The following is a 144,179-nucleotide window of genomic DNA, read 5'->3' on the forward strand; positions in this document are numbered from 1 at the left end:
AGTACAAGATGTTAAAACTATGCTCTGAAAGGCCACAATGACATCCTCAGTGTATTTTTTATCATATTTGTCTCAACTTAGCTGAGCTCCAATCAATGTTATTCTCAATGTCGTGGCCTATCGAGGCCTTCATCACTACATCGTGGCCTATCAAGGCTTAGTTAATGTTACGCTCTATCAAGGCCTTCGTCACTATGTCATGGCCTATCGAGGCCTCCATCATAACGTTGCGGCCTATTGAGGCCACGTTACTGTTACGGTCTATCGCGGCCCCCTTCACTGTTATGGTCTATCGAGGCCTTCATCATGGCACATTGAGGCTTTGTCACTATGTCAACATCTATCAAGGCTTGTCTCAATGTTGTGGCCTGTCAAGGCTCGTCTCGATGTTGCGGCCTATCAAGGCTTGTCTCAATGGCTTGTCTCCACACAATGAAGGTTCAATAGAGTATGATGATATTACAAGCTTCTCTCACGGCTCGGTGGATTTTACGATTGATGTCTTACTAACAATTTTATTCTTAAGAACTATATATTTTACCATATTCGCAACTTGTCGCTGATCAGTTGTCTAAATAAATGTTCATTGTCAAGTATTCTCGCCTCCTGAGTCTTTCTGGTAGAAATGCTGATTTCGAATTAGCATAATAGCATCTCCTGGCATTATTCTGCTTTTAGAAGTAATTTTTTAACATAAATTTACTAAATGTGACCTTTAGCCTATATTATTCATCATCTATTATTAGTTCTTTGTTCCGTGATGAGTTCGGCTTTTGATTTCTGTGTAAAACAAGTGTCTGTAAAAAAGTAAAGGGATCCTGGATTACTTTTTGGGGTCAAAAAAAAAGGAAAGTCTAAGCAGAAAAGTACAAAAGAATTCCTGGACTTTCTAATGATAAAACTGAATGCCTGTGGTTCCCTTATGCAAAGACCATGTATGTTCATATATATACGGTAATAACTGTCAATATATTAAATCATTTAGTATATAATTGAAAATATAAAAGTAATGCATTGCAAATATATTACAATATTGCAATATATTGAATAATACATAAAGAATTGCTACTTTTCATATATTGAAAAATATAAGCACACATAGTATGGAAATGTATTATTTAATGTGTTGCATTATATTTTCCACTATATTCCCATTTTGTTTTGTATGGGTTTCTGGGCGTAACATCTTATCTGAATAAATTGACCATTTGGTTAGTAATAAATGACTTTTTAAAAGTAACATCCAAGAAATATATTTCTGCTTTTTAAACCCAAGTAGCTGAATCGATTTGTTAGCTAAAATTGTGTTAACCCTTAAACTACAGTCCTCTTTAAGCACCACATGTCTGTATTTTCGACAATAGAAATTCAATCATAACCAATGAGCACATGCACCAGCGCCTCTGATCGGCTGTCACCCCTGTAATTTTTTTGTTGTTGCACAAATTGAATATCAATTGCATTTCCATAAATTTCTACAAAATTCAGATGTTTTGGTTTTGTATTTGGATGGCTTTTAAAAGTGTGACACACATCCCCCTGTCCACTGTCTGTGACATCACAGCTCAAAATAGTTGCCAGTCAATGGAATGGGAATATTATATATTATTATAAAATATTTTTTTTCTTGTGGTAATTGCAGAGCGGTTATTCACATAGGATTTATGGGTGTTGTTCATGAGCAAAGATGGCTAATTGTGTACTTTGTACTGGCGACTTTGAGGTGACTGATAGCTGTCTTCAGGTATCAAACAGCACGCCTCCTCTACATCTGTAGCTCTGAGGCTGGAGGGCAGCAGGTTCAGCCAGTGACGCACATGAGAGACCCCATTGGTCCTGGGAGGTGGGGAAATCTAATGATGTAACACCTAAAGGAGCTTTCAACACCCCCCCCCCAAAGAGTTACATCCCAACCATTTGTACCCTGAGGACAAACACAGCACAGAAGCTTTATTCCACCCAAGATTTATAGACCTGCTTGACACCTTCTTCTTCTAACTTCGGGAAATGACATCGTTTTTATTTCCTCTGGGAGGAACGAGAAAGTGTTGCGAGAAACGTGAAAGAACAAATATTGTGTGGTGTGTTTGTTAGAATGAATAAACAGGGCGATTTAAAAGAGCATTTGTTTTGACAGGTTATAGGGGAACTGTTAAAAAGTGCACAGGCAATTATTGCTCTCCTCGTGGCGCCAACATCATTTCAACAGAACGAACACGACAATCGCTTTGGTTTTATTTTGAATTAGTCTCCTCAGCATCTGATTAAATGGGTCTTCGTCCTGTAACCCAGCCGCGTTGAATGTCTGAAGGCTAAATCTTCCGCTCCTGTGCCATCTCTTATGGTTGAAAAACACATTCATCTTGTGTAGTTACAATCTTGCATAACCTCAAGCAGATTTTCTCACTGTCATAAATCGTATTTTTCCACGACCGTATCTGTGGCAGAAATGGGATCTTTTTATGAAAGAAGCGCAAATCATTGATAACTTTAGGGTGTATTCTTTATTTTAAAATAGTTTCTCCTATACCAGCTTAATATGCAGAGACAACTATTGTATAAGTACAGTAAGCCATTCAAAAGTGCATATGTGACTGGACTTTTTATTTATAATTTTGTCTGGTTTTAAAAGTAAAAACTTGTATATACAAAAACTTTGAGTCGTTTTATTGTTTCTTTATTTTTCTTCTGTTGAATGCAGAGGTTTGGGATCTACTGTACAGATGCCTGCAGAACATTAAAATTTCATGTCTCATCTCTGCATGTTGGTGTGTTTTTTCTTATTCTTGCAATTTAAGACATGGCTGTGTGCTGCAAGAGACCCGCAGAGATTGCTTGAAATCTGCACCCATGGTAGAATGATGCAAATTTAGCTCTACCTGCTTTTTATGATTCTTTATTGTCTATCCAGCCCGGATGGTGTGAAAAGAATCTTAGTTCCGAATGATTAATGTACTGCAGCCATCGCGGGAGTCCCATACCTGATATACACTACATATAATCACACATTTTAATACCGGCTCTGGGTAACTGTGTCCATTTATAAAAGCTTTGTTTTTTCTTGTTCTGCATGTACAGTAGTAAACAGAAATGGCTTTTTGTAAAGAAAAGTGATACAGTTTCTTTCACAATAGCAAGTTCCACAAACTTGAAAGAGAAAGAGAGGCTCATTCATCAATGTCTTGCTGTTGTTCTGGGTGTCCGACTTGTGTTAAACTTTTGGACATGTCTAAAAAATGTAATTTCATATTGGAAGCTGGAGTCTGTTTGTACGATATATTGACAGCAAAATGGGTTCAGGTTTACTGAGGTATCCTGGTTTAACTGTGTCTTTTTTTCAGAATGGTGTCAGTAGTGAAAGTTTATGATCAATTTATTAAAAAAATTTTTTTTATTAAAAAATAATGAATCATTACGATTACGAACATTACAGTATATGTCATTTTTAAGATAAGAGATAAGAGCAAATTTTGAACATGACATAATGTAACAATGTTAAAGCCACACTATTGACCTTTTGCTCACGGCTCCCCCATGTGGTTGATAAGCGCAGTTGTCTCTTACCAGTGCCGTAAATAATGTCGCTGTATAAGCTTCCCCGTGGGCAGCGCAATACACGTGAATTTGTTGACTAATCTGATGAAACCGGCGAATGCAGAAACGTTGTTTGGAAACCATTTCGCACTCTTCCGCAGGCAGGGGCTGTGTGTGTACCGACCCGAACACAGAAGTGTGGTTTTAGCCGCTATGAGGCTATTCAGATATCAGTGTGAGTAGAATTCGTCCAGTTAAGAGTTGTTCTACCACTGAAATAATTTTAGAGACATTATTTTATGGTCGAAAAAACTACAAAGTGTTGCTTTAATGTTGTTATTGCAAGTTATTGCAAAAATCAAGTCCTCTAAAGTACTGCATTAAAGGGACAGCTCACCCCAAAATGAATATTTACCCTCATGTCATTCCAAACCTGTATGACTTTCTTTCTTTCTTCTGTAAAACACAAAAGAAGATATTTTAAAGAATGCTGGTGACGAAACGACACTGTCCCCCATTGACTTCCATTGTATGGACACAAAACTACAGAGACGTTTTTATCTTTTATCTTATTTATTTTAAATGACATGAGGATGAATAAATCAATACCTTTAAAAACTATTCACAACTCATTCTACCTTTGTAAAGCACTTTTGAGTGACACATGATATTCAATGAGATTAAATGTGTAACGTGTAAATTTAATCTATCGGAAGCCGACTGGATCATGAGGCAGGGTCTCTTCAGTACATGCCAGGTGGTTGGAGAAGTGGGGCTGAAAAATAACAACACTTAACAGGTCGAAAAGTATAGCCGCTTCAGAGGCGGAGCAATTCATTACATCTTGATGAAAGATTACGAAAAACATTTTTTCCGGAATAACGTGCCCCAATGAATCGTCATGTTGACTTTAATCACATTGATGAATAGGGCAATTAAAAGCCTGTAGGATGCACTGCTTGGTGGTTATGTGAGGTCGCACAGACGAGAAACTATTTTACAATTTTACAGTGAGAGGTAAAAGGGGGGGAAGTGCTGGAAATCTATCTAGGAGATAAGTTTTGCTTTTCAGTCACAGATGAACAGTTGACTAACCAAAGCTATCAGGAGCATCTCTGCAGAGTGCAGAATGGATGCAGTGAGCGAGAGGGAGATGCGACAGATGATAAATGATGTTTGTTCAAAGTGTGTGAGTTAACTTGCCTTGGATCCAAGCAACATTGCATTATGAATGGTGCAGTCTTGTGTTTGAGGCTGACTTATCTGAACTTAATACATGGAACTGTGCCAGCCCAAAGACTCAGAAAATTTGATAAAAACAATGTGCTTTTTTTCATTGTGTTAGCACAAATGTTCTTAAATTGTTAGTCACCGACAACTCGATTTTATATAGATGTGTAATGTGGTTGGTGGTGTGTAACAATATTTTTTTGTACAGAGTATTCAACAATGTCATGGCACAGTTGGAGGTCAGATACGAACACAAGATGCTCCAGTCATATTGCAATGCTGCTTTGATCACAGGTTTAACTTAATACATAGCTTAATGAATCTGGATGGGCAGCTTAAGACATGCAAGGCCATTATGAAGCTTCTAAACACAAAAGTACCACAAACTCAAACCAAATGATGTTTGATAAAATATTTTTTAATAACTAATAACCATCTGTGCTTTTGTGCAATTCCAACCCGCCAACCGTTTTGTTATTTTTTTGTGAATTTTGGTGTCTCACACATTTCTGTAACTCTTTTTGAGAATTAAAATATTTGGCTGCTATTGTAATATACGGTATAAAAAGGGCGACAAAACCCTTTTTTTCCTGTTCTACAGATGATAAAGAACAACACACGTTGGATAAACAATGACAAAAAAATATTTTGGTTCCTTTAATCGGGACAGCGCATGTTTTTCCAAGCCTGACATACGTAACTAAATTTGTTTAGCCAGTATGGTAGGACTCAGCGCTTCTAACCTCACTTGGATAAAGAGAAATGAGCAATTTCTCCAGGGACATTAAATGGCTGCCAGTGAACCTATGAATGTCTCCGAGTGTCTATCCCTCTGGTCTCAGGCAGTGTTATCAAGCATCTATCATTTCCCTCTCAAAGCTGTGTGTTTCTCTGCTCTTTCACGAGTGCTAAAAGCCTGGACTCACTGGGTCACACTCTCTGCTTTTATTGAAACAATTCATCAGTGGGTTTTGTGGAATGTTTCAGAGAGTTATACCTGCACTTATGCGTAAAAGTTGTTTTGTAAATTTTGTTATTACCTCTGGGAATTCACTCTATTATCGCAAGGTGAAATGTATTAAAGTTAATGATATTTTTATTCTTTCCAAAGGAAAAAATTGTTAAGAAAATTCTGCAAAACTATGGCATACTTAATAGAGCCTTTAAATCTTTGCTTATGGCTTGGTAAGTTTATATATTTATCAAATAAACCTTATTTACACTAAAATACCAGTTTGGGTAGTTACTCTACAAGCATTTTTTTTCTTTTTAAAGAACATTTAAATTATATGTTTATTCAATTGCTTAATGTTTAAAGGAGCTCTATTAGTCATCATCATACACTTGCAGCAGTGTTTTATGACATTTGAGGGGTTTCCTGGAATATGACACCAAAATATTGTTTATGAAACGGTCACTTCTGGTCCTTGATTCTGATTGGTTGAGCCGCGTTCTAAGCCGTTATAAAATACCCTGATATATAACAGCTGACCGCATTACATAGCCTAAATATCACTTTATTTACTGTATTTTATGAAACCTTGCTATGCATTTGGAATAACCGCTTTATAAATGCAATAAGCCACACGAAGCACGAAAATGCAGAAGTGCATTTTATAACAGGGTTATACTCCGCTTCACGTCGTGCCAAAATGCGCTTATAGCTGTTATAAAATGCACTGTAATCCACTGCTTCTTGGGGTTTATTGCTTTAATTTACACCACTGTATGTGGATATGGTGTGCTTTTAAATTGGGTATGCCAAATTCAGACGGAAATCCAAAAAATGGCCCAGAGTTTAAGAGGTTAGAGCCTTTAAATCTTTGTTTATGGCTTGGTAAGTTTATAGCAAGCTTTATCAAATTTCCTTGATAAAACCTATTTAGGGTAGTTACTCTACAAGCATTTTTTTTTCTTTTTGAAGAACATTTAAATTACATGTTTATTCAATTGCTTATTTAAGGAGGCTCTATTAGTCATCATCATACTACAGCTTTTCTTTTCCTTGGAAAGAATATCGTTGATCAAAGAAACAGAACTTTATTAATGATTATATTGGTGATTTTGTGAAAACTGTGGTTGATATTTTGACAAGGTCAATTTTTCTTTAAAAGTGGCCTCAACAGAGCGCGAGAATTCATACCACAAGCTTAGCTAAGGCTCTCCTTTTACTTTGGAGTGCTATGACGAGGTTTAATTAAATGTTAAAGGCTTTTTCCTAATGGCAGCATATTCCCCAGTGTCGAGGAACTTTAATGTGATGTTTGGATCAAAGCCACTAACGCCAGGTGCTCGGCTCTAAAAGCTGATTTAGTAAAACTCCATAAACATGTGGGGTGTTTAGTCCTGCTTATTAATGATAAATTCCTCTTCGATAACCTGCCCATAAAACAAAAAAGCATTCCTCTGGGACAGTTTGAGAATTGTAACTGGACATTACTTAAACGCAATATGACTTCTATTTCCCAGTGGACAGAAATGGGTTTGGAAACCCCATGCGTGTAATGTATCCTTCACAGGATGATTGATTCTCTGGGGCAGTCTCTGTAAATGTCCTGATAACGCTGAAAAAATTGTTTTTTGATGCAGTTGTAGAACTTGGCAAGGTACAGTACCTGTCCCTGCGATTTCCAAGAGAAAGCCATCAGATAAATCTGGCGTCCACAGCACGGTCGGCTTATATGGATATTCAGCCCATCCCATCTTCAATAAAAGTTTTCCACTGTGCGCTTGCCAAATAAAAAGCGTAGTCCTCACCTGCCCCTAAACCCAGTTGTTGGCATAAAGCTGAAATGGAATTTCGGTAAAGATGTAGCACGCGTTGGGCTAAACATATTTTCCTACTTTTCATTTCAAGACGTCAGCTTAGTTGTGGCTCACCTAACTGCTTTGTAAGATGAAGTGTGTGGGTGTCGTCAGCGCTCAATCTGAGGAGGGACCGCCGCTCTCCTCGCCAGATGATAACAGTTAAGCATGTGTCGCTGGAACTGCTGAAGCAGCTTGTCCTACTGTATCTCCCCGTCACCGCAGCGCCCGCGGCTCACGATAATCACCTGCATCTCAAATATTCATGGCCCGTCTTCTACTCTGAAATTTTTCTAAGCAGTAAGTTTAATTTCTAAACGCAGTGGAAAGAGAGGGTGATGGATTTCTTTTATGACTTTATAAAGGAGAAAACTGCAGTATTAGAGGGAACCTGCGCTGCATGAATTGTCTCTTTCACTTTTTTGCTTTATTTGTTTATCTGCAGTCTGACTCACTGCTCGTTTTAGGCCTTTTAGGGACAATGTATAAAAAGATATGAAAATGCATACAAGATTGGGCACATGTCATAATTTAAAGAGACAGTTCACCAAAAAAAGTCATTTATTCGTCCTCGCATCAATTCAAATTCAAGAGTTGTGAATGTGAATGGTATTCTTAAATGAATTCAGAATGCCCCATAACCCTAGCGTAAAAAGCAGGTCCACCTCTGATGTTGGCAGGTCTGTCCCCATAATGCACTTTCAGTGGGATTACAGAGACTTAATTGGGCTCCTCACTGTCTTCCCTACAGCTGTCATGTGTTTTCACAAGCTCACGCTCTCTGGGATAATAGAGTAGGCGTTGCTGCAAAGGAAAGTCTACAGGAATAATAAAGGAAACATGGACATATGGGGGATGTGGAAGGAGTAAATGAACTGCAATAAAGAGCATCATTAGCGCCTGGGACGTATTTATACTGATTGGGTTAAAGCGAGAGCCTGCGGACAGCCTTTTGCAGCTCGACCCTTAATGACGCTCAGAAACTGGAAGGAACCAAATGGTGCCTGCATGTAAATATCACAGGCACGATGCTAAGGTGGAATAGGTGGTTGCTAGACGGTTGCTAAATTTTAGTACAATTTGAAATAGTCAATGTTGATCTATAAGCAGAAGAGATGTGGTTTATAGTGGTTATATAGCTTCTGTAATTCATCAAATTATAAATAAAAGGATTATTAGGAGGCATGTATACAAACATTTAAAATTTAAAAAACATATACAGATGTCTAGATTGAAGTTGTGAAGGGATGTTAAGCAGGTAAAGTCCAAAGGAATTTGATAGATCTCAGCTCTTCATTTACACTACACGACCACAGGGATTTAGGGGCTTGAAATGGCAAACCTTTGAAAAAGAGTATAAAAAAAGCACGTTTTTGAAAACAATGCTGTTATCGACTATGTGTAAACTATTAAAAACATACATTTATGAAAACGGTGACATCATTTGCAATGCGCATTACGCGTTTCCTTATCTGCATAAACTCAGATCCCTTTGACAATATTGCCATCTGTAAGCATGTTTTCTAAAAGCTAAAAACTGAATACCTTTTATGTGTTTAGATGTTCGTTTATATGACAATAGCATTTTTGGGGGACTGAAATCTTTTGAAAACCACCCTGCAAAAAAAACTATAGATCCTGCCAAAAACACAATGGAAAATTTAATGGATTTAATTGTTATAAAGGGAATTGTATTGCTTTTAATGGAAACTACAATGTCGTATCTGACAATATGGCCAAAACACACTACAAAACGAAACTTTGTAATGGTTTTAATGGAAAAAGCCAATGGTTCATAATGGAATCCTAATGGAAACCATTAACATTTTTGTGATGGTTTCTATTGCGTTCCTATGTTTTTTTTTTCAGCAGGACACTTTTTTCCATTTGCAGTACACCATTGTCATCTGAATGTACCCTTTATTCAAGCCCTGAAATCCAGGCATCGTGTTAAACACATAGAACAAACATATTGCTATCCTGATCTGCTCTCCACAAAGCCTACAGTTAAACCCGCTCGCTGACGGACAGAAGAAAATGCTATAATATTTCATCTGTGCTCCGCATGTAGATGAGCAATAGATATGAGAAAGAAGCGAGTCTGATAGATCTCTTTGTAGCGTTTTCTCGACAGGCTTAAAGTAGAGCCCCCGGGGAGCTGTAAATCTCATTTAGATAGATCTATCCCCTGGCCTTAAAATCTCTTTCAAATAATGTTTAATAAATATTATGAGCAGTTTGTTCTAATACGACCGATGTAGGATTTATTTATCCACAAGCAATAATAAGCGCAGCTTACAGTAAAGATGATCACTGTAGTGAAAGTATTGAAGTGTAGTGCTTTTTATCATATTTACGTGATCTGTGGCAGCATACAGTCATCACGCTGTTGAGTGTCCTTGAAACTTTTCATCTCACCTGTGCGATCGATCCATTCATGTGGAATGCTTGTTTTTAGAAACTGAGGGTTATAAACTGCTGCCTATATTTTGAATGTGCGTTGAACGTCTCCATTAGGCTATTTGCACATCTCTGACGTCCTCAGAGACTTGAGGAGAAAAGAAAAACGCTTTTCAGCACAGAGTCTTCAACCATAGACCAGATTAAAGAGAAAGATTTCCGTTTTAGCTTTTTCTTTTTTAAGAACAAACAGATTGTGCTGCTTTTTAACTGCTTTTATTAGCTAAAGTCCCCCATCCTACGCAAATCACATGTGCAAAAACAGATTTTTCGTCTGGAAGTGACGTCATTTGAGTGATGAATTGGAGACATCAGTTACGGAAGGCCAGGCATGTTATTGTGGTCATGATGTCATTCCTCTGGGACAGAGCGACATCGCTGACAAACAAACTGCTTTTCTGGACCTCTGCCTGAGCAACAGAAGGCAGATAAGTGACTGTATGGTTATGCAAATACTGATATTCTGCCCAAGATGATGTCATTGCCTTTAAATGTCCTTTATATTTAGAACCCCAATGAATGACATCACATAATGGGCGTGGCCTAAATGGCCTACGTATGTCATTGACTTTGCAGGACCCACTAACGTTCTTTATAAAAATTGTATACATGTCTAATATATTAAATGTATATGCACCCACAAACGCTGGAAGCCAGCGCGCATAGTGGGGCAGCTGGCAGAGAGCGTGCACTAAGCACACAGTGGGTAAAAGCACCAACAGCAAACGCTGGGAGTGAGCGCAAACAGTGGAGGCAGCAGGCAAAAACGCAGGCAGTGAGCGCACACATCCCGAGCAGCTGCCTAAGATTGCAGCGATATGAGCTTGGCTATGCTGCAGCAACAACAAACGGTCAACCCGAGTAGTCTTGTGGGCGTGGTCGCAATTTGAAAAATTTAAATCCTTTTTATTGCAATGTAAGAAGTTCCACTCTCCAAAACAGCATGTTTGGAGTTTGATTGGATAATAGGAACAAATAACTGGCCATTGTGGCCAAAGCGCTCCGTTTGACTTTTCCCAGATCTTCTACTCTTCCCTGTCGAACCCGGAAGCTAACCTTACCCACTGAACCATTTCTGAATTTGAATCTGAATTTGAATCTGAATTTCTGCGTTTTGAATTTGAATCGGAATTTGAATCTGAATTTCTGCGTTTTGAATTTGAATCGGAATTTGAATCTGAATTTCTGCGTTTTGAATTGTTCTATATTCAATTTAAGAAATTTAATATTAAATATTCATATTAAAATATAAAAAATCAAATTCAGAACTATATTGAATGTCAGGAAATATTCAATTTTGTGCAATTACACTTATCTAAAATTCAGATTTACAAAATTCAAATTCAGAACTATATTGAATGTCAGGAAATATTAAATTTTGTGCAATTACACTTATCTAAAATTCAGATTTACAAAATTCAAATTCAGAACTATATTGAATGTCAGGAAATATTCAATTTTGTGCAATTACACTTATCTAAAATTCAGATTTACAAAATTCAAATTCAGATTGTTTTGTCATATTTCTGGCTCCATATAATGACTGCCTGTGATGTGACTAAGTTTAGAGATTGGGCATGTAGTTTTTATTTTGTTTTGTTCTGGTAATCTTTGTTTTGGTTTTTGGTCAACTCTTTTGTAGCGTGATGCTATTGTATGAAGATAAAGTCTATTCGGACTCCTGCTGAACACTGATGCTGAGTGCTACAGAAAATAAGCCCGAAGATATTTGCGTATATTCTACATGCTGAATTTTAGGCTATAGATAGCACTGTTTAGCTCTCTCTAACGTGTCAGGCAGATTCCGTTTTTTCTGCCACAAGATGTTTAGATGTGAAATGTCGCTCAGACTCTAATGACAAAGCCCTGACTTAACAGCTGGTGTACTTTGTGGATTTTACACTTACACCATCACTTTTACTCAGACACAGTTGTGAATTTTGTGGTTATGTTTGACTAAATGTGCTAATGCAGTCAAGCGTTCACCTGGATAACAGAAAACAAATAATTCAATGTTTCCCTGTAAAAAAACAATTATGGGCATTACAGTATAGATTTAGTTTGTGATTGGTTGAGCAAATAAATCTGTAGATAAGGAATCACGTGTTTGGTCCGGTGCTTCACTGAATTATTAAATCCTCTAGAATATTACGTGCTGTTCTTGTCGAGCTTTGATCTGTCATTTAAAGAAGGCAGTAGGGAAACAGGTTCGTCCCATTTTGACAGTGACATACCTTCAGAAAGACGACTTAACAAAGTTGTCAAAGTGACATGAATTTTAATGCTCTAAAGGATGTCACATATCTGTCAACAACATCAGCAAGCAAGTGCTAGATTTAGAATTCATTGTGCCACCTAAAAAGAATTGCCGTCAAATATTGTTTGGCATACACTTTTTGACTTCTAAAATCAGAATACTTATCCAGTATAGCTGTTAGTTGTGATTACCAGATTTTCTGTAGCTCAGTGGTTAGAGCATGGTGCTAACAATGCCAAGGTCATGGGTTTGAACCCAGGGATTGCACATAATTAGAAACAAATGTGTAGTATAATGCCATGTAGGTCGCTTAAAGCGTCTGCCAAATGCATAAATGTAAACGTAAAGTAGGTTCGAAGGTTAGAATCCCTAAAAAGTGTAAAAATTGTGAGCTCTTTGGCATTATAAAAAATATCAAACTAGAAACCTGTATAAAAACAATAATATTTTTTAGGGCTGTCAAACGATTAATCGTGATTGGTCACATCCTGAATAAAAGTTTGTGTTTACATAATACAGTATATTAGGGGTGTAACGGTTCACAAAATTCACGGTTCGGTTTGATACGGCACAGTGGTGTCCCGGTTCGGTACGTTTTCGATACAGCAAAAAGAAAGAAATGCCAGAAAAATTTCCTTGATTTTTTTTCACATTTATATTTATTAAAACTAACATCATAAAGTATGATATTTTTTACTTTGAACAATGAGCTATACTTGACCCAACTTCTGTGGTGTTTTCTCAGCAGCATATAAAACAAAAAAATGAAATGTAATTTTGATGTAGACAGACACAAATACAAAGTAAAGAACAATTTTTATATCTGTTTTTACTAAATTTTTAGGTTTTTCCAGAAAGATGAACTGAACAAAGGAATTGTTTAATCATAATAAAATATAAAACTTTTAAACTTTAAAGTCTATCCCACATTTGTGTTTTTTACTTGGCCAGTCATGTAACTACAGAGGCCGTCCGTTGTCTGTAGTGATTGGAAGTTCGAGTCATTTTTGCGATTCGGATGTTTGAATCTCGTTCAGCAAAATGAACGAATCTTTTTTCGAGTCATTTCGTTCATCTGAGCAGAGTTAAATTAATGTTGCATGTTAATAGCCAAATTACCCCATAATGTTTATTTATGTTAGTTTTGATCAGATATATAATAAGAAATAACTTTTATTGTAGTTAGGGACAAGTTATGAGAAACAGTTATTTAATTATTTCCTGAAAGCATTTCTGTAAAGTTATGTATTTATAATTCATTAACAAGTTTAGGTCACTCAGGTATGCAATAAGATTTACAGGTTGTTGTTTTTTACTAAAAAGTCTCATGCAGTTTGCAAAGTAAATAATAATAGGCTATTGAAATTATTTAAATTTGCAATTATTTAATAAGAGATCATTTGTGTAATATATGCATTAGACATAAACACTGACTTTACTAGTGTTGCTTATGTTTATATTTTGCCAGCACAGTTCTTATGCAAAATAGTTAGTTATTAAGATAAATTAAAAACACATGCAGAAATCCACAAGAAACATTTATGAATATACTGACAGATAAAAGAACAGAACGGTACGTTTTAGAGAAGATGTTTATTGCACATATCTTTTGATCATTTTATATGTCTTTCTATAATACAACATATAACACGTACATCATGCATTTGACTGATGATCTGGGAAGTGGTCACGTAACGTTAAAGACTCTGACTCGAAGACTCCGGTACAGGCTGCAGGTTTGCCTGCGGAGCTACCATTTGACAAAAGAACAAATGGACTCGGACCCGATGACTCGAGAGACGAACTAATCATGTCTCTTTCCAGTATAAGGACTCGGACTATGGAGGACTAAACCTGCAAAAATTATGCCCGTTTTAACTTGTGACCTCTGTGTTATTTATCTCTTATGGAATGTAGTTTACGAGTACCGTTTAGTAACCACGTCTTTTTAGAAGGAATGGTTTCCATTTGATGGCCCCTGTAGTGAAAGAACGATGCTCATTACTACCGTGTTAACTTGTGATTTAAGTTCACTATGTCTCAATTCATTTACATTATGTTACATCATGTTACATTAAATCTTTACGCTTTTTCTAACCGAAAGGCTGCTTATAACTATCACTTTGACAAAGCGTTAGCTTGCGACTTCGGTTTACAAGCTCATCTGTGTAGTTAAACCTTATTACATTTTGTGCTTTATGATTTTCACCAGTTGAACTGTAACGCCACCATAGCACCCTCTGACTCGCACAGACTTTGAATGTGCTGCAAAGAGGCTAACAACCGAGGGAGAACTTTGTCATTTATCTCGCCGTCAATCTGTAATAAATCATCAATAAATGCATCTAATCTGAATGACACACGGTCATTTGATGCATGGTTATCGACTTCATTGGCTAAATGCTGTAACTCTCTAGCTAATTGTGCGCCCGACATAGTTACTTAACGTTATACACGAAGCAAACGATCAGTGAGTGACGTGACGTTAGTCCAAAACAAGTCAAGAGTAATCGATCAAACGCTTCAATCTACGCTGAACCAATAGTAGGCAAGACCAACCCATCTAATTATCATACAAGACACAGAAAAGTAAGAATAAATACAAGAATAAATAAATAAAAGTGGAAATAAATACATGCGATAATAAATAAATATAAAAATAAATAAACGTATAAATAAATAAATGTAAAAATAAAAGGAAATGATAAATAAAATAATCTAAAAATAAAAAATAATAATAATTAAAAATAATTAAAAATGGACACAAAAAATAATAAATCAATTTAAAAAATGAAAAGAAAAGTTAAAGCTAAGATCAATAATAGCTAAAACGAATTATTTTGTTTTATCAAACCATTCATTCCTGTATTTATTTTCATATTATTACATTATTCGTTTATATATTTATTTATTTATACATTCATTTATTTATAATTTTTGCAGGTTTAGTCCTCCATATCGGACCCGATGACTCGAGAGACGAACTAATCATTTCTCTTTCCGGTATAAAAGAACGAAAGGACTCTGACCCGATGACTCGAGAGACGAACTTCATTACTGTTTCTGGTACAATGTTGCACATGCGCGGTCAACACAAAATGAACGAATCACTCGCTGAGACACTCGTTACTCCCGAGTCATTTTAAAGATTCGTTCAAAAAGAACGAATCGTTCATGAACAACCCATCACTAGTTGTTAGTGCAACGGCTTGTGCCTCGGCCAATTGATTCTCAATTTGGGCTTTTGTTTTTTTTACAAAGCGGGAATTACAGTGTTGCTGAAATGGCCTCGTCAAGGAATAGTGTAGCGGGGCTCAATTACATGAAGCATGTTTTTAAAACCCTACCAGAGTAGGGTCTCATATCCGCGGCTGTAAATGTACCAATCGCCGCAGTGATTTGTTTTGCTTTGTTCGAATCAGTTGGAAATGCCTGCATAAATGCTGCGGGGATAGTCTGTAGCGTGCGTGTTTCTCCTTGTTTTCGTCGATTGCCAGTTATTGACACACTGGGGTGATGTCGGCGTAAATGAGTTGACATGTTTGAAGTATTCCCGCTAATGTAGCTTATTGTCGTGTAGCAGATGCGACATACCATAGTGTTTTTATCCACCACTCTCTTGCCATTCCCCTCATAATTTACAGGGAAACCAAAGTGGTCCCAAAAACCAGACCTGTTGATTTTTGGAGGATCTTCTATTTCTGGTCTGGTAATCGCATTCACGTTACTAGCCATATTGCTACGCGCTAATATGCCTGACTGGAGTAACGCAATTGTGTAAGTGCAATTGTGTTTTTTTTTGGAGTGGGTGGGAGTGGCAGACAGCACGTTGCCTTATACGTCGCGTGGGTTGCCTTGTTGAGAGAAGTCGCACTGAGAACATCATATTTCACACAATTTAAGCAATTTTATCTTATTTTAGGATTAGTCAAACGAACCGTTCGGTTTGTAATGCGTTCCGAACCGAAAGCCTCGTACCGAACGATTCAATACGAATACGCGTATCGTTACACCTCTACAATATATGTATGTGTACTGTGCATATTCATTTTTATTTATAAACATAAAAAACACAATTTATTTATTATTGAAATTAAATGTAAAGGTTTGTTAATTTTTATATTTTTCTTAAATATATACATGTATGTGTTTGCGTTTATAAATACAAAAAATATGCATTGTACACAGATATATATTATGTAAACACAAACTTTTGTTTTGGATGCGATGAATCGCGGTTACTCGATTGACAGCCCTAATATTCTTTTCAGTTCTGTTTGGTTACATCAAATTTTATACACTTCATATATGTCTTTAACTTAAGTCTTTTTAACTTTCTTTTTGTTGCCACAAAAGCTGACCAAGCTACACCCGAGCGATGACACTTTATGCCGGTTTGATATATTATGGTGGGTTTTACAGTACACTGAATTGCAGGTGCTATTTTTGGAGGTTGTTGAAAATGTTTCAGGGCTTTATTTAACTGTCCTGTGAATCAGCGCGTGTGCGTGCGTGCGTGCGTGCGTGCGCGTGTGTGTGTGTGTGTAGAGGAGGGGGGTATTCATCTGGGGTTTATTACAGTGCTGTGATTTTTCTAGCAGTTGTAGGGTCTTCTCTGGAGATTTGTGTTGGCAGGCTGTGGGTTAAAAAGTGCCTTTCCACTCACACTTTTAATGAGGCTAAGATCTCCGTCACAAATCTGTCCCCAATAAGTGGCCCTTGATTTTGAAAATCTATCTGTGAGTTAGCTTTTATCAGTTTTAAATATACTGATTAAGTCAACAGCGCTTTGAGAAGTTACACCGATGATGCAATAAAATACTGGAGAGAAAGATACAGTCTAGATATCTGTTAAGCAATCATAGTCTAATTACTGTCTTAATGTTATGATGCTCCTTTATCACCTTTGAAGATAAATCAGTGTATTATTTATAATTCAGTTTCCATGAATTTTTTTTCAAAGGCTTACTGTGGCTGAACGTAATAAAAACTGTACATATTATTGCAATAAATCTAGAATTTATTTATACATTTTCAGAATGGTCCAGAAGCACTTCCGGATTCAGTTTATATATATATATTTTATTTTTTTATTTTATTTTTTTATCATATATTATATCATATCTCACATCTCACATCTCACATATCATATCATATCATATATCATATCATATCTCATATCTCATATCAGTCATATCATATCTCATATCAATCATATCATTCTTTTTATTTAAAAATCAAAGTCCGATAAATTAATAGCACACTTAGTTACCGACTTTTTCTCAATCCTGTAAGGATCCTTATAATTTGCTTTAGCAAATACCAACAGTAATTTTAAAATGTGTCATTTAAAACCATTAAACCTATGTGTGTTACAGTATTTTCACACCACTATCAGCTGCCAATGCAGAACAGGAGAGGAAAAGGAGGCCTTTATTTGATATGCGGTAGATAAAAATAGACGAGATGATCTTGGCTGTGAATACCTGCAGTGTATAAGCAGACTATGACAGATTTCAGTGATTTGTGTGAGGCGGCTGGTGCAAGTTTGCCAGGAAGGAACGTTGTGAACTTTATCATTTTTATAGTCGATACAAATAAGCATATCTGCAGAATGTAAATGAGCCTTGATGATGACGCTGGAAGCTGTCAGCAGACAACAAATCTGCTGCGGTGACTATTACTTACATTCTCAGCCACGTTTACTCTGTATTTTAGCATTTCAAAGAGATAACGGTGGAATGTGCGATTTTGAAATGAGATCAAGTAGTTTCCTTTTGACGTGTCTTGTCACTTGTCTGAAGGAATTTGTGGTGTTTATTCAGTTCTTCTTCATGTGTTATAAATATGGTGCATTTTGTGATATATATCTTGCTGGCGTTGTTTGAACAGCTCCTGCGAAGATCATATCAATGTGGACTACCTTGAGCCTTGTCTTTGCTCACTGTGAAATGCTGCAGGCACATAAACAATGTAAGCGAGATTCAGGGTGATACAAACTTAGTCGTTTCTGTTATGTAACTTTGTAACTACTAAAATACAACACAAGCATTTTGTTTTTTTTAAATAGTTTTCTTTTTAATTCTATAAAATGCTCGTTACTTTATTAATTAGAACTTGTTTGTTTAATTTCGTAGCTTTAATATTCAATATATGAAGGTTTATATGAGGTATGAAGACAATTCTCTATGGGCAATGTTTATTTATATCTATAAATTACTCTGACACAGTCCCTGACTCAGGTCAACCCATCAATGAAATATTGACTTCTATAAAAAAAAATTGTTGGGAGAAATATCTCTCTAATTACAGGCTTACAGTGCAGAGTATGATATTTTTTAAATTGAAACTAAAATCAAAGTTTTTTTAATTACACCTACAGTAATTGAACGTTATTTGAGAATATGACTGTGGATGATTATAATAGTCAATTCTTATGTCCAGACCAAAGCATCTAAGATTTGTAGAAGCATTTGAAGAAAATGAGTAAAGACAATACATCTCTTGGAATTGCATTTTATTTCAAGATCAAATCTCTTACAGAGAAAATAAATGAAGATCTGGACACTATCATCAGGAAATAGTGTGGCACAATTGACAATGACCCAGAGTGATACACTGTAGAGTCGACCCAGATGATAGAAGTAGAACATGTTCTGAAATGGGATTTCTAAAATGGGGAGAATGCAGACATCTAAAGTGAAACTTATAATCACTTCACAACTCGGCTCACATTTGCTCTTTTTTCGTGCACATTTCGAAGTGTGGAAGTTTGGAAAATTCAGAAGGTGACAGGTGAGGAAGTCCGTCTCCACACTGAGTTACTGCCACACAGTGTTTTATTCACAGAATGTCATGATATGCCTTCAGTGTTGTGTTGTGAAACTCAGTGTCTCTAGATACACAGGAGATCGTTCTCTCAGCCACCTTGTTTTGATTTTTTGCTTCCACACCACCTCTATACCAGTATATCTATAGTGGTAGTTAATTAATTATTGGCTAATGGTTTGCTGTGGTTCACAGGTCACAGGGTCAAAGTTGAAATTGTTCATCACAGCTCGTGACCTGCATCTAATGTGGCATGGGGGGTAGTGCTTTAAATTGCCTTGTAGATTTAATGCATTGCAGATTTATGTGCAAAAGTGACATAATGCTGTAAATTGCATCTCTACCTAGCTTTGATTTGAAGCTTTCATTTATGTTTTATGTATATTTTTTACAAAGCATTACCTTAGGTTTGCAGTATTAGTATTACGAGTTATATTATATAATGTATAATATGTCCATAAGTCACCCAACCATGTGTTGAAACAACCAGGAAAACATGAACTACTGCTCCCAAAGAATTTTCCCTGTTTTGGCTTTCTGATTCATAGAAAAGAATCCTTGCACACAACAGTCCCCAGGGATTGCGATCATGTTGCACACGTTGTGTGTGTGGGTTTACAAAATCAAGACGTACACGGAATGTAGTTTAGGAGTGGTGCACATGGGACAGCGGAGAATCTCCCTGAGGCGGATTTCACATGTTTTCCTCATGAATTCAAACAATCTCTGCTACAGCACATTCCCTGCAGCTGCTCTTTCACGGGGTGATTACGGACTAAGTGAATTCAAGTCGAATTACTAGACATCAAATACGTGGATACTTACTGCATATGCATGCGCTTAAGGCGAGTGTGCCATTTTAATCGTGATAGGCTACAAAACACTTGTGACTTCATCAGAAAATGAAGTATGACATGTAGGACTGAACAAAAAAATTGTTTTGGGTTCTCAACTTTGGATGAACTGTTTAATTCCGCAATGTGATGCACTTCCAAATAAGTTGTCAAAAAGTAAGTCACTTAAAATACTGTTTTAAAATGTTCTGTATTTGAATACCTGTACCACCCGCCCAGTTCCTTTATTAAGAGCTGCTGTCGTATCACTTTGCACTGAATTCCAGCCTTGTAGTACATATGCTCCTAATGATAAAGCATTTCTGGATGCCTCATGAATTGTTGTGTGTCGGGGGATCTAATAGGATTTGTAGAGCACTATGTCACTTACCACAAGAATTCATGAATGCTCAGAACGGTCTGAATACATATTCTGGGGGGGACTTATGAAACCATAAAGCATCATTTTATTTTATCAGTAATATAATATGTTAAAAGACAGATTCTATAATCTTGTCGTGGACAGTTTTCAATAATACAGACAGTCAAAATCATCGCATTATATTTCTGAGATGAAAACCACTATTTTGTCTCCCTTCCATTTCACCAGTCATGATATCCATGCTGTGCATATTTGCCTGTGATAATCGGTAACCATAGTAACACAGGCTTGAGTAATGTGGTGATGTTAACAGCGCATGAACACTGTAATGCCACACAAGCACTACCCTATATTAAAAAGCAGCGAGTTAACCCCATCTCTACTTCACGGCGGGATTTTAAAAGAAAAATTAGGTTTACATTCGGACTACAGTCCTAATAAAGTTATTATGGGTCAGATTTCTGGTTTCAGTTCCTATAGGACCTACAGTATAGTTAAATCTGCCCTATATATAGAGGCTAGTGTAGCTGTCCATGGTGCTGAAGTGCTGCCATCAAAGGGGAAGCGCATGAGATCAGAACTAAAGCCAAAGTCAAGAGCTGTCCAGTAAACCAGACTGTTCCACCAACACTGTGATATAAACATGTATTTTGCCACAGGTCCTTTTCTTGCTCCATGTTTAACAGGTTTAGCTGTTAGTGTGGATATCAAAATCTGCCTTAAACAAAGTCATCTTCAGTAGTGGGAGATGTTGAAAGCTAGCATTACAGATATCATGGATGGTCTTACCTTAGATTCGGATAAGGTAGCCTTCACATGTCTGAATCATGTTCCATTTGTTCGATTGTACTTTTCTATTGTGAGATGCGATGCATTTCGGTGAACACGAGAAACCACTCAAGCAGACACTATGCACATGTGCTTCATCTAAGTCTTTTAGACACTGAGCCCCTTAGGGCCAAGCTACTATTGCGCAAAAAAGCATAGCTTATTCAGTGACCAATTCCCCATGGAAACTGTGTTCGACCCCTTCTGCTCAATGTGGTTGCTTTAAAGGAGTAGTTCACATTCAAAAGGGAAATTCTGTCATCATTTACACACCCTCTTGTTATTCAAACCTGTATGACTTTCTTTCTTCTGCAGAATACAAAATTAGATGTTTTGAAAAATGTTGGTAACAGAACAGCACAGCCCTCCATTCACTTCTATTGTATGGACACAAAACCAATGCAAGTGAATGGGGGGTTGTTAACATCATTCTTCAAAATATCTTCTTTTGTGTTCTGCTGAAGAATGAAAGTCATACAGGTTTGGAATGACAAGAGGGTGAGTAAATGATGACAGAATTTAGAATTTGAAGGTGAACAACCCCTTTAAGTTTATATGTCATTGTTTTATGCTCAATTCCAATTTAAATACAATTTAAGTATCTGCTTAAATCATTTTTGACAAAAAGGTTTGCTTTTGTACTTCATTACACCAAGTAGCCTATTTCTCTATGTGTGTTTCTTAGTTTTATCCAAAACGTCATTTGTTATCATTATGTTTAGTGAGAAATTACTGCTAAAGTTCTCAAATAATGAAAAAAAACGACTATTGATCTTAATGACATTTAACTTTCAGGAACGTCAAGACAAATATCATTCAAATTAAAATGTATTGCTCTTACTGTCTTAACATTTTCCGCGGTTTATACTCCTCAGATTAACTCTCGTTACTATCTCTTCCCCCTCTCTCTCCCCCCCCCCCCCCCCCCCCCCTCTCTCTCTCTCTCTCTCTCTCTCTCTCTCTCTCTCTCTCTCTCTCGCTTTCTCTCTGTCTCTCATTGCTCTCGCGCATCTCTATCATCCCTCTCGCGACTGAGGAAAAAACCGCCGGCTCAAAACAGATGGGAGAACATCCGCGGAATTCGCGAGCACTACCGCGCAGAGAATAACCGTCAAAACTCAACGTTTACCGACAACAACTTCCGTCCGTCCAAAACACTTGTGGACTGAGGACTTGAGGACATTTTACGACTCATACGACTGGAAAAGTAAGTTTTGCGGTAACGGTGAAATAAATGTAAGTCTGGGAAGTGTATATGTAAGTGTAACACGTACAAGAAAGCAGTTTAGTAGGCTTTATTCGACAAATTATAACTTTAAAGTTGTACAACAACCAGCGTTATTTTTTTTATCATACTTTGAGTGTGCAGGTTTGCAAATGTAGGTGCTTAATAATACAACAAACAACTTAATGAATATTTGGTGAAGCTTCTTGTGATTAGGCGTTGATATTACATTTAGTCATAGTAACGTGACACGCACAAAAGAAAAGCGTTACTCTTTTGAATTCGAAAATAAGGTTCAACAATCCTGTTTATCTTTATTTGATGATGTATGTATGGTATGCCTAATGTTGTTTTGTTGTACTTGTTTGATGCGCAGCGGAGAGACGCACTGCTGCAGATGGCTGCACATTGCGCGTCTGTACCTGTTATGAGACAATAATATGAGTTGCGATATTCCCAAAGACTTATTGTTATCTGTGTATTAATAGAACAATACTACTGAATGCCTTGTAGTATGATAATAGCAGTATCTTCATGAAATTAGATTAGATTTGATGAGATTAGAATACAAATAACTGTTAAAATATGTATTAGATTATTAAAAATAGGTGGTGAACAAATAGTCCACTTGCTGAAATCGTGTGAAACTCGTCAGCCATCATTAGGGAATATGTTAACAGACACATGCATTCGTTTACAATGAAACCAGTTACTTGTGTAAGTTTGTTTTGAGATATTCTCGGTCATGATGCATAAAAGTGGATCGACTGTTTACACAAATTGCATTTCTCTCTAAATTAGGTGCTTTAAAGAAACATTTATTGATATATTTACATTTACATCCACTTAAACATACAGTACATGTACATATAGTAGATATACAGTATATATATAATGTCACAAGTACAGTACAGTATATAAATCAGATTGTCTGGCAACAATAGCATTTATATATAATTACTCGTTCTTATATTTCTGGTTTTTATTATGTCAGTAAAAGTCGAATAATGGAAGGTGTGCATATACTTCTTGTGTTTATGATTATTAGTTATATTTTAAGCTGTGTACTGTAACAAGCAGGTCATAATGTGGATACAATCTGTGAAAGCATTGACATTTTAAGTGGCTGTATAAAACTAGCAGTGATATTTGGTGTCAAATAATCAGGTTGCACATAATAACAGTGATCCACTGTACTTACAGGACATTACGGAAAAATGAACTGTGCTTGGTGGGTTAGCACATTCATGATCTTTTCCCTTAAATGTGTGCAGATGATGTGATGTACTTCTATGCTCCGAGTCATGTGTTGGGCCCCTTAGAACAGATGGGGTCCAACTCTGGGTCTCAAGTGGTGTTTAGAAAATGCTTGTAGAAATCTGTTGACCGCCTTTGTCACTATGTGCATGGTGCTTAATGAGTTCCCATACACAACGTGACAGATGTGAATAAAACATTGTTTTAAATACGTAACATATGCCCTGAATTATATTTCATTGACTGGGAGAAATATTTTTTCCAGTGCTCATTATCTTCTGACGTTCTGTGAAGTCTTGTGCCAAAACACAATCTCCCACTATCACTTCCCTTGTGAAATGGATCATGACATTCTGACATAAATGTTGTCACAGGAGCAAAGAGATATTACAATAATCACCGTTTGGGTCTTTTGTTGAATTGACATTTGAATAGTGGCGTTGGGAATGCTGGGAAGTTATGTAATCAGGAATGAAAGGTTTTGCTCGGATGAGGAAATGCATATGGAGTTTGCAACGCCACCAATGGCAACATGAGCTTCGTGAAGATGATCGAGGATGTGCGCTAGTAGCAAGTAGGCTGTGGGTCCAGTGAGTTTTGTGGTTTCATCGACTGAAAGAGTATGCTTAGACAAATGTTCCTTTAGAGTGGACTGCATTTAAGCTTCAGATACCTTCATTATATTTGCTTGCTGGGAGTTGTACTGGCCAGTTCAGGGATTCGAATGTGCACTTTTCACATTACAGTACAGACACACATACTGTTTATTGTATTATTAAAGTCTTGATTTATTGGAATGCGAAAGCTTTAGACTGTATAAGGCTCAAAAGATCCTACTTAATGAATCATATCTCTGCAAATGCCTGGCCATGCTCTTCAAAACTGTGATGAAAGCATTTTAACCTTGTAGTCATTGATAAAGAAAAGTCAACTGAAAATATTAAAGTGCTTGTCTTTGGCTTCAAAAAGCAACTATGCATGAGTCCACCGAATAGCAAATAGCTTTGTATCTCTAGATGCATGGAAGTGGAACACTTATTGCATATCCCTTTGTGGTCATAAGTGTTCGGAACCTCAATCAATAGGTAGCTTCCCCCCAAGACACCCTGTTTGTGTATTTTTACCTTTCCTGAGAGAGAACAACCAGAATGATTTACTCTTTCAGTAGAGCTCCCTCTGTGACAGTAGATTGATTTTGTGGAAGGAAAAAGATCTTCACGAGCTGAAAAAGTGATATCATCACCCAATTTTTTGTCTCATTGAATGATTTTATGTACAGTAACGTCACCCTTTTATCAAAAGTGATTATTGTTTGCATTAGTTGGCAGAATCATAACTGCTTTAGAAACGCGTTGAACTTGTTGTTGTTGCTGTGCCCAGGTATCAGCATTTGCATTGATTATTTAGCATTCTGTCAGGGATGTTGGAGGGGTTGTGCTGAAGGTAGTGTCCCTTTAATAAATTTCGGTCACCCTCCAATATATATATTTTTTAATGACTTAAAGAGCCATCATCACATCACTTGTCTCCAGGGAAGGAATGACAAGTCCAACGTCTTACTTTGTCAAAGTGATTGTGACAAATGACTGTACTGTATTTCTGTGGCAGGTTAAATTAAAAGAATGATCCCTCTGAGCTCCACTTCATTCACCAGGAGAAAAGATAGAGCTTTATAGTATTAAATATATCCCGGGCTCAAGATTTTTTGAAGACTGCAGGATTTGCCACCTCCGGGGACAATGAGCCCAAATTGATCCAAAGTGCGTCAGTCGTCTTTTGGCAGACCACCCCTTTCTCCAATGTAAGAAAGTACAATAACAAGAAATAGCCACACAGTTGCATCAAGTGTGGATGGATTCCTTTTTTTTGCTAGAAAAAAAAACTGAAGTCATACAGCCTGCAATGACATCAAGCCCTTCCAGAGACAAAGGGAAAGTAGACTCAAGCATGGCTTTCTGCTGAAAGGGTTACTGGTGGCATCAGGCGACTTCAAAGCCCCACTCCAGCTGATAGCCCCCATAAATAGCGAATTTGAAGGGGAATTTTAAATCAAAAATTGATTAATATTTCACCTCCGCATTGATTCATGCTGCCACGAAAAACATTTTTATCTCTCTCTTGAATCGTTTGTTTGAATTATGATAACTTTATTCCCACGATCAAACACATCATAGGATCTTCTCCATATGGTTTAAAACATTTGATTTTATGCTGTAAAATTCCATTGTCTTGAGTTTCTGTCATTTACATTTATTCATTTTGCGTACACTTTTATCCAGTGCGACTTACAAATGAGGAAGCATTGAACATTTTGTCAATGAGCTAACAATAAGAAGCAAGAGTTGAAGCCAGGACACGAATTTATACTTTATAACCAAGGCTGTCAATTCAATTAAAGCCTGAAAACTTGATCGAAGTAGAATGAAATGTATACTGTAGATATTATGGTAACTACACTGTAGATTGTTTAACAAAACCGACTGTCTTCGATTGAATTACCACATTGTAGCACATTGATATGCTCCCCTCTTGACATTTAAAGGGTAAACAGTCTTTTATTGTGTTTTTGAGAAGAGATTTATATTGTTTTAGAAGTGTCTTGCACCGTCTCTCTTGGTGTTCTACTCCAATGAAAATTTTCTTTGATTGACAGCGAGCAGTGCATTAAAATGTCCATGTAAGTTATTGCCTGTCCTTCTGTTTTTCTTAAGGTTGGCTGTCAACAGATGGTGTGATTTAATTTCATTTGCAGAAGGACGTGGTGTAACAGCACTCAATAATCCGGTAGCCAGAGAGTCACTCTTTCAGGTGAAGAACAGCGTAAATCCATTTCCATTACAATGACCGGGACTCGAGCATTCGGCCTGTGTTAGCATAAATGTGTGTGTAGAGATCAATATGGGGCAATATCCTCAAGCACTGACAGGCTGCATGTTTGTACGAATTCTTGATGGAGTTACAGCCCACCCTAGTGTGTAAAAGCTGAGTGAAGTGCCCAGGTTTCACTCTTGCCAATAATTAATACATGGCTACCTGCCCTAGTTTAGCCAAAGGCCAATTTTGTGGTTCTAGACCTAACCGTGTAGCATAAATAAAAAGTTCTTATTTGAATCGTGTCAATTCTGGCCATGATTTCATTCTAAGACAGGCCTCTATGCATGCCATGCCGTGCTTACTTTTTGACAAGTATCTCTTGGCTGTTATCATTCATCTACGCTGAATGTTTAAAGGTAATTAATTCAAAGAGGAATAAGACAGATGCACGGTTATGCACTGAGAAGGAGCAGGTTTTATGATTTATAAAGATGTGGTCGACTTTGTCAGGCAGAACATGCATCCACAGATGAATTGAGTGTGCGTGGGATATGTCGTCGAATACTTCCAAATCTATTTCAGTGGGATTTCATTCACGTGGTGGTTTGCTCCGTTTCCAGTTACCCACACAAGATCTCATCTCATGTGCCTGTCCATGTAAATGTTCTATTTTAACTGTCTGATCTTAGATAAAAAGCAAGGCATTTTTCGAGAGATAAGCGCTGAAACAGGCGCCTCCTAAATTTAGCCGTGTATAACGCCATGCTCTCAAACCATGTGGGTTTTCTTTTTTTCGCTCTCTGATTTACTGGAACAGTAGAGTGAAATGCCATTGAGGGACTTTGTAACCAAGGCAACAAACAATAGCAGAGTGGAATGGTCAGATTAGCGTGTAAGAAGTGAGGCGCTTCAACTTAATCGTTTTTTATATAGGGAGCCATGCTGTGACACTTATTGCTGGCTCATTCAGGGCCACACCTCACCCGCGGGGGATATATTTGATCACGACTATAGAAAATATCTGTTTGTAATTTTAAACACAGAGGAATTCAATATAATTCAATTGTATGGCAATGGTGACACTGGTTTTAAATGGCATATTAGGCAGCAATTGGTGCCCGGTTGATGTATTCTAGCGTAGAGAAAAGTGGGCAAGAGGTGTAATTGAGAAATTTTATTATTTTTAATTTACCTTTGTATTTCTCTTTAAAGGCCAATCGTTTATCTCTGCTTTTCCAAAAATATTAGTATTATTTTCGGACACAAATAATAAAGTTGTTGACATACAATGAAAGTGTGGTGTAATAAAATTAAAATTCAATGTATTACATATTGAAGTTACACTTTTGAATGAATTAGATACACATTTACATTTATGCATTTGGCAGACACTTTTTTTAACAAAGCGACTTACATTGCATTATACTGTACATTTGTATCGAAGTATGTGCATTTACAAAACTTTGTGGGACGTGTTATTCCATGTGCTGATCTCCTCTTGAGCTCATTCATGCCTTAGAGATACAACTAGGGATGCTCCGATCGATCGGCCGCAGATCGGTATCGGACGATAATCACATTTTATGACTTGATTGGTAACTCACTAAACTTGGCCGATCTCACGAACCGATCGCAATTTGATCACATCAATGCATGAGGACATACATGATACGTGGGGACATAAATTACTTTATTAATAATAATTAATATGATGTTTCGAGAAACAATGAAAAGTTTGCCCTGTGTGTTCTAAAGAATTCTCACTCCAAATCATTTAATATGACGAACCTTGTATTATTTTATCATTACTTTATCTGAATAAAGGTTAACATCTATCAGAGAGCTTGTATATCAGTTATATAAAGCTTGAAGCGTCGGAATCGGGATCCATATCGGCCATCAAGATGACAAGAAATCGGTACTCGGTATCGGCTGCAAAAATCCTGTTCGGAGCATCCACAACTGACTATTTTTGGACACAAATAATAAAAGTGCTGACATACAATGCGAGTGTGGTGTAGAAGATAAGAGAAATTTGAGTTCATTTTGAAATTAGCCTTTTGACGGAAACTGATAGATTTGCAAAACTTTGTGGGATGTGTGTTTCCACGTGTTGATCTCCACTTGAGTTCATTGCTGCCTTTGAGATATCAAAGAGATTCCTTTTTTTTTCTTCCCTGTGCGACTTTTTTTGGCAGACTTTCCACAGTGTGATCTAATGAGCGAACAAACCGTTTCAAAAGATGCTTTTGCATAAGCAGCAGCAAAAGCAAAAAATCACACTTCCAGGTTGCGCGCAGCGAGCTACATCAACTGGAGTGCAGTCAAACGCACACGCACACAAACACACACACGCGCTGCACTGGTATTAGTGTAGCACGACTAACGGGGGCGTTCTCCACCATTAACCAAGCTGTTTCTCACCTTCATCACTCAGCACCCATGATCCTCCCACCGTTCTGACCTCTGTCATCCGTTCAGTGACTCATCCCTCTCTTTCTCTCTCTCTTTCTGCAGAGCCGCGTGCTCCAATCACACTGTACGCTGACAAAAAACGCAGACTAGTCACTGTCCAGTTCAGCCCGGCACCACAGCAATGCACCGGCGTTTATATTTAGGCCGCGGAAAAGAAAACAGCTCTCACACGCAATTGACTGGGAGAGATAATCGAGCGCTGTGGGCTCTTTCACCCATGTGGGTGTGAGGATGCTGGAATTCATCCTTTGTAAAGCCTGGTGGGGTTGTTTTAACCGGTGAAACTGCTTTCAGCTCTATTAACATATGCTGCAGAGGGCATTTTTGTTGGCTCACAACAAAAGATTAAAAGATTATGAGAGCGTCTGTCCTTCTTCCCTCCATTCTGCCTCTAACGGCCTTAAATTGCCCCGCTAATAGATAAGACACATTTAACTGCATAAAGGAGGTTGATTTATGTTTTTATTTTCCATTGTATGATGGTTTCTCAAAACAGCAGGATGCGCTGGTGAAAAGTATGGAGCCACTTTTCTGTTTTGCTTAATTGGACCTCTCCCAGGCCTTTAGTTCAGGGGAGAGAGAGAGAGAGAGGAAGGCCCTGCTGTTCTCGGGTGAATGCTGGCAGTCGCCCTTTTGAGAATTAAGGACAGATTCATGCAGACAGCATGTGTGAGACATGCATCAGTTCCCAGAACAGTGTGTGTGTGTGCGGGTTTGTTTGTTAAATATGGTAAAATGGAGCAGGACACCGAACAAATGTTTGTGCATTTCTTCGTGATACTCGAATACTGCCTGCCTGCCATTTTTAATTTACAATATACTAATTGATAGGACTCCCCAGGACCATATGCATAAGTCAGTTTTAGTATATACTTCTTTACTTAAAACTTGTGACATTGTATGTTAATATTCCCACATTACTGCCCATCACTGAACTTTTATTGGCTGTTGTCTTCGTAACTAACATTTAGACCTTTAATGCTGTTTGATATTAGAATGTGAAAGGCACAAATGCAACAGTATGGCTTGCTGAGAAGAGAAACATAAATGTGTTGGCTTGCCTCTGAGGTACAATAACACTGCAGAAATAATCATGCTTTGAGAATACATAAAAGCTCCAATAACTTTGCACATTTCGGTTGTTAGGCTCTTAGGCTCTTTTTCTGTTGGTAATGTGTTTGTGGGCTGTGTCCAATCTAATAACAGCATGTTGCAACATGCAGCATCCTGAGATGTTCAAAGACAGAACATTTAGAGACAGGAGTACAGAATGACACTTAAAACCAAGGCCGATGGTTACAGAAATTAGTCATATTAAAACACTAGATATGGGAAAATGAGATGCTAAACCTGATCAAATGAAACCTAAAATGTACAGTTACAGTATGATGCACTGTTTGTATTGAAAGCTGCCTTTTGGCTTCACAATGTTTAAAGGATGTCTGATCTGTGTGGTGGTATTGTTCATTATAGCTCAAATTAGCGCACAATCCAGGTCGTCATTGACAAGTTCACACACACAACACGAGAGCATTACTATGAGTCGCTGTTTGCTGTGATGGATTTCTTGAGCCCGAGGATGAACAATTTGATATACGAGACGTTTAAAATGAAACTAACCGCGGAGGAGTTCAGGAAACGTCATTTATCTGTTGATTACTTGAGACAGCGCTGGATCGTTTCAAATCCATTCACAACAAGAACGAATGACAGGCGAATGCTCTTGTTAAGTTTTATTTGACGTTATATTTACATGTGTTGTGTGAACATGAGGAAAAGTGTCCTTAATACACAATAAAATCATTATAAGAATGTAACAACACGAGACCTTTCATTTTGCTTTAATGGGTAACACTGTTAACAATTAAATATGTACTTTTTGACAAACACAATTTCTGTTGGTTCAAATGAATTCAGATTACAGTCTCTCTATGTAGCACCAATCAATAACAAAGCTTCTCTGTAGACTCTGCCTCTTTTAAATAAGCAGAACCAAATCTGCAGTCATTAAGTAAATTATTTGTCAGTATCAGTAATACAGTTATTTGGGGAATATAATTGAATTATTGCATTGCAGGCTGATTTAAAGTGTGTCCACATCCTTATCTCTCAAAAACAGAAACCGATATGAGGTGTGTAAGACACTATGTGTTCCGTCAAGGAGCAACGCGTGCACACTGCCCTGTGAAAAATTCTCTTTGTGCTTGACAAGCTGAGATGTATTAGCGGTGCATATTGAACAGGGCAAATGGCAGTGCAATTACCTCTGAACAAACTAGAATAGCTATTGATTAGTCATATTATTGACTTCCTCATACATTAGAGACTTTTACCCAAAGTGGATGTTTAGATGGAAATGAATACAATTCTTCTTTTAACAGTATTAAACTAAACTTCTTAGCTAGCTACACAGGTGAATAGAATAGAATAGAATTTGCGCTGTCAAATCAATTAATTGTAATTAATCGATTTCAAAATAAATGTTTGTTTATATAATGTATATGTTTGTGTTTAAGAAATATGTGTAATATACTGTATGCTTATATTTATATATGCAATATAAATTATATTTAAATACAAATGTACGTATATATATTTATTTATGTAAATATTTGTTATACTGTATGTATGTGTGTGTGTGTGTGTGAGTGTGCATGTGTATGCATTAAATATAAATTTGTTGCACACGTACACACACACATATTATATAAACACAGACATTTATTTTAGAATCGATTAATCACGAGTAATCAATTTGACAGAACTAAGAATAGAATAGAATAGAATAGAATAGAATCTACCATAAAATGTATGACCCCTCATTTGTTCATGCAGTTGTAATTCAGATGGTGGAGTCCTTGCCATCTGACACTGTAAAACACATCTAACTATATATAGAACGTGAGAGACAGACTGTTCTATAAAACAGAGGACTGCAATTGGGAAAGAAGCACAGTGTACTATAGTGCTCTTGTCATATGACATCTGTATACACACCTGAATAAGGGCATGTATGTGAAATGCATTTTAATTGGAAGAATATTCCATCTTGTATTTTGCAGCCTTGTCAGGTGGTACAAAACACTCTTTTGTGCAATTCTGTAAAATACTGTTATATGATGGATGCATTAGTTGTTTTCCTGTGTTGCAAAGAACGATGCAGTGATTATGCTGAGTACGTGCGTGAACTTTTATTGTGAAAATGATATTTGAAAGTATATTCCCCCACGCACACACTTTTCATTTGGATGGCAAGCACACCCGAATTTACAGCCTGTAATTTGTCTCTCCGCTCGCAACTACAGCAGTCAGCATTCCAACTGGACCTTCAATTACCGTTGCTGCTTGCGTTCGCACAGAATTCATTACTATTTATCGGCAGCAGGAGCTTAAAATATTTCCCGTAATATCAATTTTATGCACGCCAATTAAATTGTCTGTAACTGAAGCATATTAGAAATGGGCATTTGATGAGATTAGAGCGTGCACACAGTTGTTTAGGTGGGTTGGGGGCATGCTCATAAATATACACTTCAAGTTCGTACTATAATGAAGAGACATATTTATGGCGGCCGTTTTGGAAAATGTCCTCAGGAGAACCAGAAAATGTGCACACATCACTCCTCGATGACCTGAAAGATTAATATGGCCATCCTGCAGTAAAATTGCAGTCGATATTGAGTGCAGCCTAAGATGTGAGAACACACATAAAAACAAAGTAATGCATAACTCTCTCAAATGAGCATGTAAAGTCTGAGAAGTAGATGATACATGAGAATAAAAATTGGAAGTGTGTTTCTTGTACAAATGGTGTTTAGAGAGCAGTGCTAAAGGAAGTCCACTGTTGTCATGGAAATACATGGAAACATCTGCAATAACTACAGAACCATAGAATTATACTGTAACAGTATATTCTGCAGCATAAAATCAGGGCATCTGGCACAGATCTCAGAATTCAAAAGATGTTGGTCATGACACAATGTAATAGTCCAGATCTTTATTTTTGACCGGCCAAGTCAGAGTCCTGACCTCAATTTCATCTGAATGCTTTGGTTTAAATTGAAACAGGCCAGTCAAGCAAGGCGCCCCAGAAAGGCACATAAGTTGAAACTATTGCTTATCGGGAAATGTGAACAAACTTCTGAAAAATGTTTCACATACAGTATCTGATCAGCAGCTACAGAAAATTTAATGTGGGTTTAAATACATATATTTTCATATACACTGCCAGTCAAAAGTTTAGAATCACTTGACAAAAATGTTGCTCATGATCTTGACAATCTAAAGGTGTATGTTTCAATGTTTGAAATCACTTCTACAGACAAAAATATAATTATATAAATATATAATATACATATAATTTATTCAGATTAATAATACAGATTTTTTATTTTTAAACATATTTTTGAAATGGACCAAATAATGAATAAAAAGCAGCCAGTAAGAGTCCGGCATAAATGGAAATTCCTTCAATGTTTTTTTTATAAGCTTAGCAGTTTGAGACCTCAACAAGCTGGATGATAAAATGCCAAGTGTACTATTTAGCAAATTCTAGGCAAAGGGTGACTACTTTGAAGATGCTAAAATATAACAGAGTTCATGATATTTTATAGTTTTGATGGGTTTTCTATAAAAAAAAAATATATAGGTAAGTGGTCCTAAACTTTACATTGAGTTTTAAAGGGATAGTTCACCCAAAAATGAAAATACTGTATAAATTTCTTAGTTCTGATGAACACAGAAATATATTTGGACGAATGCTTGTAACCAAACAGTTCTTGGACCCCATTGACTACCATAGTAGGAAAAATGACAATGGTAGTCAAAAGTGCCCCAGAACTGAACATTCTTCAAAATATATTATTTTGTGTATTTTGTGTATTTTTTCCTACTATGATAGTCAATGGTGGCTAAAAACTGCTTGGTTACAGGCATTCTTCCAAATATCTTTCTGTGTTCATCAGAACAAAGAAATGTATACAGATTTGAAGATGAACTCGAAGATGAGTAAATGATGACAGAATTTTCATTTTCATCATCTCTTTAACCATTATCATTTTAATCAAGATTAAATTACATTTGGATGTTTTTTCTTACACCTATACACGGAAATATTTAAAATGCACATAAGTCCACATAGGCCTATATACAGTATATTTGAGCACCCATGCAGGCAACACAAACATATTACCATATGTGAAAAATGTTCCCTATAGATCACTCTTGCACGGTCAGAGCATATGCCTTCACACAACTCCCTGCACTCATAACCACATGAGCTAGATCTGGACTTATGGTATAGATTTATTCTCTTCAAATCTGCACTTGTAGCCGAGGACACGAGCTCCCTTTTGGCACCGCTGCTGTGGCTTTAAATAAATAAATAAAGCATAAAGCTGAATTAGAGGATGTTGGATGGTTTAAACATGCTGTGCCCATGCATTATTGACAGCCGAACTATACATAACCCTGCATGTTCAAATTATATAAAATCCTTTTAGAGCTTGTAGCTTTAGATCGTGACATGGCATTAACATTAAAAATCACTGATAATAACAGTGGTGTCTGTGTGTTATAGATTCTTGACACGGTGATGTAGGGGCTGTGTCCACCGAGGCGCATTTACGCGGCTGAAAACGGCAGGAGCTCGGCTGAAAACGGCAGGAGCTCGGCTGAAAACGCCCTCTGCAGGTGCGCAGCGTTCTGCACAAAGTTGAGCATTTTTCAACTCGGGGCTCTCGGTCGAACGCCGGCGCTGAGCGGGGAAAGAACGCATAGCACCAGCGCAGAGCGCGGAAAAAAAACGTCAGCTGATGGCTTTTTTTAAAAGCGCGGCGTTTCCGTAGGAAACAATTGAAAAAACACGCCGGCCGCAGGCGTAAACGCCTCGGTGGACACAGCCGCTAAGAGAAAAACTTGTTTTCTGTCCACCGGTCGACTCGCATAGAAGCAGACAGAAGCTTGTGCTGCTGTACTGTAGCGCTTTGTGGTTTTCTCTATCTTGCGCAATATTTCACAGAACAAGATGAAGGCTGTGAAAAAAGTGAGTGTTTGATAAACCACAAAGGTGTTGTTTGTGTGTATGTGCTGCATGAGTTTTATTTTAATAAAATTATCACTGATGATGGAGTTCACCACACCAAAAACAGACAGCGAGACGGAGTGAAAGACATGCCAAAAGAGGGGAACACCAATGAGAAATCGGAGATTTCGACAATGCAGAGGGAATAACTGACTGTAGGAGCAAAGGAATGTTGAAGAATCCAGAGGCCGAGAGCTGCACTAGACACAAATAATTGATAGAGCATCGCTCTTTTATTTCCCCCGGCTCATTATTTTCTTTTGTGCCTTTGTTGCCCCAACAATGCAATGAGGATTGGAGCTTCTCGTGGAGGCAGCGACTCTATTTGTGCCCTGACTCAAACTCCTCGCACATTTAACGGTGAGCGACTTTGATTTGAAACTGGCCTCAAAATCTCTGAAAACACGCTAATGGGGATAAAAGATAGAATGAAGCACAAACAAGTGTGTGGATGGACTGTTTACTGGGTTATGGAAGTAAAAAATTGTCAAAAGGAGCTGAGATCTGAGACTAAAACAGAAGACAAAGCTGGTTGAAAATTTTGACATTGTGAGAGAGATGTCGACAGCCTGTCTAGAAGTTTGGAGGGAAGACTACGGTTGTTTAGTGAGTCTTAATATGTTTTGTTTTCCTCTGCAACAAAATATTTTGAGACCATCCTTATTTTACAGGGCACAGAGACCTGCACCCTGGAATTAGGGGTGTGCGAGATACTTATATCGTGTGCAATAATATGTCACTCGCAAATATTAATATGTTAAAGGGTTATAGAAATGTCGTTACTGCCTTTTAAAACAAACAGATGGCTCTAATCTGCTTTTCAAATTTGAATGTGAAATATGCATTAATAAAAAAAATTGAAAAATAGTATTGGTATTTTAATGGATGATCTTACCTTACACTCTTAAAAATAAAGGTGCTTCACTATGCCATAGAAGAGCCTTTTTTGTCTACATCTTTTCATAAAGAACCGTTAACACCCGGAGAACCTTTCTGTTTCACAAAAGGGTTTTTTTGTGGCGAAAAAAGGTTCTTCAGATTACAAAAAGGTAAGAAAGAGATGGTTCTTTAAAGAACCTTTGACTAAATGGTTCTTTGTGGAACCAAAAAGGGTTCTTCTATGGCATCGCTGTGAAAAACCTTTTAAGCACCTTTATTTTTAAGAGTGTACAAAAAATCAAGACATAAATACTAAGAACATTTTTAAAGTAATACCATTTTAAAGCAATATATAATACAGCTACAGGTCATCGTAGTGTCTGTAGAATTCCTAAACTCACAACCACCCTTAAGCAGAACACTATGAATTGTCAAATGTCAGATAACAGATTACAAATCAAAGGGAATCACTACGGGAGCATTTCCGGCTCCCACACTTTCATTTCTGAGTCATTTTTGGTGGCATTTTCTCAAATCCTGGTTCATTTCTGACCCTGCCCAGTGTGCAAAAGGATCTCACAGCGTCTGGGGATCAGATGTCTGAACCCACCTGCTGTAAAGCAATCTGTGGGTCATCATCACAGATGCAATGATCTCTGTCTCACCCTGTCCTCGGCCCTTAATGATGTCATGTATCTACAAACTAGGCAGATGGGGTGATGGAGGGAGGCACAGGTTTTGCCAGCTCAGAAATACTATAGATAGTGAATTTATGGGATTAAGGTTGCCATTGGTTGTGTAGTAAGCAGGTGCTGATGATTACTATTGTTCCCGTAATCATCAGCAGTTTATTGTTTCCGTTTCTTTCCATTTGATCAATCCTCCCAACACAACACACTCTCTCTCTCTTACACTGTAATGCTGTACATGAGATTATTATTGCTGTGTTTCTCCCAGTCTGTGTTCCTCTATGGTCTCCAGAAAGGATGAAACAGAGTCTAATGTATCAGGCACTGGGTTTAATTAGCATTCACAGTGCCCTTGGGATAACCAAGGAGCTTTCATTTCTCTTTCTTAGAAGTTTCCCGTTTCGAATTAAGTTCTGGATCGGCTGATTCCTTTCGAGAGGCAGTAATGAGGAGATGATGTTGCAAAATGCAGTCCTACCATGCTGTGCTCTTTCTTCTGCGCTCTCTCTCTCTCTCTCTCTCTCTCTCTCTCTCCCCTTGTTTCCTCAAGAACCTCATGAGTTTTTAGTCAATTAAGTTCTTTACTTGTTACACAGAGGAACGCTTCATGAAAAGAGATGAATGCTCTGTGGACTCTAATGTGTTCGGATAGGAACTGGTCATGCAATTATACAAGCTGTATTATGAATTACTTCATTGTAATTGCATCGTATAAGCTATAAAACTAGGCTGGCTAATTGAAGACAAATCACTATGTTTGTTTATGTTGTTATCTTTATATCTCCATTTACAGCAAATGCATAATAACATGTTTTTATTATTTATGAAATGGAACTGTACCTGATCTAAATAAATGTAGAAGAGAAATATGAAGATTAATGGGAAAACTACTATAAATTAGGAACATCGGAATGCATTTTCCAGATTTAAACTAGTTCACCAAAAACATTAAAATTCTGTCATTTTCATTTCAACAAAGAATACGACCAAGGACCACTGTTTCTTTTTTATTGAAATTTTGATCAGCAGTGTCTAGCTAAGATGGTTTAAACAGCATATACACACATTTATTGATGCATACTGTATAGTTTCGTTCATAATAACCGCCATGCTTTACACCAGCAGAATCATTTCTGCCCGAACACAATGTTTCATCTGATCCACATCCTTCCCTTTACTCAACCAAGATTGCTCAGAAGAGCAAAATTTGATTAGCACATTATGCACTCAAAAAAAAGGAAGAAATGAATCATAAGAGTGCTAGATAAACCATTTTTTCCATGTGTAGTCAGCAGTAAATTGCTGATGGTATTGGCCGGAGCCCACAGGCCTCTCAGAACTTAGAGTATTGACCACCATATCTGCTCCTTCTAAAGATGTGCAGGCCGTATTTCTAGATGACAAAGCTGCATATATATGTTGTTGCGCTTATGCCAAATGGCCCATTACGCCATATTTATAATATCAAAGCATATGCGTGTAGACGGGGTGTGCTATAAATGTGCTTTAGCCCAGCATGACAGAATGTTATTGTGCCAAAGAATAAAAGTATAGTCAGCAAAAGAACGGAAGAGAAACAGAATGCGTCAGAAACGGAAAGCAGCTGCTTCGCTGCTTAGTGAGTCAGTACCTTAACAGTGTGATTCTTAAAGATCGGATAACATGCTATTTCGTGCATTTTGACTTCTTTACACTGTAAAACGTGCTGGCTTCTCATGCTTAACATGGTCAACTTGTTAAAAAACGAGTTGGACATATGACGTTGTATTTCTGTGCTTGATACACACCCCCAGCACTCCAACTTGTTTTGAAAGTTTTTTATAAGTATAATTCTCCCAGAAAAGCACGGCAAGGTGAAGGACATAGCCCGCCAAACGCACCAACCGACAAGCGATAGTAAGACCAGATCAAGATCGGCTGCGCTGTGGGCCTGCAGCTGCAGCTCATTACTCTTGCGATAGTGAGAGAAGTCAGTAGTTTGTTTGTTCACGGCATTTCAGTGATGGATGTTACATAAACTGTGGATATAACCAGTGTTGGGTAAGTTACTCTGAAAAAGTAATTAATTACTAGTTACTAATTACATATTCAATAGTGTAATTAGATTACTGTACAATTTACTCTCTCCAAAAAGTATTTAATTACTTATTACTAATTTCTTTCTATATCCTACGTCAACCTTGATTAGTTAAGGGATTGAAGGATAGACATGAAACGGCTTATTTTATTCATTCAAATAAATAATATTAACTGACCAAAGTATTACAAATGTGAGAATTATACATTAAAGCACGGATTTTAAAGTTAGACTTTGAATTTTGATGTCAATTCCACTATTGCACACACACACATATATTACACAAAGCATTTAGTTTAATTACATCAGAAGTAACTGTAATTAAATTACAGAAAAAATAAGAGTAATCCCTTACTTTACTTTTTCAAGGGAAAAGTAATTAAATTACAGTAACTAATTACTTAGCAACTAGTTACACCCAACACTGGATATAACGCTGGATTTGGAGATCATTTGAAACTGATAGACCAGTGCTAAAACATGCCGGACATGAACCGCACGCGGTAAGTGAAACTTAGTCATATGTCTGTATTTTGTTGGCAATCGGTGCGTACGTGCATAATGTAAAAAACACGAAGGGATTAATGCGATGATGTTGTGTGCTCTTTCTCTAGTTCTGTCCCCCCTGCCTGCCTCCAGCAGCTCGTCTCTTTCTGGAAATAATCGTGCAGCTGCATCTCTCTTTTATAAATTTGATCACACTAAATACTCTTCGAAGATACGAAGTATGCAATACTACTGTATAGGCACTCAAGATTAATATGGGATTGGCAGAAACTGCGCAGGATTGTGGGTTATTTGCAGGTTATCATTGGCCATTTAAAAATGAACCAGATGGAGACATTGCACAAACACTCAGTTCAGACTTGGCTTGATGCCTTCCTCACCACCAGATACAGCAGCGTATTTAACAGCCAGATAAAATTAAGTTTTAAATCCAACTGATGATCATTAGGACAAAAAAGGTGTTATTTATATGTGCATCAAATCTCAGTTTTACTGCTTGGAGTTTGACATCTGCCTGTCATTTTTATGAGATCAAACAGAAAAATAAAAGTGTAGAGAACTTCATCACTTGCGCAAGTGAACAAAGAAAGTGAAGTGTTTTGAGAAGGGATGAGGCAAGAATTGTACATTCCACTTTTTTTTTTAGAATATAACCAGTATAGACGGTTTCAGCAGCAACAACATAAACAAACCTTATGTGTCCCAAGAGTAGTTACAATTGGCATACAATAAAATATTAATACGAATTAAAAATAAAACAAATTGTTATATTATAACCAACCACTTTGGGCCAGCTGCATATTTCCGCCTATAACCATCTATAACCAGGACTGAATTTCTGATAAAAAAGATCTGCACACTGCATACACTTTTCATTGTTGCTAAGTTGTTGTTTCTACAATCATGTTGCATTTTTGTACGTCTCAGTCAGACTGTGGGCAGTTCTTGGCTCGAATATGAATCAGACCAAATGCCAAAGTTCTGCTTGCGTGAGACTACTTCTAGACTATTTCTTGATTTGCGTGTTTAAAAGTATAGTTCACCAAACATTCTGTCATCATCTATTTACCCTCAGGCTGTTCCAAACGTGTATACATTTCTTTGTGTTCAGCCAAACAAAGAAATGTATACAGGTTATCCTGGATATCCTCCAGATATCTGGAGGAATGTCAGTAACCAAACAGATCTCATCCCCCATTTACTGCCATAGTAGGGAAAATAAATACTATGGGAGTCAATGTGGGATGAGATCGGTTTGTTTACTGACATTCTACCAAATATCTTCCTTTGTGTTCAGCAAAACAAAGAAATTTATACAGGTTTGACATGACAAAAGGGTGAGTAAATGATGACAGAATTTTCATTTTTGGGTGAACTATCCCTTTAAAGCGCTTTTAAATTTGACTACGCAATCACTTTTCAAGTTTGATGAAAATCTCTTCATCTTTATTACTTTTAATTGCTCTGTTTATTCAGATAAAGAATGGGAAATCTCTACTCAGCAGAAATCCAAAAGTTATTTTGTTCCTAATTTTCTACGCACGCACATGTACGTTTTCATAAATGCAGACGCATCTTCTGCCAATTAGTCTGGCTATCAACTAGTCCCACTTGCAGCACCAGAGAGAGAAAGTGTGCTGTCTAATTTAATTAATCCTGTCTCGAGAGAAGAGAAGTACAGTGATTTAGTCTGTAAGTGTGGTTAAAAGCACACAAAGACCTTTCATTTCTCGTCATCTTACTTTGTCCATCATCACTCAGCAGTTGCTATTTGCTTGACTCGCTGCTACACTGGGAATTGCATTTTCTCTCTGACGGCTTTACCTTAAATAAGCTGGTTTACTTGTATTTTTTATTTCTTTTTTGAATTGAAATTAGATCTCTCAATGGCACTCTTAATGTTTGGGGGCACCAAATTAGTTTTGTTTGCAAATGGAAGTGTTTATGCGCAGATCTTATTTCCTGCTTGAACAAAAAATGTACAAGAGAGGATAAAAATGATTACCTGCGTTTTGTTCTAACCCCTCTCTCTTTCTCTCTCCTTCGAGGGCAGGGTGGGCCATGCCATTCGGCTGTTTAAAACCTGGCGAGAAGAAGGACTACACCAGTCCCACAGAAATCACAGAGAAATATGATCTGGGGCAAATTGTTAAATCGTAAGTGACCTTTGATAATTGCATAATTCATTCCCTGCATTTCTGCATGCAAGAGATTTTTCGTAAATAATACATAATTTAACCTCTCATACACGTAAGAAAATATTTATTTAAATGGTAGCTGGTAGCAAAGGTCATGGGTTTAAATGTACCGTGAATGCACTTTGGATTAAAGCCATTTTGGTTTCTCCTCAAGGGAGGAGTTCTGCGAGATCTTCAGGGCGAAGGATAAGAACACGCTGAAAATGTACACCTGCAAAAAATTCCTCAAGAAAGATGGAAGAAAAGTGCGGAAGGCCGCAAAGAATGAGATTCTCATCCTGAAGATGTGAGTTACACACAGTTTCCTTGAAAATGAATCATAGTCTACACCTTTAGAGTCATAATCTGCTCTTATGAATGAACAGGACCATATTTTTTTCACTTGCAAATAATGATCCTTAAAGCTCCATTAAGCGCTCTTTCCTCCAGGATGATTTGTGCACAGTAAAGCTCACAAATCCTTATTGTGCTGATTTAGTTTGTCCTCATTTTCACGACGACACAAAAGATGCTTTAAAATATAAACCCTCTGAACTTTGAAAATCATTTTATTTAGCAAAAGAATGCTGTTTGTTTATTTGTAAGATCTGAAAAATATTGTACTAAAGTATGCCAGTGCACACTAGCTACAGAAGCTCGATTTTACATTAAGACAGTGTGACATCTAATGAAGCGATGTGTTAAACATCAAATCATTTTATTTTTATAGCCTTGAGATGGTGCCAATAATACAAAACATGAATATACAGTATATGATTGTAAGACTTATTTAGCATGAGCGCATCTTTAGCATCTCTCATGGCACTTTGATCCTGCATTGGTGCGCCTGCTCGCAAATCACAACGGCTCATGAATGACACAATAAATCATTTTTAGACTGAGCAAATACGCTCACCTTTAGTTGCCCTTCTCTTTTCAATGCATGAAATCAGCGTATTCATTCTCTAAACTGGACTGATTCATTTTCCCTTCCCACATCCAAATATTATTGGGGAGCTACACGCTAAAAAGAGAAAGTAGCAATGTTGAATGGGCTATTTCAGTGGTTCTCAAACTTTTTTGTTGTAAGGCCCCCTTTGTGTAGAGTGCATTGCTTTGCGGCCCCCCAAATTTAGACTTATAATCTTAAACTTAAAATTTTAATTAAACAAAATATTCCGTTAAACAATGCTAAAACATCAATTCTTTTGGTTGGTGGCGTTGTTTTTCTGATGTTTGATTGCACAAAATTTGTGATAAATATCTATATTTCTAAAATGCCACAAAATCTGTAGCCCCCTGGAACCATCTTGGGGCCCCCCAGGAGGCCACGGCCCCCAGTTTGAGAACCACTGGGCTATATAGTATATAGTCAGTACTTTATAAATGCATACGTTTCAAATATATACTTTGTATTATTATACAGTTTCCTTGTTTGTAAAATGCTATGTGTGTATCCCAGCTGTGTATTCTAGCACAAACTTTTTTAATGTCAGTTTGTCTTCAACAGGGTGAAACATGCCAACATCCTCCAGCTGGTGGACGTCTATGAGACAAGGAAAGAGTACTACCTGTTCCTTGAGCTGTAAGTCCTGACATCTGTTTCTAAGGGAAACAGTTCTTCTGTGTTATGCACCTGAACTAGATTCCACCGGGCCAATAAAGTTCATGTTTTTATATCATCGCAAACTTCATGAGACCAAAGCAGCAGCTAAACTTCAACCTGAGACGCATCAGAAATAAACCTTGAGCTCAGACTGTCCTAGCGTGATTATACCACAGCGCCTGACTCTGTTTGGATTTGCATTCATTATTTTAATTCCTTGTCCCTGCTGTACAGTATATGCCGCGTGGATTGGCTGATCTGTGCCTGTTAGAGATGCACAAGTGAATCTTTTCATGTTGTGTACACGTTATGCTGTTAAAGGGGGTTGGGTGGTCTCAGCTAAACCCTGATTCTCCATCTCCATTTTATCTCCATTGCTTAGAATAAATAAAAAGGACTAAAATAATTTATTAGTCCTTTCGCCCTGACTCAACAGAGCTACAGGTCGAGAGGTGTTTGACTGGATATTGGATCAAGGCTATTACTCGGAGAAAGACACCAGCAATGTGATCAGACAGGTGATGGAGGCTGTGGCTTACCTGCACAGCCTGAAGATTGTTCACAGGAACCTTAAGGTACACAACACAGCTCCCTCTAGTGGTCACATGTACTACGTATACTTTTCTATTCAGACTACAAACAACTAAGCATTTGCCAGAAAACCTACTTTCAGTGCGTCTTTCTTTTCATTCTGTTGATTAGGTCATGTATAAAATGAATTTTTCAGTAAACAGCGTTCATAAACTGAGCTCAAGAAAACGTTGTTTGGTTTAGATTGACATTTTCTTGGAACACAAATGGAAGCTTTAAGCCAGAATGTTTTAAGAAAAGGGACTAGCATGACCTCTTGTCATTCCTATTCCCTGTAGCTTGAGAATCTGGTGTACTACAACCGACTGAAACATTCGAAAATAGTCATCAGTGATTTCCATCTGGCAAAACTGGAAAATGGACTCATCAAGGAGCCTTGTGGAACCCCAGAGTATCTGGGTAAGATGCTCTTCAAAACAGACAAACCCTTTTTAAAAGCTCTCGGGACACGTGCAGCAGATGGTGTTTTTGTTGTTTTTTCCTTTTGTTTCAACAAAAGTGTATAGAGAGGGCCAATATGAATTTCTGCAAACTAGACGATCGTAAAAGGTTAGAATAGACAAAGTAGAATAGTAGACAATGGTAACTAGAGTTCTCATGCTGTTAAAATGATTTGGAATATGTCCTGACCTTTATACTTGTACTGTATATTTCTTCATCCAGCCCCAGAGGTTGTTGGGAGAGAGAGATACGGGCGACCTGTGGATTGCTGGGCTCTTGGTGTGATCATGTACATACTGTAAGTTAACATATTACATTTTCCTAAAAACTAAAACCCACCAGGAATGTTTTTTGACTAACAAATGTATTGTAATTTTGATGTCATTACATGTTTTTTGTGGATATTTTGTAAGTTTGTATGGTGTATGCATGAGACAGTCGGTGGGCTGTCCGTCCGTGGGCACGCCATCTGTAGCTGAGACTACCATTAACCAGACTGCAATGATTCCTTCCGTGCACAGGCTTTCCGGAAATCCTCCATTCTACGATGAAATGGATGAAGATGATTATGAAAACCACGATAAGAACCTCTTCCGGAAGATTCTTGCTGGAGACTATGAGTTTGACTCGCCATACTGGGATGAAATTTCAGAATCCGGTACATTTAATGACTAACACAGATAAACCTCATGAACTTAGTAGAGGACAAATCTTCCATATTTAAACCTTGACTTCAATGAAATTGTTAAACATTGTACTTAGGTATGTTTTCCATCTTTGTTGTTCCATCTTTTAAGCTAAAAATTTAGTGTCACGGCTGATGGAGGTGGACCAAGACCAGAGATTAACTGCTCAAGAGGCCATCAACCATGAATGGTACTGTAGTTCTAGTATTAAAGGAACAGTTCATCAGTTTTCCACTTTCATGTCATATTTCATGACTTTGTTTCTTCTGCAAAACACAAAAGAAGATATTTTGAAGAATGTTGGTAACAAAACAACATTAGTCCACGTTGACTTTTTTGAAAGACATAAGGGTGAATAAATAATGACAGAATTATACAACACATTGCCATTCCTGTTAAGAAAAGGTTGTTTTTTTCCTTTGTGGGTGTGAGATTTGCTTAAAACACTTTGTGCTGTTAAGGATTTCCGGAAACGCTGCCTCTGACAAGAACATCAAAGAAAACGTGTGCGCTCAAATCGAGAAGAACTTCGCTAAAGCGAAGTGGAAGGTAACTTGTCGAACAATCAACTGTTGCTTTCTAACATCGCTCTTGTTTGCCAAAAATAACATTTGCTTTACCATCACCCTATAGAAAGCCGTACGAGTCACGACCATGATGAAGCGTTTGAGGGCTCCGGAACATCAGACTGCAACAGCGGCCGCACCAGCTACCGCCAACCCCGCACCAAGCACCCAGCCTTTGACTACATCCGAAAGCAAGGCCCCTGCCGCGGAGATTCCTAGCACCCAACCAGAACCGGCAACTGATGACCCTGAACCACCGGCTGACCCCGTTCCGCAGATCCCGACTGCCGAACAGCCCGGTCCCACATCGAGATGCAACGGAGAATCTTCAGCCGCCCCGGCGTCAGACATGGGCGAGGAACCAAGCGGTTAATAACGCTTTCTCTCACATCCTGCACACTGTACATAAGCAGCTAGCATGCTAATACTGAATCTGCAGCACATAGCCTCACACACTTTTAAGAGTTGACTGACAACACCGGGAGCTCTGCAAACATCGGTTTGTTTTCTATACAAAGGTGTGTGACTTGTATTGAAGGCTTTGACCACTTTGTAAATGTTGCATAAAATGAAGTAAAAAGCTGTTTTCTGCTTACATTAAGCCAAGATTGGGAACTTTAGCACAGATCTGCTTATACATGTATGTTTTAGGATAGATCATAGCAGACATATACAGTTCATTTTATAGAAGTTTAGTCTAGCTTAGTTGTTGTTTTTAGTTAAGTAGTGATGCACCAACATTTTTGGCTGCCAAAACATTTCACTATCCATGCACATTTATTTATTCTCCCACGTTTTTTTTTTGTGTGTGTGAAGTGTAAAGTTTCTGTAAATAGCTTACTAACCTAGAGTAGACAAAGCCAAGACCAGCATGCTTTTTTAAATCTAACGTTCAAGCCATGCACATATGTCTATAGTTTAGCTTCACAAGGATATTTGACGGCGTGAACAAACACACTGTTGGTTTAACACGGTTTATATGTTAAATACTATTGCAGCATTCTGCAGCAACACAAGGCTGAGTTTATCTTCAAGTACTGATGGCGGTGTAATGGTTGAGACATGTGGCCCAATAAATGGAGCAGAGTAGGTAAATGTACCACAAACCTCAAAACTGCTTGGTAGCTATAGCCACATGAACAGTGGAAACAGTGACGTGATCTTATACTGTATTATAAAATAATTTGCATACACTGTACATGTTTTGCATAATATACCTGTTCATTGTAAAGTTCAGATCCACAGACATACAATAGTGATGTTTCGGATACCTGGCTTTCATCCGAGGTGTAAATGGATCTAAAATACAGAGAGGCCATTTTATACCTGCTTTAAAAAAAACATCTGTTGATTTGAATATATACGCATATTCATTATTTGGTGGTTTTTCTCTTTAACCTTTCTTTAAAAAAGCCATGATGTGTTTATATATATTCTAAGATATATCAAATATATTGTTTTAAAAAACTTAATTATGTATTATCACAGTCTATATCACATTCAAACACAAAGCTTTTGAAATTGTAAATGCATATAATTTATATTTAATCATTTTTTTCTCTCACTTACACATTAATGCAAATAAAAAATAAGTGACAGTATATTTCGGAATGTAAATTTCCCTGCAGTTTTCTTAGCAAACATTGTATGCTGATATACACATTTACTGGTGTGTACGACATGTAAGAAGGCGTTTATATCCTAACAATTTTAACACTATTAACCATAATCTAATATTAATTATTCGAATATACCTCCTAATTTTAACTTAATCTTTATAAACCTTTAAAACACAATCCTTCATAATTGTCGTTTGTTTTGAATTGTGTGGAATATACGAATAGTATTACATTTGCCTATAATATTTTACTGAATAGATATGTCGGTTTCTTCAACAACCAACATTTTCACTATTTTATACAGATTTCAGATTTATTTACTTTCTCATTTACTGTAAGTAATTCTACCACTGTACACACATCTGTTACTCACAGTTGTAATTGATCTACTGACTGGTTTACTCGAGAGCTGTTTTAAAAACGAAATCTCATTTCGTGCTTTCAGACTTTATATATGAAAAGTTTTTTTGTTTGTTATACAAATATCTCATTTTGATTTTAGCACAAGGGAAAGACAGGTAGGATTTTAGGAGCTTGGAGAAACGGATGCCCTCTCATGAGCAATAGTCTACAACTGCGATACTGTGATGCTGTTCTCAATGTGTCAGTGTGTCCGTGTTAACACGCGATCTTTGATTGGTGTGTCTGTTAAAGTGGCCCACTGGCAATAGTGATGTCATAGAGGAAGGCAAGCATTGGTTTAAGCCCTGTTTATCATGCCTTTCACTAGTTATCACACCAACTTAAAATCCTTGCTAATAATTAGAGTCTTTATAAAGAAATTATTTGATGTAGCCTGTCACAAAAAAACGACATTACAGGTTTCCCCTCAAGTGGCCAACAATTTGTAATTGTAGTGCAGTTGCTTCAAAATCATGAAGGCCTTGATATGCAATTATGGTCTGTCAGCGGTCTATTGATTTCAGGAAGATTCAAGGCAACGGTTTGTGTTTGTGCTGTCACGGGTTTCTGCTAAAGTCGGCTTTGATGAAATATTCTTTAGATCTTGGATGCGTCGTGTCATTTTTTTTTTTTTTTTCTTATAACATATTTCACTTGTAAAATCGGTCTCATGCTTTTGTTCTATCTAATCTAAGACTTTTGAGATGTGATTTGTTATTCTGTTTTTGCTTTTCACACAAAACTACTAAAAGCTAAAAGACCTCAAATAAAAAAACAGTGATAAGCAATGTTATATTGTATGTAGGTCTGAAGAACTTATTTCTAGCATCCATGTGTACTTAAACCGCAACTAGATACTGTGAACCACGATTTAAAGCAATTTTTTTAATAGTGCTTCACAATTGCCTTTGGTGTTCTGGTGGTCTGTTGGTTTTCTCATATTTTCTCTGATGTTCTTCTCAGTGTGGTTGAATGTGAATACAGTGAGGACTGGCCTCCTTCCATCTCTGTATTCTTCAACTGACTGTGTTGCTTTAAAGAAAATAAACACATTCTGAATGATCATCTATGAGTTGTTGTAATTCTCTGTTACTGAACTGCACACATTCCTGTTCTCTTCCTGTACTGTATGTCTTAATAATGGATTTTAAACTAGTTTGTGTTTATCATATGTTAAAGGTGAATTTTAAAGACAGGTTTAAAAAAGGTTTAGTGTCTTTAAAAGTTGAAAAGCAACATTAGTAACTCATTAACACTGAGTCAATGTTGCCATTGTGTTGCCTTGCACTCACGTTATTAGGAAATATTATTGTAGTTTTATGAAAACGTATCAAGGAAAACATGTTTATGGATGTATGTTGTTTTATTGTGTAACAGCAAACAGCATTAACATGAGCAAGTACTACTAATAAAAAATATTTTAAAATTTTGCGAAAATAATATTAACCACTAGTGGCATTAGTTTGCTGGAAGTGTTTAAATACGGTAAACAATACTTCCTTTTCTCCTTCCAAATCCAAGTTGTCTTGTCTAAAATATACATACATGCAGAAAAATACATAGCACAAAAATATTGCGTTATTTTTTTCTAAATTTCAGTACTGACTAAACTCATTTCTTTGAACAGAATGTTTCAAAGGGAGTAGATTCACAGTAGAAGATTTTTATTTTTTATTTTATCTAATTGCTTGGTTTTATTCTACATGCAAGTGTACAACGAATGGCCTATAAAACTTATTGCTTAGCGTGCAGTAGGGCAAGACCCAACCAATAGATTTGGCCAAGTTCGCCCTCTGCTGGTTGACATTATTTATTACACATGTGAGCCGTAAAGACGTAAAGAGCAAAATGAGAAACAAAATCAAAGAAGCAATGACGCAAGCTGTGATGAATACCTACAGATGCATTTCGGTCTCTTTGTTAATGTTTAATTGTCTACAGCTCTTAAGAAACCTTCAAACATGAATTACGTTAACATCTTTTTTTTGTCTGCACCAAACTTTAAGGGATTTAATATGACATCAGAGCCTGCTTACTGTATGTCCTGACCACAAAACATCAAATGTCTTATGAAGTTTCCCAGCAGTCAAGGTCCTCTACATTTCCTACTTTTCCATTTGACAACTGCGTCTTTATCTAAAGTCCTTTCTCAAAAGATCTGCACACTGTGGACGTTGTGATGGCATTGCTGGTAAGCTATAATCGGCCTCCACTGCGGCCCTGATTTCAGACAGATAAGACCAGTAAAAGTCTTTCCAGAACGATCGGGTTTCTTAAGATGTGCTAGTCCAAGCTTTTATTGCTACACTTCTACAAACATCTGCTTGGACAACATATCAACTAACAAAAGTTATTCTGGCCCTTTTACCGACAACTGATAAAACGTTTTTGAAACTGTTAACAAAAGTCTTTGTAACCGTGAATAAAGCCTTTCCAAAATAATGACAGCCTATGATGGCACGTTGAAAGGATGAGACCCCCCCACCTCCTCTTCTGATGGGCTGGGAAGATAAGCATGTGGGTTTTTCGAGCTATTCTGTCCTCAATGTGTTCTGCTATTCACTCTGATAATCGGCCATAACCCCAGTGGGTGAGAACAGGGAGCCATTACTGTCTGACAGGACTGTGCCCACCATTGGCACCGAGGCACCAGAAACAGCGAATAATAGGAGTCATCAGATAAGACAGAGACAGTAGATTGTCTGTTGAGGGGGACACACGCGTGACAAAAGAGCCTAGTGATGATGAAATGTGGGGGTAACAAGGTTCTTTTTCAGCCTGAATGTGATGCCCGCTGTGCTCGAGGAAGAACAATGCGGTGACAGGCAGACGCGCGGCGATTTCGACTGCGCATGACATTCCTGAACATCGCGGCCGCTGAGGAAACCGAATTCTTATTTCTCCTCACGATTTCTTCCTCTTAGTTGCTGGTTTGAGTTCCACAAAGTATAACTTTGTTCGTAAACATGCATTTAATCCCCCCAGAGGAACGATGACTAAAACAAACATCACGCGCTGCTCGTTTAAACGCAGCTAGGAGCCCTTTAAATACGAAAAAGGGATTTGATTGGCTGTCAATGCGTCATCGTTTATCAGATCGATAAAAATAAACAGTCGAAGAAAAAAGACCCCGATTAATAAAAAAAACAACAGCGGCATTACTATAAAATATAGAGCTTTAATTTATTAGTTAGCAACAGCGAGAGGGAAAAGAAAATCATTTACACAATTATCACAGTAACGTCACCTGTGCTTTTTAGTCTCAAACGGATGACAAAATAAAAGCACAAACATTTCTAAAGACACATCTTAAAAATACCAATAAATTGTACAACCATTTTCTCTCAATGTAAGACACTGCATTAATGGAAGAACTGGGGGTTAATCTGGTAAATTATTTCGCAGGGAACGTAACGATGCCATCATTGTCATTTTAATGTGAGGGGTTGCACTGTAAGCTGCCCCAGCCAACACTGACCTTACAATAAAATATAGGAACAGAAAGAACTGCAACATAGCCATCTTTAATTTTACGATACCACTACATAATCATGCACACAATGAAAAGCCAGCTTTCCCAAGACCTTGAGTAAACTCTGGCAAATGTTCTATACAGTGTGAACACATTTTGAAAATGAAATGTTGCTTGTTTCCCATTTCACCCCAAAAGCAGAAAAAAAAGAGTTTTTACTTTACCACAAACAAATCAATAAATTATGAAACACTTTACGAGGTTGTATTTATTAACAATAGTAGGATGACGCGTTGCATTAACTAACAATGAATAATCGTTTTTCAGCCTTTGTTCATCTTTAATGATGTTGGTTAATGCCGGCAATGGTTTTATTTAGTTAATTGTGCATTAACCAATATTAACAGATACAGCTTTGGATTTAAACATATAGGTCTATTAGTAATTGCTGAAATGAACAAGAACTAAGAATAATAAATACTGTGCATGTATTGTTCATTGTTAGTTCATGTTAACTACTTATTGTAAAGTGTTACCAAAATACTGTATAACAGTAATGAGAATCACCTCTGAAAATGAATAAAAAACGCCCAGCCAAGAAAAATTGCTTAGTTCTCATGAAAAATCCCTATAATGACCTACAACAGGTTACAGTCTTTATGGGGAAAAAACAAACATTTATTTTCTTTCCAGTTTGGGGGTGAAATGTGACTTTATATTTACCCAACTGTGAATTTATGACTTGTGACATCATGATGGGTTGGTTTGTGCTTTTAGTTTTTTCAAAATTGGCAAAGAAACAAACAAAAAGAAGCTTACTAAAAACCCTCAGCAGCACTTTTACATATCCAACTAAACATGTTAGAATCGGTTTAAATCGCAAATGACACCTTAACATTTGTGCAATGAAAACAGATGTGTGCATATAGTGACATCAGGGAAGACATTATGAGCTGGTGCTTCATTGAAATCAATGAGGGACCAGAATGCACTTGGAACTAGCGGTGAGGAGCGTTATGATGTCCCTTTTTCATGCCTCGCCTTTTCCAAATGTCTTTCTGTATATAGCCATATAGAGTCCAGTGGGCAACTTCTGCCCAGTCTCTCTTTCTTTACCCTTCTTCACCATCTCCGCTCAACTCAGTTCACAGTCTATGGAGTATTTATGTTAGTATACACAACAGTCATCAATGCCCGGAAGATGGAAATCGATTTTCTCTTTTGTTTTCTTGTTGTTGTGACAATACAAATATTACAATAATATTTGCCCGTTAGGTACTTATACACAAAGAGCATTCTTTTTTCCTATTTAAGTACAAAGAAATCCACAGAATGGTACTATATACAACCTACAATAAATACTGTGTATGATATCATCTTTATGTGTTAAAAGGGAATTCCAAAGTTGGGTTGATGGAAGTTTATATTTTCCTTTTCTTTTCTCCAGGATTCTTCTTTTTTTAGAAAGTCCTATAGGGGGCCGCATGTGGCAGACACCCCTCATGTTTCCTCTTCGTCCCCGTGATGTCTGCGATTCCTCGGCTTCTTTTGTTCCTTGAGCTCTTTCAGGTCTTTGGACTTGATGCCTCCTGTCAGCGGGTCTCCGTACTGCCAATAGTCCTGGCAGTACTGATTTATGAGGCCCATCTCGGGCTGACTAAGGATGGTCAGAAGGTCTTTGTACTGTCCGGAGCTGGGGGTCCAGGCGCTGGACTGGAGTGAAGACGCTGCTGGTCGGCCTGTTTCGACCAGTATGTTATTGACGGCCTGGTTGGTCAAAACCACCAGCTGAAGTTTGACCAAGGTGTGCTTGAAGTTCTTCTCCGTGGCTGTGCAGACGTAGATTCCAGAATCAGAGGTCTGCAGGGATCGGAGGAGCAAGCCCGGGTCTGTCTTTAAAACACGGCCATCGCTGCGAACCTAGAGAGAGAAAGCAGAACTATATGATTGCTCATGTCATGTGAAATCTCTTTAGAGTTGAACGAATGCATTTTGGGAAAAAAATATGTATTGGGTTTCCATACTGGGTTAATCCAGCTGTTGTCAAAAATTTACAAAAGGAACACGCCAACAGGTTACAAGTATTTGTCTGTCCCTATCATATATGTGTGTGTACTGTACTTGCCTCTCGTCTCCGGTCACTGTTGTCTCTATGGAGATGCCATTTAATGGCTGCGTGAGGAGATCTGGCCTGGCATTCCAGAAACGTGCTGCTGCCCTCCACCCCATACTGTACAGACTCCAGTGTGTTCTTATTGGCTGGAGAGAAAAAACAACACGCCATTCCTTACAGACATCAACACTGCACTACAGTGAGAATGAGATATGATGATGTACTATTATGACTAGTCGGTAGAATAAGAGAGCTGTCAATCAAAGTGCAAAAATATGTCACATACGCATGTAATTACATTACTATATTTGCTGTAGTAAAAATGAATGTCCTAGGTTAAATACATTAAAAATGTACGTATTGAAAGTTACATACAGTACACTGGAATAACATGCCTCCATTGTATATGCAAAGTCAATGTTTCATTTGTTTGTACAAACTGGAACGAGTTAAAATGACTTTCTGTGATAGTCAACACCAGTCTACAGATGCGGTCAATAAATCTTAAATTGTACCCGGAACATTCCGTAAATTGCCTGTATTGGAGACATTGGGCTTACAGTTGGAATTGTATCCTCTGCATTGCCGTATGGGGTTCCCGTACTTCACATCCTGCCGGCGACTGCGTCTATAAGACAGCCAACATACAAAACACTGTAAGACAAATTTATTCCACCTGTCTCTTGAGCAGACAAATATCAAAATACACTACACAGATGATTTTGGTAAATGAGATGCCCACTTATGTTTATATTTCGTCAAATAAGGATGAATATACCCCTTGCAGTCATCAGTGTCTGGTATCCTAAAAAAGTGGCTTGTGACCCAATAATGCCAGTAAGTAATCTAATGCAATACTCCGAAGTATTCTAGGATTTCAACTCTGTGGTAACTTTGGGAAAGCCCTATTTTGCTTCCTAATGAAGATGCTGTGAGATCTGTACAGAACCTGTTCATCCAGATGTGGATTACAGGAAGTGGACCGGCCAACACAAAGCTCTGACCTCAATTCCACTTATTAAAGATGTATTAACTGTGATGTGTAATCGCCAACATCAGTGCACAGCATGCCTAATGCTTCTGACTGCACGGAGGCAAAATCTACACAGTTACAACATCTGAAACGCAATATTCCCAGAGGTTTTTTGATTGTAAATAAGAATCAAATCAACGTAAATGCTCGTGATTTTGGAATGTGATTGTCTTTCAAGGAGCTAGAAGAATTTATAAAGCACCTGCTCAGAATCACACTAAAACATACAACGTTCTCTCACGGAACACAAAATGAAATATTAGTTAGAATAATGGCGGATTTAAATATATTATTTTAATATTTACCTCTTCTGAGAGGCTGAGTACCTAGAGCAGGAGGATCCGTCCCAGGCACAGTAAGGGTCCCGGGCCAGACAGCAGTCTGCACACGCCTCGCCATAAACATCACACCTGTGCAGAGCCAGGTGAGTCACGCCCACCTCAGACGCCACATACAGTTGTTGCTGCAATAAATCAAACATGGACTGTAATTCAGAATGACAAAAAATCATGTTACTCACTAAGAACTGCAATCCCTCCCTTTAGATTAACCGTAATTTAAGAATAAACATTTCAAGATGTTACATTCTTTCCAGCAAACCTCAAAATTCAACCCTACTGTATCGCTACAGTCATGAATTAAAGGTGCGAGCAGGTTTTTAAGATCAGCCGTTCCAAATCAGTTATTCTGGCAGTGCGCTGAGCTGAAATTATGACTTTGCAATGATGTCATACTGTAGCACATCTGCCAACGATCCTAATCATGATGAAAGGCAAAACTCAAATGAAATGTCACTTTTCCCCTAACCATCCATATAAATGTTATTCCCATATGAGAGGGGCGTATGAATTATGAGGGGCCATTTTTAGACAGTATAGCTCAACGTTGCCATAAACCTGTTTATTGTTACCCTTTACATGTATTCATGACTTTAGAAATATTCAATCCTATATAAACAAGTTATAGTGACAAGCCAATTCTTACCCGTTTTGAAGAAATCTTCATTGTTGTGATAGCAGTAGGTACCTGACAGAAAAACATGAAAATTCACTTTTTAAAAATGAGCCTCGCATGAACGACTAAAAACGCATATACAGGTAATGTACTGTACAGTTGATCGATCATCATCCCAAAAAAGAGCGGACAGGATCCCAACGCAAAGTTTTAGGGGTCCTGAAATGGTTTTCTAACATACTGTATAAAAATGATATTTCTTTATTTGTTTTTATCACTATGAATGGTGCCAAGTTTCCTCTCACTCCATTATTGCAAAGAGTTTCTCTCACCTTAAAGACCTCCACTTCCTCCAGGACAAGTTCTTCTGTCTGCTGATCATCTTTAGGCAGGACAATGACCTTTTGCACTGTACCTCTGTCTGTGGACCAATAGAAAGTCACATTAATAACCAAGTAAGAAACTCAAGTAAGAAACTCGTTAAACTTTTCAAGTGCAATGTTATGTTGACATCTTGACTTATTTTCAACTCTGACATCTTTTTGTCTCTAACATTTCCAGTTGTCGTGCATCTGTATAAAACTACAATTCTTTCACAAAGTCTAAAGAAGCTTCGCCTCCCCTTAAGCCAGTCTTTCATTACAACCCATTTACCTTTTCCAGCCTTCCTATTTTTCATCCAACCATCCCTTCCTTCCCCAATCCCTCTTTTGTCTGTTGTTTTCACAGCTTTTCACGGCACTCTCCTCTTTCAGTTCAGCTGTACCCTGTCAAACCGTGTCTCTGCTGAAATCGAGCACTCGACCGAAGGGCATGTTTGATTTAAGCGTGCCCACTGCATTCCTCTGTGAAATTTATTGCGACTGCAGCAGCACATCTACCCCGAGCTATGGATGCACTGTTGTTGCAAGTGTTGATATTTAAAATCCATTAGCTTCTCACACACAAACCAGAAAACCACGAATGAAAGAAAGGGTTAACTATGTGTGTCGAGTGAACCTTTTCGGGAGAAACGGAATACTTATTTGTGCTTGACAACCATAAGAAGCGTCAGATCTGTTTAACTCCTTTCTTATAATATTACATCAACTAAAAGGAACCAGACTATTTTTTCCTATCATGTTCCATTTCCAGAAATCTTAGCACCTTAATAAATATTTTCGAGAGCAGCAATTTTAAGTAGAAGGTAAGAGGACAGATCACGACCAACCCCCTCTGCCTTTACTTGATGAAATGCATCTTACTTGTACATTAGGTCCGAGTATAACAGGTTAAACAAATGTGCACAAATCTAAACACGAATGCGGTTTACAAACTCACCTGTCCCCAAGAAGAGCACTTCATAGCTTCCATCAGCAGCAGTCACCTGGTCCACAGCAATGGTGGTGAACTCATAGTCCACATTGGTCCTGACCACCAGGGGGCGCTTGTGCATTGGATACACCACGTTGTACATGGTGGGATGGTTCCTCATGAAGTTGATGACCTCGTCTGGGTAGTCTTTTGTGGACTTCATGCTGGGGGTGAATGTCCCACCGGGACACTAATGAAGATACAGCAAAAATAAAAGCATTAAGCAAAGGGGATGCTTCAAAGACAATCATCACTTCAAGGCAGGAGCGTCTTGTTTCGATCTTAATAACCAGGTTAATATTAACACATGAGCTTGCATTGACCAACAGTATTATTGTTATTTTGGTTTATAAAGTGGAAACTCACTGTTCCTGGACGGGGGTATGGGATTTTGCCAGTGTAGGCCACCCATTGATAATTGGGGCCTTCTTTGTGTGCAAAAGGTCCATTGAACACCATCCGAATGTCCGCCATGGAGTACATGCAAACAGCGGAGCCTTTGAATACAGAACTGAAAAGAGTACACGCACAAAAAATAAAAGAGGTGACGTTGCTATTGAAGCATTCTACTGAAAGTGATTTTCTTAACCGTTTAATGCGGCTTCACGGAGACTTTTTCGTGAGTTTTGTATGTCAGAAACAGTTAAAGGTAAACAACATCTTGAGTGTTTACACATAACTGAAGCAGGTTCCAGATGGCGAAGACACATTCGTGACGCATTCAAACTCACCCAGAAACAGAGAAGACTCCGTAGATGACCGGACTTTTAGTGTCCTGAGTGGGCTGTATATACACATCCCCTAAAACACACAAACAAAGAACGGCTCAGTTATAAAGCCGGAATGCTTTGCTAATATTTGCAGAGCCTAAATGAAACGCATCTACTGATTTGTTCCTCGTGTTTGTAAAACAAAACTTCCTGTGACTCATTGCATTTCCCCATCATCTCTGAAGCAGCGTAACATTTCTTTCCCTCTCGTTTCAATAACCGTCAAATTGTTCTCTGCAGCCAAAGGCTTTTATTGGACTTTACATGTTACAGGCGTACTAACGATTTCCTTTTAACCTTAAATCAGCAAATAACAACTCAGAACATAGATGTATGTATTCGGCACACACTTTTATCCAAAGTGCATTCTAGAAATGCATTTATTAGCATTACAAGACATTATGGCCCAATCCCAATTCTACCCCTTACCCCTACACTTTTTGGCACGTTCACGTGAAGGGGTAGGGGTGTCTCAATTCTCTTTTGGTTGGAGGGGTAGGGGTAAGGGGAAGGGCCAGATAGCCCTTCAAACGAAGATTTTTCGGGACCTCACTTCAAACGAACGGCTAAGAGAAATTTCCAACATGGCTGCTCACTCGAGCAAGCAGACCCAAATTTAAGTCATTTTTGCCATTAATAAGGTTTTTTATGACAATTGTTCATTTTATGTATGTTACATTCGATCTTGTGTTTGTATTTGCGGTGATGTTCTTTTAACGTTTGCAAAAAAAATCGCTAAAGTTTGCTAGGGGACAGCACAGATTGCACGGTATTAGAAAATATCTTTTTATGTCATATACCCGGTGCATCGGCGCATGTCCTCTGACGTAACGCTAGGAGCTAGCCACGACGTATGATGACATATACTAGTATAGTAGTGGTGTCCCATTTCTTAGCGGAAAATTTGTAACCCTTCCCCTTGCCACTTTGTTTCAAGGGGCAAGGGGTAGAAAATAGAATTGGGATTGGGCCTATGTGTCATTATCGTGGAACATGCTGAGCTAGCTTGCATAAACACGCATATAAGGATGTTTGTGTGTAGGGGAGTAAGCGAGCTTGTTTACGTGCCCGTAAAGTGCTCCTCAGGGACAACTCTGAGGATAACAATGATGAGGATGGCAAAACATATGGTTGCTGTTACCGCACACACACTCATACTGTACAACCTGACAACCTCCATATCTGAGTGTAGCTGTGTGTGCAAAGCAGGGCAGATAGTATGTGTTTGGATACAGATAAGATAGATTTATTAGACTCATGATTCTTTGCTTGTATTTGCCGGTCATACTCATTAACACTTGCAGTGGTGTATCAAAGCTGTAGTCCAGTGGTTAGCACATATGCCACGCTTTTACATTTTATTATTCAAAGTTTTTGTTCTATAGGTATTTATAATGACTTCATAAAGACATTGTAGATCTGAACTTATTCATCAGGATTTAATTGGATGGAACAAAATGAAGCAGCGATAGCATTGGACGGTACTATTTTGCCACACCCACGCAGCCATAATTACATTACAGCGGTTTTTCATGAAACAGAAGAAAGTTTATAAAAGATTGTGAAAGCAAGGATTTTACGCATTACATTTACGTTAACTTAAAGCTGAATGAACACATTCAATGCACAATGAATAAACTAGGGACAAGTAAATACTGTCACAATTAATTTCATGTAGTTTAGAACCAATTTTAATAATTAATTAATTAATATCAACCTACAGCATCATGTTTTTAAAGGAATAGTTCACCCCAAAATCACCCATTCATGTATACTGTACACTTTTAGTTGTGCTGAAAACAAATTAAGATATTTTAATGAAAGTCTGTAACTAAGCCGATTTGGGTCACCATTGACTCCCATAGTAGGACTACTATAGGAGTCAATGGTGACCCAAAACGTGTCTCTCTCTCTCTCTCTCTCTCTCTCTCTCTCTCTCTCATAAAAGCTTAATCCTGTTCATTAACAGACTGCCACAACTCGCAATGAACTACAGATTTACTACCCTATTAAAATACGTCGACATCCCTCCTTCAACATACACACACCCACCCAGCTAAATCCTAACCTCTCCGTTTGCCTGTATAAACATCCTTCCCACTAATAAAAGATCCAAACTTGTTTATAAGCACTAAGTGGCACTGCTCAGGAGCCCATATCGGCTCTCTTTCTATGAGGAACAGCAATAAATTCCATGCCGTGATCATAACCCGCTATTTCCCTACATCACTGGGGCCAATTATTCTGGAAATGACTTTAAGTGAAAGAGACCCTTAGGACCGTAATGAACCCAACATTCTGCAGTCCACCTCATCCATCCACAGGGCATGGCCTTCTCTCCGGACGACACCAGAACTCCCTGTAGCTCATGGCACATCTCCCACAACTAAACCATCTCCACCCCTCTCAAAAAGAGCCTTTTGTTCAGACTCAGAGAGGGGGGAATTCTTACAACAGGGTTCAAAATAAGCTATTATCCATCTCGGCATATGGAGAGAGTGTGATCCAGGTGCCATATGGCGAGAGGTTGAACGTGTCACCTGGTCCTGGACAGACGCATGCTCGGGGGCCCAGGATGTGGTGGGTTGCATGCGGTTTTGCAGAAGGGTGTGTGGGCGATGCTGGACGGGGTCATTGAAACCTGACTAAGCTGGAGTGGATCTTTCTCGTTCACACACTGCTCAAGTGATCCCCGCCTGGCCGCCGGCCAATGTAAACCATCCACTTAAATAGCCAAGATGAAGCCTTTCTAATGAAGACTCAATTTGCCGTTAAACGGGACGCTTACGTTTGACCAATGTCAGGCTTCATTTTTAAGATGACACGCTGAAGACAGAATACAGAGACAGAAAACCTAAGTGACTTACGGAGCTCGTCGAAATGCGTTTCAATCCCATCCACCCCCGGGACGGAGCAGATGAGACGGGCTTTCAGGAAGGTGCTCCACTTGTTGACCAAACAGCAGTGACCACCGTCATCTTTCTGTAAACACACATTGAGACACGTCGATTTAAAACAAAACCAAAGGCAGACGAAACAGTTTCGCAGTGAGCCCCTCCACAGGAGGAGAGAGACGAACGGCCAAGAAAAGTGAGCTGTTAATAGACTAATGGCACAGAATGTCTCATCTGATCCACACGATGCACTCATCTCCTCTGATGTCTAGCCAAATTCTTCAAAGAGAGGGTTTTGGGGTTTACGTACTGTCTGACTTCTTAAATCACAATTCATTAGTTTTTAAACTTTAAAGAACGTTTAACATTAGAAGAGACGGCAACAGCGGGGCCGCTTGCGGCAAACACTCGGCCACTCTTTAAACTTCACGAACCGTCAGCATTTCACATTTGATTTCATGACTCCTAATTATTCAAGTCAACGTGAAATTCGCAACCTATTTTGCTTCTGTAAAGCGACAAAGAATGTAACAGAACAGGGTCATGAAAAGTGGACATTCCGTAACCAATTGAACGAAATGAAAGTTTAAGAATAAGGGTTTGGTGACACCAGTTTAAACGGGAGAGTCGTTCAGTCGATTTTGATGAATTTCAAAACCAACACAAAATTCTTTCAAGTGACGTGTAAAGCGTGCAAAATTAAAGCGTTTCATGTATGGCAGCAAGAGTTGCGAGGATGTGGATGGTGACCAGATGGGTGCATTTCAGCCGGTTCTCCAGAGGGTGATCCATAAAGTCCGGAGAGCAGGGGGATGTTTACCACATGACCCCGACTCATAAACAAACACTTTGTCGGGGGGCACGCACGACGGATACACGCACAAACACAAAACATAATGCATAAACACAAAAAACCCACCCACACACAAAACGCATGCAATGACGTTTAATTTAACACTCACGCACACAAATAAACCACAATGTGGCCACACAAAGCTTAATGAACACATGCACCGACATACATACAAACCTATCAATACTTGTGGAAACACTACAATGAATGGTCCATTGTAATTTAAATGCTAGGCCACTTTTTGATAAATTTACATTCGTTCCATAATTAAACTCAATATTTTTAGTAAACACTGACCTGGACTGTTGCACAGCTGTATGATTTGACTTTATTTGACTGACTTGACTTTCATTTAGATTTTTAGACAGCTCTAGTCTCCATTCACTTTCAGTGTATGTGAAATAAATCTGCCTTATATTTCATTATGTATTTCCCAGACACAATCGCACCAAAAAGAGCTCAACTAACAAAGGCACACATTGCAAAAAACATGCACCAACCCATCCGCTCATACATACAAAACTATCTATACCTGTGAAAACACTACAATAATCGGTCGATTGTTGAAAAAAATACCACAGCTTTTTACTCACAATTTTCCTTTATTTTATATTAAAACCTTAGATTTTTTGTAAATATTGACCTGGACTGTTCCTCGCACAAAGCAGCTGTATTCCTTGACTTTTATTTTGCTTTTTTGTTCTTGACAGCTCCAGTCCCTATTCGCTTTCAGTGTATGGAACAGAAATCTGTCTTTCAATGCTTTTTGTCATGATGGGGAATAGAGAGTTCACCCAAAAATTTAAATCTAATCTTTTTAACCCTTTTAAGACACATTTGACATTTTAAGAATATTTTTCGGAAGCCATTTGACCCATTACATTTTTTTATCATTTTAATAATTTCACTATATATTTCAGGATATTGTCAAAACTTTGGCCCACCCAGGTACAACACACACAAACAAAAACCTAAATTAAGACAAATAAGAGTCACCAAACAGCTTTACCCCTTCACTGTGGGCTGCCTCTCAATGTTTGTTTTTATTGCCCTGCTCAATTTGCAGTTGTGGTCTGGCACAACTTTCATTAAGAACTTGTGGTTAAGCTCCACACTTGGGACAAAACGCCGCGATGCCGCATGCTTTCCTCATCGACAGACTTCTGTCATACTTAGAACGGCTGACCTGACGGGTCAACAGGTCACAGGTTCAGGGGTCACACGGATAGAGAGACGTATTGTACGCTGGGAGGTCAAATATGTGAGGATTTCAGCACGTCAGCGACAAGCAAACAGAAACGGAACAGTCAAGTATCCAGAAACAGAGTTTGGAAGGAATCTCTTTCTGAAATGCTGTGCATGCTGCAGAATTCCTCAACACTTTGAGTTTTATTCAATGAATCACATTTTGACTGAAAGGGATTTTACAGTAGCCTACCATGCAGATTCGGCCGATGCGAGCCTGGGATTTGGGACTCTGGCCCATCTCGGAAGACTTCTCGCGGAAGAAAAAGTAAAGCTTGTCGTCGTTTTTCTCGTTGCTGTCAGGGATGAGGTGCACATGTACAAAGGAGGGATCTAAGGAGGAGAAAAAACATCACGTCATTTTTCAGTTCAGATGATTTTGCGAATTTGAATATTTGCGAATATATAGCTATTGTCTGTAAGGCTAAAGTATGTGTGTAAACTGCAAAAGGTAATCAAAAAATTATAACAAAAAGTGACAACATTAAAAATGCACACTTTTTTTTTGTCAGAAAGCATTTACCTCTATATTTTATGAAGCTACAAAAAATATTTTATAAAATTTGTTTTAACCTACATTTCTGTAGTTAAAAAAGTTAATGTTATTTGTCAGGCAATTATAGACTTTACTTACCATTCAACCATCTGGAGTTGTATTGGTCAGTACGCATGACAGCGTTTTTTCCCAAAGTTCGGAAAATAGCTGAGTCGGTGCCCATGAAGTCAATGTACACCCCCGCATAGAGCTCTCCATCTATGAGTTAAAGAAAAGGAAAAAATAGAGAAAAGGAGAGACAGTAACATCTTTGAACATGTCATGATGATAGATTTATAAGCTTTTAATGCCTTTGATAAACCTGCAGTCACACCCTTAACTAAATGTGGGTGTCTCTTAAGCCCAAACACTGTGCCAGGAGATCAATCAGAACGCAGGGCACATAAGGCTATATATCTGTCAAATGCACCCTACATGCTTTATCATTAACTAACACATTCATCCAAAGTGACTTATTTTCCTTGTAGTACAGTTACAGGGGCAAATCCCTAAGAATAACCAAAGTACAGTATACTGCCAAGGAGAACAATGGCGAGTTCATAAATCAAACAGTACATTGTTCCAACCTGCAACCTTTTGGTTACCGGCACAGATCTTTCACCACTAGGTTACACCCCTTTGATCTGCGGCCCTATAAATCCACAGATGCACATAAAAACACGCGCCAAAAAACATGCCCTCAAAATCAAACATGAAATTAACCAAAAGCATTACTAAAATCAGCCTATCTTTTAAAGGTCCATTGTGTTTTTTTTTTCTATGGACAGAAGTGCAATATAATACACATAACTTTGTCTTCAGAGGTGTATAAAGACCTTACCTAATGAAGCATTGTTTTTATTACCTTAGAATGAGCTAATTCACCATGTTGTTTCTACGGTAGCCCTAAATGGACAAATTGCTCTACAGAGCGTTTCGTCAATACGTTAGCTCCTTTAGCAAAGATGAGAAAACATGACTACATCTTTGTCCTGTGTCAGCCACCGTAGTGCTTTGAAAGGGAAGGGTGGAGTGAGCCGTTGGTTGCAATTCGCAACCTCACAGATAGATGGCGATAAAGTTCATTCACTGGACCTTTAAGAAATCTTAATAATGGCCTTTCCAGAAACTGCCAACTTGCATTATAAAGTGCAGCAGATTAATACCCGCTGGTTTTCACATGCACGGGTCATTATGTGTGTGCATGTGAGTGGTTATTATTGCCTCCGGAGGAATTCGTTCCTTGTTAAGTAGAAGTAAGGGCCAAGTGTGTGTGCGTGTGCAGGTCATCTGAGCAGGTGTCCCAGCGTGTAGCTGGCAGCGTCCATGATTATTAAGGAGGGGCAGAGGAACCACGGCCAGGCGGGACACTGTCCCTGCACTCATGATTAATTCTCCCTCTGTGGAATCCAGAACACGAGGCCTGTCTGTTTTTGCCCACACTTGTTTCTGTGTACAGTGAGATACGAGTTCAGTCGGAGCGGTTTGGAGAGGAAGCCGACTGGATGTGGAATGACTTGACGGTGTATTTGCTTGGCCCAACTGCATTTTTTCCAACGGCTGGGGAAGTCTAGGTGCCAACCTGTCAGAATGTCTTGTAAATTCGAGCAAACAACTATAACATATGAGGTGGTTGTTAAACATTACCAGGCGAGCCAGCGCTAAAGTGTTCCTGGAGGACGGGCAAGCTAAACAGTTTGTTAAAACCAGCTTGTCATGTTTGTTTGTGGCTTTTAAGGTCATGCCTCGTTTTGGACCGAGAAATCGCTTTGTGGGCTTAGCTAAGTGGTTTTACTAGTTGTGGGCTTTGTTAAGCTGTGCTGTTAAGACGGTTCAGTCAGTTATGTTTATAGTTCACGGTTTTGCAGAATAACCCACTGTTGTTCGTCTTGCTAAATTGGGCCTTCGCGGAGATGCTTGGTCTTTAATGATGATGCTCTAATTTTAGGGATTTAATCCGAAAAATCATCATCCGCTAGGCAAAAATCCAATCACATAGCAAAGTAGAAACAAGCTGTGTGAATTGGGTTTATCACTTGCCAAAGTTTAATATCTAAGGTTAAAGATTTGTTCAAATCCCTAAACAACATTACTGCCAAGTACAAGCAATGGTACAATAATAGTGATGCTTGCCAAGCTAATAAAACAGGCTGCTTCACTTTGAAAATTAAAATATGTAAATATGAAATAACTGATTCCAGATAACCCCTGTAAATGCGCAGACTTTTTCCAATATTCTGAAATGATCCGTTACCAAATGGTCTATAAAGAGTTGAGTTGGGTAGTGCATAAATAGTCAAGAATCAACCATAGAGGGGTTGTTAAAAGACTCCTTACACTTACTTTTACTGCTCGGCTTTCATTGCCATCTGAGTTTTCCATTCTCTTAGATTTCTTTTGTGAGATATCGTGGTTTGGACGTTCTCGCTGAAACGCTACCAATAATCATCTGATTTCTGCATTTCGTTTCATTTCCCCTTTGGTGAAATGATGTGCCGTCTCATGACAACATGACAATGAAAGTTCCATCTCACCTCATGTTGTGCAAGTAAAACCAAGAACAGGGAGGCCTCTTTCTGTTTTTGGGCCACGATTAAGCAAGAAAGCGAAGTGGATTGATTCAAAGTGGCTGTTAAAATGTGTGATGCTTGAAGATGAGAGGTGATGGTGCTTTCAAAAGCGGGATATTTAAAGGGTAACAAAAAACTCCACGAGAACCTCTTCATGAACTCTTCAAACATGTTCCACAGAGGTGGAACTACATTTGACACCGTTTTGAATGGAAAATGGGACCAATTACAGAAGGAACTTACTGATCAAAGCAGAGACGCTGTTCAACTTTGGGTCATATGGACATTTTCCCTTTCCAGAATCCTCTCTGCCCGGCTCTAAGAAGAAGACAGATTCCTATAAAAGGAAATTGAAAGCAAAGATTTATGTCATTATTTCTATAGAAATGACCTGTAGTCTTTGCATGCGTTAACATATATCACAGCATGCATTTGGTTAAGACAAGTTCGATTCGTTTTGCTGTCCAAACTTCTCTGCTCTCAAGTAACCTCACTAGTGTGCGCTCTAACTCTGTCTAATCCTGCTCGGTGAGCGTGGCGTAATGGCTTACTGACACCGGCCCGTTTGTTCCAGCATCCCCAGGCATGATGCAGAAACTCTGACTGACAGGTATTTGGATGTGCGCTTAAAGAATTGCCACCAGCATGTGCTGACATGCCCTTAAGACTCACCATAAGCCAGATCGTCAACCTCACCCTCCCAGAGATTTCCTCAACTTTCTCATCTTATCTATCAACATTCATATGAGGGAGAGTGAAACGCCTGTCAAACTATTCAGAGCTGTCCAACATTAACAGATTATCTATCGCTTTTTATTAGTTAACACAGAGAAATTACGCCTGTTAGCAGCTCCTGCAAACAAAACCGTAAGGGGCCGAAGTCCCTTAAAGATGAAGTTAGTCATTTTAAAATATGTTTGATGTCCGTTTCAGGTGAAAATACAGAGATAATTTCAAGCAATCCATCGGAAGGCTGATTTGGCCAAAAACTCTGTTTCTGTGGTGCTATTAAAATCACTTTGTTTGTTGAGCAGATAAGATATACACATCAGCTTTAAATTAGAAATGTAAATGTTTGCTCTGATCTGTAATTGCAGCACTTCCAGATTTAAGATTTTAGTGAGATGCTATACGTTTCCGAATCAAAGTTTGCATACAGAGAAAACTCAGGTCACAAGAGGGTTAAGCGCTTCTTCCTGTGATGTGAAATGTACAGTAGGACGGCTGAGGTATTTCAGTAATGTTTAGCTGTGTAGCTCTATTATTTTCTTTGGTTCCTTGCATTTGCTACTGCAGCCTTGTGTTTGCGCTGGATCAACTGTCTGAAAGTAAAGGAGGGTCAAGAAATTTGTAGGTCAGCGAGAGAAAGAGTGTGTTTGGCTTTCATTCCATTGCATTGACAGGACCATTGGGGTGGATGATCAAGCTTAAACTGAGAAGGTTGTGTATTGAGTTAGTTATATGAAAATATTAAAAAAATGTACAGCATCACTTCAGCTGAATGTAATTAAGAATGAATTTTAAATTAGGTTTGCATGTTACAGAAACCTACAATAAGAGAAACATCAAACAAGATGGCAGAGGACCGTAACAATAATAATACGAAAGTATGAGATCACACTGAAAACCAAATTTCCCCCCATTTTGGGATATTTTTAATGAAAAATGAGTAAAATTAATCAAATAAATATTACTCGTTTATTAATGAAAAGTTTTGCACAAAAAAATCCTAATTTCATTAAAGCACAAATGCACCTAAACGTGCTTGCATAAAATGATACAGATATAAAAATATAATAAAAAATATGATATAAAAATGTATAAAATATATAATATATATACATATATGTATATGTGTATGTATGTATGTGTATGTGTATATACTGTATATGTATGTGTATACTGTATATATATGTGTGTGTATATACTGTATATGTGTGTGTGTCTAATATATATATATATATATATATATATAGACACACACACATATACAGTATATACACATACACATACATACTGTACATACACATATACATATATATATATAGACACACACACACACACACACACATATATATATATATATATATATACATATGTGTGTGTGTGTGTGTGTATATGTATATATAAAAATAAAACATTTTTACAAGTGGCCTCAGACATTTGGTCCAAACATGCATTGACCAACCCTAAGACTATGCAGTAAGTCAAGGAACAATGCTTTAGAACCAAGACAAGAAATTGCAGTCCAGACATCAGACATAGATGCGTTAGATCACATGTGGCGTAACCAAAAAAAAACACAAAGAGGAACAAAGAGCATGCAGGGTAGTGTCTTTAGACGACAGGAGATCTAATGGACGCCCAGACCCGGGTCCCACCTGTAGTCCTGTCTCATCAAACACTACTTCGGGTTCGGCCGCACGACTAGTTCTTCCTTTGGTCTGGGGCATCTGAAGACTCATGGCCGTCTAAAACAAAACACAGTCACATGACCTGAGTTTCCACCCACTTAACACACATTCCATTTATCCCTATTAAGCCTCAACCTATGGATATAAAAACCTAATACGTCTTCCAAAATACCTTTTTGGTCAAACTATAATGCATATCAATTATCTTCTCCCAAAATGCACTGCAAGAAGCACATTCAAAAAAATGTATCCAGGCAATAGAAAAGGGAATTATACTGATTTAGTGTGTGAAAGATATTAGGCACTATAGATATGTTTAGGTGTAAATCAAAACCCTATTGGGATTATGGAATCATTTGTTTGAGTAGATTTTGGAGTTAGCCGTGTTATTATAGCACCCTGCAGTCGGTTTGTTTAGGTGTGATGGGATACACATCTAGGTCTCGGAAAAAAAAAAAAAAAATCAACACTGAGTCAGCGTCTGCTGTGGCCACATCTGTTTTCTCGGGTACAGCCTGAACACGAAGACTGTGCTAACAAACCAAAGCGTCAACTGCGCAGAGACCTGCCACATCTGGATTTCTTTGGGTTTATGCGTGTCTATATGTTGGACATGATGTGTGTTGTGCTCATTGGGGCAGACATGGGGATGTTTGCTTGGAGGAGTGCATTGTGGACACAGTCTGTGACCCGGGTTTCCTGTCTGAAAGGAACGGGGAGTTAAGAGGGTGCGATACCAACTTTATGCTCCTTTACATTCACACGCAGAGGGCATTAAAATAATTCCTGGGAAATGTTCATTACGGTGGGCTCTGGACCTCCAGGACCCCGCTGGCACTCTATAATGGGAGCTCCCATAGCACAACCAGCCAACATAAAGCAGCTTTCAGACTTGAAAATGAGAGGGTAACTGTAGCTTTGGCATAACTGTGTGTTTAAAAAAATAGAGGTTGAGATATAGGTTGATTCTCAACCTGTGACTCACTAATGTCTAAGTCCCAGGACCGTCATTAGGAAACAAGAATCATATTTAGAGCAACAGGAGCAAAAATGAGGGTCCTGAAAAGGCAAAGTGGGTCCGGAGAGTGATGCCTGACTCGAGCTGAGAAACTCAATCTCTCCAATTAAAGAGTAAAACTAAACATGAGAGTTATAGTGCGTTGGGGAAGGCAGCTGCTTGGCAGCCGACACCTGGGGGGTTTTACTGAAGGGTAAGTGAGAAATGATGGTTGATGAACTGTAAGAGTCAGTAATGGACAGATTCTGGAAAATGGATGTGCCTGTCCAGGTGTACCCGCTAATGTTTAAGCACACCTCCCATATTCCCCTGCACATGTTTACCATGGGTTTGCGTCCTCGGTTCACGTAGGTGCACACAGGGTTGTAGGCGCCCGTCCCGCACACGTACAGGTGCGTCCTGTTCCACGGCTCGATCAGACGGACGAAGTTACCACACTCGCCCTGACAGGGGAAATAATCGTGTTAATTATTTTCACAAACATCTGTGGAACACAACAAACGAGCCATTAGAATGAATATTAAAAGACCACATGAAAAGTCTGAAATGTGTATATTTAACACAGCTACTGTATGTTATGTAAGCTATATGATAAACTTTAGGGGACGGTTGCCCAGACAGGGCTTAAGCTAATTCGTCTGCTAATCTTGATCGAAAACCACTTGCACCGACATTTTAAATAAGTCAGTGCGATTGCTTTGTTGTCAGTTTTGAATGCTTTTAAAGGGGTGATATGACACGGCTAAAACGAATATTATCATTTGTTTTAGATGTAATGCGATGTGTATACACTATTTAAGGTTTATAAACGCTGTATTTTCCACATACCGTGCATGTTTGTATCTCCTCTTTGCCCCGCCTCTCTGAAACGCATTGTTTTTTTACAAAGCTCATTGCTCTGAAAAGCGAGGTGTGCTATGATTGGCCAGTTAACCAGAGCATAGTGATTGGTCGAATACTGCAAGCGTGTGACGGAAATGTAACGCCTCTTACCATATTTGGAACATCAGATTCCTCTTCAATTGTACTGACTGGTACGCCCACCTTACTTGCGTATACATTTGGGTGGTCTTAGTCAAATCATACCACGAACTGACGTGGATTTGTGGGGGTGTGGTTACACGAGGCGTTTCAGGAAGGTCTGGGTGAGCATTCGCTTTTAGATAAAATGCGTCTTTTGGTCCGACACTTTAATTTTTGCAATTTTACGTGTCTAATACATGCATGGGCAACTTATAACACACCAAAGACACAGAAAATCACGTATTCGCACTTGCATATTTTAATTTTACTAAGGCCTAGTCCTGTTTTAAGATAATCCATGTCAAGGAAACTGCTCCTAGATTATTTAAAGCATTTAATATTGCTAGTCTTTCATTTAAAAAAATACTAAATGAATCTGTAAATAAACCAAAATACCATTATTAATATCACTTTTATTATTAATATTATTACTATCAGTATTATTATTCATATCAATATTATGATGGATATCATCATAATTATTATTACTATTTGTTATTATTAAATATTTTGCATGGGACAAATAATAACATTGACATCATTTAACTTCAACCCACATAAAGCCAAAAAGTGTATGCAACTGGCAATTTTATGTTTCAAACAGAGATAAACTGTAGAGGCAACGGACTGCAGCTTTAAAAGAATCGAACAAAAATTAATAATGACTCATTCTGCTCACATGGCTTTACACATTTTTTTAAATAATAAGATTCTAAGGACATAACACAACATGTTTGTGATCAGCATCCTGACCTTTTCAACAATAATGTTATGTTCAAAGAAACGCAAATGTCCTTTAGTTCATATGGATACATTTCACAGGATAACCTTGTTAATAATTCATGAGCTGTGGTTGAAACCTGTCACGTCCCACGCTGACACAGTGACACTAAGTATCCCACCAGTAAAAAATCCACACCAAACGCCCCCAAAGAAACAAACCCAGCAGATGTGCATACGATCGGGTGATGCAGAAATGGACATATTCTACACGTTTACTGGCCCCCAAAACCACATGTCTAATTCAACATGTGAATCTAGAAAGCTGACAGGTTTGAGTAGGTTTCACACTGAACCCGGCATCTGTTTTCCGTGTATGTTCATATGCTTACGTGTGTGTGGTTTTTGACCAAGCAGATTTCTAACACATACATTGAGACAAAGCTACAGCTGTAAATATATACTGGATGCCGTCAAAAAAAGGGCCGATTTAAATTTGGGTTCCTATCAAGCAGTCAAACCTAGTGCGAAAACAGCCTCACAATTCCAGGTCAAAACAAGCAAAGTAGTTTGAAAAGAAAAAACAAACTCACGTGCGTGTCTTTGCCACTTAAAACACACTCCGTCTTCCTCTGTGGAGTAACAGGCCAGTGTATCTAAAACAGAGAGAATACGAGAGAGAAGCCAGAGGTTAATCCCATTTGTCACAACAATGACACACTACCTCAGAAAAAGTCCAATTAAACTCAACAACCTATCAATGTAATGAGCTCAACTAGCCAGGGAATGTTCAGCCCGTTCTTTTATAAGACCCCTGGGTCCCCCACATCTAGTCTTTGGTGTAGAATTTAAGCTACTTCCCTGCATTACTGTAGCAAAGAGTATCTGAGACAGAAATGACCTTACGGTTCAACCAAAATGTATAGCAAATACTGTATCTGGACCTTAAAAAGATAAATTATTGGATCTCTATTCTTGCTGTAGATAACCACCTAGACTATCTTATCTACTGTACTGTATGTAGGGAGGAGGAAGAGGATAAATTGGTTTGGCTCTTACAATGAGGGGCTCTCGGTTGATGTCGTGGAGGTCGAGGGACAAGATGTAGTCTTTGCAGCCCACGTACATGCGGTCGTGATCCTCGTCCATGCGCAAGATGCGATAGTCTGATGTGTTCAACAGGAAGGAAAAATGATGGGCTGTCTCTGTAGACCTCAGATCTGCAGAATACAGAAAGACAAAGATGCGTCAGTCATCAAACAAATACAGTGGAGTCAAAAAAAGTGAAAAAAAGAGAGACAGCAGGGTTTCTCGGGCTCAAAATGAGGCTGAGGTGGTGCCATCCTGATCTTGTACACACATACACGTAGGCCTACCGTACCTTTAAGTGGTTTAACCAAAGTGACTTTGAGTTTGACATTAAAAGTTCTAATAAAATTAGATAAAAATGAGAATTATTAAGTTATATAAAACATTACTTTTATTCAACCAAACAGAAAAGTTTTTTTAATCAAATAACGCTTTTTTATCATTTCAACTAACTTTTCAGCCCACAATAGCCAACTGAATTAACAATAATAATAGTCTTTCTAGCTCATTCACATCTTGCATTCTCTGTGGTTCACTTTAAATGATTCAAGGATCTCTTATTTTCGCTAGTGACTGAAAAGTTCAATAGTTTAAATGAATCGGTTCAAATGAGTCATTCGTGTGCGAGTCGTTCTGAACGCAATGTGCGTTCATACTGGCGAACTCGCTGTGTACAGTATACGCTGATTCAACGATCCAACTGCACAGCTAAAGACATTACAATGATGTACGTCATGTTAATTTAATACATTTTAAGAAATTAAACGTATGCAAAACAAACAGCTGTGAAACACAGGCTGGCTCTTGTTCTGCAACTCTTTTTAGCACCTCAGTGTGCTGATAACGAAACAGCGCCTCCACTGTGGCGTAATGTCGCAACTGCAGTTACAAATAACAGTCTGTTAAATGCACGCAGCATTTCTTGTGAACACTCGCAACATAATGTTGGCGAGAGCCTGAGGCGGCACGTCATTTGACGGAGGCGGCCGCCTCAATTTCTCCATGTAGGAAAAACCTTGGACAGACGGATAGCAATTCTCTCGCAATTTCATTCCATTTATTTAAATCTTATATACAGCAATAAGCTAAAAAACATGATAGCTTATAACAATTGTCTTGGCCACAATCCACAACAAAGAAGTATATAATTCACCTCATCAGATAACAGGAAGTTTATGGCAATTACAAAACATTGCAACCGAATCTGTAATTATGTCTTTTTCCATTTAATCTGACAGAAACGAACAATCATTTGATACTGAGGTCTGACAGATGCACACTCATTTAAAATATTTTACAAATACTTCATTTCCAAAGCACACATCAGACTGAATAAACTGATAAAGACAGCAATAAATTAAACGCACAAAAGATTATTTGTTGGTATAATAAACTGTGATAAAACCGATAATACAGAAGTTAACCAGTACATGGTCATTGGGTCTGCACACACACACACCTCTTCAGTATCTCTGCCACTCAGGGAGTCCCATCCAGAAATAACCCAATCAGAGATAATGATTAAATTTAAACTCTAATCTTAGTAACTTATCAAAACAAATAGAACGTAAAATTAGGTCTTTATCTGCCTGACCCAGGGTCTGTGCTTATTACCACAATACACTGAAATTAATTCTATTACAACTGATGTATTTGTATAGTTTGATTTAATAAATGCACAAGCGAGAGTTGTTTATACAGGTCAAGGTTTGATTGACAGCTGCCAGTGTGTGTGTAGACTCTGTTCAGTTTTGCGCTTGAACACAAATAATCTCACAATGTGTCCCTTTTGTGTCCCATCACTATAAAATAGACCGTAAGCACTAAAAATGAGACTTAAAAAAATAAGTATGTTGTATGTTGCTTTGCTCTTTTTTCTGTTTTGGCAGATTTTTATTAGTGAATATTGCAGAATATTGGCCATTTTAATAAAGCACACTAGAGCGCGAGATGTGCTTACTGCATGTCTGTCAACATCTCCTAAACATCTGTTTGTTTTTGGAGCCCTTCTGACAGACCATCTGCTGGGTTGGATCTCAGTCCGAAAACTGTGTGTGTTTGCAATGGAAGACACAGGTGAGGGGTTGACACAAGTTTTCACCATGATGCCAAAGGTTTTTGCTAGATGGCTGATAAAGTCTCGATTATATTCTGGCCTTTACATATGATTTTAGTAATGTATGTATTATGTATTACAGTATATATGCCAAGAAAAACAGCAGCACACCTTTCTTTATTAGTCACAAAATGAAAGCACAAAAACATTTGCAGGACAAGCGGTGCGGCACAAATTACACCAACATTTAACAATTGAGGTTTGACAAATCCCTAAACCTACATAAGCAAATGCAAGCTACACTAATAAGTCAGGAGGATTTAAAAGTTAGACAATACAGCTATTCTATCCATCCCATAAACTAAATATAACACGTCTACAGGATATTCACCGTGTCTATTCAATGATTTTTGCAGGGCCAAGCAGCAAATCCAGTTCCTGTAACTCTCTAAGAAAACACTTCTGTTCAAAGTCTGGAATGCTCTAAAGGGAGGGGGAAACGTACGTTTACTATTGTAGGAATTCAAGTATGCACTTTGTGTCTTTAAGCGCACAAAGCTCAGTTTAGCTCTAAGGCTTGGCATATGGTCGGGGCGGACGAAACCAGAGTAAATATGGAGCCGAGACTGTGCATGCCAAAAACGAAATGCTACCCCTCATCTCTGTGTTCTCGCGTTCTCTCATTCAACCCCCGTTCTGGTTCGATCTCTTTCTCTCCTGAAAGACAGAAAAGCACCCGTGGAAACAAGAGCGACTGGCTGAAGACCTTTGTATTCGGAGACCAACAATACCAACAGATACGTGTCTATCTGAAATCTATCTGGACACATGATCCAAAAACTTCTCTATTAACGCATTAAAAGAAAAATAAAGAAAAAAGAAAATATTAAATGGGACTTTGGACTTCCAGGCAGCAATACACCCAGAAAACAAAAACAGAGCGTAGCAGTTTTTGCTAAAAAAACATCAAAATGTGTTAATTGTTAAAAAATATATTTGACAAATAATTTGTGCAAAATAAATTTGTATTTGGTGGATCATTTTCATTGAATAGCCTTTATTTGAAAAGTGCACCTTATACATTGCAATACTGTCTAGGTAGGTACTGTACCACACTAGTGCCATACGGTGTGAGACTTATAAAAACAAGATAAAGTGCTAAAATATCCTGAAACATTACAAAAACAATGTAAGGTCTCAATGTAAGGTAAGCACTGCCAAACCCACAGCTCTCTTTGACAGATTCACTTTCAACCTTTTGGTTCAAGACCTGTGAAAATCCAGTCAAGTGAAGCCAGATAAAGCCATAAGGAACATCATCATACTGTGCAGCCTAAGTAACTCACTACTGGGGGGTCTGATCCACACACACACACAAAAGAATGGCCTTTTTTCTTCGCTCCTCTAGCATGAAATGGCCTGTTCGGGAGAAACTAGAACTTGATGTTGCGAATGAGTAGTAACCTGACCCGTACTTTTGCTTTTCAGCCTTTTTTCCAATTTCCACTCTCACGGTTGCATGCATACCCTGTTTCCCCGCATGAGCGGTGTAGCACGAAGAATCCACTGTTCAACAGCAGCGCTACTGTTTGGCCTCCTCTCTTGCACCTTCTCACACGGCCTGTCTTTCTCTGCACCCAACTGACATTTCGGTTCGTTCTGCTGGTGTCCGACCAGCTGGAAACCTTTTCACATCCTTCACATTGTGTGTCCGGTTAAACCCTGAGAACATGGTAATGGAAGCGGGTGCGACTCTGGTGTGGGTGATCGGGACTAATCCCTTGCCTGCTCCAGGTGATGGTGCAGTACCAAGATTTACAGAAGGTCTTCGCTGCACACTTTCTTTCTCTGTGGCTTTGCCAGTTGCTGGTAGGTCGTGTGGGATCACATTTATATCCAAAGACCGAACTTCAGGTCAGCCCTGCATAGAAAGGCTACAAGAAGGTTTATATTCCTATAGCAATTAGGGCTGTCACGATTATTAAATAAGCGTCTCATCGCGATTGTTTGACCTCATCGCGATGGTTTCAGATCATCGCAATTATTGCACATCTCTATAGAAGACGCTAGGGGGAGCTGTAGTGCATCTGCATATTGCATATTTTAGTGTATATATTGTTACTAAAGCATAGTAATACTTGTAAAATGTACCACCACAACACAATCACTTAAAAAAAAACTAAAACATATACAAATTACCTGCAGTACAATTTAATATTATTTAAGCAAATCTCAGTCGCAATGATTTATTAGACAATTAATCGTCAGTCAAATTTCATAATCGTGACAGCCCTAATAGCAATACAAGCTGTAATAATATGCAATAAAATGCAATAATAGCAAAAGTCAAGCTTAGTGTTCTATTACAGTACTTAGTCACATTTAAAGCTAATATGATTTTGACTGCATCCTGACACAATAATTGGATGACACTGAGCATAAAAGTGTGCTCAACTATACATACAATAAGACTTAAATGTTATTGAAAAGCGTCCATTAGTTACTTTTTGGAAGTAAAAAAAACGCACACGCGCGCACACACACACACACACACACACACACACACGCACACGCACACACACGCACACGCACACGCACACACACACGCACACACACACACACACACACACACACACACACACACACACACACACACACACACACACTGCACGCGCACACACACGCGCACGCATTACAGAAACTAATCCTAAAATGAAACTAATCCTGAAAATAATACCATGAAGCAACACACTCAGAAGACAAAAAATATATTTGCTATAATAGTAACACCTGAACAAAATACACTTTTCATATATAAAAATTACCAAAAGACCAAAAAATCTTCTCTAAAAAAAAAGTTTGGATGAGGAATTAAAGTTTGCATAAATTGCAATCAAGTTAAAATAGTACTGTATCAGGCATTATTTGGGAGATAATTTGGCAATATGTGCAACAATAATCCTTTATGTCTTTTGCACTGCAGGAACCGTCCTGCTGCACATTTCTCAAGTTTCAAATTTGGTTAAATAAAAAAGCATCTGCCAAGTGCTGTGGAGCAAGTTCCTACACGAAACTCAGCACAGCTCCCGGGACGAGAGCCGCAAGGAAAAGGAAGAGAAGGATGAGGGCGGTTTGGGATTAGCGTGACACTGATGTATGCAGGCGGACCGCGGACAAAGCCAGAGCCCACATCATCGCTCTCCGCAGCATATGCATATATGCTGGCCCGCTCGCTTGCACGCACAAGCAAGAGTGACATAATCGAGAGTCACAGGGTGATAACTGGAGTGTTTAAGAGAGAACACACACAGTTGTATGAAAGCCCTCATATAAACAACAGGTTCCACCTAATGATGAACATCATCAACACCATGTCAATAACATCACTCCAGCTCAAGGTATCCTTTGAACCTTTTAGCCTTAAAGTCTATCTGGCAATAGTTAAACTGTCACATGGGTGTGTCTGTCGAATGTAAAAAAATAGGGAAAAGTAGCCAAAGCAAACAGCTCCACTATTGATGAAGAAATCTGGCATTGCTGTCACTTATTTATGAGACTGGATTAAACATTGGGTAGACAGCTGTGTTTAAGAGCTTGCCTAGCATCTGTTTCAATTTGCAGATTTTAACATTCATTTTATTAAAAAAAAAAATGCTTTGCATAAGTTTTACTGCAAATTGACATTTGGACAGAGAAGCATCACTTTCTACGACACTGCAGCTGCCAAAATTTTAGTCGTCATTTTTTAAGGAAAATCGACAAGGAAAGGGAGGCCAAAGGGAAAAATAGTGCGATCCTGTACTTTGCAAAACACACCCCCTTAATGCCCTTAAAGTGTGTTTACTGTATCTGCATGTGACCCTCATCCATGCACAGCTTAGAGCAGCTTGCTTTGAGTCTGTGTGTTGTAAAGAGGGCACGCACACACACACACACACGGTCGAGATGGCATCAGTCCAGCACATTGCATGCCGCAGTGCACTTGTAGCTCTCATTGTCCTGACAACTCACGCATGCTGTTTTCCTGTAAGACTCAGATAAGAGCTCAGGGTTTAGCGAAAGGGTGACAGAGGGAGAGAGACTCGCATACTAAGGGTGAGAGACACGGACAGAGAGAAGAGAGAGAGAGATAGCCGTTTTTATCCCAGATATACTCCGGATGTTGCACCTGATTCATAAAGTTCTGGCAGTATGATGTAAGCGGTATCTTTATCAGCTCATATCTTCATTAATCTCAATGCTATGACTCATTGAGTCAAAAGTTGATTTAAAACCAACAGCATGTACGCCATAAATTAATATGCACTCTCTCTTCTTTATGTGCACACACAGATAAAGTTTTTGTTGGCCTTCGGGATCTAAAGATGACACAATCGTGAAGAAATGCATCTATAACTACTGAAAAGCTTGTCTGGCTTTCTTTTGCCGTTTAGCTTGGACTTGTTTAATCGCAGCGGAGAGCCACTGAAAGACAAAAACAGTGGAATAGACCAAAACCCTTCAAAGAAAATAATTTATGAGCAAAGATTTGATTTATATGCATGTTCATGCTGAAGTTTAAAGGGTCCATATTCCACACTTTTGCAGCAATTACATTTTTCCCTGGAGTCTTGTGATGGTTACAAAGGATTCTTGCACCAAGAACAATCATAATATAGTTTTGCATGACCACAGCTGTCTCTGTGATGCATCTAGAAATGCCAGAAATCTTTTTTAAGCTAAATACTGTATATAGAAGAACTTGCTTTCTGCACAAAAAAAATCCACAATGACCTTAATTCAAACCACTTCTTCTGGTCTCATATTGAAGGTGAAATGAATGACAGATGAATTCAATATAATCTCAGTGGTGTTTAAAAACCGAACATCTGATGGAAAACCCATTTCCTACACGAAAGCCTCAATGTCAATAAACTGCAGATAACTTTGTCGCGCGGCGTGCAGTATATGTTAAGATGGTCTGATGAAAGAGAATGAGGGACGGCTTGTTCTAAATCAGAGACATCTGTAAAAACACAGCTCTCTATCACCACAGACATGTTTTATTAACAAGCATTCTCTCAACAGCAATCAATCTCGGGCATCGGCCTCTCACACATGCCGCCCTCTCGTGCCCTGACCCCGGGAGGGTGGGCTGTCCAGGCATCAGGTGTATGCTAAGAAGAGCCCCCCATCTTTATGATCGGCATAATATTACCGACCGCAAAAATCTTAGATTTTTAACATTCTGATTTCATTTGATATAGTCTGCAAAAACTGAGCCACGAAGCAAGACCAGTTGTCCGACTCTCTCATTCTTAATCTCAGAGTAACACACAACGCTGCCAATGTAAATACATCAGACCTACAGCAGCAGGCCTCAGAGGTCACGAGGAGCTCCAGATTAATCCGGGATTAGCCCCGGGGTCAGGGTCGCTGGCCCTGATCTGAGCGGAACCAGGAAGCAGAGATTGCCGAGGCAAATTGGCATCACTGCAAGAAATACAACTGAGTTTTATAAAGGAATGAGATGAACAGAGAACACAAATTTCAATGTGCATGCAATGTGCAAAGTTTTCATCTACAAAATCAAGCCCCAATATTTAAATTAAAAACCACATAAATGTACATTGCAGCATATGTATTGATTCATATTACTGCTTATCAAGTTACAATAGCAAAAAATGAAGTATTAAAAGGATTTAAAGAAGATTGAACACTATTCAAGGGTAACTAGATCCAATAATGCACAACAACTGCCAAGCATTTAAAGATTACATCATTTTAAGCGGAAGTAAAAGCACATGTGAATCCACAATACATTTTGTTACAGTAAAAAAAAACACACATTTAAGAAGATTCATTAACCTGTAAAAAAAATCACAATATTTAGAGAAATGTAATAAAATTGTTTCAAATTTGACAACCTCTTTTAAATCAATGAAAGGTGCCAAATCACTGTTTTGTTATCTATCTGAATTAAAGGAACAGTTCACCCAAAAATGAAAATGTTGTCATATTTTGCTCACCCTCCAGTTGTTACAACCTGTATACATTTCTTTGTTGTGCTGAACACAAATGAAGGTCTTTTAATGAAAGTTTGTAACTAAGCCGTTTTGGGTCACCATTGCCTCATATTGTAATCTTTTGTCCTACTATGGGAGTCAATGGTGACCTAACCCTTACAGAAAAAGACACATGCATTTCACATGTTTTTTACATGTGTTTCGCATGTGATCACATGTATACAACATGTGTTTAACATGTGCAAAAAACACGTGTGATCACATGTGAAATGTGTGTTTTTGGAACATTTTGGTGTGAATTCCATGTGAATTGAAATAAGATGTAAAAACCCATGAGATGACATGTGCAACATGTGGTGACGTGATGAACATGTGATCACATGTGGAGACATGTCGCATATGTTATCCCATGGGTTTTTATATGTTATTCCATGGGTTTCACGTGGGAATTCACATGGAATTCACACCAAAATGTTCCAAAAACACACATTTCACATGTGATCACACGTGTTTTTTGCACATGTGAATTTCGTGTGTCTTTTCTGTAAGGGAAAACGGCTTAGTTACAAACTTTGATTAAAATATGCTTATTTGTGTTCAGCACAACAAAGAATTGTATACAGGTTTGTAACAACTGGAGGGTGAGCAAATTATGACAACATTTTCCTTTTTGGGTGAACTATTCCTTTAAATGTCAACGTTTCAGTTGATTTGTTGCTATAAACAGCTCTCAGTGCAAAAATGATTTATATAACAAATAAGACTGATAACTATATTAGAATATAAAAAGACTGCCTTTATAGAATCTATTATTTTGAAATTCAGCTGCTGTTTTGAATTAGAGCTCCATATTTAAACAAATAATATTCCTTACTGCGGCTGACAAGGTTCTGACCGCAAACAGATTTTAATCCTAATGAACACAGTCATCGCTAGAGTACTTCTAGGATGTTATTTGGTCATCCGAGATTTCAGGCCATCCTTCATTTACTTACTCCCAAAACCCAAACACCACCATATCAGTATAAAGATGTTTGACTTGGCCTGGAGCAGAGAGGTTTCAATTCAGCAAAAACCATCCTGCATGCTTCACTGAGGTTTGTTATTATTAAAGAACGGAGTTGTGAAGATTGCTCCGGACGGGTATAGCCTCAAACTCCCAAAGCAAAAATCTGAGAAAGGGGTTTGATTTAATTTGGTGTCATTTTCCATCAATATGAGGCACTAATATCATTTTGAGCGTGACACGAGAGTCAAGGGGACGGTTTCAGTCTACATTGAAGCTTATGTAAAAAACAGATGATGTCAATACCATAGCCTACAATAAGCAAAAATGCCGCATCACCTATAAGATGAAAACAATGCACCCTATAAATTACCACAGAAGCCTCTAGGAAACAGGAATAAAACACTTTATCAGCAGCAGAGAATGGAGACACACGGTGCTGAATGTCTGACACAAGCAGGTTTTCCGCGAGAGCTCCTGTCTGTATCCTCAGACATGTCTTCGGATAATTTACAGTCCTGGACATCCAGGAAGGTGATCTTTAGTGGCCCTCAAGACGATGGGAACACGCACACCCTGGTGAGAGCTGCAGACTGCCGGGATATCATAACAGAGGTCAGGGGTCACGGCGAGGCAGAGGTGGGTGAGGAATTGTTCCCCACTTCCTCTGAGGCACGGAATGGAATGCAAAAACTGACAGCAGCCATTGTGAAAGAGTTTTATCCTCCAACCACACCGCCCGCTGCGAAGTCTCTATAGCGCTGGCTCAGTGTTTGTTGCCCCAACCTATGGGACCTGAAGAGCCTGTATGGCTGGCTGTGGCTTTTGTAAGCGGAAAAGTCTACATATAGAACGGGCTCTCTCGACACACTCTTTTCACAACATTCAATGTATAAGACACAGAGGAGCCAATCAGAAAAGACCTGTGCGAGAAAGAGCCAACGGCTGTGTTGCATTTGGCAAACGCTTTGGTTACGTCCGTGGTTGCATATGTTCCGTTTCCCAGGCCAGACAGGAAGGAAGTGGGATTAGGATTGAGCGTTGGTTTTCTCAGGTTTATGTCAACACTCATCTATTTCGCCCTGCCGCATTTCCTTTGCTTTACGCGAGCGCTCATCTATGAGCGAGGCGATTAGCCGCAAACAAACAGCATTGAGTTTTGGTGCAACTTTCACCTGGCAGCACATACACGCTCGCTCCCGTGGGAATAATAAGAGCAGATGGTTAACCCTTTCAGGACTGGCTCCGTCAAGGTGCGAGAGAACTGACTTTGACAAGAGTTGAACGGACAGGTGTCACAATGACCACGAGGCCTCTCTTGACCAGCTACGGGTTCACAAGACTCGTGCCTTGCCTGTGTTAACTTTCAACAAAAACTGAGATTGATGCAAGGCAGAACACCAAAAAATAAATAAACGATAAATACAATACCAAACTATTATTTAATCCATTTGCTAAATAAAAAAAACACCATATTTTAATGTGTTACTAATACAATAAGTAAATAATTCTAAAAAAATCACTTTATGACAAGCACAGTGAGAGAGTTTTTTTTATTTTCTATTATCTATGTATTGAAATGAATGGGGACTGAAGCTGAAAAAAGATTATCATGCAACTCCGTTGCTCATCCAGTTTCATTTACTAGAAAAATATTTATCAAAATTAACTTCATAAATGGAAAAATTATGCAGGTTTACAATGACAGGAAAAGCAATAAAGTGAATATATTAAAAATATGCATTCGAGCACTTACTATATACACAACACAACTACACAATGGACATGAAAATTTAGCAAACGTTGAGGGAATTTAGCTTTGGCTATAAGAAAGCAAAGAAATGCATTTGCAGCTTACTATGCCACATCTTTTTCATAGCTTGCAACTTTAGTGTATTCGATTGCAAGTATTTCTATAAATGCACCAGGACTTTCGTAGAAGCATTCTAATCTGAAGAGTTTTGATTCGTCTTTGGTAAATATGCCAAATAACCAATGGAAACAAGAAGTTACATTAAAAAAATGGTACGTTTAAGAGTTTACACCTCACGAGACTGTACAACTTTAGCCTGATGCTGTCAATCTCATATACAGTCTTTGACAAGTTGTTCTCCATTTCCGACACACATGGGAAAAAGAAGCTTGAATCCCGTCCAACTGTGAAACTCAATTATAATCAGAGAGAATGAATTAAACGCTCACATTGAGGGACGGTAGAGACGAAAGGGAACCATTTAAATTACAGGTACGGAAAATTCAGCCCTATGAATAGTTTACAGTACTGAAGGCGAATGATGTAACGGTGCAATCAGACCTGGCATGGAAGGTAACCGTCATATGATTTACAACCCAGGCCTCGCCAGCTTCAAGACAGAGTGTTGAACAAATACTTCGGCGGCTAAGAAATGATGCGATGCCATCAGTATACCGGGCAGAGAAACATTGCGAAAACAGCGCATTTCAAGATTAGTTGAAATGTAGGAAACAGAGTGCATGATATTTTCTCTTGGTCACCATCAGTTCAGTGTGTTTTAAATGTAGTGTGCAATGAGTAATGAGCAATGTAATGTTTATAAACTTTTATAAAACTATATTAACCGGGCGTTGAATGAAAGTACAGTAATGTGCAGCTGTGTGGCACTGATGCAGGTGATTCATTCCTTACGGACATAAAGCTTCATTTGTTTTCTGTCAAATAACAGCCAAACAGTCTTTACAGAGGGCTACAAATCACTCTCCTGTTCTTTGATTCCAGCTGGGTGCTTCCAGAGTCAATCCAGGTTTCTAAAAGCTGCTTTAATCGATGATGTGAAAAACAATTTCATGACATCTTTTGATTTATCAATACAAGCCCCAGAGCCTAAACAGGACACGTTGAACTCACTAACCTTCTCATCCAGAAACTAAGAACTACTATCGATTTTCCCCATTGCAATGCTGCAGCATCATTTAGGGGTTTTATCTCGCTTAAAGGGAGCGTTACACAAAACAGCGAAGATCACAAAGACAATCTTTCCTTAGCTAGACAATTACTAGGGCATCAGCGGTGACATGGTCATTGAGATTTATTTAGAAACAAAAATACATTTTAAATTGACATTACACAATGTTATTAGGGCTGTCGCTTCCAGAATTAAAGTTTGTGTTTACATAATATATGTCTGTGTACTGTGCATATTAATTTTGTATTTATAAACACATACACATACATGCATATATTTAAGCAAATTATAAAAATTGATAAATGGTTATGTACATTTTTAATTATTGTTAAATATAAAGTATTTCCTAAATATATATACATGTGTGTGTGTGTGTGTGTGTGTGTACGAATATGTGTGTGTGTGTGTGTGTGTACGAATATGTGTATGTGTATGTGTGCTTTACAAATACAAAATTAATATGCACAGTATACAGACATATAGGCCTTTTATGTAAACAAAAACTTTTATTCTGGATGCGATAAATCTTGATTAATCGTTTGACAGCCCTAAATGTTAACATGCATACAAGACTATTGTAGTGCAAGCTATAGGGCCACAACTGAAATAAGGGCTTAGTGACCCTACAACAGTAGTTCTCAAACTGTGGAGCCGTGGCCCCTGGGGGGGCCCCCCCGAGACGGATCCAGGGGGCCACAGATTTTGTGGCATTTTATGAAATATAGAAATTGATCATAGATTTTATGCAATCAAACATCAGAAAAATAAAACCACCAGACAAAAGAATTGATGTTTCAGCATTGTATAACCGAATATGTTTTTGTTTAAATAAAAATGTTAAATTTAAGATTATAAGTCTTTATTTGGGGGGCCGCAAAGCGATGCACTCTACACAAAGGGGGCCTTACAACGAAAAAGTTTGAGAACCACTGCCCTACAATAAATAAAAAAACATAAATTGTATACAATATAAAATTGCTTAATATGGCCAAGAAGTTTATGTTATCTACACGTTAACAGACATTAATACATGGCTATATAAGGTGGAAAAAGTTGCAGAATGCCTTTTTACACACATGGTTTTGGCATGATTTATGCATGTAAATTGACTAACACGCACTCTCTCATTTAGAATAAACTAGATCCATCAACTTTAAAACAAGGGAAACTTTATGTGTGCACACCTTGTGGAAATTTTGACTGAGACCCTTTTTGCCCAAGTCAGTAAGAACAGTTGTACACGTGTGTTACTGAATGAGATCCAATGTTGTTGGATAAACTCGAAACATTTTACTCAACCCACAGGACTCTGTGAGTCTGCCATTTAATTTGAGATATACGACCCCATTGGCTGTCAGTGAAAGTGAGGTCATTGGGTTATCACAGTGATGCGTTATGACAGGAGACAGGGAGGGTCACAAGCTGTCCAACCTCATCCACAGCACATTTACAATAATAGCAGCACGCTCGCAATACACATCTCCTTATACTGCTGTCTGCTATAGACAAACAGGCTCCATCTTCAACTTTAGCTCTAGATAACAAAGAATCTCCCAGAATACACTGGCCGCTATCACTGCAGGCGCATTAACAAGTACTAAACAAATCGAAAGAAAAATTAGAGGCATCTAGTATTACGTTGCCTTTACTTTTATACAGGAAAAATAATTGTTTTATGAGATTCACACCCCGTATTGAAAGTTGCTTGCCTGATACTTTCAAACACTCCAGTGATATTAAGATATCTACTGAGTTCCATGTTTCCCAACATAGTGCACTTACTGGCCTGTTCTCTGGAAAGGAGAGAGCCGAGAAGAGCGAGGTTTCATCCATCATCAAAGGTCTGTCTGGATTAACCAGGCCTCATAACTTCTCAGTGCCGAGCATTGGTGTAAACCTTCCCTCCCCTGCTTTTATCATCCAAATCCCAACCATCCATTCTCCGTATCAGTCATTAAGTGCAGCCTGCCGCTGACCTCACACTTCCAATTAATAACAAAAGAATAAGTCAACACTGCCTTCTTAAAGTGCATGCACAGATGTAATCTTTAACCCGAGGTGCAATGGGAGTAGCTGGTAGTTATGAAAAACAGGACCGGTAGAACATTGAGGAGGAGGTGTCCATGTGAAATTATGGTTTTGGAGACTCGTTGCTCCCAGGATTCATTACAACACAGGAAGTATGGGCTCACATGGACCAAAAAGTATGAAAACTTTTTAAGATAGTAAGATAATACTCAGGAGATTGACCTAAGAGAATAGATTATATTTCAGCACATGGATAAAATAGGTTATTTTTGGAAAAACCGATAACTCGATTTTTAAAAATGTTCAAAAATCGTGTCTTTTATTGTAAGTAATTTCAATAAACTGTTGGGTTGTTTTGTTTAAGTGATAACTCAAATACAGCTATCAAAATAAACATAACGCATTAAAAAAAACCAAGATTTTTGAAATATTTTAAAAACAGAGTTATCCGTTTTCGCAAATAAACTCTACAATACACTGACAAAAATGATTCTCTGCTTGTTTAAAAGATGAAAAAAGATTTAATGGATGACATTATACATATGTACATAAATATATAATTATAAATAATATAAATACAAATATAAAGATAAATAATGTAAATAATATATATTTATATAAATATAATACGTACTGTATAACATATATAAATAAACAAGAATTGTTTTTGTCTGTTTAAAAAGTGCAATCAAAACAATACTCAAAGTAAAATTTCACACTGAAATAAAGGAAAAAAAATGTAATTTTGTAACTTGAAGTAATAGTAAAAATAAAAGGATAAATTCTGTGCGATACAAATGTCAGTCGACAATCCAGCAAAAATATTAACAACCACAATACATTCATTCAAATACATAATCAACTTAATTAGAAAACCATCATTAGTCAGAGGAAACATAATTCGGTCCTACATTCTCTTATATTTAACTTCACATCACTAAACACAGTAAAATGTAAACAAAACCCATTCAACTGAACTTAACTAAATACACCCAGAAACAGTTAACCATGGTTGGCCCTGTCAGACATCCCAAAACAAACCTGAGGCTCAAGTCTTGCATGTTTGAAGTGAAAGATATACAGTGAGTGAAAAGACTAAAAGTCCAATGAATTAACACCATCTAAAGAGCTTGTGTATCTCTCCCATCTCTCCCCTACCGGCCATTTCATCCTCCACAAAGCCTCGGACCTGTCAGTGCTCATTCCAGTTACACGACTGACAGATGAAACGCCCAATCATGCTTGACTGGCAGGCAGGACATCCTAAACCGTGACCTTACTGTCGACCTTTCACCCCTAGCAGTCAGGTTGCCAGACGTAAGGTTGAGAGAACATTTCAAGTTAGCGTCTCGGTTAACAAGAAAATATTGAAATTCAACCATGTCCAGGGTTCCTGTCTCATACGGAGTTTTTAATCTGTAGACATTCCCCTTGGTGTGGTTTTCGAACATCTGCCACTCATAGAAACAATCAACAAGCCAATATGTGGTGAAAGACTTTCAATTAAAAGTGTACTACGGTATATAATGAAGTACCTATGGGTAAGATTCTCCAAAGTCCATTGAGATCCAGCGGAGGGGAAAATTAGAGTCATTTGGAAATCTTGGAGGCGACGATCTCTCTATCTGGATCTCTGGTCACTGTTCAGCAAGATCAAGTGAAGAAGAACCTCCCTCTTTCTCACACTCTTTTGTGGGCTTCAGGTTTTTGAGAATTAAGCATAAAATAAGCGTAACCGGCTCCATTGAGCATGCCCTCTTGTTCATGGAACGAGATTAATGAAATTCCCACACAGTGCCAAAGTGAACAAATACCTACCGTCGCTGTGTTAGCCATTAATATGGCTTGTTATTGTTGGCTCGGTTTTGACAACAAAACACTGAGACCCTCATAAAGATTTCCATCACAACGCCAATAAAAAGAGACCATGTCAAGGTAATTTCTCCATCTTGGACTGACTGCTGTCAAACTAAGTAGAATTAAAAATCAAAACAATTATGAAATTGGAGTTATGATCCTTGATAAATATTGACATGATCAAGAACGAAGAGAAACTCTGCGTGCGCTTAAACCTGAAATCTTCAAAGTGATCTTCTAAGGCGATATCAGCAAAGCCGCCAGCCGCATCGACTTGTAATCTGTCTTACTCTTTTCATGTTAACATCTCGGCTACATCCATCAGTCAAGATAGCTGTGCACAAAGTGGAAGTTTCTCTGAAGGCTGGGTAATATGCTAATCTGATTTGGGTAAGAGCCAATGATGTTTGTTGTTTTTCAAGCCTTTCCTTTCCAGCTCTTTCAGAGATAACTGTGAGCTGCAACACAGAAAAGGAGAACGAGAGAAGTGGGGAGAGAAAGAGAGCGTGGAATAAAGACAGAGGGAGGGAAAGAGGGAGCGAGAGAGGCGCCACCCCATGATGTTCAGCAGAAAACATTTTAATTGCTTCGGCAATTAAGCAAGACGAGTCAAAAGCCGAGCACGTCTGAAAACTCCCCACAGCAAGACGTTAATCTGCTTCCTCGGGCAAACTGTTCGTCAATGGAAAACACAGCAAAAGAAAATCTCTCTTTTAGAGCACCAAGAAATTAATAAAGAGACAATGAAGGCAAACGTTCGGTCAAAACGGAAATATGTGCATTTACGAGGTGTGTTACGGGTTAAGATCTGTTTTATTAAGAAAATATACTTGGGATTATATATAGCTGGCAAAAAAATCTATTATATGTAAAAACCTTCTCACACCATGCAGGATGCATTACAGAGCAGTTGTGAAACTAAAATTAAAGTTGAAACCAATTGGCCCCCTGAGGCGTTTAGTTATGTTAAAACATTTGAACATGGAAGAATTTCGCATATGAATTTCACCTGTACAGTTCAATTGGCCCTACTCGGCCAAGGTGTCATGAAAACACATTAATCGGCTGCCTTAAAAGTGACTTTTACAAATGGGCGAGAGAATTAAGGCTTGCCTTAACAGATCGAGTTTGTGGATGTTGGCTAAGGATCCTAAATTCAAGCTATTCTAAGAGAGCTCAAATGTGCCATTATGACACTTCTGTATACAGATCAAATACAACCTAGCCATAACATTAACTCTACGAAATGCAACGAAAGACCTAAAAAGGAGATATTTTTGGTCCGAGGACTTGAATGAAGATATCGCTGCTGCTGCCGTGCACTCACACACACGTGCTACATACAGTACACACAGATCTGGGAGGTACATTAGAGAGAGGGGAACGATATCGGTCTCCAAGATCTTGTTCAGGAGATTACAGCACAAAGCATTTCATTAAAGGGATTAAGCGGTAATTTAATCCTCCGTGGATTCACTGCGGGCTCAAGATTATGGAATGAAAAGAGCTTTTGTCTGAACATCTTTAAACTTTCATTTGCTTTAGCATTTATACAATATAAAGCTTACATTTCTCCAAACACGTGATGCAACTTCACACCGTTTTGTCAGTGAATGTTATTCTACAGAAATGACAAAATCAAGATCGATTTCTTGATGGTTTTAACCAAAAAACAACTTTACAATCCAAGCAAATTTCTCAATTTAACATTCTGTTTTCAAAAGCTGTTTTGCGCTGTTTTTGAAGACAAGTTAAAGATTTAGGATTTATAAAATCCTAAAATCCAGTGAGAAATTACTGATATAACTATATCCGCATTTTCTTTTGTATTTGTAATGGCCATTTTTAGAGGGGCAATAAAAATTTAAAATGCCTTGTAGACAACTTCGTAAGATGTAAACACTGGTCCAGAAGCACTTCCGGTTTCTCCATTTATTGCATTTTTAATACTTGCATATATAATCTTAACGATATTCAATCTTATCAATTAAAAGCGTGCTCATACCGAGTATGGGAGAAAACTGCTTTTGTTCAAATCAAAACAAGAAATGTGTGAACTCCAAATCAAGTCGGCCTCCGACTGGGAAAAGATCTCCCCCAGAACCTCAAGTCTATTCCAAAACCAACCTCCCTTTCAGCGTACGGCCGATCCATTAAAAAGCGTGACTGGAAATAATACACTCACCTTCTGAGAAAAGCATACTGAATCCTAAGAAACGCACAAACTTAAATTGACAAGTTTTAAAAACATCACACTTTCCGCTCCTTTCTGTGGCCTCTCACGCTCGGTCTGACAGTCACATGTGATGTGATGCACATTATACAGTTCACACAGCTGGACATTTGTTAACATCGGATTGTAACAATCACAGCACACTGTAGGTGATCCATCCAGCTGCACCTGGATTTTCCACGTGCAAACACTTCTGTCAGATGGAGTACAGCAGGGTGAGGACCTCGGCTAAAGCGGACCGGCCACGGGATTAAGGATTTTTCCTGAAATCTAATGAAATGCCATAACTCAGAGCAGACGAAGCTTGTCAACGTTTTCTCTCGGCTGTTAGAAGAGCTCGGCTGATGCCAGCTTCACAGCTTCAAGTCATTTGTTAGTTTTTCCAGGCATCTGGCACATGACCTTGAGAGGGCCACATGCTGCCCAAATGTGCCCTGATCACAGAGCAGGTTTCTGCTTCAGGTAAGAGATTTCCATGGAAAAACATGATTTAAAAATGTATGCATCCTTCAGTCAAACGTTTTATGCGTCAGCAGATGAATTTATCCAAAGAAAACACATCGCTCTACCAACTGAGCTACAGAAATCAAGTATAAAAATACTTGAATGAGCTGACCTTGCCTATACTTTGACCATTATCTATCCGAGAGAGCATGATGAACATTTATGATCTAATCTAAATCTAAGCCTTAACCAGATACAGCACACAAACCCACTAGAATAAACCATGACCTTTAAAGGAGTTCCTCTGACATCATTTCCCCTGGAGTGTCATTATCTGTTTAATCTCTGCTCATCCCTGATCTGCTAATTAGTTACAATCAATTACAACCGCTCAGTTCTGCATCACCGTGCCGCTCTTTTGCCTCTATGTGTTATGAACATCACAAACGTTTTTGTTTTAGCAATCTCAATTACATTGGAGTCTAAGCAGGCACAACGTGATAAAGCGTTAAGCAACAAAATCCACTGTATAAATTTCACTTTGAAGAAAGATATAAATGTGCTAGTGCAAGTTTGTGCATACGTGTGAATGTGCAGTATAGACGGTTTCAGCAACAACAACATAAACAAATGTTATGTTTCCCAAACTTAACTTCTGGTAGACCTCCGCAAAGAATCAATAACTGTTGAGTAGTTCTAATTTAATTGAATACAATTCATGTACATTAACATTTATATAAATGAATATTAATATAAAATAAATTGTTATTTTACTAGCCTCTAGCCAGACCGATAACCAAACACAGATCGGAAGTTAACATCGGGCCAGGTGCATGTGTCCGATGACACCGTGTATACACTGCATGTATAAATAAAACAAATGTAGTTATTTATCGCTTTTACACTAAATTCGATTTTCACAAAGGAAAGAAAAAGTATGTATAGTCAATGTATCTACTGTAGCTAGAACCAGTTGACATTATTATTTCGCTCTGGGGAGCTGAAATGTTGCAATGGTTCTCGCATTTCTCCAAACATGAGGACATAACTGACACCCTCGAACTTGATGCAACATGTAAGTAATGACGGAAAAAGTCTTTCTGAAAGCGTTGGAGTGTTTAAACAGCCCACCATCATCACTCCAGCTGTTCAGCCAACTAATTGATGCCGTTATTACTCATTTGGTACAGAAAATAAACCAAAAGAAGTGGGTGATGACATTCACAATCCCGTGGCAACGGTCACACGCTCACACAAATGCAATCCCTCCGAGTCAGGACGTGTTCTTAATGGAAGCTAGAATAAAAACGACGGCTTGCGCATACATCTGGAGCTCAGCCCGATTATACACTTGCTTCACGGCACCCAAGAGTCAAGACCACGCGTCCGTTCGGCAGCTCGAGACCGTACTGTGTGGAAGATAAATTCTAAACATGTCCAAACGGGACGCGAAGAAAACTGAGGCATCAACCTTTGGGGAAATCTGACACCGACTGTATCCCCAGCCTGGACAACCGCACAAACACAAACCACAGCACAGGGAGCGGACACACTCCGAGGTCGTGCAAATCAAACTCCTGCCCCCTTCTGTGCACACTGCCCTCTCTCTCTGCGTGCATGCGAGTCTATTGCCGTCTTCTCTCTTGCACTCAACCCACGTTTGTCTTTTCCACAAAAAAGGACATGCAAATGCGCCGTTTCCCCTCTTCTCTGGGAAACGCCACGGGGCGCTGGGATACAGAAATTAAACAAAGTCGCTGTGATGCATGCGGCAAAGTGGCAATAAAGTATTCATTAACAGCCATTCAGACGCTAAGCGAGGCGACAAGTGGTCGAGTTAAGAAGTTAAACAGAGACTTTATGCGGTAAAACCTCCCCTGGGCTTATATATTTACAAAACAAAGGCGCTCCATTGACGGGTCCCGCAGTGCAGTGCACCTTGCTCGGGGGGAGATGGGCTTGTGTGAATGGGACGCAGAATCAAGTGCGTTTACCTAGAGTGCGGCCTTCACTTTGATGTCAGAGGAGTGGGTAAACAAACACGCACAGGCAAGATTAGCATTTGAGGGATTTATATGTGTAGATATTGGACCTTTCTAAAGAATTCCGTGAAACTGTATTTCATGCACACGCTGTATGACTTTCTTTCTTTTGCAGAACACAAAAGGAGATATTTTGAAGAACGTTGGTAACCAAACAACATTACCACTCAGACATTCCTTGAAATATCTTTTATCGTGTTTCACTAAAGAAAAGTAAGGCAAACAGGTTTAACAACATGAGGGTGAACAAATGATGCCATCATTTTTATTTTTTGTGTGAATCCCTTTAAAAAGGTCAACTTGGATTAAACACTCACATTCATTTAAAATTTCCATCTATAGCCAAATTCTGTGTTCTTTATATACATACGCTTATTGTGTGCTTCAAAGTGTGTGTGTGTGTGTGTGTGTTGTGTGGCACTCATTGATGGCAAAATAATGGCCCAGTTCCAGTCACAAGCCCACCCCCAGGTCTCCCAGAACGTGAATGAACTGTTGTGAATGGGACGACGAACCCACACAAATGCCCTCTTCCCACTCGTCTTGCCCCCGCACTCCATCCCATAAGGCAGGCGGGCGTGCGGGGGCAAGACGAACAACAAAAACAACAACATCAACCACCACAACAAGGGACATAATTTGCGCCGCCCCTTCCCATTCTACCTTTCGCACACCGAGGACCACAATACGCCCCCCACTCCAGACCAATTCCACAGCCCACAGGGAAATTGAACAGTTGTTGTGGTCACAAAGCCAAACCTCAACCCTTTCCCACCAGGAAGAGGGGTGGGATGTGGGTGGAGGGTTAATGGTCGAGAGGGAGGGCCTGGCACAGCTTCAATAAGAGCAGATGAGAGCTCATCTCCTTCCATGACAATTGCCACCCACCCAAAAAGCACGCAGTGTCGGCCGACCGAAGAACGCAAATCAGCATCTCAATGAGGGCATCAAAGACTCTTGAAGAAGGAGCAGATGATGAGTTCCTCTTTGGTGGACACTTAACAAACATTGTGTCATCTCCGGACCCTTGGTTGAAATTGAAGGAACGTGTTAAGGACGTAAGAGGGTTAAAGAACATTTGAAATTGTGACCAAATTATAGATGACTGTATGTCATTATTACAATTCAAAGTTACGAAGTAAGTAATGAAGATGGACAGATCTAGTGAAAGCATTGATAAATGACTGACACTTCTCTGATTAATGATGTTGAGCTCATTAAATACAGCCGCTCTCGACCCCAACCCACGGAGGGGTCAGACCCTCTCCACATCATCTCTGGAGGGTGTTACAAACTTACGGCACAGCTCTGGGAAAACAGACTCGGGAACTGGGTTGTGATGAAGAACTTATAATAGCATACGTTAGGGCTGTGCCGATAAACGATATCATATCGAATCGCGATAGAACGTATTTCAAAAACGATGATAAGCTATTGGCATTTTGATTCGATATTATTAATTAATCTTACAGTCTAACAGAACGCAGAAATAAACGCAACAACAGTCAGTCAGCGTGCAGCTTTTATCATGCGCGTCAAAGTACAAAGTCCATTTCATACTGCACTTGGCAAAGAAAACTCAACATGAGGAGGAAAACATTACTGGAAGCTGAAACAAAGGTGAAACTAACCTCGAGTTGTCATCACGCGGTTTATCAAGTGTCTTATTTTTTTCGCAATCGCCGGTTAAACAAAACAAACTTGAGGCGCAATTGCAAGCGACTTACTTCGAAACTCAAGCACAAACGTTTTTATATCCATCGTTAACATATCTGCTAACATGAGCTGGTGCTTATGAAACAAACCAGCGCTGCCCTGTACAGATTAGAGATGTAATGAAGTGAGTTTGTCTGCACATTAAAATATTGAACCTTGTATGTAAGATGCTTGCATGATTAAAGAAATGTACTACAGTTTATGTGAGATGTCTTTTTGAAAGACTAAGGTTCACTGAATGCATTGAATAAAACCCACTACTCGAGCAAGACATTATTGCAGCGTTATGTATGTGCGCAGGTGCTGAGCCAATAACGTTCGAATGTACGCAGTAACGGAGCCCTTTCATTGGTTGAATGTACTGAATGAACACTCCCTTTACTTAACGAATCAATTGAGTCAAAATGAGACTGAATGAACTGGTACATGTTGTTTATGGCCTAATATCCTCTGTGTTGCAACAGTGCATTCATTTAATTGAATTTTAACTGGTTAAAGGTTAACTTTTGTTAATAAACTGTATTTAAAATAGATTATTTTAAATACAGTTTTGTAATTAAATATATATCGAAATAAATATCGTTATCGATCAATATAGAAAAAAAACTATCGAGTTTACTTTTTTGTCATATCGCCCAGCCCTAGCATACGTTCTGCTCGACAGTTCACATGTGATATGATTTTTATCACGTAGATGTTATGGAATGATTTTTTAGGAACTTCTAAACATTTTGGTACAAACTCAACAGATGTGAAAAATCAAAGCACACAATTCAGTGAATATCGCTGTGCTGTTTATAAGAATTCAACGGTTCAATTTTATGCGTTTCAGAAAATAAGGGCCAAAAATAGCCATTGAAAAATAGCCAAAAATAGCCACTAAAACCCGAGCCATATACAGTCTTGAAGAAATAGTTCAGGAGGAAATTATAATTGATTCAATCCTTATGCCATCCCAGATGTACATTCTTAAAAATAAAAGTTCTCAAGCTGTGTTCTTCACAGCAATGCCAAAGGAGTGTCATTTATGTTTCACTAAAATAGTCCTTAAAATAACCATTTCTTCCTTACGTTTTTATTTATAGTACCTTAAAGACAAAAATGTTCTCCTATGGCATCGTTTAGCATCTTTATTCCTTCCTGCTTGGTTACTTTACATTCTCTTACAGCTTACCAATAAGACAAATAGTTCAAAATTCCATTTAAGAATTCCATTTGCTTTAAATTGCAATTGAGAAACAAATAATGTTGAATTTATATTCAACTCCGCAGACACTGTAATTGCTGACCAGCCCTATGGTGGCTGTTAGCCAATGCCCTGGTCAAGACCCAATTAACTCTTGCTAAAATCACCTCTCACCTCCCCACTGAGCAGTCGCGGCTATTTTCAACACAAACACGCACAACACCTGTCAGTCACACACTCTTAATCCAACAGGACCATCATTCTATCCGACACTTTAATCCAGAGAACATTAGCATTAAATCTAAATATACTCTGTGTACTATACTCTGAGCCACATGCAGATATTTTCAATATCTGAGTATTTGCTTAGGTTTCCTAGACCTCTTTAACCAACTACTGTATAATCCAGTAATCTGGTTTAGTTTAAGTAATAGTTCACTTTAAAATAAACGACAATTTACATTAAAACATTAAGGCTACCTTTAGGTCCATTAACATTTTATTGAGAATTTTAACTGATGACAATTAACTTAAGTCTTCATGATCTTCTCATCTAAAATATGCTCTGGAACCATTCCTATCCGTTTTCATGAGAATTAGGCTACTTATATGTGCAAACTTTATGGCCAATAAAACATTTTATTCACAAAGAGAACAGATGGAACAGCAAAACTTGGTGTAGGATGGCATTTCTGAGTCTTCTGCTGAGCAACAACTGAGCTCAGAACAACAGCGAAACCCAAAACCCCCAGAAGCACACAAGTGAGAGTCCTGAACAGACACCACATTAAACCAAACACCACTCTTCCTGTGAGAGCTGCAAGTGTGTCCTGCTGCCACCCCAAGAATTCTGAATATTCAACCTTCCTGAGAATCCCCCGTCAACACATCAGATGCGAGGAGACAAAGAGAGAAAGTCACAGACAGCAAGTCCATATTCTTACTGCTGTAAAGCAAAAATATCTGCAGTTTTGCAACACATCAGACTAGAGGACTGGAATAAACTGTTGTATAAATTTAGCTGACAGTCACCTACAATTTCTGTTCCTTCATCAGTAATAAACACTTCAGCAAGCGAGAATCTGTGGAGAGAACCAGAAGGAAAATACTGATTTTATTCTCTCCAGGTGCTCACAATCACATACACATCAACCTCTAAGGTCTGTGAACAGGCCATCAGTAACTGCTGTGGAACACAAACAGACCCATGCGCACAATCCACGTCCCAAAACGGAATGAGGACCACCCATGTGACATCTAAAATGCAGATGCATAGCCACATGTCTCACCCCACAATTCCAGCGTCACACAACAGGCAGATCTCCCTCGTTTTCTCGCTCTATACACTCGAGTTGAACCTGCTGACCTGAAGCTCATGTGAAAGGGCGTGATAATCCACTGACCTCACTCCAAGCGCTCGCGGTGCATGCTCTGGTTTGTGAGGGGTTTTAAATGTCCAGCTGCTGTTGTGTCCGTACGCAGACTGATGAGATTCAAACGGGAAGCATTACAATGCAGCTGCAGGGATTACAGCGGAGATCTGTGGGAACCCTGAGCTCATCATCATATCACTTCAGATTACTGAATCACGTCGACTGGTGCAGTCAGATACACTACAGAGAATGTGGGTCAAAACAACAACGAGAAAAAACCCCGACAAAGGTCATATTTTATATTCCTCTGCAGCGGTCAAGCGGCTTTCGCGAGGGCATCAGAATTAGTGACAAACTATTCAATTCTTAGAACCCCAACTACAGTTTAAAAGCATATTCAGACATTTTATAAAACACTGATTAAACTTTTATCACCAACCAACTGCATTACTGTTAGATACTGTCAACCAACTCAAGGTCTTCGGAAGGACTCTTCCTGTTTACGGACCATCAAGTTCGTGCTACTTATCTTTACCAACAGCAGCTATTTTAATACCAGGACTATGACCTGGCCCATTTTGCGTGTGAAGGGCAGAAACACCCTCGCAGGGTTAATGCTCTCCCTGTTTTGAATGCCAAAGGCCCTTAAAGTGGATCTGAGCATCCTGAAACCCAAAGCGCCTCTGAGGAAATTATTTAGCCATTAAGAAGAATCTCAATCTCTTTTCTTCTTATCGTGCATCCGTCTATTCATCCGCTACAGATCCCTTCTTGCTATCTGCTCGCAAACTCAGGTCTGAGCGATCTTTACCTTCCCAAACACAATAAGTCCAGTGTTCCTCTTCTGAAAAGTGGATACTTTAAGACCTGGAGAACAAATCATCCTCAACTGACTTCCTTTCAAATGACCTGATTTAACATGACAGCGCAGAATAGTCTGCAAGGATTGGATGTCGTTCTACACTTATTTGAAGGACAAAAGTGATCACTGTCAAATTGGACATTTGGCGTCGCCATATGAAGTTGTCAAATGTACAAACTGCTGCTTTTTAAAGGCAAGCAACAGTTGTTTGGTTGGGTAATCCATAACTATTCTCACTTGCCTATAAACCGTCCATATGCGGTTATGTTCTTCGTCATAAAAGTGCTGTTTTCCTGGCTGGCATACAGTAAATACGGGTAATGGGCTGAGCACATCAATTATACTGTATTACGTCTATATTTGTTATTGCAGTATTGGCTGTAAATGCCAATGAGACGTGTAATGCTCAAGAGCGCTCCGGCCAAAACCTCACGCCCCAAAACCCACCGCTGCTATTTTTAGAAATTAAAAGTGTTAGCGGGCAAATACGAGCGCCACACGTTTAGTATACAGAGGTTAACCGAATAAGAAAAAACAAGCTGTGGTATTGGGCTGACTGGCTTCATTTATTTCACAGACAAATTTGATGGACAAAACTCAAGTCTTTTAATGCAGGAATACAAAGTAAGTTACTGGAATAAGAAAAGAAAAGACACAAAAATATATAGAAATGTTCATAGTGTCTATTTAAATGAAATGCTCTAATAAGATCAAGGAAAACAGTATACACACTAAAAGGGATAGTTCACCCAAAAATAAAAATCTGTCCTCTTGTCATTTCAACCGAACTATGGAGGTACCCATTCAATTCTATTGTACGGACAAAAAACCAATGCAAGCCAACTAGCACTGTCGCTGTTCGGTTACCGTCTTTCTTAAAAATGTATTTTGTGTTCTGCAGAAGAAAGTTTGACAAGAGGCTGAATAAATAAATGAGGACTGTCAAAATGACAGTCTTCACAAGAAGGAAATGTTTCCTCGCGAATAACATTCTCCTTGACCCCAAACCTGAACAGCAAGCATATTTCATGTCATTAAAAGCTTTGTTGGCTATGAAGTAAACTTTGAGCCCTGGTATTGCAGCACAACGGAGTGAACTCAAAGGTGCCGCCCATCTCCTCGAGAACGTGTCGTCTCTTTAACCCTATCCTGAACCAGACTTATTCTGATCACTGTCTTGGCAAACAGCAATGCTGACTTTGAACAAGCATGAGGGGGTAACCCCAGACCAAACACTCTGTGGGGTGTACGAGTGTGTTTGCAGTTAAAGGGGGCGATAACCCCCTGGAGGTTGGCTGGCGACAGAGATCCCTATGGCTTTAAATCAATTGTGCATGCCGGTTCACCTTTCAGTCTCACCTTTGTGATGCGTGCAATGGTGATGAATTGGTTTCATTAGGATAAATCACACACTTAAACCGCCTTGATTCACATTGGACGAGTTTTTATCCTTTTGTTGAAATTGTAGACGATAACCCCCACTTGCTTCAAAATTAACCCGTGCATACAGCACAAACAAAAACGGATGTCTGGTCGTCTGGATGCAATCACTTGAAAATTGATCGTCACCGAATCAGTGTCACTTCGCTCACCGTGCTAATCCATTTCTACACCAGACCAAACAGGATTGGATTTCTCCTAAACCTGATATGGAAAAGGTACCACACATCTGCCTCTGGTTTGGAAGCCCTCACCATTGGCATCACAGGAAGTTTGCCCTGGGGAGCGTGCACAACGAGGGGGAAGGAAGTTGTGAAGCTCAAAGAACAATTAAGATGTTTTCGATTTACTCTCCGAGTGGGTTAAGACCGCTTTACTAGAAAAGTGAGCCCCACTCGTGTGAGGGGTCACAACTCATGACCCCTAAAGTGGGTTGATGGAGCAAATCGATTTGGAACGGCACCGTAGACTGTCGGACGCGAACCTCTTGTTACAACGGCCAACATATCAACTTAACAACTTAAAATTGGCTCAGTTTGGCCTTGTGTTTGAGTCACAAATGTCTTAAATTATAGCACTGTGAAGTGGAAAGCAAACCTAAAAGTGACAACTTTTTTAAAACCAGTTGACTTACTGACACTACTAACTGAAACACATAGGGGTTGGGTTATACATCTTGAAAACTTCGGACTACTATGGAAGTCGAAGAAAGTGGTTAAATGATCATATAATGTGTTTGGACCGATCTCAGATGAGATGAGAGGTTTATACGTCTGGTACCGGGTGTGGTTTTGACATTAATTAGCACATTCCTGTTTGTTCTGCGAGGCGTTATGAATGGAAAACAGTTGGCCTGCACTTTGGGTAGATGGCAGGTGCTGTCTTATGATGAGGTTTGCGCTCGCTCTCCAAACCAATTATAAGACCCAAATGTGTGATTGGCTCAGGAGCTCTGCGGCTGCAAAACCCAAACTGCTGCGACCAACCTAACAGCACAAAAACAGGCAAGCAAGCAATGCATCAGCTTTTCCTGATAAACACAACTATAAATCCAGACCCTCGGACTAAAAAGTAGATTATCCCAAAACAAAAATTCTGATCATTAGGTTTTCACTCATGTTTCTCCAAACCTGTATGCCCTTATTTTTCCCCATACACAAAAAAAAAAACAGTGATCATGGGCTTTCAAGCAACAAAGGTGCTATAAAATAAAAAGAGTTGTACATATACAACTATTGGCATGACTTTTGTTTGTGGTCATTATGAACCGCTATTGTAGAAATGTGACCCAATCTGTAAAACAAAAAAAAAAGTATTTTTTGAGATTTACTGTTTTCTACATAAAATCATCTTACACAATGTAAAGAACATTCTGTGAAAATACAACCTTGATATCATTAAAGGGGTTAAATGACACGGCTAAAACGAATATTATCGTGTATTTTAGATGTAATGCAACGTGTAGTGTTGTCAAAAGTACCGGTACTTCGGGTCCAAGTCGGTACCTAAAAATAAAAAAGTTGTCGGTACCTAATTTTCATAAGACCCGGTAGCACCGACATACCGGGTCAACCGGGTACTGATGCTCTGTCTGACAGGTTGTCAGTCTGAAACTTTTTATAGACGCAATGAGCGGATAAGCGCTGCTCCGATCCACAAGAGATGCACACAGAAATACTTCAGATTCAAGTCATATCACAAAGAAAATGAACAGAGTTTTGTGGTGAAAGGAGGAATCATCCTGATTTAAGTTAACAATTCAAGCGGTAAGTTTCAAATTCTGTTCGCGTTTGCATTATGAATGTTGTAGCATATATTAAGTTAAAGGTTACGTTAAAATAAACGTCCCTGTTTGCATGTTAATTTGTTAGCGCTAATGCTAATCCAGTCAAGTGTCCTTATTAACCATTTAATGCTTTTATAACTGTAATGGGGTAAAATAAATGAGAGGACATGATGGGGTTTACAATACCCATTTTATTTAGGCCTATCTGATGTGCTAGAAAACTAGTATACTAACTGTATGACTAGCAATGTGTATGTCTTGGATAGATACTGTAACTATTAGGTTTAAAAAGCCACATTTAAACTAAATAAAAAATATATCTGTTGCATTTATTATTTTAATATACAGTTACCTTAATGTAAGTAATCTTGTGTAAATGCAGTATAAAAACTGATGTTTGTTTTAATATTGCATATGCATGTTTGTTCAGTCATTTGACTTACTGAAGTTTATTCTATTTGTCTTCTACAGCAGCAGACTGAGGAGGATGTTCAGCAGTGAGCACACAACAGTTTCAGCAACAATTAACTTATACTTCATGTATACAAAATGGCATTGCTTTCTATACATTTATATTAACAATGAGCTTTATTAATAAAATTGTGTTTCAATTAGCATGTACTGGTATTTTGCTTTGGTACCGAAATTGGTACCGAGAACTGTGGAATTTTACTGGTATTGGTACCTACTACTGAAATTTTGGTACCGTGACAACACTAGCAACGTGTATATACGACTTAAGGTTAAAAAACGCTGTATTTTCCACATACCGTGCATGTTTGTATCTCCTCTTTGCCCCGCCTCTCTGAAACGCGCAGGTTTTTTACAAAGCTCATGGCTCTGAAAAGCTAGGTGTGCTATGATTGGCCAGTTAACCAGTGCGTAGTGATTGGTCGAATACTGCAAGCGTTGACGAAAATGTAACTCCTCTTACCATATTTGGAACATCAGGTTCCTCTTCAATTGTACTGACAGGTACACCCACCTTACTTGCATATACATTTGGGCGATCTTAGTCAAATCATACTAAGAACTGACGTAGATTTGTGGGGGTGTGGTTACACGAGGCGTTTCAGGCAGGTCTGGGTGAGCATTCGCTTTTAGATAGAATGCGTCTTTTGTTCCGACACTTTAATTTTATGCAATTTTACGTGTCTAATACATGCATGGGCAACTTATAACACACCAAAGACACAGAAAAACACGTATTTGCGCCATATGACCCCTTTAATATTGGTAGATTAAGGCCAAAGATGGAAATCGAAATCGTAGTGAAATTAATGTTTGAAATTGAAATCAAACTTTGATGTTCAATTTTGAGATTTCAGTCTGGTTTTCACAGACTGGGTCAAAAATGATCTGTCAATATTCTTATCTGTAAAAATTCCTAAAAAGAAATATAGACGCAGTAAATCACAAGTATATTGTACGATGAACACAAAGGTGAGTAAATAATAATTCAATTCTCATTTTTGGATGACCTATTTCTTTAACCACATTAAATCGCCGATAGCAACATACAGTACCCTACATACACCACAATTTGGACATTGCGGAACGTTCTAATCAAAGACTGCGAGCCGTATAATGGGCGTACACAGACATGAAGCGGGTTCCAGCATCTCACAGCGCCAAATGAGAGACCAATATTTCTAAATCCTTCAAAAATGACTGGATCTACAAACATGCTCAGTGGAGTGTTAAATCCATCTTGATTAAAGCGGAAAAAGCCTTGAATACGAACTGCCCCGGTCTCCGTAATTAAGTCTGCCAGTGCATTCTGGTCTGAGCTTGGCAAACAGTCTTATATCCTGCTCCCTGCTCCCAGATCTCAAATATCTAATCACAGACCTGATCTCCAGCAGTGCAGACCCGCGGTACATTGATGTGCATGGCTGATCTAGACAATCTAACTCTAGACTCTATTGCCTGGGCATTGCCTGGGCCCGGTTGCATAAAGCACCTTAAGTTTTTCCCTTAAGTATGACACTTAAGGGGTGATTTTCCGTTACCAAAGACAATAGAAGAATAACTCAAGTAAAACTTGAGGTATACTTATGGACATACTTAAGGGAAAATTACACTTAAGGTGCTTTATGCAACCGGGCCCAGGCCTATTGGACACACTTAAAAATAATAATGTCTACTCTGTACAACACCATTTACAGAATTCAACAATGAGGTTTCTGAGCTTCCCATATTATGACTCTATGCATTGACGTTGCATTATATCTTACTCATATTGGTTCATACGTCTAATTTTTGCTTTGCCATTGAAAATTGGTGTAAAAGAGGCCAAGGCACGATCAAGGCTTTGTAATTTGCATGAGTGATTTAAACACTTAAATTTTCCAGACTGCTTTCCCAAACTAGTGGACTGGAACTAGTCAACTATTGTTGTATTATGAACCACAGACTTCAAAAGGTTCACTTAACTGCAAAACACTACTTGGAATATGTATTTTATGGATAAAATTCACTGTGTACTCTAGATATCTGTGGAAATCAGTCCCTGAAGGTTCATCTGAAATGATTTCCTCTCCAGCTTTTCAACTGCTATTGGTTATTTCAGAAATGTGCTTAAATACATACTACTGAAATAACTGACAAGGCATGTTCAGTGTTCTATACATTTTTCTGACCCGTGTTGACGGTTAGCAATGATGTTATTACATCTCTTGTTTGTGTTTTTAATTACTCTGACAAAGAATGAAAGCGGATGCAGCTGGATTTAAAACAAACCCACGTTTGACGGCAAAGCCATTAGAGACGCACCGACGGTTTCCACTCATTCAGCATTGTCGGCTGAACTGAAGAATCCGTCTACGCTGTACATTTACTCCAACCCAAAACATTTCACCGCCTGCGCTCATTTATCAACTCATCAAATTCAGTCATGAAAACCAGAAGGCACCATGTGAGAAAATGATATTCCAGAACGTCCGCACGGTTCCTCAGAAACCACAGGCCCAGAGACAAAAAACAAAAGCGCAGTTCATAAAATCCAAAAAGAAAGATGCGTGCCCTTACCTTTGAAGGAGAGGTAGACCCGGGGGGAATTCTGAGGGTCATTTTCCAAACCCAATGTCAGGACACATAGAGCCAGGAGAATCTGGACTGCCCAAGGACTCTCCAGCAGCATGGTGCATCCGTTCAGGTCCGATACGATTCACAAAGGTCACTGAAAAAAAACACAATATTGTCAGTTTCATAAACTTCATGACAGAAAAAAAATATATTTCTTCTGGTTAATTTCTGGTCATTTGGTCATCTTACTAAGAAGCCACAATCCAGTTTAGCAACGCACAAAACAACTTAAACATTATAATGCATGCCATATATCATAAATCCACAGCAATATGTCACAAAAAGGCTTTACCCCATATACGTTCCAGAGAATTTTAAATGTAAATGTTTTAACCCTGCGGTCCAGTGTGCTTTAATAAGAGGAGGCCCTGTGCAGTAAACACTTCACCCAAAAACAGGGTTTTGGTTACATTTGTTTGAAACATACAGTAAAGGGATATTCCCCACAGGAGGACGTTGACAAAGCTCAGTGCCGTCACATACTCCATCTCTTTCAGATGGAGAAGAACAAGGCTGCCACCCATAGAGGGACCGCGCTCACGTTGCTGAAGGGTGACGTGACATTAACCTTAAAACCCTAATTCTGCACAGAGATAGTTGAATCAACGTTACCAACCCCACAGTACTTGCATTCATCACGGCTGTAAACCTGATGCGTTTTAAAAAGTATTGCTGGTGGAAGACGAGTCGTCCAAAAAAACTGAGCCGAGCGTTTATGATTGGAAGCAGCTGTTTAAACCTCAGCTATTTGAAGGCAATTTGTTAACTGTCCCGCTGTTTATCTAAATTCTCTGCCTCTTTACCTCACATAAGCCAGTGAAATTAAACAACAATTATATGGACACAAGTGCACACAGACACACATTCTCGCAAATACACAGAGAATGGACCATACATGCACCAAAGCTTACTGTTTTAAATACATCTGTAAAGACACTTCATTCAGTAACGACGAGTGAATTTTATGGATCAAAGCTTACTTTTCAGTTTAAAGTCTTTCTCATTTCAATTTATTTTTTAAATACAGCTCTAATTTCCCCCATTTTCTGTAAAATAAAGACTATTTTATATATGCACAATTTAGAATCTTTTAGACTGTAAATCGTATTATATTGTATTGTCATTGTGTTGAATGTCTGTACTAGAAGCTTCCAACACCAAAGAAAATTCCGTGTGTGTGCAAGCACACTTGGCAATAAAGCTCTTCTGATTCTGATTCTGATTCTAAGATGAAAAATTATTGGTTTTCAAATATTCTGCATTTATTCAGAGCATTCAGTTATAATAAACTTATTTTATTGCACTTTATTAAATATACAGCTATTTTAATGGATCTAGTATTTGAAAAATTCGTATAAGTAGATAAATATACGCAACTAATCAAACTTTCCACAATGCAAGCAATGGCACTCAGTAATTCTAAAGCGAAACATTTTTAACAAAAGAGCACATTGCAAAAGTGCATGATCAACTTTTATCTAGCACAAAGTGATAAAGCACCCATGTACAAACTAGCTTGCATCTTTTAACAAAGTTGAAAGACTTGGAACTCAACGGACTTAAAACGAACTCTGTCTGTACTTGGCTTGAAAATTCCACTTCTCTAGAAACATGTTGCAAGTTAACAAGTTTAATAACGTGTCTTGACTGAGAGATCCTGATCTTGTTTGTTTTCACCATGATCATTCTCTCTTCTGTTCTGCATTGATTGTCAGAGTGCTTATTTGTGGCTGTTATCATATCATACCATAAAGCCACTGCACATGTTCTATGCACCCTGGTTTTAGAAGTGTATTTTGTCTAATTTCCTGCCACTCAAGAGAGAATTGGAAATACACTACATTGACTTAAGTGGCTATTGTGCAGCTAGTTAACATAGAGATGTAAATGTTGTGCCAGCGCGCATACACTATAGTGTTAGAAGAACAGAAGGTTCTGAATAACTGAATATGAACTGAACTGAATAAAAACAGAAGATGTGCTAAGTAAAGAAAATATCCACTGGAATGCAGAAAAGAACAAAAAGTAAATATTAACATCATGTAGCAGTCTATTTTTACGCAGTAATAGTGTGATATTGCGCGCAACTCCAGAGAGCCTGCACATTTTCTTTACCGAATAAATTTATTACAAAGTATCATAATAGTGACAACAAACAATATGCGCTATTCTAAAATATGATTTGCTACAATTTTCATATAGGCCTACAACAAATCATGAAGACGATTAAACGTCGGCAGTAATTGTGCCATATTTGGTTAATAGGAAATTCATTATTATGACAACACAGGCAGGTGATAAAAACCACCGTAAATCCAAATTAGTTTAGAAATACAATTTGGTACGTAAAGGAGTCCTGTAATAAAATACAAAGCGCTTTCAAACAAATGAACCTTCACTACAGTGACCACAGTTTAAACACGATGTCTGTAGTAAAACTATAGCCATACAAATGAAAATCAATCCGACAAAAAGTCATCTATACTATAATAAAACCATTTTTAAAATCACAGCTATTAAATAAAATACATGCATGCGTTTTACCTGACTGCTCCACACTGCCCAAAGAAACTTGTGAGTCCTGGAGTGAATCCAATGAAACGCCGTTGAGTTTCTCTGTAGCCCCAGAAGGTATAGTCCTATAGTGAGCACCTGAGCGCGGTGTGCTTCCTATCTATTATAGTTTTCATCTGGTACAATTGTTATAAAATCCGTTTGATATTGGTCTAAGAAGCGTTATGGAAGCGCAAAAGCCACTGACAACTCCGCGTTCTTCTTCAGCGCGAGGAATATCCCCAAAAGACAAGCACACTTCTGAGTCTACGCTTTCCCTCGCCCTAACTGCTGCACAAACAGCTTGGCAGGTGGATGCAATGTCCGTCATTTGCATGTGACACGCCCACGGGGCGGAGAATTCACCTTGGAGCGCCACCCCTTCACCGCAACTGCTGTTCTTTAAAGCACCGTGTAGTCAAGTAGTCCACTAAGGACTAGGGTGAATCATCTTCCTTTTCATTAATGTAGGTAAAATAAACTTAGTAGTTATTCACGACAACGATGATAACATAAAACTGCATTTTTACTAAAATAAATTTCCTTCAAACTAATATTCTTATACATCTATCAGTAACAATACTTGGCCAAAACAATTGTTTTTTGTCGTTTTTTCATAAGCTACATTATTAATATTTGCAATTTCAACATCACTTTGTGTTGGTATTTTGTGTTATTTTGTGTTTGTTTAAATGTTACTGTTTTGTTGTGAAAACGTGAACTTACCCCATATAAAGTATCTGCCATTGAAGTAAAAAGTGTGAGAGCAAAGACTCTTACAATCAAACTCATTTTAATGTTTGCATGTGCATCTGTTGTGTTGTGAGAGCAGTGGAAATTTCCCATGACCAAAAATGCATTTGTTTACATATTAAAGGTCAGAACATGAGAATATTGTGCAAAATATGAGAGGCTTTTGAACTTCAACAATTTCCCTAAAGGGACTGCAGCAGTGACTCCGATCAAACTTTCTGAGCTTTGAAAATCAGTATTGTGACTTGAGTTTGTGAAAATCGTTTTCCAGTTTTTCTGCTTCTCACAAACAGGTTTTCATTCTGATGAACTCAAAAAGCAATGCAATTATTTAGGCAATTACAGTTTCAAAGCCTTAGGTTTAGTTTGTCCATGACCGTTTGTACACCGTACACATAGCACGCACACACATTTTCTTTTAGTCCCTTTGGCTCAGGCTGTAAGCAGAAACACATTCTTGTATTTGGAAGTAAATGTGTTTGCATGTTAATACATGACAGGGGGTGGTTGATAAAAGGTTAAAAATGTACCTGCACGAGATGTCAGAGAAATTCAATGTGTATTTGCCTGTTTCCCATAAGAAGGAAAATACCAAAATGAGACAATGATTTGGGCTATATAATATCCATACAAATGTTATAGACTGCTCTACACTTTTGCTGTCAACTATTAGATCATTTGTGCCTCTTTTTATTTCATGTCAGGAATTTTATGAGAGCTATGACAGAACAACCTTTGAGCAATAAAATCTTTCTCTGACTCTGCACTGTCTCGGAGAAAGGAATGGGGTTTTATTTTCTTTGATGTTAGCGATGTAAGACATGCAGAGACAACAACATTCACTTATTGCAAATGATCACATGTAACTAAGAGCGGGTATCTGAGAGATCAGGATGCATCTTGTGATGTGTGTTTTTACTGCAACATCTAACATTTCTACATAAAATGTAATCAGTTTATTTATTCATGGTGCCCCATTTCAGTTGTAGTTCTTGACATGCACATGGAAGAATTTTAGATTGTAAGCTAGATTTTGTGATAACTTATTAAAGACAAACAGATCATTGGCGCAGATCTTTCAGAATTTAGCACTCCATTAGGACTGTTTAATAACATGCTTCAATGTAAACTCACTCAACATGTTCAAAAAGTAAAGTCCCTATAATTCTTCAAACTTTTTAAATAGAACCAATGAGTTACTTCTGAGTCAACACATTGTGTGGGATGGTCACACAGAGTCTTCCAGACATCAGTAGGATGAAGGTTTCTAGACTGCCAGTTTACCAAAACTACATGTTTGTCTCCAACGTCGTGAAATGATTTGCAAACTTTGAGGCTACAAATGAAAAGTCACTCACTATTGTCAAAATAGATTAAAAAAGCTCATTTTAAGATTTACGTTGCCGCATGTCTTTCGCTACCCATCCGTGGGCCACATTCTTTCTCAGCCTCCTATTTAATCTACATTCTCCGCAAAATTCACATTACAGTCACAATGTGGACTGGATTTGGGCTGAAGAGGTTGAATGGACAGAAGCGGAGAATGCAGGAGAATCTGTCCTTTTCAGTATCGTCGGACCATTCACTACCCTCTCTCACTCTCTCTCCGACCTGCAATAAAACTGTTTTGAAAAACGACTTGGCAGAGGTCAAATGGAAGAACTCTTTGAATGAAAGCAGGCTGACTCTGTCTCTCCAGGCGAACTTTGACAACTTCAACAACTTATCTTTTCAGCTCAGGGCACAGAGGAACTCTGGAGGAGAGGCAGATCTACAAGACTGTCTCGGTACCCTTCCCCTCATCCTTTATGTGGAAATGAAAGACATTTCAGATGTCAGGACTGGATGTGGAGTCCGAGCGAGCATGTGAACCTGTTTCCATCGGGCTGTTGTCTTTGATCGAATGTGTCGCATCGACTTTGAGTCTCTCCTCTTGGGCTCGGCCTCTGATGTGGCTGCAGAAATATTAGGGAAACGTGGCATGACTAAGGTAACAGAAATAATAGGCCTGCGTTCCTGTGGCGATGTAAACCCCCGAGGCCACAGGTGTTATTGTGCCTTCATGTATCTGTGAACTGTGGCTGATAATGAAGGGTGCAGACACTTTAGACACAAGTGCTCACGCTGTGATTACCTCAGGGGTCAATAACCTGACACCTTTTCCCACAGCGAAGGTGCGTGTAGAAATCTGAGGGCCTCACACATACATTTTAAAGGGATACCCAAAAATGAAAATTCTGTCATCATTTACTCACCCTCAAGTTGTTCCTATCCGGTGTAAACTTTGTTGTTCTGCTGAACACAAAGAAAGATATTTTGAAGAATGTTTGTAACAAATAGTTTGGTAGTCAGTGGTGAACCAGAACTATTTAGATTTTCTCATTCTTCAAAATATCTTTCTTTGTGTTCAACAGAACAAAGAATTTGATACAGTTTTGGAACAACTTAGTAATAAAAACATAGTTTTTTTGTATTTCTATTTGTGGTGTTTTAAATAGCACAGTACTTAGATCTTAAGTTTATCCTAGAAGTAGTGAAAACAAATGTTTTTGTATATTAAATACAAAATTAGTGTGAGAAAATCGAATACATTAAGTAGGCTGGTGAGCAGTTAACTAAGCAGGTGAAGAAAAGTGCACTTATTTCACCTGGGATATCTATGGAAGCCCGTTTCCGCCAGGGTTGGGAATTTTTTTTAGAATTAGTAACTCATAAGAATGACTTAGTATCTCAAAATAATGAGAAACTAATTCGAAATTTCGACTTAGTAACTCATAATAATGACAAACTTTCTCATAATAATCACTTATAAAATCTAAAAAAAATTCCCACCCTGGCAGAAACGGTTCTCCATAGATATCTTATAAAAACAAACTAACAAAATATTTTTTGGAGGTAAGAAAGTTTGTGGATATCCTTTGGAAATGTGATTTTATCACAATTTTTAAGTTACAATTTGTTTAAATTGTGAATAAATGTGAAAATAATTTATATAAAGAAATAGCTAACTTTAAAATAAATATTTTGTGATTTTTTTATTTTTATTATTATATTTTTTTGGCATTGTCCTTGCAATCAAGCATTCAATAGTCATTTTTTTCTATAGAACCCAATCAGGTAGCAAATTTTTTCAATGTTTCTTTTCCATACCAAAAAAAACATGAAGCTCCAAAAATGATCAAATATTATATTTAATGTACATAAAATACATTTATATAAAAATGTATATAATTTTATGAATATATGAATATTATATATGAAGAGTTTCTTTGCAAAAACAGACTCTGATTAAAAACATTTACAAAAATCATATTTTTTATTATCTTGTCACGTTTTTATTGTGTTTTATTGTGTTAGTTAGCTTTTTTAGTTATTATTACTTAATCAAAACAACCCAACTGCAGTTTAATTGATCGTACCTGAAATGCACGATTAAAAAACATGATTTTTGAAAACAACGTTATCTGTTTCTGCAAATGAAGCTGTCTGTGTAAACTTCTGTAAAGTCTGAAGTCATCTTTTATTGCATGTGACCTTATTGTCATGCATATCAAACCGCTTCATAAATCTATATATTATAAGTAAAACTAAACACTATTTGTGCTTTTATGAAGCCTGTTTTCTCATTACTGAATCCAACCCCCAGGTTACTTGGTTGACCTTCTTGAAACATCAATCCATTTTCTCATCTCTCTTCCAGTGTCCTCCAGTGATCAGGACAAATAGATAAAGATCTCAATTATGCGCGGTCTGATACAACCTTCTGTTCTCTTACAGAAGTACTGTAGAAAGCAACATTTGTTTACTGCATCATTCGTCTGGACCGGTCTCAGCACTAATAGTCCCGATTAGTCTCCTGTACTGGTTTCTCTCTGGAAACAAACCTGTGGCCTTTCTCATTCACAGAGGTCTAAAAAGTCACTCTTGTCTCAGTGCTTAAGAGGTTCTGGGAAATGGGGCTTTATTTGTACCCAATCAAAGACGATGTATCACACCAGTCATCTGAGTCACTCAGGAAGCATTAGCACTATTAGTGCTCGCAAATAAACACAGCGCTCAAGGCTTTTCTGTGGGGAATACCTCTTTTCTTCAGCTTGTGGATATCAAACTCGGTCCACCGCATCACTTCACTCACTTTTGTGAGGAGGAAAAAAGCATTCCGAGCTCAAGAAAGCTCTCATAGGTTCTCATCCTTTGGGTCAATACTAATGTGCTATTGTCATAACAATGGATATGGTTGGAACAGAACAGTCTTTGTTTTTTAGACACAGCAGAGCTGCTGAGAAACCAATTGTAAAGTAATTTATGAGACTGAATAATAAACTGCTGAAGAACAGCAAATTTGTCTTGAAATTATATATAGCATTGGGTAAAGGAATAGATATTGAAAAATAAAATCCATCATCATTTACTCGTGTTGCAATATTGAACAACATGTTGAATGTATGAAACACCAGTTTAATTGAGAAAATGTGGTGAGGAAGAGGAAGATGTTCTGCGAAACTTTAATGCTTGCTTTAATTCTTTTCTTCAAACAAAGCAATCACATTGTGCGTGAGAAGAACTGTTTTTCTTTCCATTGTGCATTTTTAGAGCTTGGCTCTTGTAGTCCAGTCCGGTTTTCTTTTGTTGTGTGATAAAAAGGCGCCCGGAGATTCAGCAAACATCACATCATTTTATTTTCAGAAGACAAGAAGCCATGAGTTTGGAACAACATGAGGATTGAAGTTATAAAATTGCGTGAACTATTCCTTCAATATGGATCACAGCTCTTTGTATCTTCTTATACATGGACCAAAAAAAGATCATTAAAGCATTCTTCAATGATGGACACACATTGAGACACATTCAAGAACTTCAGACACACACACACAACACAGCCTCAGCAGTACAACAGATTAAATTGTTCAATTAATGAGTGAACATGTAGTAATCTCACAGCCTCAATGGGAACCTTATGCTTTGACAAGATATGACATAAAAAGCCGCCTGGCAGCCCGGCGGCGAAGCCGATGTCCTCTCTCTCTCATTAGCATATATATGAGAAAAGTTCTCTCCTCTGCCTCTCACCTTGAGCATTCACAGATCTCTGCTCCAAATAACTCAAAGCAGAGTTTATATATCATTCACAAAGTTCTGATATTTTGTCTCATTTTCTCACTGCAGCTGCTTGTCGACTTATAATCAAATAAGAAGTTTTATAGAGGCTGTTCTGGCTTGGCAGAATGAAATGTTATGAGTCACTATCACCAAGGTCCAGCGTTCAGGGTGGGATCGTGAAATGTTGGACCTTCAAGGAGGAGAAAACTATAGTCGTTATGTTTCATCTACGTGGCAAAGAGCACAATATTCAAATGCAGAAAAATAGAGTTTTAATATCGTTCCAATGGAATTAAGTGTGAGGTCAGTGGATTTGAGTGAGCAACAGATTCATTTGTCATTTTAAGGCACTGTAAACACAGAGCAGGTCTTGAACTGAAATTTACTGCAACAGATCGGAGTAATATCTCAGAATGAAGTACAAGCTAACTAAATATTGCACAATATCCACTATATACTGCTTACTAAAAATAGTATGTGAAACAGAACACATTGCATTTGAACACAACCTTTTGTGGAAAGAAAAAGGACAACGCATTCCTTCATTATGGGATATTGTAACTTGTTAAAAAATGTTACATGCTGTCTCATTTGTAAGCTGTTTTGGATAAAAGTGTCCGCGAAGATGAATTCATGTAAATGTAATTATGACCAAAGCCTTTGTTTTAGACATTTAAAAACACTTGACTTGGGGCTATGGCCAACTGTTGGTGGACTGTTGGTGATAAATTAATTGAGAATGCCATTAAAACCAAAAGAATTCTGGCATTTGAGGGCTGGAATATAGTTAGTTATACAATCTAATTGGAGAATGTGAAAAGTTCAGATGGAAAGGACATCACTGTCCACAGACCAGCACAAACAAACCACACTCCAAAAAACTAAAACCAGGTCACTGAATGTGCGTATATGTGTGTATTTAAATTCAAATGTACAACTATACTTAGTCGCACTAAATCAATGTTTAAAAATCTCTTCAATAAATACACCTTAATTGAATAAAACCACAAACCAGCTTTCTGGCAACCTGCTAACTCAACATTTCTCTGTAATGTTCTGTTCAGACCTCATTTTGTGAGAACACACACGATCGGGTTGAGGGTTCAAATACACTCATTCTCTGAAGTTGAACACTGATTTATTTCAGTGGAAGTGGAACAACCTTGACAGACAGAGGAAAACACATTTTCTCATTGGTATAGATCATAGTGGTTTATATTATGATTCATTTATGTGTCATGGTTTGGGTTCAGTCCAACAGAGTCTCCGTTTTATAGCAATCACTTGACCACTTTGTCCACTACGCTAAAGAAATATTCTGTCATTTTATCATTGAGCATAATAGCAGCTGTATTCACTCATGTCACAGTTTAACCAAAGTGACTCACACTTAAAGCAGACAGATGTATGCTTGTGACAAAATATAATAAAAACATACATTTAATAGTAATTGTAATTAAGTATATGTAAATAAATTATATGTAAGTAAATTGATTCTTACCAAGTTTAAGAGGGTAATGTACATGTTAAATGGATAGTTCACCCCATAATTAAAAATCTTTCATCGTTTTACTCACCCTCACATCATTCCAAACCTGTATGACTGTTTTTCTTCTGCAAAACACAAAAGAAAATATTTTGAAGAAAGTAACCAAACAACACTGGCCCTCATTTACTTCTTTTGTATAGACACAAAACCACTGAGACATTTTAAAATTGTGTTACACAAAAGGTGAATTTTACATATTTTTAGAGCCAACTATCCCTAGTCACATCATGTGTCCAACTTAGAGCTTAAACAAGGTTTTTGTTCAAAATCAGTATAGATTTATAAAACTTTGTCAATATCAAATTGCAGAAACTGCTTTGCAAATCACTGTAAAACAAACCAGAGAGTGTTGCAAATTAGGCCTGAGATACATGTGTAATTCTCCTCAAAACATTTCAATCAAGTCAATTACACGTATTTATAGAAAATAACAAAAAGCATGTCGGAAAAGGCAACCGGGTTTTGAAGGCTTGTTCAAAATAAACCGACTGAAATAAAAAGACTTGGACATGGCTGTGGAAAGCTTAATCACCAATTAGTCTTTTAGCTCTCTCGGTTATACAAAACAACTCAAAGTAAATTGCAACAACACCTGGGGTAACTCGAGGTGAAATATCTTGCTCAAAGGAATATTTGTGACATTTTGATCACCAAGCTCTAACAAGGCTATACCACCATACTGAAAATATTGAGGTGCGGACAGTTCACCCAAAAATAAAAAGTCTGTCATCATTCACTCACCCTGGAGTTCCAAATCTATATAAATGTATTTGTTCAAAATGAACAGAGAAAAAGATATTTGGAAGAATGCTTGTAACCAGACTTGGCCAGCTTGGTTCTTGGCCACCATTGACTACGATAGTAAGAATAATGACAATGGTAGTTAGAACTGTTTGCTTTCCTACATTCTTCGAAATATCTTCTTTTGTGTTCAACAGAACAAAGAAATGTATAAAGTATTTTTTCTTACTATGGTACTCAATGGTGGCCAAGAACTGTTTGGTTACAAGCATTCTTCCAAATTAATTTCTCTGTGTTCATCAGAACAAGGAAATGTATACAGATTTGCAACAAATTGAGGGTAAGTAAGTGATGACAGAATTTTCATTTTTGAGTGAACTGTTCCTTTAACCCATGGGAGAACTGAGGTAAGCATGCACATTTTCTCTATTTAATGCTCCATTAACATGCATTTCCCAAACTCCTATTAGAAACTGCAGGCCGCTCCATCTACACTTTCATCTAAACTGCGATAATCTCATCAATAAGAGTTTAAAAAGGGTGGAGAACACTGTATCAAACAATGTTTTTGGCATCTTGTACCCGTGTGTCATCAGTACAATCTCCCCCATGTGAAGAATAAACAAACAAAGATCTGCCAGTATAGAAATGTCATGTGTCATGTGGGTCTTATCAAATCGTACTTGATCCCTAAAAGCCTTTTAATTGTGGAGATTGAGCGATTAATGTAAGTCATAAGAAAAAACGAATGTGCATTACAGAAATTCAAGTTAAGACTTGGGCACGCTCAGCAGGTACTGATGAATTAAATGTGCGTGTGGTCTAGAAAAAGTTCTTGTTCGGACAAGCAAATGTTTACAGTAATGTTTAGATAGATATATAGATAGAGAGAGAGACATCAAAATCAAAGAGGAAGTGGAATATTTCCCCTTTATGCCCATTCTGTTACAGTCCTGGCACAGCTAGTTCACTTCCTAAGGACGCAGTATGTAGGGCACGACACGGTAGGAGGAAGGGCACATGCTATTAGAGTATTTGTTCTCTTCTTAGTTCAGCTGGTGGACTTCCTTTCATTCTGCAATGTGGACATGTGGGTGACGAGAACTCGACATCAAAAGCTTCGGCTTACGTTCGTGTGGACCACTGCTTATGTAAGAGATAAAGCCATGCCAGTATGAACTATGAACTGAGAAAAATGACTAGCACATTTGCCATGAGCCAAACCTCAAAGCATAACTACTGACATTTCATTAAAAAATCACACATGTTTTTTTATCAAGTACAACAAACAATAAAATATGTAGATTCAATAGAAACGTCCCTAAAAAACAGCTGACTGATAGACAGCCTAAACGCTTGTTAAATTGCATAATTAAGCGTGCACAATTAGAAGTGTCTGAACAGAGAAATAAAAACAATGACTGCAGTGTTTGAGGTTTTGAAATTGTCTTATCTACGCCTGATAGACAACAAATGGAACGCTTTTGTGAATTTAAGGTCATTTAAATGGTATGACATCATGTTTGTGTCAATGCAAAATGATGACAAAAAGGACCATCCTGTTTGGAAACAGACACAATGTGCACTACCTAAAAGCCAGGATTGTAGTCAGAAACCTGTATGTTTTAGCGAGAGAGCTAGCACTGGGTGAGTATCTCTCTCTTTTCCTCTAGTTTTATTTTCCATTTTTCTACTTTTTCTAATGACACCACCTACCACACCCAGAACTATGGCGGAAAACTCTCCAAAACACAAAGACTTGGACAAAGTTGGGGAGAAAACCCAAATTCCTGCATGCAATAAAACACAATTAAAGCCAACGAGGAGGAAATCGTGACACACGGAGACTCACAGCATCATGTGCTGTATAATGCCATTGTGACTGTCTTGGGTGGTGGTGCTCAATAGCATTGCACGCATGCCTTGTAGTGTACATGATTGAAGATAATTGAAGATGATTATTTGAACGATAAAATAAAACACTAAAATGAATAAATAAGATTATAAAATTAATGTGATATATGATAAATTATGATCAAATTAACATGATATTATTGTAATTATGAACAAAAGCCTCATATATACGTTATTATCATGCATACATGATATATAGCCTATATATTCCAAAAATACCATGTATCCTTGCCTTTTTTGTGTTTTAAAATAGTCTGTGAGAATTGTATTATTATATTAAAAATGCAGGTCAAACATAAAAAATATCAGCCCACATATACAACATTAACTTCATAATAAAACGAATAAATGTGGCAAAATCAAGAACTAAGCGACCCTATAAATATACTCAGTGGTGCCAGCCAGCCGTCTGCTCATGTGTTGATTGGACTTCATTGTTTTGCTTCTGAAACAAAAACTAAATGATGGCGCTCTATGGCGGCTGGCTCTTTGGTCTAGTGTGAATGGAAACCTCGGGGCTCTGGCAGCCAGGAGGATTAGGCGTGTTCGAAATGCTTTTGTTACCAGGGCGCTGCGGCTGTTGACTTAGACACTTCTGACTCGCTCGCCCCGGGTTGGTTGCATGAGATCAGCAAGTGTTGAGAAGAGCTTCGGCATTGTTGTCGATGGCACTGAAGGATGTGAAAGCATGTTGATGCACAGCGGCGTGTTAATGGGGTGCTCCTTCTATGTTTCCCAACATCTTAAACCCTCCCTCCCCACCCACAAAACAAGAACAAGGTTGCCGCTGTTGCCGAATGTGATGGGATGATGTCACAAGGTGTTTTGACCCTTACATTTGTCCGACGGCTTTGACACACACCATGTGCGCAAGTGTAATGCCTGTCGCATCCTGGAAACATACACAACCATCGAAGCAGGAAAGATCAACTGTGTTTCCTGAAACTATCCTTTTCCGCTGAAACTGCTTCGCTCTGGTCCTCTTAACGCCTTAAACTTCCATATTCTGTCATTTCCTGCATTACTGATCACATCTAGAGTTGGTAATGACGTAATGTATTTTTCTATGGTGATTACACATTTGCTAGACTCTCATGATCGAGGGAGCCTTATTTATCATCCATATGGTCCGATTTGATCATTTATACAAATGTAAAATGCAAATGTCAAGGATGTTACTCCGGGTCACGTTTCTGAAAATCATTAGTTTCTTTATTTTTCCAACCAACTTAGAGCATCAAAATATTCAGCGCAAGTGGTCATTTACATCCTAGAAATGGTTGGTGCAACCCACCCCTGGATTTCAATCCTTACCTAACATACGAACATCAGAAACCCTTTAACTTCCCTAAAAGCCTCTCAATACGTTGTTTTTCTTTTAAAATCACAGGCTTTTTCGACATCAAGGTGATAGCTGCTGAAACATAATTACTTCAAAACCAGCCTTAGGGAGGAAAGGATACCTGAAGACACAGCAACGTTGTCAAAGCAAAAAAAGTAAGAATATACTTAAAGAACGAATGCAAGGTCTATGTCCTGTCAGCTATAATAATGGGGGGGGGTGAAAAAAAATGCAAGTATGGGCACTTCTGACTATAATAATCAGTTAAATCTGCTGAAAATGAAAAAAGTGGCTTGAATGTAACATTGATGATGTCATGGGAGTGGCGTTTTGCTAACGGAGCACATATGTGCACGAATAAAGTAAGAGAGGGAGCGAGAGAGGTGTAGAGAGTGAAGCAAAATCTCAAAACAAAATTAGAAAGCGCTGTGGATGTTTTCAATATTCACTTTCCCTTACTGTACGCTGCTGGGATTGCCAGAAAATTTGCTTTCATGAATCCCTCAAACCTCAAGACACACAAACCCAAGTGCACTGGATTCAGGATGTCAACAACCAGGTCAAGACTTGCTCACAGGGGTAAACAAATCAGCCATCATTTTTCTTGGGTAAAAGTCAGGTGTTAGCTCATGGCACTGGCAAGCAGTCAGCCTGTCACAGCTAGTGAGAAGAAAGTTTGAAGGCACTTGAGAATGAATTCTGTCAGAGGGTGTGTTGCTTCCACTGAGTTTCTTTGTCTCAGAGCCGATTCTTCCTATAGGCAAACTATGCAAGTTGAGTAGGGCCCTACCACCAGGGGGGTGTTTTTGTACTATTTTAAAGTCTTATTTAGTTTTGTCAACATATGCAAGTACATATTTACAAAACAGTTGGTTTGACTGGACGTTCGATAGTTGTGAATTTAGGGACCGTCTCCAAAGTTACATACACATTAATATTCTAATTTCAATAGCATTTACAGGGAATGACTTAGTCACAAAACCAGCTGTACAATGTTCATTACATTTAGACATTACATTTTACATTTAGTCATATAGCAGACGCTTTTATCCAAAGTGACTTACAAAGAGTTTAGGGAGCAATAAGCGATATGTCATACAGGAGCAATAATACAATAGGTGCCAATACAAAGTAACTGGTTTCAACAAAAGCTAGACCACTACCTGTTGAGAGAAAGAGAGAGGGTTAGTGTTAGAGAGGTTTTTTTTCATTTGTCTGTCAAGTATTCACAGAAGAGATGGGTTTTAAGTAGATTTTTGAATGTTGTGAGAGATGTGGTTGACCGGACCGAGTTAGGAAGAATGTTCCACCAGGAAGGCGTTGTGAATGAGAATGAGCAGGAAAGTGATTTACTGCCCTTATGGGAAAGCAATACAAGACGCTGCTGGTTTGCTGATCGCAGGGATCTTGATGGGGTGTAGGAGGGTGTGAAAGTATGTCGGTGCAGACCCAGTGATAGTCCTGTAGGCAAGCATTAGTGACTTGAATCTGATACGGGCTTCAACCGGTAGCCAGTGGAGAGAGATGAAAAGAGGTATCACATGAGCCCTTTTGGGCTGTTGGAAGACGAGGCGAGCTGCTGCGTTCTGAACCAGCTGGAGCAGTTTGATAGCCTTTGCAGGAAGACTAGCAAGGATAGCATTGCAGTAGTCCAACCATGAGATTACCAGGCCTTGGACAAGGAGTTGTGCCTCATGCTCAGTGAGATAGGGTCTAACCTTTCTAATGTTGAATAAGGCATATCGGCATGACCGCGTTGTCTTTGCAATGTGATCATTGAAGGACAGCTGTTCATCAAATATGACTCTGAGGTTCCTGACTGTTTTGGAAGGAGTGATTGTGGTATTGCCAAGTTGGATGGTGAGATTGTGTTGCACCGTGGGGTGTGCCGGAAACACAAGTAGTTCTGTCTTGGCAGGGTTCAGCTGGAGGTGATGCTCTTTCATCCAAGCTGAGATGTCTTCAAGGCAGGCTGTAATGCAAGCTGCTACAGTGGTATCGTCTATGTGAGACATGATGTACATCTGGGTGTCGTCAGTATAACAGTGATACGAGAAGCCGTGTGCCCATATGATGGGTCCCAAGGATGTCGTGTAGATGGAAAAAAGCAGCGGTCCAAGCACCAATCCCTGAGGGACCCCAGTGATCATGTGGTGAGCAGTGGACAGCGAGCCCCTCCATGACACCTTGAAGGATCTGCCGGAGAGGTAGGATTTGAACCAGCGGAGAGGAGAGCCTGACATTCCTAGAGATGACAGGGTTGCTAGCAGTATCTGGTGATTGACAGTGTCAAAGGCTGCAGATAGGTCTAGCAGAATGAGGACCGAGGATTTAGATTCAGCCTTTGCTAGCCGCAGTGCTTCTGTGACCGATAGTAGTGCAGTCTCATTGGAGTTGTTTTGTTTTGAAGCCAGACTGCTTGTCATCCAGTAGTTTGTTCTGGGATAGGTAGGAAGACACCTGGTTGAAAGCTGCCCTTTCAAGTGTTTTTGCAATAAATGGGAGGAGAGAGACAGGTCTGTAACTGTCGGTAGTAGGGGGGTCCAATGTGGGTTTCTTCAGTAGGGGCGTGACCTGGGCCTGTTTGAATGTGGATGGAAATGTGATGGTGAGCAGGGAGGTGTTGATGATGTGTGTGAGTGTGCTGGATATGGCCTGAATGAGATGGGAGGGGATTGGGTCAAGGGGATAGGTGGTGGGGTGGCTGGAAAGAAGTCTGCTGACTTCGGTGTCAGTCAGTGGGGTGAAAGAGGAGAGTTCAATGTTTGAAGTGAGGGTAGTGTGTACCAAGGTCTGAGGTGCTGAGAATTGTTTGCTGATGGATGATGTTTTCTCAGTGAAAAATACAGCGAAGTCCAACGCAGTCAGAGATGAAGTGGGTGGGGGAGGAGGGGGGCAAAGAAGAGAATTAGATGTCTTGAAAAGCTGCCGAGTGTTAGGTGCATTGCTCACCTTGGTGGTATAGAAAGACGTTTTAGCTGTGGTAACACTAGCAGAGAAAGAGGAGAGTAGTGACTGGTAGTCCCTTAGGTCAGCAGGATTCTTGGACTTGCGCCATTTCCTTTCAGCAGCCCTGAGTGTACTCCGTTGTTCACGGAGGATGTCAGACAGCCAGGGGCAGGAGGGGGTGGCGTGAGCTGGTCTGGAGGACAGAGGACAAAGGTTATCTAGACAGGATGTAAGTGTTGAGCATAAGGTGTCGGTGGCAGTGTCAGCATCTAGAGATGCAAAGTTGGAGGGAAGAGAGGATGTCACTTTACCAGAGAGGGTGCTAGGGGAGAGAGAGCGAAGGTTTCGTCTAAAATAAACGGGTGGTTGAAAGTGATGAGGAAGTGGTCAGAAATGTGAAGAGGTGTGACTTTAATGTTATCTGCGGAGAAGTTACAGGTGTAGATGAGATCAAGCTGGTTTCCTGATCTGTGAGTACAGGCTGTGGCGAGGCACGTGAGATCGAACGAGGAGGTGAGAGTGTGGAAGTCAGAAGCATAGGGTTTCTCCAGGTGGATGTTGAAGTCCCCAAAGACTACAAGAGGTCCACCATCCTCCAGGAATGATGAGAGCAGCACATCTAACTCATTCAATGAAGTTGTGAAGAGGACCTGGGGGGCGGTAAACTACAACAACACTGAGCTGAGTGGGAAAAGTGATATTAACAGCATGGTATTCAAATGAATAGTTGTTGCATAGGGAAGATAGTGTGGGATATTTCTCGGTAAGACCTAGAATGTGAATGTCAGACTGGCTGGCAAACGTATGGATGAAGTCTGTCTTGTTCACAGCTGACTGGCAGTCCCAGAGACCCACAGAGAGAGACAGAGGTGTAGAAGGGGAGGTGTGAATGGGACGTGTGTGAGAGTGAGCGCGTCGTGCCTTGCATCTTGGGTGAGAATACTGTCTGCGGTGGAGTACAGGTATAAACTGGAAACACATGATGTTAGTATACAATTAAATGAAATCAAAGGTATATTAAATATACTAATGTGCCTTGCCAGTGTCTTTGCTAGGTAGAGTCACAGGTCTTTACTCTCGTCGGTCTTTACTCTCGTCAGTCTTCACATGAAGAGGGCTGCACACTAGAGCTGACGCTACCACTGACGCTTACCACGCCAACGCAGAGGCACTGCTTAAGTATGTGTTGAGATTAGCGTGAACAGAATACAGGTGGAACATGCCTTCTCGATTAGCAAAACAAAGCCTGAACGACTTGAATGGGCCACGGATCAATCATCAACTAGCTCCGTGATTTTTAGTGCAAAATTATAATGTCTAGCTGTAACGAGCGGCTAACGGCAACTTAATGTGACTTCAGTAACACAGTACCCAACGGAACAAAAATGCTAACACCTTAGCAATCAGTCAACGAATAATTAAATAAACAAGCTCAAATAATCTTAACTAACAACAGGCAACAGTCCAGTTCAAGGTAAGAGGGTAAATAGCAGACTCACGCACTACCACAGACTTCTGATGACTATTCGCTTCTCCACATGTTCTCACATGTTCATGTGAGTATCAGCTATAATGCACACCACTGTATTTAGTTTGCCCATGATAATATGTAATTTTTCTGTCATCACATTTAGAGAATAATTGATATGTTTTGTTTTTGAATGCTTAGCTTTCTTGAGTAAACTATATTTATCATGTTTTATTTTTGTTAATCACTCATTTGATTAGTAAAAAGCTACATGGTTCCAGAGCCATGTGTTACTTTAGGTAAAGGATTATTTACATGTAAATCAAAATGTGAATTTAATTTATACTTAATTGTTACTTTCTGACTTAATGTCAGTTTAAGGTTTTTTGTCTTTCAGTTTTAATTCGTTTAAATGTGTGTTAATTGATTTGTCATTTTATGTCTTATAGTTTACAGTTATGCTCATCTAATTTTAACTATTATGAAAAGGGCCCCTCACAAAGGTTTGCATAGGGCCCCCAGACGTCTAGGATCGGCACTGCTTTGACTAGTGGAATTGCTGAGTTTTCTAAATACATTTAGAAGTTTAGAAATATAAGTAACTATAACTTTAAAATCCCTGGTGAAAAAAAAACAAATGGTTTCCATTAAAATACCACTATGCACCATTAGCTTTTTCCATTAAACCATTACAAAATTCCTTTTTGCTTTGTTTTGGGCATTACTCCAACATGATTTAATGGTGTTCTATTGGTTCCCATCTAACATCCCACCAACAGAATCCACCACATTCCAGACACCATTATAGTTTCCTTTAAAACCAGTACAATTCCCATTATAGCTATTAAATTGTCAATTTTTTGTGTTTTGAGCAGGGTTCAATTGTTGTTGTTTTCTGAGCAGGGATGACAAAGATTCTTTCAAAGACATAAAATACTCAGTACACTCTTATTTGGGATGTTCGTCTTTTTCATTCAGAACTTGCCCTAAAGTTTAATTCAAAGTAAATTGTATATGTATATTGTGCATAGTAAATGTAATATTCTCCACTTATGCTGAATGGTTCCAACACTACAATTATGAAATAATTTCCTTGTAACATGAGCAGTTTTTATCTTGAGTTAGGAACACACTGTACTTAACTCTGGGTTAAAATAGATGTAATTGCAGCATTTAACTGGAAAGATTGAACTTGTATGGCTGTAATATAAAAGTCTTAGATATACCATAAATAGACAATAGATGCAATGTGTCAATTAAAAAACATACTTTTAGCAGTTTAAGTTCACCCGAAGGCATAGTTTACCCAAAACTGAAATTTGGGGATCTTAAGAAATTAATATAATTTACATTATTTAAGTTTTTAAACATATTCTTTTTCTCTATGGAAAACAAAAGGATTTATGAAGAGTTAAAAAAATTAAAGTAAATGCAGGAACAGCCAGTGTCACCATTCACTTTCATGTAAATAAATGGCTGCTTACAAATTCTAACTCTTTAACTTACACAAAAGCGGGTAAATAATTAAAAATTTTGGTGATTTAATGCCAGTTTATGTCTTTGTTTTTGTGTGCAAGTAAAACGTCAAGTAGATCAAGCTGTTCCAATGTCCATTAGAAACATCAATCTGAGATTTATCTTCTGTGTGAACCTCTGCATTTATTTGCTCACATCATGTCCTCATATTTCACTGTATGAAAGCATTAACAGTTATCGATGTATAGAGTGTCAGCAGGTTGATAACCTCCAGCTGAACTCATACAAACACAATGCAGCAGCACAGTCAAAAAAGCCAGCCACCCGCCCGCTTTAGGGCACCATGCCATCAGCCACCGGCATGCTTGGCACAATTACTAACTGCCACATGGGTTGATACGACAGCCTGCCATGACCTTGACATGGGCAGCTCTGTGCATGACACAAACACGAGCGTAATGATGTTGGCAGGATTTATCCGCCGGCAAGAACTCTCTTTGTCAAAGAGTTCGCATGCAGTTTGTCTGGTCTTGTTTGATGTTTTTCTGCATTAATAAGGCAATCAAAATCAGTTAAAGTGATTCAAAAGTCCCACCCCAGAAATGTTGCGCTATTGTACACTCACCACACAGCAATACGATTTTTTGATGGAATAATTACAGTATGTCTTAACATGTGGCATCAATATCGAAATATTATATTCTGAATAATGTGAATAAATGTGCTTTGCAGGAAAATAAAAACCAGTCATACTACACCATTGGGGAATATGAGCTGAAAGGGCTTTAAATAAAAACAGAGGAGTCGAGATTTAGTATTTATCATTTAAAACGTATGCAGTATATAATGCAAAACCTGTTTTTATATATGCATGCACATTGGAATCGTTTTAATACGTTTACTAAGACTTTTGAGCAATGCTTGCCCATGCAAAACTTCCATTACATTTCTAAAGTGTTCATAATAGTTTTGGGGTCTAAAAAAACTTTTCTTTCCCATTATCTTTTTTTAAATTTGTAAAAATCGGTCATTCCCACAAGCGTCACATCACTGTTTCATGTCCAAAACTTGTGTTTATCGAGCCATTAGCGAAGGTGAAGCAACAGGAAATCACTTCCAACGCATGTGTGTCAGTAAACAAGGCTCCCTTCCAACCGGTCAAGATGAAAGAAGGTCTTTGTTGTTTCCCTTCAGGGCAATGAAAATACTGGAGACCCCGATAGCATAAATCTTCCCTCCTGTAATACAGCCCTGGGTCGTTCTGACCAACCCATCACAAGCCCATAACGATCAACGCTGACAATGGGGGTTCAAATCAGCGTTCTTTTAACAATAGAATCAGATAACAACGAATACAAGGGAAGTCATCTGTTATTACAGGACACGTAATGAAAGAATGAGGGAGAGTGAGATTGGAAGCTGATTAAAAGTAAGGGCGGAGACCAGGTGAAACGCATTTCCCTGCCGTCGAAGTTTGAATCTGATAAGGTGCCGGGGCCTTTGTAGGCGCCCATATCGCTCAGAGCGGTTCTGTGGTATTAGCGTGAGAGGATCAGGCTTTGAGTTATGGGACAGAACATGTTGTGAAGAGATAATTGGGATGGAGATGATACCGTGAGACGCTGATGCGGCCACACAAAGGTTTTGGTGGGGCAGGCTGCTGCTTGGCATGCGAATTATGTCGTGCTCTTTAAAGGGCTGGGACGGAGGCATGCACGATATGTGCATTAGAGACGGAAAAGACCCTCAGCATTCACACACACACAAAACACACACACAAATGCTTCCAAATACCACCCAGACCATGACGAGGAATCACCCGTATGATCCTCTATGTGTGTCATCTTGTCTGGTGAGATATCTGGTGGCTCTTTGTGTAAGGGCAGCAAAACATATTTGCTTGTATTCAGAAGAGCCACTTAGCTCTGAATAACATGAGGGACAAACACTTTGATGTCATGTCAGGGTATGTTATGTCCATAAAAGCGGTTTTGATTAAAGCTAGTTTAATTGTCTTACTGAAAGATGCACAACAACTCAAACATGCAAGCAAAAATGTGAACATAGTGGCAGCTTTAGTGATTTACCAGTAAGTTACTAGATAGTCAGCCAAAAAAAAAAAAAAATGCATTTGCTCACCCTGAAAACCTGTAAGATATTTTGAGAAATGTTTCAGTGGTTTTGTGTCCATAAAATGGAAGTCAATGGGGGCCCATCCTGTTTGGTTACAAACATTCTTCAAAATATCTTCTTTTGTGTTCTGCAGAGGAAAAAAAGTCAGAAAGGTTTGGAATGACATTATGACATGAATGATTAATTAATAGAACAATTTAATGCAATAAACATTATAATATTACTTAGCCTAAACATATTTTTATTTTATTTCCAACCTCGGTCATGACCAGGAAAATCCAGTAACTTTCGCGTGATGTTTTACAAAAAGAAAAATCTAAACACAAGAAACACTTCACCAAAAATACAAAAAACTGTAAGTAAAAAGTAAAAAAACTGTAAACCTGAAAAATAAACTTTTTATACATTTTGATATAATGAATTGATAATAAAACTTTGACCCAAATATTAGCTTTACATTTCCGCTTTAGTGAACCAGCCTTTTAAGCGTGTAACTGTAACTTTGAGACACAAAGTCAGACTGAGAAACGCAATTATTTTCCGTGTCATTGAACATTATGACACACAAATATATATTTGTATAACTCAACTATGCAATAACTATTCAACATTCAATAACTATTCAGGCTGGGAAAAAATGGTTAGGAAAATATTTAATAAAATCGACCCCCTTGGGATACATTGAATGAATGTAAGAAATGTTTAAAGGCTCTTGTAATGTTTAAAGGCTCAAATACTTATAAGGTGAGTATATGTCCCCTGCTGCTACATGCTGTTGTTATTTACATTAGAAGTATCCCCAGGAGTCTGAGTCATTGACAGAGAATCATTTGAGGCAGGCGTCCTGTGGTCAGTCCTCGCTTATCAAAGCCTTTAATTGGCATTTGTCCCACACACATGAAAACCTGTTAATGTTTCACTCCCCGTGACTCACTGTGCTGAAGCTTTGTCACTTTGAATGTGTAATGCAATGGGTCTTACTGCCCGAGGCATCTACCAGACCACAGCCCGACCTCTGACCTGATGAAAGGGGATTACAAATGCTATTTCTGATTTACTCTCTTTTAACATAGCTTGTCTAATTGTTATCCACCCATTTTTTATTTATCACATTAAAAAATAATTTGAACTTGTCCTAAAAACATGTACAAATATTACTGTTGTATTGCTTATAAGTGAATCTGAACTTGTTTCCTTTGCAGTATTTGAGGTCTGAAAAAATCCAGAGAATCTTTTCTGTTATTTCGACCTGTTTCTCCAGCTTTCATTTTCTGCAAATAAATGCAAATAAAAACAATATTTTAATTTGAAATATGATAGAAATATTGTTAGTAGTTCACAGAATGAAACCAAAAGTATCATTTTCGCTAAACACATACGTAAATAGTACATTTTAAAATCAGAAAAACAATCTCTGAAATGGTCTATTATTTTTTTTCGTGGGTATATAAAATGCATTACATTCAAGGAAAAAATATAAAAGGATGGATCATTATATATTGTGAAACATAAATTATGTTTACAAGATTATCAAAATATCACTTTGTAAGCATAAAAAATGTTAGCCAACATAACTGTGCAGCGTGATATAAAGAAAAAAAGAATCTATAAATTCTAAAGTTTAAATGTATTTAGTATCACATTTTCCCCATTCTACTAGTTCTTTACCCTTTGCAGACTTATATTTTTAACTTTTTATTTAGAAAGTATGAAAATACAATTTTGCCAAAATGAAATCTTGATACTGTGTATTTGCTTGTATCATTTCATTCTTATGTATTTACAAATAGCATTTACTCATTGTTCAGCTCAATAAAATGCTTTTAAAAACCAGCTTGGCATCATTTATAAATCAAAAGATTAAATCTGGTTCTGGAAAGTAGGAAGGTTGAAGTGAGATCCAGGTGTGGGTGATGGAGCGAGACGTACAGTATACGCATACAATTTTAAAAATATGGATCCCTACTCCCTCTTACTCTCCCCGTGTCTTTATCTTTCTCTCTAGAGGAGCCCTGCAAAAGGAATATTTGATAAAACAGAAAAAGTCTGCTGAGTAGTAAATTAGTAATAGAGAGGCCTTCCCGCTTCGCTTTCGTGCATCCGAGTGTATTTCTGCATGCAGGTGTGTGTCTGTGACAGTCTCTGTGGTGTTTCTCTATTGACAGTCAAATTTATCATAAAATCCTGCCAGATATCCCCTACCACAGCAATACTGCATGCATGAGAGAATATAAGGGATTTTCATTGAATGGAACAATGGTCCAGACTGTTCTGGAAAATCATAACCCAGTCAGACATGAGAGATGCTGTCTGTGTATATGGACGTGAGCCAAGAAACATTTGTCTCCTTCGAGAGCTTTATTTGTGGCCTGATAGTGTTTCAGTCTGACCCTAAAGCTGGTTTGTAACAGCCACTCATACAGACAGCTGTACACAACACTCATCTGCCAAATCTGTTCGAAACGACCATGAAGAAAATAGCGTCACTCACAAGTCGAGTTCACAGATATCTGCTGACAGACTGTATTGTCAATGCCAAGAAGTTACAAGCTAAAAGCAGGTCTGAATGTTTCATCTGTACTGTCATGTTTAAACATGATTCATCACGTCTATCAAAACGGGGCACGTAGTGTTTCTAAGGACCTTGGGTTCTGGTATCAGAGTTTAGTTTGCAGGCCAGACTCATAATCCAAATTGCATTTTAAAGCACAACTTTAGTTAAGGCCTGCATGGGGAAAAATGATGATAAAAAGCCATCAAAGAAATTCGGTTGTAATGGGAATTTTATTGGCTTTAATGGAAACTATAAAGGTCCCAGTATCCATTGCTGCTGTCCCTGACAGGTTGAACATAAGGTGACTATAATAATGCATTAAATCAATACAGACTGTTCTACGCTATTAGAAATAACGGTGCTTCCCGATTCCATAGAAGAACCTTTTTTTGTCTAAATGGTTCCATAAAGTACCTTTAAAGTCCAAAGAACCTTTTTGTCTCACAAAATGTTCTTTGTGGCAAAAAAGGGTTTTTAAGATTATAAAAAGCTAAGAAAGAGATGGTTCTTTAAAGAACCTTTGACTGAATGGTTCTTTGTGGAACCAAAAATGGTTCTTCTATTCTATTCTTCTGGGTTGGGTTGCATGAGACTAATCTAATCTCAACAGAGAACAAGTTCACATCTGAGATGACCAAACAGCTAGATGTCCGAAACAGTCTTTGACACATCAGTGTTGGAACTGAACTGGACAGCGTTGACTTTCCACACTTCAAAGGATCATAATGACTCTTAATTTATGGCCTCTTCAGTTAAAGAGCCTGGTGTTTTTTCTCTCGTAAACCATCATTATTCACAAGCTTGTCATCCTCCCCTTAAACATGCTTCTAGACCATGAGTTGACATGTTTTAACACTACTAAACAGTGCGTGTGTGTGTGTGTGTGTGTGTGTGTTCATGGTTGTATATCCCGGTGGGGACCTAAACCTGAATGCACACCAACACATGGGGACTCGTGTCACCGTGGGGACCAAAATTGAGGTCCCCATGGGCAAAAAAGCTTTTTTTAAATCTAAAAATGCAAAAAGTTTTCTATGATCTTTAGGTTTAGGGATAGGGTTAGGGATAGGGGATAGAATATACAGTTTGTACAGTATAAAAAACATTACGCCTATGGACTGTCCCCATGGAGATAATCAACCAGACATGCGTGTGTGTGTGTGTGTGTGTGTGCGTGCGTGCGTGCGTGTGTGTGCGTGTGTGTGCGTGTGTGTGCACGTGTATCAAAAAACAAACACATCCACTAATACGTTAGTAGAGGAAAGTTGAGGAGGTCCCTGCATTTATACCCAAACAATTTTTTATTTATCTTTCGTTGATCTTGGAACAATATTTATCGAAACCTACTTAGCTCCAAGTATTAGCTACCGCTAAAATTACAGCACAATAATGAGTTTGTCTGTTGCATGACCTCTAACCCAAAGATATGACCAATAATCATGTCTGTTATCCCAGCATCAGTGCCTTTTGTCCTTGGTTACCATACCCGCATCTCTGCAGCTACTGTATCTGATCAGATCTATCTCTCGGGCGAACTGCCACTGAACAGGTGGACTGGTTTAGATGTTGACTGAGATCTCCTTTCAACCTTCTCCAGCCATGCCTTGACAAAATTCGAGAGAGGCTGTGAGTCAATGGGCGAGTTTAAAATGTTCACAACGTGTATGAATATTAATGATAAAATTAAGTTGAAATGTTTTGGTTTATACGTGTTCTCAATTGTCAATTGGCATTGAACATGTGTTGACCTCTAGACAAGCTGCTAACAACATGCTGTAGCATAGGGCAACTTCAGGACACACACCCTGCGTGCTTTCCCACGCCCCGGCCCAACGCTAAGCATGACTGACACAAATCTGCATGAGTGGCTTGTTTCATACAGAGGACAGCTGTGGACAGCAGGCTGGTTCATCTCTGTTCGTCACACATGACGTTACATTAGAGCGCAGTCACACAGCTAACAACTGGAAACACACCATCATGTGGAAACAGATTTACACTTTCACCTGTTGATCAATCGCTTTCACCTGTTAATCAATTACTGTATATGACCGATTTGTGATCCCACTGGAATTCTTTGGCAGTGACTGCATAAAAGACACTTCATCCCAAAAAAGAAAAACCTGTCATGTTTTAAAGCTTTTAAAACTTTTTTTATCAAAAGACAAAAAAAAGATTTGCAGAATAGTGCCAAGGTTTGGCATTCGGAAGAACAATGATGACACAATTGTAACTTTTGAGTGAACAACTCAAAATGATCCCTTAAATGCACTGTAAGCCACTTTGAATAAGCATCTGTCAGATGTTAAACATAAAATATGTGATTGTGTAAAAATGGTCTTTTAGCCAAGAGCACTGAATGCAGCCAAATCTAGTCATCCCCCTACAACATGTTTCGTGTAAATGAAACCTTCCTTCCTCACGTCTTACATAATCTTTCCGAGCTACTTCAATCTAAAGCCCTAAATTGTGGCTCATTCTATTATTGAGTCTTTAAAGTCTAAACTTTAGCTTAAGTCTCCTCTGTCAGACCCTGATCTCCAAACCCCTCAGACCAAACAAGTCAAGCAGACCTTATTAGCCGAGCGTCAGACTGGCTGTGGCCGTGGCGTCAAACCACCAGAGAGGATGTGACCTGTGACCTCAGCTTGTGCTTTTAATTAATGAATAGCACTTAGCAATGGCCTTGAGCTGTCTGCACACTCAGTGGCTGTATTTTACTCTTACAAGTCGTATTTTTTATCCCCCACCACATGTGAGTAAAATATACTGTAGGGACCATCAGTCAATATTGAAACCAACATACTGTATTTACATAAATATAACGTCTTTAAGTATATAAGTGTTTTAGTTATGCATACTAATAGGTAGTTTGTACATAACACCAATGTCTAAAGATGTTTAGTGAAGTAATGCACAGGTGTATTGACACTACAGATGAAGAAGAGGGTGTTGACAGCAAGTAAATAATGACCGTGCAGGGTCACGTGCGTAAAAATGATCATTTTGGACATAACGCCCTTTGCGGGTCACTTTTAAATGGATTTATAATGGAAAGGGCAAATATTTTTGAGAGAAACACAATTCCCTCTGGCCTTTTTCAGACCGCTTCCCTGTAATTACACACAACTTCCACACACTCTCACACTTCAAAGTATACTGCAGCCATCACACATTCACACAGTCTCTGTCGATCTGTCAAGGGGGCGATAACAAATAAAGCAACCAAAAAAGAAAGCTTCAATCTGAGATCCTATAGGTTTTTGTACAATCCTGCCTTTTTTATTACAACTGGTGTCAGAGCTTTTGATTCTACATTTTAATACTCAAAGTAAGGCATGTGTTTCACTTAAATATCATGATTTATCAAAAATATTTATGTTGTTTTTTTAATATATATGCTGTTACTAGAAGTAACATGCATGACTAATGGAATAAAATAGCTTTTTCTAGGACACTGATATGAGTAATAATAATAGATTTATCAAAATTCCTTTATAACACGTGTACAATGTGCACAAATAAATTTAAACTTTCATGGTGATTAACACAACAATCAAATCAGATTCTTTTCTCCTTTTCGTCATCATCTATCATCTCAAAGATGTTCTAAAATGGAAAATCAGATTAAATTAAAAAAATTAATTGAGATCGTTTCAAATTCAAATAAAAAGTTATATGAATAAAAAGTTAAATAAAACAATTAAATTAAATAAAAAACACATAATAAAACATAACATATATACACAAATATAAATATTAAATAAAAATATTTTAACAAAATAATAAATAAAATAATAAATGTTTGTGAGAAGAGCATTGAGATCTTTAAACCATGCACTGGACTGTCTATACTGCCGATGGAGGAGTTTTAAGAGGGAACAGATGTGTCCTGGCCTTGTTTCCCCCATTACTGTGTTTATTTGACTGCGTGCATGGTGCGTTAGGACCCCTGGGTCTCCAGAACCTCCCAGCCCTCATAAATTTTCATATATTAAAGTTGCACTGACATTACCCCAAACAGAGTGGTTTGTACTTCCGTTAGTAAATTTGGAAATGTGCCATGCATACATTTACACAAACACATAAATAGAAGCACACAGCACCATGGAGCAATCTGTATCGGCGGCTATAAAACCCGGCTAGCGTTAAGAAGGTAAAATGAAATTAGGAGCACTGGAGAGGTCACAGCCTAGAAGTGACCGCCAACAAAAATATCTAGCCCAAATTCCACAGAAAAATGAATATGAAGAGTAGGCTTGCTCTGAGTTTCTCATTATGCATGGTGGTTTAGGTTTGCCTGGACTGGTTTGCGTCTAAATAACAAAGGAACGAGGTAAGACAGCTTTGACAGTTATCAGAGAAGTTCATGTTTTGTTCTTGACCTCCAGTATTTTTTCTTATATTAGTTAACAGGATTTGGTAGGATAAACCGATCATAGATCAGAGTAAAAGGAAGGGTTAGAGTTAAGTAAAAAAAAGACCACACCCCCAACTCTATGATACTCTGATCTCTAAATACATATTTGGGTCTCACCTTCATTATAAGTCTGTGGGATTTTTTTTGGCCCATTTTATCATCCAAAAATATGTCTGCTCACTTACAATAAAATTCCACTTTAGCTTCTTATTACAATGTCCAATTCATAAATCAACAGCAACATAGCAGCAAGAGCAGAAATGTTATTGCCAAAGCTGTGAGTGGATATTAGAGAAGAAGAAACACAGCAACAGCAATCTGACTGTCTTTAAGAATCAAATTCCTCAGGGATTCGAAATAACCTAAATCCTGCTCACAGTTGTTATTTTAAGAGCATTGCAACATTATATTGCTTATCACCACTCTGAGAATTGAAAATTATGAGAGTTTGTCCCGGAAAACTGTTTATCTCTGCAATAAATTTAAGAGAGAGAGAGAGAGAGAGAGAGGGAAAGAGAAAGATAGAGAAAGAGATTATGTAGGGAAACCTCTTCTCCTAAAAATTTATGATCTGCTCCTTTGCACAAAATATCATGACTTATCATGAAATATCAATACTTCCAAGCATTAAATCATACAGTAGATTATTTCTACCCACAAAATATTTCCTTTTATCACAACCAACAATGAACTTAAAACACAATGAGAAGTATCACAAATTACCAAAATGTCCTAAAAATGAATTGTTAAAGAGTAAATTGCAGTTTGTTTAAAGTGTTTAGTATCTGGGCGTGTGTGTTTTTCAGAAGACAGGAACACCATCCAAGCGTCTCGGTTCATTTATCATGCTATGAATATATTTTCATTCAGCCAAAAATATCTCCCTCCCCTTGCTATTTAAAAACAGAGAGGCTTCCAAAATCATTGGAAACATAAAAGAGGATTTTGAAAGCATCTTTTCTCCACCTGTGCTTGGCTGTTACCGATACAAAAGTATCAAATAGGGATATTGTAATGCATAAAACTAAACGTTTAACACTCCCAAATCAGATATAATGTGCCAAAGCCCAGTGCTGGCAGCAGAGATGGAACAACTATTTATAAGACGAGATAAGAAAAGATGACTTGGCACAATGAAATCATGAATGAAAAAAAAAGATATATCATAGCAGACATGTCTGTCCTTTCCGTTAGTGGAGAGCGCAAAGGCCAACGCTGGTACCTCTCCCCATTTCAAGTTTAACTAATTGTTTTACAGGAGTAATTTGATATGGCTGGTAAAACATTGCAATTAACTCAACCCTTTAAATCTGTCCAAAAGAGACACGTTAGTGGTTCTACAGAGCCAAATGAAAACCACCTGGGAGGAAACAGACTCGCAGTGGAACAACAAAGCTTGAATCTGATTAGGCTACGAGGACGGATGACAGAATCAGGCCCGAGGCATGTGAATGAACGCTCAGCCTGTTTGGAAAGTCTTAAGCTTCGGAGCAGGAAGGCACGTTGTTTGATTTACTGGAGCTCCTGTCCGAAACATCAGCCAACAAAGACGCAGCTAAACTCTTCTAAGAGTCGTTTTGAACAGGAGCCAGCTCGGGAAGAGGGTTGTCGAGCAGAAAAATTAAACAAGGGTGGCATGAAAGGTTTGGATGTGAGGGGAAGAAGGGAACTGAATTTCATTACCGCAGTTTAACCGCAAAGACAGCATGATCCAGTAATCAGTGTAAAGTTGAGTGAAATCCTCTTCCTTTGTCTGAACGCGCACACACAGTCACATGTGCTTTTATGCGTTTAGCCATACTAATGAATTCTCCTCAGACAAAACTACAAAAACAGATTACATTTTTATAATTTAATTAAATAAAATGATCATATTTCTTATTACTACGTGATCTATAAATTATCATTTGATTGCTCAATGCTTGATTTTATGCCATTGAAATAGTTATTAAATGAGCTGCTGTCCAGCATATCGGTCACTAAATTATGCATATTTCTATTTTTTTGTGTCTACATTACTCTGAAAGCTCATATCCTGAGACTTGAATATCATATCTTAATAGAAAAATACAGAAACAATTTATTAAAGGACATACCTGCACATGTATGGAGGATCTAGATGAAAGTCTTTGGTGTGAATGTGTTTTAAGATTTCAAAAGCTCAGAATGCTAACCAGAATCTCTTAATTGTATTATCATCCAATTTACATAAACAAGCCCTAAATGTGAACGCACAATCAATTCAAATACAAGTTTTGCTTATAGGGAAAAATCATTTATCTTAATGATAACACCTCACAATAATATACTGTTTGTGAATGGGCCTTAATTGTTGATGCTTCCATCATAATAATATTTCTATGCACAATACTTCTCTAACTGTGGGGAAATGTTTAGCATTTAATTTGCAAAGTCATAACAGTGCACAGTTTTAGAACATGGCTCTTATTTGGCTCACCAAATATGACTCCCAGTCACTTGTTTTTGAAACTGCTCTATTACTAGGCATCATCGGAGAAATCATGATATCTAGTACCCAAACTTGCTTGGTTTTGCTATGGTTGGTTGACTCCTGTAAGTTTTCTCTCCTCTGATCACAGTGGATGGGGATCGTCCTTCCCTGTCTGTTTTCCTCCACGCTCCCGATTACCAACCAAAACAATAGTTCGCTGCGGTGAACCTATGCACGAATATTTTGGAATGCTCGGCATACAATGTGTAGTCCCAGATGGTTATTAAACTTATGCCTTGTGTGTGCGTGTGTGTAATAAACCCACTCAGATGAATTTGAACAATATGTTATATTATCATGACATCCCACCCAAGTATGATAAGACTTTAATTAGACCTAAAGTTTGGATTTTTCAATCAGTTATAAAAATAAATCTCAGGCTTCTGTTGCGTACAGGGGTCTCTGATGCAATGGCATCAAATGTCAGTCATTGTTCTGAACAAATTTATTTCTATTGGTCTCATATTTTAAGACAAATCGGTCTGTTGCATCATCTTGTGTGGCCGAGACTAAAGCCAAGACATCCAACAGCCAAGCCAAGACATCTGGCACAAGGTCGTTTTCACTTTTAATATTACACCCACTTGTAACAATGGGAACTGTTCTACATCATTAGACTCAGAGCATCTTTCTTTCCAACACACATGTACATACATCCATATATAGGCCTATTTAAAATCTGTTTCCACATATTGCAATTCAACCTTTAAAACATTTTTTTAATTTAAGTCATCTTAGATAACAGAATGTATAGCAAAACACATGTTAAATATATTCAGACATTATAAGGACAAAATCTGCATTGACTGTACAGTACATAAACATACTACAGCTAGTCTGCTGATTTAAAATAGCTCTTAACAACATACATCGCTGTTGTATTTAGGCAGTATGTCCTGTTTCTCGTGAAATGAAACATTTGCCTTTTCAGTCTGTTTGTGGTCTAAACCTACTGCAGCATCATTTTAGTGCTGATGTTCTGGTGTGAGATGAATGTGTGTTTTTGTCTTGTGTGACTCATTATTTGATTGCGTTTCTCATTAAATCCAGCAGCTGTGTGTTTGTATACATGCTGAGCTTGCACACTTTGCTCTAGGAATGCCTTGCTAATATTAACAGCGCCAAAACTTGTATTTTATGATTCTTCGCTGGTAAACATTCACATACGGTAAAATGAATTTTCTTACTGCCAGGAGTGAAAATAAATCACAACAGGCAGCACTGAACTCTGAATGCAAATATAAAGGTCAAAATTACTTACTTAAAATCGAATGTAGTTTGACCGGACATCTATGCAAGGAATGGTTAAAAACAGCTTAACAGAAGCGTTTACAGACAACCTTACATATTTAAGGTTCTGCTCTATTTAAATCACTAATCTAATGTTAACTCACTTGTGACATTGACCAGGTTAACTCTATGGGCATGCAGAGAGATTTTCTATAGCTTTTCCATTATTTAAAGCACACAAGATGCTATTTGTAACCTTTACATACCATAACATGTTGAGATAACACGGAGGTGGGTAGCTCATGCCGACTTAAGTTCATACTGCCATTAAAGGGATAGTTCACCCAAAATATAAATTATGTCATCATAGCATCACCCTCATGTCGATCTGTATATATCTCTTTTTTCTGTGGAACACAAAAGAAGATATTTTGAGAAATGTCTCAGTGGTTTTGTGCATACAGTGAAAGTCAATAGGGTCCAACGTTGTTTGTCTATCAACTTTCTCCAACATGCAGCCGTGAATAAAAATAACAGACCATTTTTTTATTTTATTTTCAGTTTTTCTGAATTTACTACTTATATGTGTGTTTAGGTGAAATTCATTTTTTTGTTTAGTTACGTGAACTACTAGGAAATATTTTTACCAAATTTCAAATAAACATATTGTTTATATTTGCTTTTATTTGCAGAAAATGAAAACTGGAGAAACAGGTCAAAATAACAGAAAATAAAACTAATTCATATTCACTTTTAAGCGATACAACAGTCATATTTGTACATGTATTAAAAAAATTTATGTGATGACCTTGATTTTATCACAGTTATCATGTGTCTTGTCATGCTGTCAGTCTTTCGCATTGCTGTTAGATGTCTTTATATCACTACCGAGGTTTGATTTAGTTAAAATTCAACAGACACTGGACTGGAATGGCCACAATACATCTAGAAATGCTGATTAAATAAACATTTGGAATGGTCTCTAAATGTTTTCCACGGCTGCATGTTCTTATGTGTTCTGCCGAAGAAAGAAAGTCATACAGATTTGAATTAACATAAAAGTGAGTCATCTCTTTAAAACAAAATAGGGAAAATAAATAATTCTATTTTTTTTACATTTACATTATAATTTATAAACGTTATGCTAGACATTGTGATTTGTAATGACAAAATGTAAATGAAATAAAACAATTATGCAAAATTCAAACGTATTTTCAGTAGTGGCCCCAGCCAGACCTCTACTCTTATTAATATATTATTAATTAAATAAATGAATTAGTGAAAGGCCATCTCACATTGTGTAGAATGAGAGTAAAGTCACTTTTGGAATAAATTTGGCCATTAAGTCCCATCTGAGACCCATCTAATGTTTGAAAGCATATCAGACCCACTGTGGCTAATTAGAGATTATATTTGGAACAAACCACACACAAACAATTAGAAAAGCTGTGGACGATAAGGTGCTGTTTGTGTCTCGGTCTGTCTACTGGGGCCCGAGAGAATGTTTAACTTTGCTCAGCTTAAGTTTGCATCCAAGTCCCTGCCTTGCGTGTATTGACGTGCGTGTGTGCAAACGCTTCTCTCCTGGGTCACGCGTGTTTACAGACCAGCCGTTTTCCTAATTACCAGCATGTCTGAAGTAAAGTCTCTGATAGTCTCACCGCTCCCCAGAGATAAATCACATTAGTCAGCGATCTCCCTCTCCACTAATTTATCTTAATCTCACCACTAATTTCATCCTTTGGGGGCTACCCGCTTTTTTCTTTGTTCACCTTATCTCGTCGTCTTCAAGACCAACTGAAAAAAGGAGAGAAACAATGTAGTGGGTAAAGAATGCAGGTTATGGTTTGGTTTCTCTCAGGAGTGACACTCCGCTCTCTCTTGTTTCTCGCACGAGAAAGCAAAGGACATCTGGGAAGAGCCTTTGTAGTGGTTGAGAGGAGAATAGGGGTATTTAAGTAAGATAAGGCGATCGTTCAACGGCTGTGTCTACGGATGTCATGCAACTTTGCTCTGCCCATCTTTGCTGTTTTAAAGCATCCAGATTCCATTAGTACTGCCTAATTAGGAAAACCTAACTAATTATTTTGCTCTCCTGAATTCTAAGTATTATACTTTGGTAAACTTTCCCCTGTAACATAAGAGATACATGTGAGACTTATTACTTTTTTTAACTAACTAAACAATTTACTTGCCAAAAAAGCCTGACTTCATCTAGGGTCCAGGATCTCATAGAGACTAAGTGATGAGCTCCTTTGAATAACACCTTAGCAACAGCATACCAATGCCCTAGCAACCACACAGAAAAGACATCCGAATACCATAGCAACCACATAGCAGCCCTGGCAACATCCCTATTATTGTTCTGGTGAGTTTTGCATGGCACTAGTTACAATATCTTCAATGTTTATTTGCAATAAAAATTCATGTTTTTTATTATGCTGTAATGTCTTTATTGTGTTAGTTAGGTATTTTGTTGTTGTTGTTGTTGTTGTTGTTATTACTTAATCAAAACAACCCAACTGCAATCTGATTGAAATTACGAATGCTCATCAAAAAACATGAAAATTCTTAAAAACGCAATTATCTGTTTTTGCAAATGAACTCTTCAAATCAAACAAACACTTTTGTCTTTGCCAATATGTTTAGTCTGTCTCTGATATTTAAGAGGTAAATGATGTTAGTGCTATAAGATATGATTATTATTTAATGAAGATTATAGTGAAAACATCTGGAAAGTGTCATCCTAGTGTGTATTCCAGCCCACCTGATTCAGATATAAAGGACTGAAGAATCCTCCCATGATTTTCACCAAGTCTTCAAAAAAAGAAGGGTCTAGAAACGTATCTGAACAAAAGCAGAAAACACACACACATTATCTTTAAATATCATGTCACTGCAATCTCTGGAAAACTTATCTGGACACTTACATGTGTGACTGTTATTGCAGTATAGATTACAAACATCAAATTGCATGTGATTTATTTTAATGCACGAAAACGCTTTTCAAGCATAAAAAAACGTTGTTAGCTTTAAAATCTAAATGATATACTGCAGGTCTCTTCCTGGAGGGCCACATTCTCCAGAGCTTGGTTCCAGCCCTGTTTTTACACACCTGCTTGTCATTTCATACGTATATAAATATATATACACATCTGTGTTTATATGTCTACATTTTCATCAGCATATTAGACTGAAACAATTTCCTTGACAAACCAGTATGGCGTGCCATTCGCCTTGACCGAAACAAATCCTACAGATGCCACACATGCCTAACTAATGCAAAGGTTCAGTTTTGAACATAAACAGGATTGCCCTCTGCTCACAGCCCAATGTTACAAAACACATGAGGTCATCTGTGTTTACATTCACTGCATGTATGAGTCTGTCCCACTGAACCGACACAAAGACGTATGGCATATCACACGTATGGCAGTCGAACCTCACACTATCTAATCACTTAAAACAACAGCGCTCACAGGACGAGAGAACGCTAGCTCTCACAGCCTACACTGTTTCTCTTCTTCCAATGGCAGACAGGGAAGATAATACTGGCTTGATAAATCCAGCTGTGATTGAAGCCAGAAGGAATCCCAAGTCTGATTCCGGAAAGCCGAACTGTGCCCCTAGTTTCCCAGTATTATTGAAGCTGTCCAGAAAACAGCCCCATTCTTCTGTCTGCTTTTAATTTACGCCTTAAACCCTGTACTGATCATCTGTTATCAGCATACACCCAATCTTACCCAAAGACACAAATCTAGTACGCCACAGAATGGAAACATCAATGGAAATATCCGGCAGTTTAATGAGGTAATGCTCTCGCAATAGTGAAATCCCTTTCATACCCTTTCGAACTGTCATGTTGGTAAATGTGACCATGTTCTCACCCTCCTCAATGTCAGAGCGGCCGACTCGGAGCGCTATGATGAATGAAGCCGGCAAAGTCCACGAACCCTGCATTTCGTTCCCAGTTTAAATTACATTATAAAAGGAAAGGACGCGACATGCCAGAAAGAGATCGGTGATCAGCCCTGGAAAAACGGGACAGATCCGATTCTGATTTTAACCATTTAGAGATGCAATGACATCGAGCTCCAAAACCAGAATGTCTCAGACGTAACAGAGGATCGGAAAGATCAAGGGTCACCCCTCCAAAGTCTCCATCTATGTGGCCATCCAGACAAGAGGAAAGACAGCAGATTACTATCCGTCTCATCTTTCATAATGAATTCAGTCTGTTTGGTGTAACTTTTGTGTGTGTTTATGCAGATTTTCAAAATTTCTCCTCAGAAGAATACATTTGACAAACCATCGTGATCTCACGGGAATTCAAGCGAATTTTTCGAGGTGGGTAATTTGTATAAATTCGTACGATGTGAATAATACAAAAACGTACACTGTAAAAAAAACCTGTAAAAAAAATCCTGCAGCTGGGGCGCCAAAAATATAACATAAAATAAAATATTTCTTGTAAATTTGCAATCTTTTTCTGTAATTTTACGGTTTTTCAAAAATATTTTTTTTTCAAAAAAAAATCCAAACATTTCATCACAAATAATTTTACCATAATACCAAAATGTAATTTAACGTAAACTTATATTGGTTATAACTACAACAACTATTAAAAATCTATTGTCTTCATTTAGTTGCTAGTGTGTGTAAGTCTAACCGTAATTCTGAATGGGTCTTTGGTATAAAGTTCTACAGGGTATGGGATGCACACGAAGGCATGGATAAGGGTGGATCCTCGTCGGCTCGCCTTTCTTCTACACATTCCCAGAATGGCACGCTGGGAATGCATAGGATCTCCTTACCGATTCACCCCGAGCCCAAGCATCTGCCCCCAGCCCGTCATCCCCCAGGAACCAGGAACCACGAGCCACAGCGCTCTGACTCTATACGTGACAGAAAAGAGGGAGACACCCAGAAAGACAGACAGAATGCACAGAAGAAGAGAAAGACAGAAATAGAGCGAGAGGTTAACAGGATATAAACTCCAATCATGTCACTAGGCTGGAGTGTTTGTGTGCGTGTTTGGCACTATGTTTATAACAAGATTGAGTTGCTCTACAACTTGTTGCGTGATGCTAAATAAATGCTGGCATGTGTGGCCAGAAACATGACGCTTTGGCTGAAAAGGGTCACTCACCTCATGTTCATAGTGCCTGCTGCTGCCCGCCCAAAGAGTCTCTCCGCATTAATTCAAACATGTGCTGCACTTTTGTTCCTCCTCTGGTTCTTCAACACTACAGTATGTGGCAGGGTCGAGCTCTACATCACTCTTATATAAGAATATAATAAGAATATAAATGAGTGTTTGCCTGAGATAAGGTTACTAATTTTACGAGACTGTACTATTCTATTGATACTTTGTGCCAATGATCCATAAAAATACTGGCTATTTTATATATATAGGGAACTGGCTATATTTAAACATAATGTCAGGTTTATCAAAATATCCCCTTAGAAACTAAAATACATTGCTTTATTCAGACATACAGCACATTAAAAGTATATCATTTATCACTTTTTTCCCAATATGTGTTGATTTTTACTATACTGATTTCAAGTTACTTTCTAAACCTCCACTGTCATTACAAATGGATATATTGACCCATCCTCGGCCCATTAGCCCACTAACACAAGGTCACACAGTCACTCGTGTGTTGTTTTCCTTGGCTTTGCCAGATCTCTTGTCATTAGGCCAAGTTCATTTGCTCTTGTGTTGTCTGTGATCAATACGGCCTCTGTAGCAAATCCCCGCTGCATTCCTCAGGCCCTGATATTGACTAGAACAAAGTGAATGTATTATACAAACATAACCATGATCAATGGCTCACAATGCCTATTAGGTTAAGCTAATGGAAGCAGAGCGGGATTAAACCCTTCACTGGAGATAATTAAAGAGAAATCCCAATAAGATCTCTGAATGGTATCACGTGCTCAAGGTTGGACTGATGAGAAATACTGTCAATGAATTAATAATGAAGGACATATTCATTATCAATTCATCACATATGTGTAGTACTGATTTGTCAGTCAATATCAAATAGTTCACGGTTGACTTCATTCGTGTGTGGTCGATTATACATGCATGCTGTGTAAGTCATATGATAAAGTGAGTAAGCAAGAAAGAAAGCAAGAAAGAAAGCAAGAAAGCAAGAAAGAAAGCAAGCAAGAAAGCAAGAAAGCAAGAAAGAAAGAAAGAAAGCAAGAAAGAAAGCAAGAAAGCAAGAAAGCAAGAAAGAAAGAAAGAAAGCAAGAAAGAAAGAAAGAAAGCAAGAAAGCAAGAAAGCAAGAAAGAAAGAAAGCAAGAAAGCAAGAAAGAAAGCAAGAAAGCAAGAAAGAAAGAAAGCAAGCAAGAAAGAAAGCAAGAAAGAAAGCAAGAAAGCAAGAAAGCAAGAAAGAAAGCAAGAAAGAAAGCAAGAAAGCAAGAAAGAAAGAAAGAAAGCAAGAAAGAAAGCAAGAAAGCAAGAAAGAAAGCAAGAAAGAAAGCAAGAAAGCAAGAAAGAAAGAAAGAAAGAAAGATTTAATGTACATGAAAATGAACATGTAATTTGACAGTACTGTAAATGTTAAAACACAACACAATGCACTGCAAAAATTCAAAATACAGGAGATCAATATAAAGAAAATCAATATAGAAAATGCCTTCATATTAATACAGTAAATATTCAAATTAGGCTAATAATTCATAATAATTCCTTAATATTATGCCCTATTTTGCAGATTTTTCAAATGCTTATATCTCATAAAAATGACAATTTACTGATTGAAAACCACAATTGTTTGTAGCAAACCAGAATCTTTCAACCTTTCTATTCTGTCAATAACCAATGTTTTGTAATTGCTGCTTTTCTGTATTTGTCTTTTTTTTCTTCAATTTTATAAGTGTTATACACCAACATGCTGTATAAATGGCTATATAAACAGACACTGACCAAAAACACAAAATTTTGCGCAATTTTGATTTCTTATGGATTCTAAGCTATACCAAGATTCTGCTGATTTCAGGATAACAATCTAATATACTGTAAATCTGTTTCTAGCATCACAGTGCAAACAGCATCCACACCTACATTCCATGATTATAATCACACTAGGTGAAATGATGAGAAATATGTATTTTGGCCCAAAAAACAATCCCAAAAAAACACCTGCTACAGTGTTAAGTTTGGCCTTGCTCTGAAATCACATGCATTACAGCACAGGAAGGAGCAGGTCTCACATCTCAAGACTCTCTTATTGGCCTGTAATATACTGGATATGTATTCGCACTGTTTTCTGGCCAGACCACACATCAAACACAGCTGCACATTACAGCTGAAGATCCTGAGACAGCAGCTGTCTGCACCTCTGCTAGCCATTCTCATCCACATGGAAACAGCTAACATGCATATATCACTCACAGACACCAGACAATCACATGCATTACGTGTAAAACACCAGACATGTAAAACCAGACCCTAATGCTCATAATTTACTGCTGCCTGTGTGTTATTCCTCCTTTAATCATGAGTTTACAAGAAAGCAGGCACACTCCTGAAAATATACACGAAGTGAGCAGAACCTCATGACAAAATCAGATCGAGCCCAATGAAATTAAAATAGGAAATGTAGCATTTAAACGAAGTTTATACACAGCAAAATCGCAAGTTTTACAAATTAACACTCAAACTATATACTGTATATAATCCACACTATCGAAGTGTGGATTATATATACATTGTGGGAGTTCATTTGATCTTTTTTAACACTGACGATTTTGCTGTAATAAAAGAAAGTTTATATGCTTTTTAAGATGTTTGTGTAACTGTAAAAATACATTTATTTTTTTCACTTTTATATATTTTAGATAACAGTTAATATATATAGTTTAAAAAAAATACTTTTTTCAAGAAGTCATTCATCATCTTGGCAGGATTTTATTAATGTTTTAATACACATTTTTACAGCATTGAAGCCATTTTCATCTCTGCACAAAAACCCACAGCAACCGCCAAACCAAACTATTATACAGTAAAGTGGTTTTAAATGAGCCTTTAAATTTGAACAGTTTCAGAAGCATTCCCCTATAAATATGTATCTCATTAAAAAAAATTCTTGTCTCTACCAC

General features: G+C 38.3%; 2 protein-coding genes across 5 annotated transcripts; one reads left to right on the top strand and one right to left on the bottom strand.

Moving 5' to 3' along the window:
* Nucleotides 1-22,155: 22,155 nt before the first annotated feature.
* Nucleotides 22,156-48,311, top strand: camkvb (CaM kinase-like vesicle-associated b). 4 transcript variants are annotated; one of them, XM_057362376.1, is made up of 12 exons: nt 22,156-22,364; nt 34,507-34,619; nt 41,216-41,318; nt 41,515-41,646; nt 42,850-42,924; nt 43,382-43,520; nt 43,815-43,935; nt 44,200-44,275; nt 44,499-44,635; nt 44,775-44,853; nt 45,125-45,212; nt 45,297-48,311. In XM_057362376.1, exons 3-12 carry the CDS (start codon nt 41,224-41,226, stop codon nt 45,600-45,602), a joined length of 1,248 nt encoding a protein of 415 aa, XP_057218359.1. In that variant the 5' UTR covers nt 22,156-22,364; nt 34,507-34,619; nt 41,216-41,223; the 3' UTR covers nt 45,603-48,311. The 4 variants fall into 4 exon arrangements, with proteins under 4 accessions (XP_057218359.1, XP_057218357.1, XP_057218358.1 ...); XM_057362374.1 differs by lacking the exon at nt 34,507-34,619 and having other exon boundaries at nt 41,211-41,318; XM_057362375.1 differs by lacking the exon at nt 34,507-34,619.
* A 2,091-nt stretch (nt 48,312-50,402) lies between these two features.
* On the bottom strand, nt 50,403-106,205 carry sema3fb (sema domain, immunoglobulin domain (Ig), short basic domain, secreted, (semaphorin) 3Fb). The gene is made up of 19 exons (XM_057361993.1): nt 105,914-106,205; nt 103,313-103,463; nt 71,277-71,437; nt 70,811-70,873; nt 68,798-68,917; nt 67,424-67,513; nt 65,286-65,379; nt 62,572-62,691; nt 62,131-62,270; nt 59,813-59,927; nt 56,907-56,976; nt 56,542-56,686; nt 56,143-56,365; nt 55,155-55,243; nt 54,853-54,894; nt 54,174-54,331; nt 53,396-53,463; nt 52,848-52,981; nt 50,403-52,642 (listed from the first exon to the last, which is right to left on the bottom strand). Exons 2-19 carry the CDS (start codon nt 103,422-103,424, stop codon nt 52,223-52,225), a joined length of 2,364 nt encoding a protein of 787 aa, XP_057217976.1. The 5' UTR covers nt 103,425-103,463; nt 105,914-106,205; the 3' UTR covers nt 50,403-52,222.
* Nucleotides 106,206-144,179: the final 37,974 nt, after the last annotated feature.

This window comes from Triplophysa rosa, linkage group LG20, assembly GCF_024868665.1.
Source record: "Triplophysa rosa linkage group LG20, Trosa_1v2, whole genome shotgun sequence".
Classification (NCBI taxonomy): Eukaryota; Metazoa; Chordata; class Actinopteri; order Cypriniformes; family Nemacheilidae; genus Triplophysa; species Triplophysa rosa.

Coding starts and splice junctions, on each gene's coding strand:
- camkvb (XM_057362373.1), top strand. CDS start 35,298: ATGAGGATTGGAGCTTCTCGTGGAGGCAGCGACTCTATTTGTGCCCTG. Junction 35,371..41,215: donor AACTCCTCGCACATTTAACG/GTGAGCGACTTT, acceptor CTTCGAGGGCAG/GGTGGGCCATGCCATTCGGC. Junction 44,276..44,498: donor GGTGTGATCATGTACATACT/GTAAGTTAACAT, acceptor TTCCGTGCACAG/GCTTTCCGGAAATCCTCCAT.
- sema3fb (XM_057361993.1), bottom strand. CDS start 103,424: ATGCTGCTGGAGAGTCCTTGGGCAGTCCAGATTCTCCTGGCTCTATGT. Junction 70,874..71,276: donor TCAACCGAGAGCCCCTCATT/GTAAGAGCCAAA, acceptor TCTCTGTTTTAG/ATACACTGGCCTGTTACTCC. Junction 59,928..62,130: donor GCATCGGCCGAATCTGCATG/GTAGGCTACTGT, acceptor GTGTGTTTACAG/AAAGATGACGGTGGTCACTG.